The sequence below is a fragment of the Colias eurytheme genome, chromosome 7, assembly GCF_061535395.1.
Source record: "Colias eurytheme isolate Ceu_HAF_F1 chromosome 7, ilColEury1 Martin Lab GWU primary, whole genome shotgun sequence".
NCBI lineage: Eukaryota > Metazoa > Arthropoda > Insecta > Lepidoptera > Pieridae > Colias > Colias eurytheme.
The window spans coordinates 247058-366853 of NC_142986.1; the positions used below are offsets into that span (position 1 = coordinate 247058).

General features: G+C 33.5%; 1 protein-coding gene across 3 annotated transcripts; it reads left to right on the plus strand.

The window, feature by feature from the left end:
* The first annotated feature begins 8792 nt into the window (after window positions 1–8792).
* Vsx2 (Visual system homeobox 2) lies at window positions 8793–118170 on the plus strand. 3 transcript variants are annotated; one of them, XM_090103895.1, is made up of 10 exons: window positions 8793–9090; window positions 35113–35163; window positions 48086–48106; window positions 52490–52580; window positions 53214–53340; window positions 104386–104564; window positions 105691–105692; window positions 116329–116459; window positions 117229–117417; window positions 118010–118170. In XM_090103895.1, the coding sequence occupies exons 1-10, from the start codon at window positions 8793–8795 to the stop codon at window positions 118112–118114; spliced, it is 1194 nt and encodes a 397-aa protein (XP_089960021.1). In that variant the 3' UTR covers window positions 118115–118170. The 3 variants fall into 3 exon arrangements, with proteins under 3 accessions (XP_089960021.1, XP_089960019.1, XP_089960020.1); XM_090103893.1 differs by lacking the exon at window positions 105691–105692 and having other exon boundaries at window positions 104386–104560; window positions 116266–116459; XM_090103894.1 differs by lacking the exon at window positions 105691–105692 and having other exon boundaries at window positions 104386–104560.
* The last annotated feature ends 1626 nt before the right edge of the window (window positions 118171–119796 follow it).

The following is a 119796-nucleotide window of genomic DNA, read 5'->3' on the forward strand; positions in this document are numbered from 1 at the left end:
CGTTTATTGATAATTTGGGATTTATTTTAACTTACAATGAAAGTAAAAGTTATACAGCTGACTCAGGTTTAATCAAATAGGTACCTACCTACGCCTGTCTACTTCGCGTGTTGGAAAAAGGTAGAGTCGATTATTTTATTGTATACCACGAAACACATTTTTCATCAAAATATTTTCTTTTGATTTTATATTATAGGTATGTCAATTACAATATGTATTTATTTTAATTAAAATGTTTTATCTTATTGTTGTTGGTATGTATCAAATGTTATAAGGCTCTCTTATTATTAGAAGGAAAAGTTACACAATATTATGAGTTATCACATCATAAGTTAATAAATAAATATTAAAATATTTATGAAATATCAAACGCTTTTTAAAGCACAGATTCAAGTGAATTCTTTCCAGAAACCTGCAACGAAGTATTTTTCGAGTTCGAACATTTTACAACCTTTTAAACTCTGTGTGAAAAATTAAATTTATTTTACCTAATTGTGCTTGTATGTTTTTTCAACCGACATCAATATATATGTATTTGAGTTTTAACACACAAAATAACAGAATGGCAGAGCTTTTAATTGGATGAATCGATTTTGATTTATTTTTTTATATGAAAGTCGGTGCCCTCCTTTGTCTGTTTGTCTTTTTGTCAAGGTCCGTTATCGCAGGAACGTGGAGGTGTCAAGCTGAAATTTATATTGAATACTCTAGTCAACCTCTACGGCCCCTTGTAGCTGTGAAAAATACATATATAAGTCAACGCAATCAAAGGATACAGGAGTTTATGCTGCAAACTTTCGTAAATTTCGACATTCGCAAGGGAATAAAAACCTTATCTGGTACTTCTTGTGAACACAGAGTCTAGAAATTTGATAAAAAATCAACGTCTAATAGCACAGATAAGGGAAAAATTGCTAAAATCATAAATTTTAAGTTACAACATAATAAATAATAGGTTTGTTATTTATTAAAAAAACAAAAAAAATAGTACTACATAGTTATATCCTATCATATTTTTAGTATAATAGTATTCAAATACTTTATACATGAGATATGATAGTACTTATCTATTTACCTATAACACGTCAAGCCTATATGCGTAATAAAGTATCTTTTGATTGAAAATTTCTCGCTTATTGATATCATCACCATCTCAGTAAATAGATAGATCATTCTCTATTAATATAAAAACTTGACCATTAGGGCTTTACATCGATAAGGTAAGTAATTAATGTAGTTCGAAATATACTTATGAAAAAAAAATCCAATTGTACCTATTGGCACACCCCGGACACTCCATACAAAATGATCGTTTTGACAGTCACACTGTAGAGACTGCAAATGTGTGTGTTAACGCTTTATGGTTGGCACATTTGTGACTAGCGTAAAAAAAAAATTCGCGTTTTTCTGATGAAATACACAATATCTAAACAGTAAACAGCACAATATCTAACCATTTTCCACGAAAAACGATAATCACAAATCCAATATAATAAAATTACTTTAAGTCAATTTGATTAATGTTGTCAATCTTCGTTGCGTATCGTCCTTGCAGAAAAATATGGCCCATTTTATGTCTGATCGCGCGGGGGTGAGGTAAGTTTAATTTTGGCGGGAGGCGGAGAGTGTCCGTTCTGTAGCGTTTAGCTACTATTATGTATTCTGTGCTATTGGTAGGTAGGTATGTAGGTAATGACAATTTGCAATATCATAGGTATTGTATTGTTTTGTGTTTAAGTGATAGAGTAGTAAAAAATTATCTAATTTAATTGTTAATTCATTAAACACTAGCTTTCCGCCCCCAGCTTCGCCCGCGTTTTCAGAGAAAAACCCGCATAGTTCCCGTTCCCGTGGGATTTCCGGGATAAAACCTATTCTATGTGTTAATCCAATGTTACCCTCTATATGTGTGCTAAATTTCATTGTAATCTGTTCAGCAGTATTTGCGTGAAACAGTAACAAACATACACATACACATCCTCACAAACTTTGTGTGTTTGTTACTCTTTCACGCAAATTCTACTGAACCGATTACAGTGAAATTTAACACACATATAGAGGTTATCTTGGATTAACACATAGAATAGGTTTTATCCTGGAAATCCAACATGAACGGGAACTATGCGGCTTTTCCTTTGAAAACGCGGGCGAAGCCGCGGGCTGAAATCTAGTATATTATAAATGCTCTCCTTATCCTCTCAATTTCCTTTAAAATATATTTTACTTGATATCGACTTGAACATACCGTTGATTTTGAAATAGGTAGGTAGGTACCTACTTAGTATTTAAAAAAATAAGTCAATGTCACCGTCTTAGAAGTCCTATAAGAAAATAGATTATTATAGTCTCGTAGTCGAAAATATTTATTTGACTTTGGTCAATGCTGATTTATGTTATTATAGGTTGATACAATTCTTTTTATACAATCTTTTAACTGAAATTGGTCCAGCTTTCTTTAACGCTTGAATGTGGGGAAAAATTCTATACCATGATCGATAAAAAAATAATAAATAAAAAAAAATCTTTATTTCACCTTTTGATTGTAAAATGTTGAATATGAGGCTCTGACTCTCTTGCTAGGCATAGCCTGCGTTATGATCGATGTCTTTTCATTGTATAAAATAGGATGAAACTTTTAAAACTTTATTTTACTTCTCTGAGTCTTCCCTTTGTCTGGCTTAGTTTACAAACATAATGATACAACAATTAATTAAAAAAAGAACGTGTGTGCCGAGCACACGTGTCAGAAATGGAACTTCTTTGGCAAGATTCAAGGATACTAAAATCGTCGCCTTACTCCATGGCGTGGCGGTATAGTCATGACGCGACTTTGAAATTTTACTCTCAACGCGCCTTAGAAATTTCATATCAAAATATTTTGAAATTTAGCTGGAGACCACGGCTTTACACGAGTGATTCTCGGCCAAAAAGTTTATGTTTGTGCAGTTTTGTCTCTGTTATCCATACCAAATTCCATGTAGATTCCATAGTCTGATTTGCGTGAAAGTAGCAAACATCTATCCCTTCATTCATCCATATACATCCATACATCGTAACAAACCTTTAGGTATATAATACATATTAGTAGGATAGGATGCAGTCTAAAGACAAACAATACTTAATTTTATTAATGACTAGCGGTCCACCCCGGCTTCGCCCGTGGTAGATACATATTTACGTTTTCTCTACGTAAAAACCATCCTCGTACTTCAAGGAATATAATAAAAAAAGAATTATCGAAATCGGTTCAGCCGTTCTCGAGTTATGCGCTTACCAACACATTTTGCGATTCATTTTTATATATAAGATAGAAGGATTTCAAAGTGGTTAAAAAAACTATTATTCCGTTATTATCTGTATGAAAATATCATTAAAACCGCAAGGTAGATCCTCTCCATTTTTTTTATTTTAAAGTAAATTAGTGAAAATTTTTACTAATGAAAAATTCGTATACTTTTGTCTCCATCGAATTGAAATTATAAGAAAATTCATTGTAACATTGTTTGTTTGAGGGCTATCAAATTAAAATTAAAAATCGACAGGAATTTGATAATAAAGGGAAATCCGAATGAAAATATTGCGTGAAACAAACTAGGAGATAGACACTAGACAGGGAATTAATGATTGCTAACAACCAAACTTATAATTTGGTGAGAATCGGTTTAGGGAGTTCTAATTATAATGCAAGTCAAAGAGATCCTTATCAATTTTGCATTATTTATATTAATTGTTAGATGTAGTAGCAAGGTGCAGTAATAATCTCATTTTTAAATAAATAATCTTCTGTAACCAAGTAAGGAATATGAGTAAAATTTTATAATTAAATCGAAGTCAAATTCTCGAATTCAGTCTTGCTAAATGTTTACTTCCTCCCTTTTAATTAATAAATTACACTCTTAATAAGGTAAAGGTTCAAATATAGCATTCATGATACCTATTTAATATTCAATTGATAAATATAATCTATTTTAAATACAATTCAATAATAGATATCATTATAGGTACCTACCTACCTAACACATATTTTATCTCGTTGCTTTGTCTATTTTTCTATATCTGTAGGTACCTACCATAACTTTAATTCCTGTTATTTGTTATGTATAGGTTCATTTTTTACCTACTAGATTTTATGTGGTAGGTAATGTGCAAAGCTACTTGCATCTATTTGGTGAAATAATTTCAGAATAAATTATCTTAAAAACTTAAGTTTAATCTTAAATCTTAAAAACTTAATTAATTAAGTAGGAAGATTTTAATTCGATAATAATGATTTAAAGTGTTCACTTATGATAGAAATTATCTGCACTATCATATAAAGCATAGGTAGATTAAATTTAGAAACATAGAGAGCTTTTAAGCTAGCATCCGCGCGACGTATTTTCTGCTTATCATCGAAAACTTGAAAAGTGCCATAGCTCCTACAGATTTTAGTATTTTTATAAACCTACGCGCTTCTTATTTCCGACAAATATAACAAACATAATAAAACAAACACATCTCAATACATACTCCTAAAAAGTACATAAAATACGAAACCATCGAAAATAATTAGAAATAAAAAAAGCGTGCGAACGTTAACCTATTCGTGGTGTTTCAGACAATACGGCGCACAAAGCAACTGCCGCTGCGTCGTCTATTCAGTGTATGTAACGCGATCCGTGTGAAGACGCCTTACAAGGACAATATTTTGATCGCCTACACAAACACGGATATTATTGAATGGGAGTTATTTATTTGTAATGTCACGGATCATTTTTAGGACTACGGTTTAACGTGGGTTTGCTCGTCTAGTTTTAAATTGTTGTTTTCTTGCTTTATCTAACATTTGTTTTTTTATTAAAATTTAAAATTGTGATCCCGAATTTTATTTTTGGAATACACATAATCGAAAAATTTGCCAATGGTTTATTTATAAATGCGAAAGTAACTCTGTCTGTCTGTCTGTTACTCAATCACGCCTGAACTACCTACTGAAAAATTTGCATGAAATTTGGTATAGATATATTTTGATACCCGAGAAAGGACATAGGATAGGTTTTATCACGGAAATCCTACGGGAACGGGTTTTTCTCTGAAAACGCGGGCGAAGCCGCGGGCGGAAAGCTAGTTTGAAATAAATTAAAGCTAAAAATATATCTCAGTGCATTGCATTTTTTAAATATAGGTACATAGATATTTATAATAAAAGGAGGTATATTTTTAGGTTTATTTTTAAATTAATTTGGAATACAAAATACCTATAAATTGGCGTAACAATGAATTAATTCTTACCTTAGGCCTTACTCCTTAGGTATACCTACATATATGGAACTGAACTGTTCCAGCAAAATCGGCAATTGCTGTAGAAATTATATCTACTACTGATCCATCCATCCATTATTGTGTTGATGATATACCTCGCTATTACTATACCGATAACTTATAAAAAGTGTGAAAACTTACCCTCTGCATTATTGAGTTATTTGAAACTGAGAGAGAACTTTTACCCACTATAAAAAAGAAAATTTGGTCGGTGTTTACTACCTGCATCAAAGATAAATATTAAAAGCTAGTCAATAAACACATAAATAAAAAAATCTCTAGAATATAAGAACTCTAGGTTAGATATAACCTAGAGTTACTCTACTGATGTTATATATATCTATCGAAAACCTAATTTCCGATATTATCCAAAAGGTAGCATGAAACTGATCAGATTGGTCACCAATTTCATCACTTATATGTATGTGCATCTGAAAAGTTTAGATTAAAAACTCAAATACTTATTTACACTTAGACCTGCCGATTTTGTCAAACCCACACCTATCATTCTAATTATCTACCTACTGTAATTGAAGTGAAACTTCTTTATCGGGGTTGGACAAAAATTTAGTGTAACATTTTTGCGTTACGCCGTACGCGTGACATTTTTGCGTTACGCCGTATGCGTGACATTTTTGCGTTACGCCATACTCGTGACATTTTTAAGGTCATAAAGAAGTTTCACTTCTCAGGTGTGTACTCTAGTACACGCATACATTTTTTTTTATTGTAGGTATACTGACTAAAACCCATTGATTCTTCACCATACCTATGGATTGAAAGCGCGGTAAAGAAGGGACTGCACAAAAAACTTAAAATCTGGGAAAATTATAATCCTATTAAAAGTCCGAGCCACCTACCTATAGCAAACATGTGGATGACAGAAATATAATGAGACTATCATTTGTTTCGAATTTTACAACTAGGCAACACTGCAAAACTAGTAGGTTAATAGATCCCTAAACTTAAAAATAATATCCTAAATAACTGGATTTAATTTGAAAGCTCACTCCTTAATATTATGATTTTGCGCTTTTTTAATTTAATTATATTTTGTCAAGAATGTAGATACTTACCTTTTGAAGAGTTTGTTGCAAAATTTGCAAGAACGTTAGAAATTTTACTTTACCACACTTGATAAAAGTTATTTTACCACACTTGATTTTTTTCATAATTATTTTAGAGCTTTCTTACAGTTCGCTTTTTTACAAATTATAATAATATATCAGGCATCTACCTATATTTTAAACTTTTATTTATCCAACTAGACTAAGAACTAAAATCAATTATTTGAATAAATAAAATATTGAAGTAGAAGAGAGTAGGTACCTATTGAAGTATCGACTCTACAATTATAAATTAATCAATCAAAAAAACAATACCTATACTTCTGTCGAAAATTATCTTTTATATTTTGAATAAGATATTGAATTTAGGTATTAAATTATCGGGTATGTAAGTTAAAAATACTTTTTGACAAATAATTAGTTTTTACAAAAAAAAGAACCATCTATGTAGACATTATTATTACTGTCCTGTGTAGTTATTATGTAATTACTTATGAATAAATTTCTTTACAATTTTATCTGGATTTAATGTAAGTAGGTAGATACCTACCTCCTATAATAGATAATATTTCATGGGTTCTTAAAGATAATTTACCTATGGTAAAATTATGTTTTGACGATTCAAATTTATTTCTATAAGAAGTCTAGTTTGAGTTTACTCAGGTTTTACTTTAAGTTTATAAAAATTTAAGTACACAAAAAGAAACTTAGTTATAAGGTAGCTAAAATAAGAAGACACTGACAATAAAAAAACTTAGGTAGAGAAGGACCAACAATGAAGCGTTTATTTTACTATTTATTATATCCCTTTTTTCACATGTTTTAAACAAATAAACATAGGTAGGTAATAAATACCTACTTGTTTTAAGATATTCATGGTCATGTTACAAGGAAGAAAAATCCGTTTAGCATCATGATTATGTGGTAATTGTTGGAAGAAATTTCTAGAAAAAAATAGTCATTCTTCAAGATTTTATAAAATGAACATCAACTGTAGGTAGGTATGCGATTTAAGCCTCCTTTACATAATCTACCGATTCTAAACTAAATAAATGTATATAAGAAGAAAAAACTTTTCAGAAAGCTCATTCAATTAAATGAGCAAGTAACTAGAAAGATTATAAAAAACTGAAATACATACTTAAACGACAGGTACCTACCTATTAGGTATTATAAATAAAAATGTAGAGAAAATCAAAGAAGGCAAGGAATCAGCATAAAATTAAAGTTAGAATTGAATGAAAAAAGTAGGTATTAATTTTATTTCCATTTTCATTTATTAATCAGTAGAATGAATAGGTAACGCTTAATTGGGAATTACCGGTAACACTCAATAAAATAAAATTATAAAAATCATTGAACATTTTCCACTGTGAGCTGTCTATAGAAAATACTAATTTTAATTATAATTCTAACAGTCTCTACATTTTCAGAATAAATTAAAGCTTGGTGGAGTTTCAATAAAAATCTTCTATAAAATATTGAAAATTAATAATAATTTCATTATGCTCTTCAAGAATGAGCCCCTCTTTTTTGAAACCTAAAAAAAGGTCATCCTCAAAAAGAAATGACAAGATTTGTAGAGCTAGTCTGGGTTTTCAATCTCTTTTGGGCTTTGCGAAGCGAAATGAGCAAAAAAATAATCTTTACAAAAGCGTGAATTATATGTGGGCGTAAAAAGGCCTCTCTTTGTTTCACCCCCGAATCATATGGCGGGTAGGTAATGATCTATAATGGGATATTATACACTCGTGTGAATTCGCGGACGTAAATTAATACACCCTCCAGCGTTCGCTAAATAAGGCCTCCACCTTACCGCGGCTCGCGGAACCGCGGCGACTCACCTGCGTCGGTCAGACTCGCAATTAATCAAAATTAAACCGACCCCGCCGCCGCTCACTTTGAGCTCTATCGCCGGGCGCTGCGGTGCCAATTCGGTCGGCCGGCCTCTAGTAGGCGGGCTCGCCGCGAAGAAATCCGGCCAATAGAGTGCGGTAACAAAATATCCGTATTGGCTATTAGCAGGCTCCGCCCGGGCGCGGCGGGGAGGCTGCGGTGCCGCAAGGGCGTAAGTGCGGGCGCCGCCGCGCGGAACTGCGCCCTGCCGCCCGGGCATTGTGCCGTTGTTGCCGCGCGCGCTACCGCTCCGCCGCCGCGACCCGGAGGGTGGTGAATTAAGATTTTTCAATAGCGAAACCGAGTTGCCGGAGTTTCGAGGGGGGTTTCGTCGTTTTTACAAGGCGACGGGCGGCGCCGCGATCAGATGCGCTCGGGACGTCGCGGTGAGCGGTTGCGTGACGGGGCATAGCGCAAAACGTAATCATTTCGAAATCGTCGCGAAATAAAACAATCGAATTCAGTGTTCGGTCATCGAGTGTTGCACAGTGTTAAGATGTATAGGCGCAGTTGAACGAAGCGGTCGAGATGCAAGCGATGAGTGCGAACACGGGCGCGCCCAGGGCGCCGCAGCGGTCGCCGTTCGCGATACAGGAGCTGCTGGGTCTGTCGGACAGCCGGGAGAGCCGGGAGCGATACTTCGAGAGCCGGGACGATAGAGTGCTGAACTTGTCTGAAAACAGAGAGCCGAGAGGGCCGTACGCGCCGCAGTTCCCGCTGCCGGCGTCGATGGCGAGCCGCGTGGCGTACGCGGCGGCCTTCAACGCGCAGGCTGCCGTGGCCGCGGCCTTCCTTCCCGGGCCCCCCTTGCTGCATCCGCCGCCTGGTAAGTACAGCCTGCAGACAAGTGCAAAACATTTTTCAAGTGAAAACTGATAACTTTAGGTTACATCCCTTCCGTTACAAGCAAGAGAGACCAATCTACTATGAACACATTGGAGCCTGATTATTTTAAAATCAATAATTGAAATGTTTTATTTATCGCTAATAAAAAAACTGTAAATAAACATCTAAAAAAAAATTTTTTTTTTATGTTTAGGGATTTAAGTTTTATTAAGTGTAAAGTAAAATAATAGGTCTTATAAATAATAAATATTGTACTCAAACACTGTGAAAAATGAAATGGTATTAAAAAAAAATCAACTGTAGGTATTATAAACAGAAATTCAGAACTGCTACAAATTAAAATTTACGATACTACCTACAACTGACCAAGGAATACCATAATAACCTTCATAAGTGTTTAAATAGGTATTTTCTTATGAGAAGGAATATTTTTTTGATATACCTACCTAAGTTGTTAGATTTTATACTTCGCTCTACAATTACTCTATGTAGGAAAAATCAATTAAATTACATTCTTCTTTACAATGATTATAATTATACCTACCTATGTTAAATTTAAACCAAATAATTTTAGCTCTATCGCGAATTTTGATAACAATATTTTTAAACTCTACAATTCAAGAGCAAAATCTTATTAGAATTGCACTCGTTTAAACACTACACAAGGCGGCAGACAGACGAAACGACATGTAAAACTAAAAAATAACGCATATGAATTGAATTCGCACCGACGGCTTTGATTAATTAACTAAACGGTTTATTTCTTTTATAATTAGCGTTGAATAAAGGCTCGGAGCTGTCGGATCGAGTTTCTTAGTGTTAGCAATCGACAATCTATATTGAGGAATATTTTATGACCTTTTGTGTTTCGCGACACGTTCCAAGTGAGGTTTCGGATCTGGTTTTTGAACGATTGTATTAGTGTCCACTTTTGAGGTCTGTTGGAACTGAGGACTGCAAAAATGGAATGTAAAGCATAAATGAAGCAAACGAAAACTACTGGTAGAATGTTAGGTAGAGAAATTCAAACATTAATTTGTCCAATTAGAATACTTTTAGAAATGATTTGAATCAATAAAATATGATAACGAAATAGGTATTTACCGACTCTACATTTTAAAGTTTTCCTCATCTCTACATTTACTCAAACTGAATCAAATAAAGTATAGGTACTTTTGTTTAAAATGCTACTAAATATGAATTTTAAAAATGATATTTAATGAATAAAATATTAAGTGAAACGAACTAAGTTAAAATAATTAAATACACAGGTTTAATCGCAAGGATATTTTAAACAATTAAAAATAGTTTGTATACGTTTCGACCTACATGAATTTAAAATTTAAAATGAAGTCTCTATTTTGTAACAAAGTTTTAATAATCACTGTTCATCACTTTTTTCTACTGAAAAAGAAAAGAGATAGAACAGTAAAATAATATTTGAATAAATTATATGTAGAAAATACCTACATTTAGATATAGGTATTCTAGAAATAAATATTTTACAATACAAGAAGGTCTTGCAAAATTATTCAGAAATAATAACTACTCAAATACTATGCATTTAAAACCAACCTAATAAGACAGCTCTACATTTAACCATCTCTACATAGGTACATTAGAATTATTTATTCAGTTAGGTATAGCGCTCTATGATGAAATTAAAACCTAAATACGGGTTGATCAAATTTATATTTAATACCTACAAAGTTTCGAATTTAGATTGAGATAAGGTTTCTTTAAAAAGTAATAGTTACAATGTAATTATTTCTCTGAAATATATTATGTGTAGATGACCATTATTTACGAATGAATAACTAAAATTACTATTTCTTCAATCAATTATTTTTGAACAAACCTTTGAATTTTTTCGAATTCGTAATTCGCACATTTCCGTCGGCGCGTGACTCCCTCTTTCCAAATGACAATTTCAAGTAAACATTTCTTCTTAATAACAATAAATCTAGATTATTAACTATTACTATAAATATATTGTACACGTATTGTTAAACTACATACTTATAGGTAGGTACATACTATAATGTTTAAGTTAAATTAATCATCTTTATGTTTTTGTCTCTAGGTAGGAACATTTATAAAAATTGATGTCGAAACATTTTATCGGAAATATTTGTAAAGAATAGAGTGAATTAAAAACCATTGAAGACAGTTTTCTGCTCCTGTGAGCATTAGGGATTTAAACTTCTTTAAAAATAATATAATTTAAAAATTGACAGGTAGGTATCCTTACTATATTAATGTCTACCACAATAACTTTTTATTTCACATTTTAAAATATTATAATCTAAACATTAAGAAATGTAAGGTCATTATTCGTAGATACCATCATACCTACTTGAAATCTTTATCCTAAATCTACTAAATATAACTTCTAACTTAATATTATACTAACCATAAAGATGAATCTTTTACAAATTGACGCAAGAGTTTTAACAAAATCTGAGGGCATTATAGCTAATCAATACAAAGGTTGGAGCTAAGTTAATAAGGTTGGGAACAAAGGTTGTTAGCGACTGGCGTGCACTGCGCACAATGCGCCCGCGCACTTTCAACGACCATTTTATATTGCTATTCGTTCTTTAAAAGAGGTTCTTATGTGGTATTTAGTAAGCTAAGATTAGAAATGTATAAATATGTTACTAGATTTTATTAGAAGTAATGTACAGAGATATTTGTTTTTTAAAGTGTCTGATTGAAAAACAAATAAATCAAGAGCTATTGATGCGATGTTGAAAACTCATATTCTAACAAAAAGGCTGTATGAATTTTAAATATCAGGTACAACATCTATAAAATGTGATTTTTTTTATTTACTTACTAGATAACAGTTCAATTAAGCCTGTTAAATACAAATAGATATAAAAATAGATAAAATAAAAAGCTTAACACCACAGTGTTACACTGTAAAGCACTATATCTACCTTACCTACCTCTTCAAAGTGCCAAATTCAATCGTCAAAATAATTATAAGACTCTACGTCTTAAAAGACAGCGAATCCTGTGCCTCTACCAAAATTGATTAGTGTAAAATCATAGTTTTTATTAGAATTTAACTACCAGATGTCCAGATCTAAACAAATAAAGAAAATACAATAAAAAAATAACCCTATTTAGGGTTATTTTTTTATTGTATTTTCTTCAACATTATTCCCAATATATCTTTATCTTTAGCTACTAGTTTTAGTATTCATTAGTGGGTACACATTGCCTTATTCTTTAATAATTCTCCGGTCCGTCTTACACTTACAAAATAAACAATTAAAATTAGCATATTACTTCACCTACTTATTATCTTTATTATTGTTAGGTACAAACATTCGATGAAAATAACGTATATACGTATAAACGGTCACGTATTATTAGTAAAAAGGGGTGTGATGAAATAATCAAGTACTTTCTATTTAAAATGAAAATGAAAGGGAATTTCTAATCAATTCTATATGCCCGTATAAGTGTACCTATTTCATAGAGTATGTGCTTGACATTAGCTTGTATGAACCTGATAAATGTGAAACATATAAATCTATAGTTCTCCCCCTCTCTTCCCCTGTAGTATGTTATATATCTTTTTCTCTCTTATATGTATGTAAATGTAACGAAGTACATATATTTTAATGTGATAATATATTCTCTCCTTGATTCCTGTCATCAGATCGAAATGTTTCTTTTCAAACTAGCTTCTTTATAGATACCTACGCATTTCATTCATGACACTGCTATTATAAATATCTAAGACTAACAAAACGACCGTTCCTATTTCTGGTATATCTATCCTATACAACATAGCAGCTAAGTATAATACGAAATCTAATCGCTCATCCAATTAAAGCCTTCATTTATACGACCAAAGCTAGTAAACACGACGACACCTCACAAAGATTCCACAAAACGGCTTTATAAGAAACCAGTTGCGAAGCAAAGATAACAGGCAGCTCACACCTCACAGAATACCTCTTTGTTCCTCACAATGAGGGCTGGATAAAGCCCTCGAGATTCCGTCAACCTGATAATAGGTTAGCTGATATTCAAAATTAGTGGTCAGGTTAGACCGTTTTGTTCGCGTTTTATTTTGGCTTCCCTATTGTCTATCGGTTATTGGAGTCTTTAGGAAGCGTTAGGAATCACGACTTTTTTAGGAGACACCTGCATTAAGGGTTTAGATGTTATTAGGGAAGACAGATTGTTTTAAAAGTTGTTTATAATCGAACGAGAAAAGGAGGTTTTTAATAGAAACACACTTGTTTGATCTAGGCAGTTATACATACCAATTTGTTGTTACATGTTTCTACTAATATCTTTATATTATACCTCTTTTTAATGTGCATTAAAATCTCAAGTTGTATTGATGATTCACAATGAATTTCTTACAATAATGTGTCTTAGTTTACTGTGATTAATTATCATCATCATCGATATTTTGCTGCATCAATTCCAATTTATAATAACATCAATGAGCTTGTTGTTACATGTTTCTACTAATATCTTTATATTATACCTCTTTTTAATGTGCATTAAAATCTCAAGTTGTATTGATGATTCACAATGAATTTCTTACAATAATGTGTCTTAGTTTACTGTGATTAATTATCATCATCATCGATATTTTGCTGCATCAATTCCAATTTATAATAACATCAATGAGCTTTGGTGAAAGTTATTGTAGCATCGATTGTTGCAAACAATATTTTAAAACGATTTAATCTCCGCATTTTTCGTTTATAAAATAATCATAATCATGTCTCTGCGTATGCTGAAAAGTACCTACTGATAGATACAATTAATCGATATTTTGCTGATTTATACATGAAGATGTTTACCGTGTACCTTATATGCCCATAGACTATAGAGCAACCAGAGCCTAGATACTGAAATACTACAATTAAAGTGAGTGACCTTTCAGCCAAAATACTAAAGTTTAAATCAATATTATGCTTCAACCAAAATAGCATGGAAATACGGGTTGAAAAATATTGTAAAGTGTGTATTTCTATTTGTTTCATCTCGATGTAATGAGTGTCGAATCGATTTCAAAGATATTGGGCGAGGGTTGCGTGGATAAGGGGCTGTGTATATGGCGTCTATATCTACTCATATTGTAAGGGACCTGTTTCATTTTGGGCTTGCAATTACCGAAAATATTATTTTAAAGAAGCTGAAAAGAAGTGTAACTATACAGGTTTATTACTCAATTAAGAACCTACACCTTAAGTTTTGAAAACATGAACCAATGGCTAAGCTAACTAGTTTTAAGCCATACGAGTTAAGTATAGAATTTTTATTTCTACCTAGGTAGGTACTTCTAAGTTCTAATTTGCTGAAGACAATGAGTTAGAATGATTGCTTGAATAAGCTGTAAGGACTCTAGCTTTTAATAGAAAGTCCGAAGTAAGAATCTTTAGTATATATTGTAGTTTTATAGAAAAGTATACTTAAGTAAGATATCGTTAGATGTATCCACGTGTAGATGAACAAGCATTAACAAGGTTTTCAGCCTCAAGGTAGAGTGGACAGAGAGAGCGGTGTCATTGGATTTATTTAGTGTTTATAATGTTTAGTATTTCTTAATATAAAACGGATATCTTGACTTGTAACACAGTTTAAGGAATAAAATAAATAAGATATAAATACATAGACATTATACGGCTATCCTAATTATAAATAATCCTTTTGCAAATAAGTAAATAAAATATCTACACCACAGTATTACAATATATTTCCTAAATATATTGTAATACTGTGTCTACACACCCAACGATGCCCAGCCTAAAGAAATTAAACAATTTATGTTGTAGGTACCTGATATGGAAACCAGGCATATCTACTTAGTTTTTAATTTTAAATACAAAGAAACTATGTACATAAATGTGAAGGTTTAAAATGTTTTACTGTCAATTGCTTATGCATTATTAGTTCTTATCCTTAGATATAAATTGGTAATGATCTTAAAGTAAGTAAATTAAAATGATTTTGATTTTATGTTTGTGCATTATATAGTGGTAAAATAATGAGTGTTAATCTTATAATCACAGCTAAATGATAGCGTGGGCGGACGCTAGTTATAGCTAAAGATATTATATTCATTTAGAAAAATATTTCTAGGAAATTTTAAAATGTTCTTGATGAATTACCTCGAAATATGACGGTATGATTTTAACATTTATGGAGCAAAAAATGAGATTACAAAATATGACATACACGACTAATAGATATACTAACTGATCAGCAGTTATGCTTCTGTGAATATTTTTATAATTATACCGTTATGTAGAGCGTTCTGGAAATATTTATCGAAGACATATTGAGTTTTTTATGTGTATAATATGTAGATAGATTCAAAGTCAATTTAAAAATAGTTGGTATATATTAGATTTTACATAAGAAAATTTATTTAACACCATTAAATCAATTTTCATTTGGAAATTCTGTATTTTATATATTACTAGCTTACCGCCCGCGGCTTTGCCCGCTTTGTCTAAAACCTAATAAATTATATACTAAAACCTTCCTCTTGAAGCACTCTATCTATTAAAAAAACCGCATCAAAATCCGTTGCGTAGTTTTAAAGATTTAAGCATACAAAGGGACATAGGGAAATATAGGGACAGAGAAAGCGACTTTGTTTTATACTATGTAGTGATTTGTGTGTAGGTGTATGTTGATCTACATAGTAAAATATACTTTAAGTAGGTAAGTTGTTTTAACTTTAAAGGGCGTTGAACCCAAATAAATAACAATCAATAGAGTTATAGTTACCCAGAGTTGTTGAAAATCGCATTATATACCTTTTGCAGAGGCATATTTCGTCTTTAAAACTAGTAAGGGCGGGTCGAAATGTAACTGGGCTTACCTATACAAAGCGATTTTGGCAATTGCTAGTTCTCAAAGGCTAATGTGTCTGGAATCCTATATGTGTATTGTGTGCACCCTTTTATTTATCGATTAGTGCCTCTAATATGGAAAAAAATACTTTGAAGGGAAAATATACCGTATCTTAACAATTTCCCTTGGTATTTTCCGGAATAGTGGTGGTGAATGACACACAATTTAGTTTTCATAATGTAACATGTATTCATATGTGCCGCAGAACGGACAACCGCTGGGGCACACATGTACTAGAGTGGAGACCGCGGCTCGGCAAACGTAGCGTAGGACGCCCTGCTACAAGGTGGAGTGACGACATCCGCAGGGTTGCTGGGCATAACTGGCGTCAACGAGCGAATGACCGGGCTCAATGGCGTGCCATGACTGAGGCCTATGTCCAGCAGTGGACTAACATAGGCTGTTAATGATGATGATGATGATGAATGTAACATAATTTTTAGTGAAAGTTAAGTTTCAATAATATCGTAACAGTGAAACTAAGGTAAAATAAACTTTTACTTATACATTTCACGCAGCGAAGTCCAACTCTAAACAATGCTTTTGTAATGAAATCTTTTTCTACTGCTAATACAAAAGCGAAATTTTGTGAGGATAGCTCCAAGCATCTAACTGCTTCTTGTAAAAACATCAAATTAGAAAAATCTGGATGAAAATTGAAATTATGCAATATGATAGGACCTAAGGATAGGACTATGTAGGTAATGTGAATAAGCATACCTAATAATAGATAACTTTTCATCTGGGTAGGTACCTACTAAGCGAGTGAAGCTGCGGTTTGAAATTAGTATTAGATGTAAGTTTTATTTTAATGTTTAATAGATTAACGTGCTTATGCAAATAAGAGCATCACTTGTTTATAATTCCTTGTAGATTAATTTTATTTATCATCCTACTAATATTATAAATGCGAAAGTTTCTGAGGATGGATGAATGTTTATTACTCTTTCACGCAAATACTACTGAAGCGATTACAATGAAATTTGCTATGTAGGTAGCTAAACACCCAGAATAAGACTTATGTTACTGATTATCCCGGAAATCCCACTGGAACGGGAACTATGCGGGTTTTTCTTTAAAAACGCGGGCGAAGCCGCGGTCGGAAATCTAGTTTACTAGTAAACTAAACAGCTTTCTATGGTTTCATGTACAATATTTTTGAAGCCCTAATAATTGCGCTTTTAGTGTGGTGGTTGGACTCATCACAAGTTTATTATTAACAAGAACTCAAAGCACTCAAAGCCATTCAGGTAGGTATATGTACATATGTTGTTCTGTTATCCCTGTTTAAATTTTGTACCTGTGTTACGAGAGCAGAACTTACCTATTCTTTCCTATCCTACTATCGTATATCCTATCCTACTAATATTATAAATGCGAAAGTTTGTGAGGATGGATGTGTACTATGTGTATGTTTGTTACTCTTTCACGCAAATACTACTGAACCGATTACTATGAAATTTAGCACACATATAGAGGGTAACTTGAATTAACACATAGGATAGATTTTACCCCGGAAATCGCACGGGAACGGGAACTATGCGGGTTTTTTATGAAAACGCGGGTGAAGCCCGAGGGCGGAAAGCTAGTCTCCTATACAAGAAAGCTTGATAAAGAAACAGAAACTTTAATACAGCCGACAGAATCAAATTCAAACATTTATTTATTAATGTTTTTTCTAGAAACAGTTTTCAATCAACATAACTTGGATATAACATTCTATCTATCAAATCTAGGACTTGCCAATTCCAATAAGACGATAATTATTTACATGACTGTAGTATTAATTTAGCCAGGCTGTAATTCCAACATTAACGAAAAGGGTAGTCGGTTATTGGTTCACACACACACACAAACACACACACGCACACATACACAGGAACACGTGTTCCAACCCTTCCTTGTGGAACCGGTTTTTGGAATGGGCTAAGTTATGAGCGATAGCGGGATATTGTTAATAAAGGGCATGACTAGGATTTAATAATTGATTTTTGATAGGATTTCGTTAGTTATTTGGCCTATATAATTTATTTAAACCTAGTATACGCAAAGTATTTAATTAGTAAAGACGCTATAGGTATGTAGTAAATGAAAGTTTAATTTATTTCGACGACTAGATAATATTATGTATATTCTTTGACTATTTAACTCGTTTCTAGAGCTCAAAATAATGTATTTTCTCAATGTATAATACTCATGCGTAAGCAACAAAACTGTTTATACGAAAGAAATTACTACAAACTCATCACAAAATTAACCAATTAATTAATAATTATAGGTACAACAAAACCGCTACATCTCGCCACAAAGCCACAAGGCAATTCAAAGCGAGATCCGTGGAGGTGTGAAGTAAGAGCGCTCCGGCCGATATTAGCCGCGCGTTTCGACACAAACATCGCGCATATTGCTACCCGCGCGACACACGACACGACACGACACAACGACACGGATACGACACGATATTTGTAAAAATTTTGGAGGTAATAGAATAATAGGTAAAGTAGTGGAAAATATGTTTATTGTATTTAATTATGGTAAAAATGTGAGGTAAGTTTTTACTACTTCAGTTTGAAGAGAAAGCGTCAACATGCACTATTTACTCGGACTTATAGAGACGAATAAACATTTTTTATCAATTTGAAAATAGAATAATATTAATGTAGATAAAACAAATGAAGAAGAAGGACTAACCCTATCATATTGATACATATAATTAGGCAATTAGGTACCTACATAAATTAACTAATAAATTAATTAATCGCGATTCTTGCATGTAGCGGCACTATATCACGCGGCGGGCGGAGGGGGCTTACGTAGACAGTGCCTTTGTCCCGCGGCACTTATTGTTGTGTGATCGCTTTATAATCAACACATTATGCAGATCACCGTCTAGAGAACGGCTCAGCTCATATCGATTGGCCTCTCGCGTTCGGCCAGACGTTGCCCACTTGAAGTTCACTTGAAGAAGTGAACGTGAAATGAAATGAGTTTCAAAGTTGCAAATAAAAAAACGGCTACCTATGTCGGTAATAAGAAGACTCGAAAACGATTTAAAAATCGTTTCTAAGAGAAATGTACTTGAATATTTTGACTGCACTGCCGACTGTCTTGAAAGAAGCCAGACGTGTAATAAAATAGCACATAGGTAATTAAATAAATCGCAATTTAATACAAAATATAATTCAATAGATAAATCCTTATGTATAAAATGACGTTTTGGCGGGATTCACTTAAACACTCAACACTTTAAATTACTTTATTTTTACTTTAACACAATATTACACAAGTTACACAAGATACACAAGACCGATAAGCGACATGAAATTTCTTATACGTATTCAACAAAACATTTCGCTAGTGCGATGCAAAACTAAAGTGTCGCCATCTATTGGTAACTTATGAAACTAATTGTCGTAACTTGACATATTAAAACATAATTAGACATTCCGCCCACCAAGGACTAGTCCGTAACAAAAAAAAAACAATAAAAAAAACTAAAATATACCTCTAAACAAACAAAATATAACTAAACAAAACGTAACCGCCCACCGTGATACATCAACGTAGTGGCGTTAAACTAGTAACCAAACAAAATACATCTGACACTTCAGTCAACTGACCTTCTAGATTTAACAATTTTATAAGATATTCTATTCTATTAACTAATCATTTTATTTAGGCAAAACACTAATTTTACTCAACGGTCGTTTTAAATATCCATTCTTACACTTAATCGTTACAACGCGAGTTATATTATCTGATCCAATATGTTTGTTTACAATTTTTCCTAAAATCCATTTAGAAGGTGGAACGTAATCATCTCTAATTATACAAATATCATTAATATTAGGTTCTTCTAATTTCGAATTCCATTTATACCTCTGATTTAAAGTAACCAAATATTCTTTAGACCATCTACGCCAAAAATTATTTACCATTTTTTGAATAACATTCCATCTTTCTAATTTATTTATATTACAATCATCATAATCACGATCACTTATATTTATAACCGGTTCACCTATTAAAAAATGACCTGGGGTCAGTGGGAGAGGGTCATCTGCTTCACTACTTATAACAGAAATTGGCCTAGAATTAAGACATGCTTCAATCTGTGACAGTACTGTAGCTAATTCCTCATACGTTAAAATGCTGTCACCTATGACCCGTTTCAAATGGTTCTTAGCACAACGCACTCCGGCCTCCCATATCCCTCCAATAATATTTTCTAAGTCCATATAATAAAGTATCAGATTTTTCCAAGTCCTTAGAATAAAATCTCAAATATTTTCTAAGTCCATACAATAAATTCTCAAATTTTCACAAGTCCTTAGAATAAAATCCCAAATATTTTTCTAAGTCCATATAATAAAATATGAAATTTTTACAAGTTCTACTTATCGGAAATTTTTCTAAGTCTTTCAAAGTCCAAAGTCCATTCTAGGTTTCGGCACCATGTATAAAATGACGTTTTGGCGGGATTCACTTAAACACTCAACACTTTAAATTACTTTATTTTTACTTTAACACAATATTACACAAGTTACACAAGATCCACAAGATACACAAGACCGATAAGCGACATGAAATTTCTTATACGTATTCAACAAAACATTTCGCTAGTGCGATGCAAAACTAAAGTGTCGCCATCTATTGGTAACTTATGAAACTAATTGTCGTAACTTGACATATTAAAACATAATTAGACACCTTAGAAAATATCATAATGAATTCACTTTTTGATCATTATTAATTGTTAAACAATCAACAACAAGTTACAAAAACAATTCGAAATTCTATCGACATGTTTACAATTGATCGAATTCTAGAAAACCTAAAAAACTAAACAAAAAACACCAATAGCAAATATCAAAGACGTGTAATTAATGAATATGAAAAGTCGAAGTGAAGCTGAGTGCTATAGTATAGCGAGGTGGTACTGGAGCCGCGGCTCGACACCTTCGCACAAAGCTTGCGACTTTAATAGCTACTTTCACACCACTAGTGGAATGCCTGGCGATGCTTGCGAAATATTTGTTTGGGGATTTTTTAGTTCATTATTGAGTTTTACATTTTTCCTGTACATACACGTTGTATGTAAAGGAAGGGCGTAGCTGTATATGAATATGAAAATTAATCATAATTCGCTACTGGCGAATAGTAGGTATTATGGAATAGAATGTGGTAAGATTAAGTTAGGTAAGTAGGTAGATATAGGTATACCTATAGTTGAGAATTTAAACCAGAATGTTAGTTTAAGATGGTGGGCTGACTATATATGAACTCGTGTCACAACATTTGTAACTTTTCACGAGCTCTACAAAATGGCAAAGATAACCAATTTAACACCTCCCTGCCTGTGTTTATAATGTGCTATCGAATAAATTTGGAGAGCGAAATATCTATAAAACTTAAACTTATCTATCTTATCCTATGTATCCGTCTATCTCATCTTATGTATCTTTAACTTATTTTAGAATACATTAATTCCCATCTAAAGCAGAAGTATTTCGTACACCAGTGCAGTGCTACCAAAGCGAATAAAGACCAGCGCTCAGTGCACTAACGAAAATATTTACCACAAACAAACAGTACAATCGGATTTATTTATGAGTTATAAAACAAACAGTTGGCAGTCTACAGCTGACGGCGTAGAGTTCACATTGTAGGGCGCAGCCGCCCAGCCGCCCACGACCCCCCCATTTCTAATTAGCCTCAAAATGAAACTATCGCCCCCACACGCTAATTTAAACCCTAAACCGCATGTTTAAAGTCTAAAGTCCCACACAGATAACAATAATAGAGGACACTCGACCTCGCAGTGCGAATTTTTCTAGTTTGTTTGTTATCGAGACAGGTGTGAAGGATTCTAAACTATCGCCTGAGGGCTCTCCAGTTAGGATATTGTTGAATTGACTAATAAGTCAGAACAATGGATCCTTTATTTTACCTTTGTGCTTTGCGACGGTAGGTATCTTTGTGTTTTGCGCTGAAATTGGAAACGGTTTTGGTGGAATTCAAATTGGCAATCTCGCTTTGTTTTTAGGGTTTTGTGAGAAAATTAACAAACGTTGATTGAATGCACACAATTTCAATAATTTGAATATGTCCTCTAAATGGATGATTAAATTAATAAAGAGCTTGCGTTTGTATAATTTCTTAGAAAACAACGTTATGTACGGAATTAATTAAATGAAAAATTAATTAAGTGAAACGTGGAATTCTTGGACACAGTACTGAAAGAGATGTTAACCACACGACTGTGTACCTTATACAAGTTGTGATAGAGTCGACAATTCAGTTGAATCACTTCAAGAATTTTCCAAACTGGAATACAACCTCATTATAAGAACTCCAATAAATTTTTAGCGTCGTCAGAAGTTTTCAGATCGTTCGTCCTTGTCTCTCGCGGGGGGTTGAGCTATGTTGTGTCCCGCTCGTTGGCCGATTATGATAATATCCCCGGGGCAGAATATAAATTGGGCGCTTATTTACAATGAGTTATTTAATACGAACGTATCATCGTTATGGTAATTTTATTAAATATTGTGTTGTTCAGCGCTGATATTGTCGTACTTTATGGGCCATGATTTGAATACGAAATTGAGTAAATATGTAGTATGTATTGATATTAAATATTTTATTATGACTGCGATCATTATTAGTAGAAGAAAATGGAAATATCATTACTAAGTAGAGTTTGGTAGGTACTAATGTACAAGCTTAGCAACCTCCTCCCCTTCTATTTAGTGCAAAGATCATCCAAAACCAAGCACCTTTCATGTTATAATATCATGAAAAATATGTACAATTAAATCAATTCAAGCATTTTTAAAAGCCTAAAGAGACTAAATAAATATTACAGATTAGTTCATCATTATTACAATACGTATACACGATTCAAGAAAACCGCCAAAAACCGCAGAGCTAAAATCGGAGCACAAAAACAAAACATATTTGTCAGTAGGATACGACGTTCCCGGCCGCCGTCCCCACTTTTGGACTTTTTGACGCAAGATGGCTTAATTTCGCTTTCTTAAAACCTCCATTAGCAAGGGTCGCACGGATTAGCATTAGGACAATGTACAACTTCAGAGGGACTGGTTTTTGTTCCGTAATTACGGTGTGAACGTTTTATTTTTTTAGAAACATGCAACGGTTTTTGGAAGTGTTAGCTGGTAATTAGATTTGACTTTTACCTTCTAAATCTGTTGAAGAAATAACGCTATGTCTTATAGGAGTGAATCGTAATATCTAGAAATCCTTCCTTCGCTACTTCGCTTGTAGAAGCAATTAAAAATGCCTGTAAAACTTTGTAAAGTTTAAAGAACGGACAAGAAATGAAGACTCCGCGCCGCAAATAGGTCATAGTTGTATGTTTGTTCGTTCAATTGGGCTGTGCGAGGGTGTGAGGGGGAGGGGATGTCGCGGGTGTGCGCGGGGAGGGAGGGGGGGGCACGCGGCGCCGACTTCATTGTTAATTCACTTTCGAACCAAACCTTGCAATGACAATCGTTCGCCGGCGCGCGACACAACGGGCAATGAATAAATTAACTATAAATGCCAATGATATAATTATTCATATTAACATTGTAATCTAGTTGAGTGGATAATTATTCCTGCCTATTTATGAAAAACGGTCCATCAGCTTATGTAGAGCGTTTTGTTTATGACTTATTACCTAAGTAGTGATTAAATTAACATAGATTTGATCTGAAATTATAAAACAAAAGCCTATAAACGTTTTAGCAATAGATTTTGTTTTATAATTTGATTTAGATATCACTGAGTACCATAAATAAGTAACGCTTAACGAAGCACTACGATTTTTCTTTAATTAACATGTACCTACTACAGAGCAGAATAGCTCTACATAAGCTAATTTTTCACAATAAATATGTATATTGTATAACCCTAACGAAAAATTTAAATTTTATGAAGAGGAGAAGAAATCTCCTCCTTATAATTATGTCAATATTCAGTATTTAGTGTGAAGTCCCATGTCCCCTAGTGGGGTAAGGGGCAGATGTATTATGTATTATACATCTGTTTCACTGATCGATTTTCTTTATGGACAAGTAGGTGATCAGCGTTCTGTGTCCTGCCAGACCGAGACATTTTTTTTCTTCGTTTCCACCGGGAATCGAACCCAGGACCCCTCGGTGCTACGCTCACGCGTCAACCACTGTACCAAGGAGGCGGTCAAATTCAGTAATTAGTAATGGCTAAGTTGATAATGTACCTACATATTACCATCACCAACCAGAATTTGAATTTATTTCCAATAAGATAACTCACATGAAATTATTTATTTAGAACCCAATAAACCCATAATTGGACATACGATTAAACAAAACCAATGTTAACAACTGACCCTAAAAACTCACTTAATTAAAAACGCAAAAAAGCAACTACAATATTCCGAGCCAAGTGTGCCCCAAGCCGAATCGGAATCGCTTAATTCCGTCACCGTATGAATTCGCTATTTTCTTATTAAACGCTATCCACCGTTTAATGAGGGTTTCCCGGGGCAAGTCGCCGCTAATATATTAATGGCTGTAGGGGCAATCGTGTGCCCCAGCCACCTTGCGGACATTGCTTTGATATTTTAACGGGTTTATAGCGTGATTTTTTAAGATTTGTGGTTTTGGTATTTTTGATTTTGATATGCAAGATAAATTCTTGCATTTTTATTACTAGATACTGTTTTATTTATATTTTTATAATATTTTTCTGAAATTTGATATTTGAAAGAGGTGTTTGGTTTGATAGATTTATCGGATAGTTTTTTTCTGTAGGTTTATCTTAAGTTTTATACTTACTTACTATATTAAAAAACTCTTTTGCCCAAGAAAAAAAACAATCACCTGTGTTTGCAAACGCAAGAGCTTTTTTTTTTAATTGAAATTATATTGTTTGCTCAGTTGCTCTATATCTGACTTAAAGCCTCATCTTATAACTATGCATATCTGGAGAATATAAAATTCAAAAGGATTTCACCTCGGGTTTGCTGTAGAACTAGTAAAAAAACTTGATAATATGACCTATTTGTTCAGATTATAATCAACGAACGATATTAAAATTCCAATAACATAATATTATAGATTCATAATACATAGATGATAGAGAATCAATGAAATCAATATTCTGTCTGTTGCAAGTATTCAGTGGATATAAACTTCATCATTTTAACTGTTTACATTCTTTATTTAAAAAAAAACGCACTGTTTCGTATAAATATTCCCAACACTGAAATACCAAACACTTGGAAGGTGTGAAAACTTGAGGCATTTTCAACTTTGACCGAGATTCGTACAAAAAAACACGAAGCTAATTTCCCGTAAAAGTTGTTCCATTTGCCTACAATTAGAACAGAGTAGGACCTCAAAATACCCCATTTTTCTCAAGCATACAACGGAAAAGCTTAAAAACTGACGTATATACAGCGCTCAGCACGACCATTTTGAAACAACAAGACGCCACATTTCATTCTTCTGCAAAAGCGTCTTCAGAATTTACTATGTCCGTGAAAAATAATTGCCCCCGGGTGGAGGCATTCGAATATGAGCTCTATAGCCCGCGAATAGAGCTCGATTGTACGGAACACGTGAAATAATGCTAACTAAATATGAAGACATTGTAGTTAGTCGTTTGTTTGCTACAAGCTAAGTGCCAATTGGTTGTTTTTTTTCTTTTTGCGTCGTTATGCCCCCCGCCCGCCGCCCCGCCGTCCTCGGCTCGATTGTCACTCATGTTAGCGCGAGGTGTGTTCATTAGTTTTTAGAGGAACAATAGCTAGGTGTTAGATTGTAAGAGAGTCGGGAACAAACGACTATTTGTACTTCGAACAAGGCCTGAAGGATGCGAGGAAGAAAGGGAGCTTATTATGCTACGCTGTTAGGCGTTGTTTTATTTGATATTTAGACGGGATTAGCTGAGCTCACTTTTGAAAGGAACGTGAATTATCAGGGTTTATGCAGCTTTTAACATTGTATGTAGCTTTTTCTGCAAATAAATTTTATAATCACACAATTATGTAGTTTTATTTCAGTTCTTTAGATAGTACCTTCTTTTAAGTAATCTAGGAGTTCTTTTTACATTATATAATATATACCTAATTACTTTTAAATTAATGTACATATATTTTTATTTGCAAGCTTACGAAATCAATTAAATCTTGTTTCATTGTTAAATATTTATATCAGGAGAAAAGGTAAGTATTTAATTAAGTTTGGTTTATCTAAGTATAAAAAACTTTAACATTAAATTTATGTAGGACTATTGCTTATCTACTGGGTATTTACAAACATTTTTAACTGTAGAATAAATTTATGAAGATAAAAATAATTTGTCAGTCCTTAATCGATTTTATATTTGCAAAAGTAACTTCAAGCGCATAAAGGAAAAGATAAAAACGGTAAACCAGTCCCGTCTCGTGATCGTTTTTTTCTATCTATACTAATAGATATTATAAAGAGGAAAGGTTTGTAATTATGTATGTATGTATGGTTTTCACGCATAAACTACTGGTACTGGACCGATTTCAATTAAATTTAGCACACATATAGAGGGTAACTTGGATTAACACATAGGCTAGGTTTTATCCCGGAAATCCCACGGGAACGGGAGATACACAGGTTTTACTTTGAAAACGCGGGCGAAGCCGTGGGTGGAAAGCTATAGTTCTTTATAAATTTATATTATAATACCACAATAATATTGTAATACTGTGATAATACTGTGAATATAGTTAGGTATGTTGCTACAAGGTACAACTATAGGTAACAATTTTCCTAAACACTTACAGCATTGAGACGCCTTGTATATTGTATATGAGTGTTATATAAATAAATTATTCTAATAGGCCAGCACAGCACATGGGTAACACTCGACAAGGATTAGACTAGCGTCCCCTCCCGGAATCGCCCGCGGCGTCACCTTGAAACACCTATGGAATAACTGTACCGTACGCCAGGCAAAAATTCGCAATATAAACACGAATACGTGCACGCGAATATCGCCCGTATCGCAAATAACTTTAGCTGAAATTCTAGTGTGGCAATAACGGTAATCGCGTAAATGCAATGCAGGAAACGTGGTTCGTAATAAACACGTTTTATACTTGAGCCGGCTAGTGTATGTTGACCCCTGAGAGTGTCTGCGCGGAAGCCGAGCGGGCCTTGGCGACGGGGCGCCGCGGGGGGCGCGGGGGGTCTGCGGGGAGTGGTGGGCTGTGGGCCCGTGTGCCCTAGTGCTCACTTCACACGTAGGACAAAGAGTCCTAACTGCCTGCTATTAAACCCGTCCCGCGCCCCGCGTTTCGACGTTTTGATAGTGATGTCATTATAACTTCTTTAATCGGTGATTTGTTGTCGATAATTGAATTGCAGGTTTAATTTTTTGTTACGTTTTTTTACAGGATTTTTTTGTAGAGTTCAAACAAATATATAGGTCGATTCGAATTAACACGGAATTAACTTAACTTAAAAGTATTTTGTTATTTGACATGTAACTAATACGTCTGCAGGTCGATTGGGAATTGGGGAATTGGGAAAATTGGGATTCCAATCGTTTTAAATTTCAACTATAGTGGTAATACGATAGATACATCCTACTTCCTTGATTATAATATACTTATTACGAGCACTTGGTTAGAACATCAGAATACATAATACATAATAATAGAGTAAATAATTGCACTAAAAATAGGTATCTCTATGTCCGACTCTATATCTACCTACTAGAATTTCTAAGATTATCCTTGCAAATAAATAAAAAAAATATAAATAAAATTAATCAAATACAAAAAGTTAGAATTTCAATTTCCCATCACTAGCGCATGCTTTCCTTATGACGTTCCCACTCAAATTAAAACCTAAAAGCTATTTGCATAAAATTCAAAACGCTTTGTTTACTAGTCATAACGCGACGACATAGTCCTTGCACATGCGATTTTCAACTTTATTTTTCGTGTTTGCAAATCGTCTTTAGGGTTGATTTTCCCGTGTAGCGTCGTACAATGATTTGGCCAAGTACAGCCGAGGGCGGTAGACGAAGACGCATCTAGATTGTTTTCAAAATATTTATTTTACTTTTCAAAAGAATATGACGAACATTCTAGATTTTATATCCTAGATATTTGAAAAACTAGTGCTTTAACAGCCTGGAGATACATCATTCTGTAAAAAAATGATGTGCATACCTACTGTATAGATGTGGGTGTGTGTGGTTTTGTTGTAGTTTTCATTTTAAAACCGAGTTTATTTGTAACTATTTCGACTGTTGATTTAGCATATCAATAATGTAATATTACTTAGGCATGTAGTAGAAGTAGTACCGCCTCGTACCTACGTATTTCAATCGCGGTAGAGACGAATGAAATAATCTTATATGGCTATTTTATTTTGTTTTATGATGTTGAATACCTACGTATGGGTTTTCTTATGACTAAAATGTATCTTTCTACGCTTACACAACTTTACTATTTGACATCTTTTGTAAAAAATTAAACGAAAAACAACGGAAAGCTGAACTAAAATATTATCAAATCAATTTAGCCCACTTCTATTAAAATGTCTCAACATAAATAAAAAATAAGGCCAATAATGCATCTTTGTGGATACAATGAACAATGTGTGAGACGTCCATTATTCGATTCAATACACCTTTGTAGCAAGGAAGTGGATCCAAAGTAATCCCCTGTAATCCGTGAGAGGCGTGGCGCTTGTCAAAATATTGTGAAGTATTGTAATTTAATTTATTGTAATTGTAATTGAAGGGTTGAATAATTCAACTAAATATAGGTAATACTAGCTTGCAATGTATGAATGGTAAATTTTCATCCCCCATTTCACCCCCTAGGGATTTTGTTTATGTATGTATGTAGGTATCAAAATTAGTATAAATTTGTTCATCAACAATAAAAGTAAAAACAGCAAACAGGAAGGAGGATTTAAAAGGAACGCTTTTTACCTACAAAATTACCATTATCCACATAGAGGAAAGAAACATTGCATTCATGTAGGTACATAGAGACATATAATATACCTACTTATAAAATTTATTAATAAATCAATTGAAACCTTCAGTCTTCTTCTTGCAAAATGTGAAATTATACAAATTTACGAATTTCTTAAATAAATACCAACAATCAACAAGCTAGTAATTTTTTCAATCAATTTCACGGGCGGCGCTTTTAAACCCCAATTTGTTAGTTTTAAAGCATTTTTTTGTTTAGTTAAAGTGAAGTGGCGCTTCGGGTGTTTTCACAAGTTTTTGCTCTTTTACGGAAATCTTTGTTTATACAGGCTACCGTTCAATAATATTGAATACCAATTTTGTGTCATTTAATCGAAAAGATTGTGTTTTTAGGACAATGTTACACTTTAAATTTACTTTGAGTGTCGCAAAAACACAATAGCACCGACTTTTCGTGTTACAAGTAGAATTGAGATTGAAAAAAATTAACAAAGTGCGGTAGACAAAATAAATAAATATTGTCAAAATTTACAATGTCGGATAAAAAACACTGTAGCCATTCAAAAATATAGTTCAGTATTATATTGAAAGTTACAATTAAATAGATTTATCGGTTTTGGCTCTACAATGCAGCCACAAACAGACATAACAATACACTTTAATCCTACATCATCCTCAAGTCACTATAAAACATAAAAGATATTAAAATACAAAATCCAATAAAATGCAATTACGCTGCAACCGCATTATCCAACATATGAGTGCAATAAATTAATATCCAATACAAAACAGGGGATAGTTAATTGAAAGCGTTCTGTCACTGAGACTTGTAATCCGCCAAGAATGTGACGACACAACCCCACCAGAATAACATGACCCCTCAAGTACTTCACCAGACCCTATAGACTGCTAGCGCTTCATACAATCGGGGGCGTGGAGGGTCAAGTTACACTGGTCGGTAGTAATACCGTCTAATACACATAGCTATTTCAATTACTAGCCCTCTAAATTCCAGGGGCTAATCCGTTAACAAAAGAGCGCTTATATTTGAAGTCATTTCTGTTTAATTGAAATTTTATTGCAGACTGGAATAAAGCGACTGTAATGCAGCACTGATAGACCGCGTTCAATTGGTTGTGGCTTTTGTTTTATGAGAGCGCCATCTTTAATTAAGTGTGTTAAATTAAACAACATTACTGATTAGGTAATTATTATTTAAATAATAGAGCTTGGTCTTTTATATACTTGAAATAAGGGTTTTTTAGTCTGGATGTCATGTAAAATGATTAGTATCTAAATGATATTATGTTACCTAGGTACTCCTGTGTATATTAGTTCCCTACTACAAGTTATTTTTAAAAAAATCCAGAAAAGTTCCAAGCCTATTGTAACCACACACTCATTCTATTATGATAAATAAATTGTTTAAAAAATTATTTAAATCATATTGCAATACACAACCAATTCTCTTCTTAATTTTTTATGAACATTTTTCAAAAGTAGACGGAGAAGGAGATAAATTTGAAATGGATGATAGATTACAATAGATAGGTACTGATGATATTTATTTTTAATACTATACATTCAAGGTAATAGATATTTTGTTTTTTGTTTTTGTTCTTTGAGTAAGTGCTGCGTAGGCTTCGTAGCGCAAGAAAGATAATAATTATAATCATTAACATCTTTACATGAACACCTATAAAATAACAAGAATTAGATACTTCACAAGAGTTAAGAAGTTATCTAGGCTTGAAAAAATTGAATCGTTAAACAGACAACCTCGTTATCCATAATAAGTTATAATGATAAAACTTCCAACTCGTTATGAACATTCCTTCGACCCGTAACAAGTTGGAAATCGAGCCCCTTGTACTTAATCTAAGCTGAACTATACTCATTATTCGTTTAATAAGTCCTCAAGTGACGTCATTAGCGGGTTATCCAGTTATCAGGGTCGTTAGAAGCTGTTGGTTGTGGAATTAAGATGCAAGGCACGTACTGCGTTCCGAGTGAGCTACACTGTTCATTTAAATATGCCGGGTTATGCGATTTTTTTGAACGAGTGACCGCCATCTTGGAGATTTTACCGCTAAAATATTAATTACAATGTAATGTAAAGAAGATAATAAATTTGAATAAATAATATGGCAATAATTTTCAGTAGCTGAGAAGTGCCAAAAGGTCAGTATAAGCTGCAACGTAGAGCACTGATTTTCAGTCGCTCGTGACTATAGGAGCAAATCATACAAACAAAATATGATTCTTATTTCTACGTCTGCACAAAAAATATAAAAAGGGTTCGAAAATATAGATATAGATACAATATCAATATAAACCATGACACAATATTTTTTTGATTAGGAACCTATTACTTTATCATATAGGTACAAAAAATTGGAGATAAAATACATCTACTTATCCAATCCTGTATGTGTATACCTACTTACCAACGTCATTCCTAACATTATTACATTGTTCGATATCTAAATGAGACTTTTAAATTACCAATTATAAAATCAAATATAGGTATTATTTTAGCTAATACGCAATATGGCCACCCATACCAGGCCCTCCCTTGTTGAGGGCACTCCTGTTAATTAAAGAGTGCCTTTGAGGGAATCCGATACAAATAAACAATAGATCGATAATTAAGACGAACTCCAGTAAGTGGATACGTTCATAGATTCGTTAATTTGCTAACGTTACTTGTCAATGTCAATTTAGTTTATAATTATCCGAATCAAAGCTAATGTTTATTTATGGTGAAATATGGTAGTGCCTAGTGGTCGATATTAGAAAAAACTTTGTAACAAAATCTCTGAAATGTATGCCCTTACCTACCTATTTATTGAATATAATAAAATTATAATACAACTTAGGGCCGATTTTTCAATCCTTAGTTAAAACTTATTCATCGAATATCGTATTAAACAACCATTTTAAAAATGTCTTACTTGCCCACTTTTTGACAGTTTTTAGGTGACATCTGTATATTATTGTGTAATACTTTATTGGACGGATAAGATTTAACCAAGGATTGAAAAATCAGCCCTTAATTGTTTAAAAGTCACTCTACATTTTACTATTAACATATTAGAACACCAATGATCATTTTAATCCCAATTATTCCTAGCTAAAAATATTTGTAACACGAGATAAAATTAATTTTGTATGTAAACTTTTCATTTAATATAATAAAATTATGAAGAACTTGGGCGCTCCTGATGCCGCTGAAGCATTAGTTTAAAAATAACCATATCCCTTTATGATATATTCTACAAACTTTTTACAAGAGAAAGGAAAATATATTTCATTATTTTACCAGCAGTATATTGTTCTACACTACACAATATATCTCCTAATTTAACTCAAAAAATTAACACTGCTCTTTCGATGTTAAAAATTCTTATAGTATTGAAAAGCTATCTATACTGCCATCAGATAATTTATTCTCAATACTTTGGCGATGTTCTTTATAGCCAGGACATCACACCCTCTAATTTATCTAACAAATGGTTGTCATTGTGAGTCACTTAACGTGTAGGAGTGATCTCAAAAAGTCAGCAGCTCATTATCTCAAGAGTGTATTGTGTGATGCAACCTGACACCTCGCTATTGATGGGTTGCCATCAGCTGCATGTTACGTTCAAATCTAAGTGAAAAACGTTACAATCGACTTGGTTGTTAAAGTATATTGTCTTCCCTAAAGTAGCTACTTATAAATTGCTAAAATTACGCTACACGAAGTCAAATCTATTCGTATTATTAAAATACTTTGTCAACCTTAAAATAGAGTGTAAGTTTTGAATGTAATTGAAATTAAAAGTTACTAGGAATTTTTAACTATGTTGGTGCTGCAGTTAATAATTTTTTATACGGGTTATGTCAATAGATAATATTTAATCATATTTTAGTTTCAATGAAATCAAATATTTTAAATATTTGAAGGTTCTAATTAACTATTTATATTTTAAATGTAGAGCTGTACAAAGATTTAAAAACGAGAGCTTAATAAATTGTTAAGGTATGAAAAATAGAGATAGCAACAAACAGAATAAACAGCTGGTAAAATTAATTATTTGAATTTGACTAAATAATCATTTTATGATATCATCCCGTGATGAACTAAAAATGAATTTATTTTTGTAATAGACATAAGTAGCGTAGAGCTCTGAAAAGCCAAATTAACATAATGTTATATTAATATAATTTATGAGTTACATCTACGTCCTTAAAATTTAAAGATTTTGTGCATAATTTTATTATTTTCGGTAAAAAGTGAAATCTTTATAGGTTTTGAAGGATTTGCTGTGGAAAGCTTACTAGTCCATATTTCATCATGTTATTTCAGTATACTTTTCAAAGCGTAATATATAATTCAAAATCTTATATATAAAATTCTCGTGTCACAATGTTAGTCTGCATACTCCTCCGAAACGGGTGGACCGATTCTCATGAAATTTTCTGTGCATATCGGGTAAGTCTGAGAATCGGCCAACATCTATTTTTCATATGTACCACGGGCGAAGCTGGGGCGGACCGCTAGTAAAACTATATTATTCATATTCAATATAGTATGAACCCTATTATAGTCACGCTACAAAAACCCAGTAAACATGGACACAACCACAACATCAGGCATATTTTCCAAACTATTAAATTTCTCCAAACCTTTCAACAGAACGGACAATGCATACATTTTCCACATAATTGAGGAAGTATTTAACCTTTGTTAACTCGTGAAATTGTAAAAAAACATCGTCTTAGCTTTCCTTTGTCTAACACGATCTAAATTCGATTCTTTGTTCGCGTTTTTATCTCATCTGAAATTTGATCTTGGTCTACGCAATGTGCCAAATGTACAATAGACTTTGTGCTAAGTGTTGATAGATCGTTTGACAAGCTGTGTGTTTGTGAATTTGTGGGTACGATTAGTTGTCTATACTAATATGTATTATAAAGAGGAAAGGTTTGTATGTATGTATGTATGTATGGTTTTCGAGCATAAACTACCGGACCGATTTTGATGAAATTTGGCACAGATAATCTTTAGACCCTGAGAAAGAACATAGGCTACCTTTTATTGCGAAATATGTACCACGGGCGAAGCCGGGGCGGACCGCTAGTAGGTTATAATTTAATTAATGATTTGTGAAATGTATTGGTTGTTTACGTTAATTAAATTAAGGAATTAAAGACTTTAACACATTATTTCACTATATCATTTAAAGCCAAAGTTTAAAATGTAATGCTAGCGTAAAATAAAAAATAACGAGAGACACTAACTACTAACAATTAATCGGCAAAACATTAATTTATTTAACGAACGTATGTATTACACGAACCCTACATGGAAGAAAAACAAATAATAATAAATTTTAATTTATGAGATTAAATGAACAAAGTATCATTGAACACTCACATAACTAGAGTTTACAAACTTCGGTACATTAAAAATTAAATAATTTATTAAGAAAAATGTCAGTTTTAAACGTCATAAAAATATAATTATGAACCTTTGCTTGTTACAAAAATGAATATTGTAAGTAAATTATTTCTTGCTTTAGACATTTATATTTTCAAAATGAAATATGTAATTATTTTATTGTTAATAAAAAAAAAACAAATGTGTAAAGCTTATGAATTGAGCGCATTTAATTTTGAAAATCTAAATGTATAAATGCAGTTCTATCAAGAGGTAATACAAAGTAACTATTTAACTTATATTTGCATTTTCATCACTAGGTAATATTTAAACTGATTCTTAATTATATTTGCATTTATCTATTGTCTAATTATTATTATTACAATTTTCGAAAAAAAGTAAAGATTTCTTTGTTTATTTAAATAAGTGTGCATATTTGTGTGCTCACAAGCTGCTCAAGCAATTTTTAATATTCTTTCGCCAGTAGGTCGCTCAATTAATACTGACCATAAATAGTCAGTATATATAGTCAGTATAAATTGACCTACTCCATTTTAATGATATTAAGTTAGGAAATTGAGTTTTAACTGCAAATCTGTACTTTAATCAAAGATAAAGATACATCTTAATGTAACTGAAAGCCGCCCCTAGCAAATTAAGATTCCTGTAACAAATTGTAACAGAATGCAATTCTTGCAGGGTTCCCGCAAATCAAGTCACCCTACAGTCCCTCGCAGACGCACCTCTCAGGTCAGTGGTTGTTTTTATTAATTACGGTAATTTAATTATTGGATGATTGTAATTTGGAATGTGCCTTAGTAACAGTTTAATTGCTTCATTATTTTATAGTTATTGTGCCTTAGTAAGCAACGGTTTAAGTTAATTAAGTTTATTTGTTTATTGTAGTAATTCTGTGTGCTTTTTGTTTGATGATTTTGTTGTGTTTAATAATGTAAAAAGGTAAGTCTATAAGTTACTAGCGGTCCTCCCCGGCTTCGCCCGTGGTAGGTACATATGAAAAATAGATGTTGGCCGATTCTCAGACTTACTCGATATGCACAGAAAATTTCATGAGAATCGGTCCGCCCGTTTCGGAGGAGTATGCAGACTAACATTGTGATTTGAGACACGAGAATTTTATATATAAGACTAGCGGTCCGCCCCGGCTTCGCCCGTGGTACATATGAAAAATAGATGTTGGCCGATTCTCAGACTTACCCGATATGCACAGAAAATTTCATGAGAATCGGTCCACCCGTTTCGGAGGAGTATGGCAGACTAACATTGTGACACGAGAATTTTATATATAAGATATTATGTAACAAAATCAAACGTATTGGAGTATGTTCGTAAGTATTTCTTCTTGTAATAAACGTCAAGTCGTGCAATACGTTTAATTAATTAACCATCATAGAAAATTGTAAAACTTTCCTAGGTAGGTACATAAACGTACATAAATGTAAAATAAACATAAGTAGCCTTAGCTTAAAAATTTCATCAAATTTATTGGATGAGAAGATTTATAAATAAAAACCATCCATCGCATACAAACAGTAGTACTTATTTTTGTTGTTTCTTATATCTTGTATAAGAGTAGGTTATTAATTATTATTACAACTCCGTGGAAGGTTTTAGGTACCTAGTAGTTACAATCACATAAAAGTCTATACGATTTTTTTTGGAAATTAGACAGACAATCGAAAGTTAATACGAAGCTAAGAACAAAAAAATTGGTTGTCTGTAAAGTCGGTTTACTGCAGCAGACGACAGTTGAACGTGACAACGTCTGATTGTGCTTCTTTGTCGCTCGTTCCGTGCTCTCGCTTGCACTTCAAGCCTTACATGGAACGCCTCAGAGCGAGGTAACGCCGCATGAGTCATGTTTTTTCGTGCGTGCAGCCGGCTCTATCGAATTATAAGACGTTGTCACGTCAAAAATGCACATCATTTAGCAGACTACTGTATCTGCTAAATGATAGTAGCCAGCTTAAGTAGCATGTTCCTTTATCTAACCGAATCAAATTACAAACTCAAACTCAAACATTTATTCACTCAAAATATAATTTAAAATTTACCACCGGTTCGAAAAGCAGATTCTTCAGAGAATCCGGCAAGAATTGCTCGTTGCGAAATTTTCATATGATAAAATTTCATCCCCTATTTTATACCCTTGGAGGTAGAATTTAACAAAATTATTTCTTAGCGGATGCTTAAAATATAGTGGCCATCTGCAAGCTAGATTTGACCAAACATTGATCCTGTGTTTCTTAACCCGCCATTGGTGACGTGAATTTGACTTACAGCGTTGGTGACCCCGGTCTCACGCACCGGGGTTTTTGACTACGAGTTTATCTGTAATTTACGGTTCATGCTACTTTTCATTGGGATAGATATAAAATTTGATCTTTTATTGTCAATAAAACATAGGTACATAATAAATAAAATCTCTTTTATTAGCATAAGACAACATTTTTGAAATAACTAAAATTGTCAAGTATTTTAACTAAGTTTTTTTAAAATTCAAAAATAAAGCATCAATCTTAATTATTTAACAGTAAAATTAGGCTTAGTCAGTCTTATGACACTGAAAACATAAAATGAAGTAACATAAATGGTAATACTTCGACCAACAAAAAAAATATACAATACTAAAATCACTCATCTTCAACAGCCTAACAACTAGAGCAAGTTATTGGTACTACGTGCGATCTGGTTCAAAATTATCTGGTTCGAAGTCACTTCCAGATTCACTTTCCGATGATGTTTGTAATCTGTCCTCATCAGATACTGCTTCTTGCAAAAGAGCCTCGAGACGACACTGATTACTTTCGTAAGACATGCTGAAACAGTGTTCACAATTTGAACAAAAAACACGGAATTTCTTGTAAAATATCGATCAAAACTAGCAAAACGCTTACTAATAATAGAATTATATGATTAAACTATAAATTACAACAATAGCTTTATCAAAATAAGTAAAATAAAAAAAATACACAATAACCATTTTACTTACTTAGTTGGTGACGCCGGTCTCACGCACCGGGTTGGGGCCAAAACTCAGTAACGTGCACCCGCGTCGCTGTCGTGGGGTATGGGTAGGGTAGGGGGCGCGAAATTAGGCAGCTACTCGAAACCACAGTGTAATTCGATAAACGGTGACAAAAATATTTGGGTTTGTTTAACTGCCCGGTCTCACAGACATATGAGGTCACCAATGGCGGGTTAAGCATCATAATATTCAATTTTCATCATCCATTCACATTCATTCATATTAAGCTCCAACTTATTTAAGTTACAAAAAGCTCTCTGAACTAGTATTTTATTCGGATCTTGATTCTTACAATTTATTTATTTGCTTAAGTATGTTTTAAATACCGAATCACAACATTTCATAGACTTAAACAAGGGTTTATTTGGCCATATTTTGTAACTGGATATACCTAGAGACTAACTAAATTTCTGTAACTTCAATATTTGCTAGTCTTCAAAATCAGTAGTATGTAGGCTACCTACCTACAGTCTTAATAAACCACGCATGCCTTAATATGAGCCAGCTAAGAGCGGATTCCTATCCAGGAACTAATACTGAACAATACACGGTACTGATTTAGGAAAGTGGCTCGAGGTGGTGTGGAGGGGGGCGACCCCCCGTGCCCCTCGCCCCTCACCCCGCCCGCCTCACCCCTCGCCCCTTTGTCTTAGCGATACGCCAAACAACAAACGTCACGGCGCAGGCCCACAGCCAATATCATAAATCAAACCCTCACTTCCGATATTGAACCCTGATTTGCAGCTAATAGAGTCGTTTCTCGCTAGAGTGGTGTTACAATATTTTTAGAGGCAATTCGCTTAGGTGGGATGTGAGGATCCTGTTGGATGCAAATTAGAGGTTATAGTTCCGGCGCTCGAATTACGTCATTAGGTTTTGATATGGCTTTGCTTTTTAATGCTACGATATTAATTTACCGCGTTTGTTTTGCCTTGAAGTGTTTTTCAGTACCTTTTTCATATTTATGTAGTTCTAGTTTTATGTATGAGTACAGAGAGTACGTATAGGTATTTAGTTTCCCGCGCTCGCCATCGATTTGCGGCAGAAAATTCTGGAATGTCTACGTTGGCTTATTTCACATGTGTTTTGCAACCCTTGTGTGGTTTATGAAAAGCAACCTGACTAGCGAGGGCTCGGCAGCCATTTGTAAAAAATTGCCGCCATTTCTACGCGGGAATTTCATATTTGGAACGCCGCGGGGAGGAATTCAGAATTGACATTTCCAACAACATGGCCGCGCTTTTTATTGTTCCTAAAACAATGAAACCCGATGCTCGTTTCGGTTGCTATTGTTTAGAAAGACGCCATTTTTAATTTGGAAATTATGGTGTCAGCGCTATTTATATAATTATACACTCTGAATATATAAAATGTCAAGTGTAGAGACCAGAGACTAAAGACGTAAGAAATTTGAACATAAAATTAAGTAGGTACCTACAGATAATAAAAAAAATATACTCATAAATTTACACAAAACAGCTACAAATTTGGTGGTTTGACTTGAATAAAGCTTACTATTCATGGAACAACCCGTGACAGAACTCAATTAGTTTTAATTAATTTAAGTTGAAGTGGTCTACACTCGCGCCGTCGAAAACATGTTTAATAGTACAAATAAGTTACTTGTAGGACCAAAAAGTATTACACTAATAAATCATTAATTTTCTAACTAACTGAATCTAGCTGAACTTTTTGACTTGATAAATTATATTTGAATTATGAGTATATTATATGTATATCTAGGCTCTGGTAACTAATAGGTAAATTTTCTCAAATTATACCTTCTTAAGAGAAAATTTAGTTATTTTCAAAGAATTAATTATTAAATAAAAAATGTAGAGACTTTAAACGTAACTGTTTATATTTTAATAATCAGTTTTCGTATTCTTATTTCCTATATAAATAGACATTAATATAGAAAATCATATAAAATTAGCCAGCTAGTCGGGTAGTTACGTATACACTATGCAGCGTATCTTTAGGTTGTTGACCGTCTCGTCTCCATGTGTTAGTGCACACCATATTGTATTTAAATGAATTTTACGTACCTATGTTTAAATTACATTAATGAATTGTCTTCTAGTAGGTAGTAGGTACTATTGGAGACGATTCTGCGAAGACATAATATTATCGACATCTAAAATAACTTTATGCAAGAGGACTATTTTCATTTTATTTTTAATTTACTCTGCAACTACTTATTCTTTATATCTTAGAAAAAAAAACCTCACTCTGCAAAATTTATTCTTTCATCTGTATGAACTCTCCTAAAATGTTATACTTTTATTAGGAAAGCTCTACTTCTCAAGCTTTAATTCATTTCTTTATTTACTCAGTTTATTAATATCCATATTTACCCGAAAAAATTCTAGACATATTGTGTAACAACCTCACACAATTCTTAAAAAAAATGTGTGCGTGTACTAGTGTACACACGTAAGAAGTGAAACTTCTTTATGACCTTATTTTTAAAAAAATAATTTATGCAATTTTACAGAAATACGTCGAATCAAGATGGCGCGTAACGGAAAAATGTCACGCGTAACGATAAAGTGTTACACTAATTTTTTTTCCAACCCCGAAAAAGAAGTTTCACTTCAAAAACTTTCAAACGTTTGCTCCAAATTCACACACATACATCCTATATTTAGACACCGTAAACTTATACATTGCACGGGATATAAATAAAAAATGTCGCCCAAAAAATAACAGTTCCGTTCGAGGGTTCGAGGTGTCAACATGAAGGTTTCCACACTTAGTTAATATAGATATTATTAACTGCTACAAGGTTATCAGTTACTGTAACATTTGCGGTCCTCCCACCTCCAACAAAGAAACAAAATCAACTCTATTCCCTTGTGATAGAGGGTATATTTGAATGTGGTATGTGGTCGGTGTCGAATATCTTGCAAGATGTTGTCTCGGCTAAGTGGTTCTGTAACAATAACAACTATTGCGACGAAAGTATCGGATTTAGTTCGGCGCCGTTTGATTTGCGTTTCAGTTTTTTTCGTGTTAATGAAGTAACTTTTTGACTTGGAAATTTGTTAAGTAGAAAGCATAATTTTGTAAATCTTCAATCAGAAGTATTTTGTAATACCTATGTGGAAAAGTTGAATAATCTTAACGAATTCGATAAAGCCGTGGTGTTTACAGAGAAATAATGTTCATATTATTCAACAAAAAATTTTTAAACGTGCTTATGGTTGTCCTTATTTTTTCCTATTATCAAATCTTAGCGATCAATTTAGATGAATTTTATCATGTTATGTTCGTTTATAATCGAAACACCAGCCATAGTTTTCAAGTAAAAGCTTAAATTACCTATTTATACAAAGACTTTTGAAGCAGGCAAGAAATAAAACCTAGACATTCATTAGTAAAAAAATACAAATGGTAGAGTAGAGCAAAGCATATAGAGCAAAGTTCTACGAACAGTCGTAATCACTCTGATATGAATGTTTAGGAGCAGAAAATTCAAGTTCATTTAACTTTGAAACCTACCTCTGCAATTCTAATACTCTTCAATGACTTTATGATAAACATCCACATTATTTATTGACTAATATTTTAATAAAAAATAATCAATAAATAAACGATTTTAGCACATTTCGAAACATCTACGACACAACCGCGCAATAGAGTATCTACGCGCGTAGCAACTTCGAGATTGATTTATACAAACTTTTGTTCGACAACCCTACTGGTATCATACATTTTCTTATTTGCAGAATAATCAAGAATACTAAAATTAAGCGTATTTTCCAATCAACTGAATCAAATTGCCAATATTTGTCGATTGATCTCCAGTTAGTGCTCGAGGAACTTGGAATGAATTGAATGTCAAAGTAAGCGTTTCTAAAAACGTGCTAATAAGCAAAATTGTGTGCAAACAATCTCCCCTAGCTGTGTAAGTGATATACTAAGCAAACAAGTGTCAGGCAAATATACTAAATTGTCATCGAAAGGTCTACTATTTCTCTGGCATCTGCTCTTTCACACGCTCCAGAAATACTCTATTATATTTATAATTTATTAGAAATCTGTTAATTTTATATGTTCTTCGATGCAGCAATTAGTGCATCTATCGTAATACGCCTTTAAAGACGAAGATACATTGTATTTTCGTAAAAAAAAATAATATAAATGAAGTAAATCTGCATGCTCTACACGCTACTAGGGTGAACCTATCTGTGCGCTTCGATATATTTTGATTTTAAGTATAACTTTAATTAAAAATTCACACAATTTATGTATATTAATAATAAGGGATTATTGTTTACATTACTGAGCAGAAAATTCTTATATTTACATTAATTTTAATAGTAAAATAAGGAAACTGTAAGGGCTGAACATTGCTGAACATCGTGTTTTAGATTTTATCCTATTTTGGAAGTTTTACGTGAAAAATAATTTAATTTTTGGATATTTTGAGACGTTGTTATAATTTATTTATAGTATTATCTATTGAAATGTTTCATTTAATTATAATTTAATTGAATAGTGTCAAAATAAGTGTCTCAGAACGCGAAATGTACAGTTAATCACGTTTTGTCACAATAATGCTCGAGCATATTATTGTGACTAGAATAAAGGCGACATGTCAGAAATATTAAAATGTTCTATACTTCAAAGAATCCCACAATTTCCAAATTATTTACTATTATTTCAAAATCGTCAATATCTCTTAATCATGTTAATTTAATTTTGGTGTTTTATGCTGTAGTAATACTGTAAATATTCTGTTTTTTCGGATGTCATTCAATGGAATAAAGGTGCAATCAGTGGAAAGATCGATTGTAATATTATAATAATAATCTACATTCGTTTTAAAATGAATGACTATTACATTTACTTATATCAGGTAGCTATTGAGCTATTATAGTGTGTAATAACAACATATTAAAGCTTTATATTGTATCTACACTCTATAGATAAAAACAATCATTAAAATAAAGTGTATTATCATTTCTCATATTCCTTGCACATACTCTATCAAAATATTTCTCAAATTAAAATCACAGTAAAAACATATCCAGTTAACGAATTGTTTTCCTAGTTAAATTATGTACCAAAAAAACTCATTTAAAGAGATAAGTAGGTACATATTGTAATTTATTTTAATAGTAATATTGATTGACAGCGCTATAACATTTCTTTTTTTTCAACAAATAAGATAGATACTTTATATTTTTTTATTTCATAAATACTTTACAGATCTATAAAATATAACGGGATTATCTTATTAATTCTGTGATGTGAACAATAATATTTTACGATTAGACCAGCCTCCCCTCGCTCCCTCGGTTTAACGAACCTGCGCACTTGACACGCAATCATCGACCTTATTACCACTCAATAGGGCTGTTCAAATGTGGCAGGCTTTTGGGAGTATTAACGCCTCATTAGCAATTATAATCGAGGTGTGAGTGCCTCATTACAACGTCAGGAAGTAATACGAATGCGTGACGGTGTCGATACGATGTTCTGAAAAGTAAGGTTGTCGTACGATATTTTGGATATAGAATCAATTGAAGTTTAAGTGCTTAAATAAGAATACAATTAAGATTTTTTTCATAGTTAAATTGTCGGAATATACCTAGGTGAAAATGTTTTTCTTTATTAAGGATTTTTCACAAATATTGGTTGCAACGCCATCTAGTTTTGAACCAGGTTAACTCGATAATTTTACATTCAATTTTTTCATTCAACATTTTCCATTCAATAAAAATATATTGTCTTAATATATTTAATATTTTTAAAAGACAAGTACACAAACTGATTAATCCTGGTACCTAGTGCAACTATTTTTTGTAATAAATCGGAAATTCATAGCATTTTCTAATAAAATTTACAAGAAAACAATCTTACCTCAAATAATGAGTTTTAGTCAGTCATTTTCAATTTTTTTAATTTCAAATATAAGACATGAAACACATTCCACAGTAGGTATAGGTATAGTTATCTCTAAATAACAATGTAGAGTAGGTATAGAAACTTGTTTTCAATTTCCAAGTTTTAATTCCAAGTGTAGATAATAAAAATTTAGTTCGTGATAGGTACATAGGTAAGTGGTTAAACTTTTTGGCATGATTAAAATATTCCTCATGACATGATAAAGTTGTACACCTACATATGTCAAAAAATGAGCCAAGTATTTTGTATACTGTTAATTGTATCGCATCGCAATGTGTTAGTCACAGGCTTTAGCTTATTAGTGTTAGATTAAAAGCCACAAAGGCGAGACAGACGTGTGTTATGAATAATTTAGAGAGTACAAGAGGCAAGAGGCAAGAGGTAAACATGTGATACATGGAGGGCGCCTCCCCATGGCGGCCTCTTAAGGAAAATTTACAATTGAAAGTCGAAACCTCTTTAGAATTGAATAAATCTTGCTGTAGTTTATGGTTATTATATACTTAGGTATATAATTGTAATATATAAGTGCTATATAGAGACACTGTCTGACGTGAGACGCATATGAATTGGACAGCTGTATCAAACATTAATTGGTTTAAACTTTTAAACCTAGGTACAACCCATGATAATATTGTTTTATGATAAAGGTCCGTCAATATTGTTTTATGATCTAGGTAGGTATGTAGGTACGTACCTATTTAATGCTACATTATGAATAAAATTTAAGAAAGAGCTATTTTTTTAATTTACATAATAAACTGTATCACATGTTGTTGTATAATATTTATTATATTTGTTACTGGATTTCTTGCAAATATATAATTTGATTTTAAATTTGATTATAGCATTTTTTTGGGACAAGGTTTATTACATTGTTAGCTCTACAAAATAAAAAGTTTTTGATATCGATCTAATAGTTTTCGTCTGAAAACATGACAAACATATTATATACAAATACCCAGAATATTTCATCTTTATTATATTAGCAGGTAGAGAAATGTAGACTTCTGCAGTTAGCGATACCAACTTTTGTACTAGAATGTGTTCGTTTGATCACTATTGAAAAATGTGCATACACGACGAACAGCGTTTTTCTAGTGTCTAGGTGTTCATATACGCATAATATGTATGTGTATGTATAACTGTATACCTACAAAGACAATGCTTCAGCCTCCCATGCAAACTTTCCTCACTCCACAACTAGATGGCGCTGTAACAAAAACCCAAAGAATATTTATTAAATCGTGATTAAATCTAATAATAATTATAAAACCTCCATTCACAAACCTCATAATCCACTAGCGACGTATGATTTCCGCAAATATAGATTTATTTCAACAGTGGCCAGTGTAGCGAGGGCGGCTGATGTAAAATTTTAATTGGCACTCGTGGAGCGGCGCGTACAAAGGGCTTTTGACAGAACCGACGTTAATTAGTTGGCAATTATTCTCGCGTCGGAAATTATCAACTTGCCTAATGACAAGAATGTTAGATTTACGTGATTTTTCATGTTTATTGGTTTGGTTTTCTTACTTAATGCAAGCTCTACTGTGGCTCTACATCATGCTTAGATCAGTTAAATAAATATTTCTCGAATGTTTAGATTCGCGAAGGCTTTAAAAATGATGATATGAGATGAAAATATTTTACGTAAAATAAATAGGCATACAAGAGAGAAGTAGGTATTATGATTCCTGTAATACATACACTTTTTATGAAATCTCTTCAATTTGTAGGTTAACCTAGGTTGTTATAGAGTAGTATTTTTAGGTGTCTTATAATATATTCTTCACATATGCTTCAAACTCAAACATTCATTTATTCAATTAGACTACTATTTAGTAGCACTTTCGAATCGTCATTACATAGTATTTTTAACATTTACCACCGATTCGGAAAGCAGTATCTATGGAGAAGAATCGGCAAGAAACTCCATAGTTGCTCTTTTAAATAATGTCAATAAATTTACATAATATGTAACTTATATCTACCTAACTACATAAGCTTCGTTGGTAAACCCATTATGATGTATCATTTCGCAATGCAAATAAATGCTTGTTATCGATAAATACACTATACCTACTTAATATTTTAAAATTATAGTTTCATCTACCTACAAACTAATTACCTACGTGTATTACTAATTTGAATGAGCGACAGGTCTTGCCTGACTATTAATCTAAATCAATTTTCATCTTAGTAGGCTAGCGTTTGTCAACCCTAGCTTCATTTTCACTTACAATCACAAAATATAATCCGCACATAAAAATAAGAAACTTAAAGGAGAAAAAAAATACAAAATCTTAACAAAATCTAATTTAGAAAAGTGTACAATAAACAAGAGGGGGATATTAGGCGAACGAGCGCAGCCGAGCGCGAAAATATAATGGCCTGGTAATAACATTATAGCTTTCTTAGCGGGGGGGTGAGGGTGAGGGGTGCGAGGGGACAGGGGAGGGGGAGGGGTGACTGTCAAATATTTTGCACCCAATTCACGAATAGAGTACAGGTTTGGCAGTGGTTTGGGACACCGGACCAGACCGACTGTTAATGATCGATTTTAATGACTTGGTTGGTGTTTAAAATGCGAAATTAAGACATAAATTTGTAGTGGGTATATAAGTCCAATCAGTCGATAAATTGTTTTGATACTGAAATGATATTAAATTTTTATTAAAATTAAACTAACAACGAGAAAACAGTTACCTATTTATAACCGTATAGATACCTATAGGTTTGCAGCATTGGTGAAAATGACTAACTTTTTAGAATAAACCAATAAATGCAATAGATACAAAACGCAGAAAAAAGCACAAACAACCACAAATGTAAGCTTAAACACAATTTTTTATAAACATAAAACTACATACTAAAAAAAAGTAAACACCTCATCCATTAGTTAACAAATAAAGGTCTACAATCATTTAACATTACAAGCCCACAGGGAGCTCGTCCCGCGGGAACATGTACAAAGTGATGAGGTGTTATAAATATATACAAGCATAGGTCATTGGAAATTGAAATTGGGAACAACTGTTTATATCCCTGTGGACTTAAATATCCTATCCTACTAATATTATAAATGCGAAAGTTTGTGAGGATGTGTGTGTGTTTGTTACTCTTTCACGCAAATACTACTGAACCGATTACAATGAAATTTAGCACACACACATTTTGAGGGTAACTTGGATTAACACATAGGATAGGTTTTATCCCGGAAATCCCACGGAAACGGGAACTATGCGGGTTTTTCTCTGAAAACGCGGGCGAAGCCTCGGGCGGAAAGCTAGTAATGAAATAAATTAGAAGTTGTAATTAGGTATGGGTACAACGGGCTTGAATCCTAAAAATTCAATATTTAATAAGGTTAGTTTATTTAAAGGGGAAGTGATGGACAAAATTACAACTAAATAGAATCAGTTTTAAAATGTTTAAACAAAAAGTGTATCAATAATGTATGCTTATAGATTGGTTTTCATATGAAAATAAATATAACTATTTCTTCTCTGAGCTTTCGCTCAAGCTGATAGTGAACTTAACTTAACCTTAAAATTTCTAAGGCAAATCATACCTAATAGCATACCTACGTATTATTATCCTATTAATGATATTGCAGTAAAAGAACAAAGCCCAGCCGTCTAGTTAGTTTAATATTGACAGTTAAACACATAGTTACTGTTATAAGCAATAGAGCTTTCGAAACCATGTCGAAGACAAAACATGTGTTCAACACAATGTATAATTACACGCGTGACGTCATAATTGAGTTATATTGTAATTTTATAATAAAGACGTTTAATTGACGTTTGTTTTGTGAAACAATAAGTCATTAGCGAGGTAAATATGCCGCAAATTGTCTAATCGATATTGTAATAAGTACTTAAGTAATACTTCGTTAAGTCGTTGTTTTATGTGGCTTTATTATAAAGTAAACACATATGTGAAAAACAGCGTTTAACACGTAGGTCAAATGCATATTATAACTTAGGCATACGTTTATTTGTCAATTAGATGTTTGTTGTCAAATAACTTCACGGATTTAGTTGAAAATTTGCAATATATTACATAGATTACGACTTGGCATATCATCAAGTCTACGTCTAACTAGCAACCATGCAAGTAACTATGCTTCGTGTAGAAACTTGACTGTTTATAGAAATAATACAAGATCTAATAACGAGTTAAATAATAATCAAGCATGTAACTCTCAAATTGGATAAGATCTCAGATGGTATTCGGTTGTATGGCACATTAAATTAAATTTTATTTAAAACCTCAATATAGCGTAAAATCTATTATAACATTACTTTGTACTTCCAATTCCATATAAATCCAATCACAAGTTATTAAATGAACCTGTATATTCGCGTCATAAATTCGGTTGTAATTTGAAAGCTCGGTCCGAGCGGACAAAGGCCCGAGATCACAATATCAGACAAAACCAGGGTCTATACAAGTCGTTTTGCTCGTTTTTCTTAACGCCCTGCGTGTGAACGAAACGCGATATCTTTCTAAAGGTTTTGATATCTCGGAGTAAGCTTATATTTACTTAAGTACTTTGATTTTGAGGACGTCTTTATTTTGCCGTATTTTATAAAACGACCTTCGTATGAAATCTTGATCGTAATCTTCACGTTTGTCACGGTGGAAACAAATCGTTATTTATTTTTTTAATTCTTATTTTTATTTGTTTCATGTATGTAGCTGTCCGACAATTCTACTCAGGTAATAATTTTATTCTACTTTTATTTCTTTTGAGTTTATTTTATGTATTTGTTTATTTTAAAAGATCACAACACTCATTATTACTTATTGGTTCAGGGAAGGTTTAGATAAAGGTTTGTTTGTAAATAGATATAGTTGGATTGAAATTACAACTAACATAAGTGGTAATTAGTTTATAAAACAATAAGACATGGGTATAACCTCTTTTTAAACATTTTTAACGAAAACTAAACTCTACATCGGTGTCTTACTAATAACAAAAAAAACACACTACTTAACTAACACACTCAATAAACATTAAAAATAATGTTGTCAGCTGTTAGGTACAAAATTAACTCATTTTTTTTAAATTAGTGTAGACTGTAGGTACATCTAAAGAAAATTCCGTATCCAAATCTCCACATTTAAAAGCAATATTGCGTATAAAAAGCTACATGTTGAGTATAGCTGTATTCGAAGGCAAATCAAATAACAGGAATGTGGGTGCGAAATTGGCTTCTGCGTGGAAATTGCCAATTTCTTCCTCTCGCCACTAATTGTATGCGCTCTTGAAAACGCTTGCAATTGAAATTTAATGTCATTTTTTATGTCTCACAGAATCGCCGAATTGCGTACCTTTACATGTAGACGAAGATTTGAAGATGTTATAATATCTTGTAGATATGGATACTTAGTTGTGTGTTGAAGATAACTTACTCAGAATTCAGGTTGGGATTTGAAACAAGTTTTTATTATACGTTTATGAATATAAAACATTTTTTAATCTGGAGTGTAGATAATAGATAAATATAAACATTTATTAATCTGGATAATATACAGATCTTATAGATCGTCCTTTCTGTTTATTAGAGATGAGAAACAAAATAATCCTTAACTTTAATTGATATTGTTGAATTTCGTTACAAGAATTACTGTTTATTATAGAAGTAGCAGTTAACTATTGAATCAAGACATATCAACATGTGTTTTGCCAGAGACTATTCAAGCAAAAACATTTGGCAATCATCAAAAGCATTATTCCAGCAGGGACTATGAGGAACTTAGCAAATAAACGAAAACAAGGTGACAGCCAACAGGGGTTGGTGTCGCTTTCTTCCAAATACTTATTTAGTCATCAACAGACAAGCACTTCTTCATTATAATGTTGTGAGTCCACTCGAAATGTTTTAAAACACGAAATTATCCCCTTTTCCTCTTGCAATGGTTTTCTTTTTGCAACGTTATTTGCGTTCAAGTGTCTTCATTAGGAACGTGTCAAATTGTAAAACCAAAACATAAGTTTCGAATGTCGTGGGAATTTTTGTTGCTTTTTGTTTTGGGAACATTTGATTTGTTTGGTAGGGGATGTTTCATTAAATGGTTGGTGATTTTTAACATAAATTGTTATGAAACTGATAAAAGAAAGATTTTTATATCAATATAATATGTTTTAGTGATAATAATCCAATCAGAAAGAAGAAGAACAGTAGTTTCTTCTCAGGATACTGAATAAACTAACCAATAATTGCACAAAAAAAGTAAAGCACCTACTTTTAATCTTCTTACATGTGCCCAATTATTTAAAAGCTCAGGCTCATAATGTTAGCTTAATAACAAGTCAGTTGAATATCAATCCAGCAAATGTCACGTGCGTTTAAAATGAAGCTCCATTTTCGCTCATCGCTAACCTAATCCGATCTCATCAGAAGTACGTGTAACGTGTCTCGCAAATAAATCTAATCGTTCCGAAGATTGCCGACGATTGCCGAATATTGCGTTGAATTGGCAACGATTGGCCCAATATCGCACACTCAAGCTTTCAAATACTTTTATCAAATTTCGATATTGGTGTCAGCGATGTATCGTGAATGCTTTATGGTATGTTAAATAGAATTGAGAGTATTTTAGTTTGGATTAGAAGGTATTCATTGGGTTGTAGGAATCAGGAGGTTTTATGAAGTATCGGCAAACTCTTGAAACATTACTTTTTTTCCACATATTTCGATTTCTTATAAAATATGGGACGGTTTTGTCATGCGGTCATTTCTAAATTTAATTTGGGCCATTCTTATGGTATTTATGCGGGAAATAGCAACACCTCATTTTTTTCGAGCCAACATAGAGATTATTTTGTTATAACATGTAGGTACCTAGTACCTACTGCTAAGTATGAAAATAAAATGAAGTAAATGTATTGAACTATAAATAATATTTAATTGTAACTAATCACAACATTACCTGCAAAACATAATGATTGAAGTATATCTATCATTATCATAAAAATTTAGCCAAATCTTTCTTTTTCAACCAAAACATCGAGCTTTCGATTCAAAAAAAATATAGGCAAAATAAAAACGATCCAGTCGATTATCAAGAAGGAGCAATTACCAAATAATTATGCGGCTCGAATAAAGGTCTTGTTTGTTATTATGTGCAACAGTGTAAAGTGGCAGTCGCTCTTAAGCTTTTGGACCCCTCCCTTAAGTACCCCGCTGTTGAAAATTTACCCTTATCACGGTGTAATAAAGTTGTTTTTTGTGTGGTGCATGTGTTCGTGGTGACGCATACATTGAGATCTGTAATGATCTTACCGTAACCGACTTATGATCCCCGCTTAGCTCGTTATGTGCGTAAGTTTCTTGTATTGATTTCCAATTTACAAGGGGAGATGTTCGTAGGTATTCGATAGCTGAACTGGTGACAATGTTTTTGAAATGTTAGAGAAGTTTACACATTTTTCAAAACATGCGTAAATTGTATCTTATATCTAGGTAGTATTTTGTACATAGGTACATGTAAATACAACGCAGACAAAAGCATATAATATGTCTTGAAAGATTCTTTAATCAAAATAAACTTAAAAAAAATTATAGACTCATATATGAAATTAATAATGAGGTAGGTACCCTATGGTACCAAGTAGTAAGCTCTATGATCTATCTATCTCTATATACAAATTAGGTCTCAATTTTTGTACAAATTCTATATTTTTTCATCTAAAGCAAGAATTCCTCAAATTCAGACTTACATGACCATACAATTTGTTGCATGTAGAGTTTCAATGAAATTGCTACCTAGATATACCTATTACATTTTTTTAGAAAAGATAGATTTGATATAATAATAAATTCGAGTAGATATAGGATAAAATGGAGTGATAATCAGCGTATTTATTACTAATGCTAGTAAAAAATGCCCAATATAAAGAATAGAGTTTTGGTAAAAATTCGGAAGCGAATGGAAGTGTTTGGACCATCGCATACTTCTTCAACTTAACTAAGTTATACGTATAATGAAAACAGTATTCTAGCTTTACAAGTGCTCCGGTAAGTTAAATAGAATTTTAAACTTAACTCCAAGTTATCTTCGCTCGTTCTATACCTACCGTACGACCTAAGTAGGGAACAAACTAAGAAACAAAAACTTTATGGGGATTTTAAATACCAAATAAGAAACTAGAATAAAATTTACTTTATCTTTAAGGCGACATATAAAAAATATTTATAAATTTAACTTTAAGCCATCAAATAATTCAATAATTTTAAAAATTAAAAAGCCAATGTCCACACAAAACCGATTTCACACTTTTATCAACTAACAGTAGCGGAATAAAACAAACAAAACAAACGGAAAATTACACTATCCCTCACACGTGGCTTGACCTCACAACATGTTACCCTTTAACAAACATCCATTGCGATTCGTCACACACCGCATATATCACTGACTCCAATCATCTATACCTACATTGCTTGTTCCTACTCTATTCCAACTGTTTGCTCTACTTAACGCGCAGTGTACGTGCAACACGGCGATACTATCGAGGGTAGTAAATTTAATAATTCATTGTCGTATTCATTGGTGCAAATTCAATTACGAGGTTTCCCCAGGGCATGTCCTGGGCTGGTGCCCGGGGACACATTCTATTAACCCATGTCGCCTGTTTACTAATTCATTTGGCAATCACATTCTGTAATTATGTGACTAGTTCGGGGACGGTATATCATAACCGTGGTGTTGACGATTTTATAGTTTGAAAGTTATGGTGATGGACGTTTTGAGAAATAAAGAAGACAGATTGTTGAGGAAGAATTTTTTTCGAACTATTAGCTAATTTTGGTTTCACAATTACAACTTTGAAAGAACATAAAATATGTAGAGCTCATATTATGAAGATGACAGGACATCATTGCAATTGATTGTTAAAATTTAATTTTTGCAATATCCCTAGTTTTCTTTTTTATACTTCTATAATTGTTTTTATTTTGTATAGCAATGAATGCTGGAAAAAATGGATAGAATATGATACGTAAATTCCGACTAAAAATCAACCCTGATAATTGAATACTTAATAATGAATATTGTATAGTTCTATTGAAAATTTAATTCGATTATTTCTCCCAGGTGTATCATCAATCGAAGCTGCAAAAGACTTCACAGTAGACGGTCTCACGGGCTACAACGGCAAGAAAAAGAAGAAAAAAAGGAGACATAGGTAACTATTTACTTCTAAAATTAATAATAATTCACGATCGATTCGTAGGAGTCCTTCGAGGCGACGATATTAAATAAAACTGGATTCACTGTTTTTGGACTTAACTGAAAATAAAATTAGTAATTATTATTTAGTAAAAGAGTAAGTAGATTTTTAAATAATTTCTTATTGACACCCAATGTCTGTTAAGATTTTCATAAATACTTTCTGGAAAGTTATTTAATAAAGCTTAAATGTTAGCTTAAAGTTTTTAAATTGTATGATAATGGATTGCAAAGCGAATTCTTCTTTTCTCGAGCAACTACCTTAAAATAAATCGTTATCGGTCTTCATTAATAATCAAAATTAACCAAAGAAACAGTTGATAAAACGCATCTGCTCAATACTCTATAATCTTAGATAAAATAGTAAATCACTCGGGTTTAACCATTGCAAGAGCAAAAATGAAATCAGAAATTCTATATTAAAGACCACTAGTGAAAATTTTTCTAAATCGGTTAAGCAGTTTTGATGATCTATCGCCAAACAAACCAAACCTTAATAAGTGCCAATCCAGGTCTAAGGGTATTCTATGTCACACCAAATATTCTTCGTCATCGTGCCAATCCAGGTCTAACGGTATTCTGGTTACAGTCGGACAATCTTCACCTCGTACCAACTGGATGAGCTGGAGAAAGCCTTCAAGGACGCTCACTACCCCGATGTGTACGCGCGCGAGATGCTCTCCCTCAAAACTGACCTGCCGGAGGACAGGATACAAGTAAGTGAAACTGTTGGAAAGGCTTTACTATTGTGGTATTATGTTGAGAATATATCAAACGTTTTTATGCCTGAAGACAAAAAAAAAACAAAAAAATAGTGGTGCTATCCATATTTTCATTACTTTCCAGATTTAATTTTATTACGTTGGTAGGTAATAAGAAAGACAAATACCGCTGCATGTTCTTATAGAAAAAGTTATGCATCCTAATAATTTTACATTAGAACAGCCGCAAATACTTACGATAACCACTATTTGTGTAGCCAGTGTTATAAGGAGAAAGTTGTTTAAGCTTGGGAGTTATATTGTGAGCAACTTTTTAATTTACATACTAAGTAGGTATAAGTTCTTATAAAAATACCTTACTTTGGATAAACAATTGACGCTGTTTTTTGCAGTGCTGAAATTGTTTGGGTAATTTACACAATCTAGACTTTCTTCTTTGCTACATTGTTTAATGCTTATTTCTTTTAATCTATAATTGTAGATATTCTTTCCATTCATCACACCATTCATCCTTATATCCTCAAAACACGGAATATTCACAAGATAAGGCCAGCTCTAAACGCTCGACAAAAGGACTAATTGAGTCACAAAAAGCGATTGCTCCAAGACTCCAATACCTAATTGGATTGGGCGCGTCTCCGCTGATCCTGTTACGTCAATTGGCGTCGATTGTAATGTGACACTGTTTTGTGTTGCGGCAACAACGATCTTGCTATAGAATATAGGTACCTATACAGCAGTCATAATGTTGGGGATTTTTTATAAGTTTAAAAAGTTAAGAATTTGTCTTCCTTGGTTTTGGTTATGCTTAGCCAAAAGCAAAGAAGACCTATTTAATTAATAACATTACGATAGGAAGAATTTGTATTTAATTTGTTGTACCTAACTATAGTTTTTGATAGGTTGTGTGAATTATGATCTGGTAGTTTATTTTATCTCATAACCTGAACATCTATGAAGATAAAATGTATATGAAGATATTATTTGTTTTAAGGTCTTATATTTATCAATAATCATTGTAACGTACAAAACAACAGTAATTTATACTACTCAATAAATAATGCTTAACAATCAATAATTAGTCTAGACTCTTCTTAGACTATGCACCAAAGCTCTACATTCCCGCACATGACTGGAATTTTAATCATCGATTAATAAATTCTCAATCTATTTGCATCACTAATTTCTAAGCAATAATTTCTTCAAAAAAATCCCATCTCCAGGTAGCTACGTAAAATGGATCGAATTTGAGCCCAATAGACGCAACATGATACTTTAAGATTCGCGGAACGTTACGCAATTTTTTCATTTCATCTATTGTAGTCCGATTGACGGGTTTTATTGACATTAATTATGTCGAATAGCTCCACGTCAGCATTATTAATTAATAAATGGCGGATTAATTGACAAGGGTCCCCTCGGCAGTGCCCCTTGGACGAAATCCGGAACTTTTATGTTTACCGATATTTTAATTCGATCGTGAATGGCTGCTTTATGTGGAGAATCTTTTTAATTTGTGTTGAAATTATTATTGGGTGATTGAGGTAGTTTCTTGAACGGAATTTTCTTTAAAATCTTAGGTATGCAATATTTGGATTTACAAACTAAGTAATTAAATCCATACGCAATGTAAAATTAAGCTTCAAATTATTTTTTTTGTGCTATTTTTGTTCGCGCTTCACAGTTCATTATAGATAGGTAGGTATCTATCTATGATGAGGCAGGTGCCTACATAAATAAATACCTAAGTACATATTATTTTATTCTGAATATTTTTGTTTACCCTAAAGGTTATCTGGCCACACAAGCCAAGCCAGTCAAGCCACACCACTCACCAGAGCTCTATATGGTACGGGAGCTATTAACGTTGAAAAAGAAGTCATTTTAGTATAGCTGGTTTTTTGATATACTGTTCCTCTAGCTATTTCGGTTAGAGTCCGCGCAGTCTGGCTGGCCGGAGTGGTTGCGTTCAGTAGTGCGCATCTTATCTGCACAGGAAATTATCCTTAATTTAAAGTCATTTTTTAACGCGTAATTTTTAAACTTTTGCCTTTAGATAGATCCATCAATCATAATTTTTTTATTGCAAGACGTTTTTTGCGTTGTTAAATAGGTGCCAGACGCAATTTTTAATTTCGTTTTTATAAAAAATTCAAATTATTTTAGAATGTCTGTAAATTTCATATTATGTTCTTCAAACATAATATAATCTAAAATTAATTAGCCAGACGCTAATTCGATTGTTAAGTATTAAAAAATGAGTATAAATAAAAAAAAGCAATGAAGCATGCAGCTCATCAGCTAGTGTATTTTAATTATGCGACAGGAAATAATTGCAAGAATACAATATTATTTACACTTATTCTTATAAATTAAAAAGTTAAAATGAAAAAAAAAACATAAAAGTGAAAAATAAATTAAAGTTACCATACATTAAAAAGAATGGAATAAAAACTATATCAATGAAGGTTAAACAATTACATTGTTAAATTTAAAAAGCCATCTTCATAATCATCATCATCATCATCTTCCCTCTCACTGTCAGAATTATTTATGTTATCGTCTAAGCCGAATCGTCTACTTTGTCTTTGACATTTTTTAAATTATTGTTCCTTATATAGTTTATAGTAGGTACTGATTGTTATACTTTAAAAACGACAGATTATTAACTATTTTATGTAAAAGATTTAGTTTTATAAAAATGTAAAACATTTTGTTGATTCGACTGATTATAATTGATGTTACGCATGTTAATTTTTAGTAGTTTAGGTGTTTATTATTTGTATTAGACCTTCTTGACTGATATGTTATTAAAATATTACTTATAAAGGTCGTTGATTACTTGAAATTATAAGTTTTAATTAAAACCTTTGAATTCAATCATCATTTTTATTTTGCAGCTCCTATTACTCCCCAGAATCATTATGTTTCAACTCTCCTCGACCTCTGTTTCATCTTACCTCGGTATGAGGGGAATTGAAACAAGTTGACTTGTTACGATTAAGTCAATTTTTCACCACCATTTTCAACGCTTACCGTTTATTTATGCTAACCATTCGCAAGTGTATAGAATAACCTATCGATTGATACCAGTACCATAAGATTTCTGATAATAGTATAAGTTATATTAAACAAAACGTGAAAATTGTTTCAACTCCCCTCGGTCTCCCCTAGTTAGCATGAATTTATATAGCTAGTATACTAGCGGTCTGCCCCGGCTTCACCCGTGGTACCTACATGTTTAAACTATCCTATCTCTCAAGTTGGATCGAACTGCACATGGTGTGCGAATTTTATTATAATCGGTTAAATGGTTTAGGAGTCCATTGAGGACAAACATTGTGACACGAGATTTATATATATATATATATTTTAGTATCAGCATCGCATCTGTGCGAAGCCAGGGCGGGTCGCTAGTTGAGTAATAAAAAAAATTGTTTTGTATAGAAGATTGTTGATGTACCCTAATAGTTTATTTTTAACCTAAGGAATAAAATGTACCAATGGAAGGTACTTATTCCCACAACACAGGGAATCCTAGAGTAGGAACAATTCAATTTCTATGCATCTTATATTTTCGAAAAAAAAAAGTTATTGTTTATTGTTATTTAATTTTCGCGGCCGACCCTTTCTATCTGTCTTGCACTTTAAACTATCTCTCCATATACACAATCATCAAATTGTTATACTTACCTACTTTCACTACGTTTTTATTTGTACATATTTAATACTTAACAATCGAATTAGCGTCTGGCTAATTAATTTTAGATTATATTATGTTTGAAGAACATAATATGAAATTTACAGACATTCTAAAATAATTTGAATTTTTTATAAAAACGAAATTAAAAATTGCGTCTGGCACCTATTTAACAACGAAAAAAACGTCTTGCAATAAAAAAATTATGATTGATGGATCTATCTAAAGGCAAAAGTTTAAAAATTACGCGTTAAAAAATGACTTTAAATTAAGGATAATTTCCTGTGCAGATAAGATGCGCACTACTGAACGCAACCACTCCGGCCAGCCAGACTGCGCGGACTCTAACCGAAATAGCTAGAGGAACAATATATCAAAAAACCAACTATACTAAAATTCTCACTTGTCAACGTTGGTAGCTCCTATACGAATAGTTAATAGTTAAAACCTTGAAGTGCTTTAAATTTTTAATTTTAAGGAATATTTGATATACATATTTCATCAACAAACAACACTTTGAAAATAACTGGCAAACAGCGCAAAGTTGAAATACTTGGCTTACTAAAACATAACCCTACATTCGTGCTTTGTACATGAAAATTAAATTATACAGTTAACAATAAACAACGGTTTTGCAAAACTCAAACAGTAACTCGCTAGGTACATACGTTATAATTACAGACCACTAAAACTGTGATTATTATTAATAATTTTTCCGTTTGCGGCTCCACACAACGGGGCTCAAGTGTCGCTTTCCCTCGGAAGCGGGGAAAACATAACCCCCCTCCTCCCCCTCGACCCTCACCCCTAACGAGCCACCCTCGCGAAATCCATCAGAAAATAAACTTTAACCTAACCGCATAGAGTGTATTGCCTCTCAATTTGGCAGGAAATTATTTGAGAACGTTCAAAAATGGCTCGTATGTAGGGAGACTTGAAGTTTAAGATGGCAGCACTGGGGTGAATTCGGCATAATAGCGGACTAGAGATTAGGTTTCCCCGATCCGAGAGACGCTGCAATAAATGAATTATTGTGCAATTCAATTCGTAGGTATATACCAAAGCATGAAACGTATCCGGTATTAATTAAATTTTGCTTGTTAATATGTAGACGATGGGGGTTTCTTCTCAGTTTCATAGATACCTAGTAGGTGTATTCTACTATCTATGTATGATTTACCTGGAGATAATGTAAGAAATAGTCTAAGTATTCACTCTTTATTTTAAATTACCTACACTTCAGTAAGAGTTATTTTTAATTTATTGTACTAACATCTCTATGTACTGACTATTAAATATTAATAAACATACAAGTAGGTATACAAACATAATTTAATAAAAAACAGGATTCGAAACGATTAGGTATAAAGAATTTGTTACATCTAGATAATATTCTCTTTTTTCCTAATATTTATTTTTAAACAGCTGGAAAATACATATTCAGCAAATTACTACAGGGGTTTCAGTGCGTTTTTTTCATAATTTTACATTTTTCATAATAATTTTTATAGTGCAAAATGTTTCAAATCCGATCAAGATGCCTTCACAAACATTTGCCATACACAAATAATCAATTCGTTAAGACAACCAACGCCATCTAGCGAGCAAATACGAAACAGGCCGTAGCTATGGCGACCGCGCGCTGATTGGCCACTTTTGTACTACCCGTCCGCGCCAGAAAGAACTAAGACCACATTCAGCTACTCAACATTCCATCTTACGCGATTTGAATAAAGTGCATTTTTGAGTAAGACGAGCGTGTAGTTGCGACTTTAATATTCGGTTGTGTGATATGATTAGCTCCGCCTTTCCCGGTGGCATGGCGGCCGGTTTGTCTTGAGATTTTGTCTTTTCATGCCGTTTCGTTTTCACTCGACATGTGAACGTTTGAGAATTATTTTGCTCGCACAGGATTAATTGCATGACTTAATTAAATAGAAAATACGAGTTTTCTTTGTGGACTCGTGAATTATATTTATTTATTTATTTATTTTTACACTTTATTGTACAATACCAGTAATAAAAAACATATATAATTTAACATGGAGAACATGAATATGGTAAGTGCACAATTGGCGGCCTTATTGCTTAAAGCAATCTCTTCCAGGTAACCGTAAAAATAAAGGACATGTACGATGCTGGTTAAACGCGAAGGCGCAATCATAAAGAAAAAATAAATAAATAAATAAAATCAAGGATTATACTTCGTTTTAATTAATTTTCTGAATGATATAATCAATAAGGTTGCCTTGTTAAATTAGGTACTAATTATTGTTCGTAGCGGTCAGGGATCGGTATAACGAAGTGTTTTTGTTCAATTCCATTTATATAATTATAGGATAATATTTATCTCGACCCGGCATCAAATAATGTCTACATTAAAAGGACAATTATCTAAGTACTTATGAAATAGATAGCGAATACTAAATAGCTATTTTAAGGTGTTTTATTTAAATGAAATTATGATTAGTCATTCACCAAACAAATCATCTAGATAGGTAAATAAAAGTCGGTCATTATCTAATAGGTATAATGAAGAAAAATGAATTCTTATAAGATTTTACCAAAACGTAGGTACCGATCTACCTAATACCAAGATAAAACTTGTACCAAACAAAATATCATACCTACATTATTACCCAAAAATTCACAGACCTTCTAATAAGCTATTAGATAACAAATCCACATACCTACCTATAATATTCATTTAACTTCACTTTATGAATATGCAAGCTAATAGGCATAGGAAATGCTAACCCGGGTATCCTGAGCTGCCGGATAATGCGATATCCGTGCGGGCGCCGGGCGATCGATCCCAACGCAACGGGTAATCACGTTTATTCAATGTACCTACGGGTCTGTTTGTTTCCCTGTAAAACTTATAGCGTCTATTTCCAATGAAAAGACAATCCATTTGCAGGGTAAATTAATTAATATTCACATCCAGTTATAATCTTCTATTGGATTATGTTTAATTTCCCCTGTCCGACCTGCGGAAAAGGATGTCGATCCCGCATTGGATTGTTTGGACACCAAAACCATTGCGCAGGCATAGCACCATAAACCATCTGTACCTAATAGACGCAAAGGCCAACGATGATATTCGTTTGTATCAGATTAATATCTACTATACCTATGTATAATTTTGTTTATTAAATCCTTGTGATAATTATTAAGTAATAAGTAGGTAGGTAGGTTCCTAAGTATGTACCTATTCTTTTATAAAACTTAGGCAGTTTTTATTAAGGACCAAATGGTCTGGTTTTCATTAAAATAAAATTTAGATAGCTCAATATTATGGTTTCGTTTCACAGTTGAAATTTTAATAAACCTATAATTTTCAAGTTCAGTTTCATTTTCCGGCCAAAAATACCCGAGTTCCTCTGATATTTTCTCTACATCTGAAAATTCATTCGAATCTGCCATGCAGTTTACAGACAGTATCTACTTAGAACTTAGTAGAATAATTGATTAATTATGAACGCAAATGCTACTCTAAAATATTTCAGCCAAAAGATAGGTTAACCTACATATCTTCTATAAAAATAGACTTTTTATTCAAGCCACGCAAAGCCACAGAACAAAACAACTGTGTAACTAAAACATTATCTAAGCTACGTGTGTAATAAATAAATATAGAAATTAACGAAATATTCAGTATTGAGCACGATAACAACATTACGGATATCCGGGTAAAGTGAAGTTGGTCGGATAATCGCGTCACCCGGTTATTAGGCGCTGTCCGGTCTCCGCCATTATTGTACCTACTATTTGTTTTATTGTTAACTAATCGAGTGGTTAGATTACAGGTGGATTTGGTAATGCTGTTATTTTTGAAAAGCTTGATGGGGAGAAGCTAGGAAATGGGTAGTCAGTTCTTATGATTTCAAATAGGCAATTTTCAAAAATCTTGTGACATTATGAATCACCTTTAAATTTAGTTTCATGCAGGTATCTAGGTGGACGAATTTTCTCCTAATAACTGTGTAGCAAAGACTAACATAACATTTTGAATTTTGATGAATGTTTTATTGAATCTAGAATAATTATTTAAGGCAAGCGCGAAATCTAAAATTAGAATATTAGGTAATTAAAGTATGTATAAGGCAAGGAAAAGTATGTAGGCTACCAATAAGTAGACCTACGTATAAAATATACACACTAACACCAAAGCGCGATAATAACACACAAGCCGAATCAATAAAACTTTAAAACAAATACAAAAACAATGTCACATCCAAGATTTTACTAATTATATAAGCGTACAATTTCATTAGTGGGGACAATGCGACCCAGACGGGGGGAGGGGGGTATGGACGGGAGGGGGGGGGGGGCGAATTTAGCAATTAGCGTGCCTTCCTAATAGCCACCTAGCGACCAGAATACTGGCCCCTGGTCGTGGGTTATGGAAAGGGAAACGGGGGTCTCGGCAGCTGGTCGTGTGGTATGTAAGGTATGGCTAGTTATGGATCGTTCATTTGGTATTTTGATTTGTCTATTCTTGTTGTAGGAGGATTTTTGTACGTGTGTGTTCGCAATGGATTTAAGTAACTCATTTTATATGATAAATTGTACATAGGTACAAAATATTTTATCGCATTTTCAATTTTAATAAGTAAAAGCTCTACAAGAAAATATTCTTATAGGTATTATTCTTCAACAAGTAAACATTATAAGACTTGTCATGTTTAAATACTTACCTATACCTACCTAACATTCTAACACAGATCACTTCTTTGTTAATATTTTCCTTAAACAATGAGCAAACTATATATGCGAAGGTTCTATCTTCTAGGTAGGCGAAAGTTATTATTTATATCTATTAAATATAAATGAATAAATATTGACGCCAGAATGGCTGGCTGGATTTTTGTAAAAAATTCACAGTATCATATAAATAATCCCGAAGATGCTGTTTTCATAAAATTCAGTAGATACCTTACGAGAAAAACCGCACATTGATAAACGTAGGTAGGTACTTTTGGAAACATCAATTTTCCAATCGATTCATATTTTACCATTTTCGCCGTATAATTGAACACTAGTAAAACAAGCTTAAATATTTCCATTTAGTTTGAAGATACCACATCGTGTTGTGTGTTTGTTCGCGCACACATCGGGAAGGGCTCTAATCCCAAATAAGTAGCTTCAAGTGGTACAAGTGGTGGTCTTATTAAAACGCCTTATGTTACTATCTGTGCTCTAACATTGTGTTGTTTATTTTGTGGTTTTTAATTGAGTTCATTTTTTTTTTACATACTAGATACATTTTTTTATTAAGAATAATATTAAAGCTTTCTCTATCCCTATGTATGCTTAAATCTCTAAAACTGCGCAACTGATTTTGATATGGTTTTTTTAATAGGTACCTAGAGTGATTCGAGAGGAAGGTATATAATTTATTAGGTTTGAGACAAAGCGAACGAAGCCCGCGGGACCGAAAGCTAGTGTAAATAATAAATAATAGTTAAAAAAAACTAAAAAACACGCTTTTAGTTCGGTTTTTTATAAAACGCGTGTTTTTTATTTTTTTTTAACTATTATTTATTTTATCAAATTAGTGTATTGTCATCGGTCCTAAATAAATCTACAAAGTTTGAACGAAATCTGGCCGTTTAAAGTTGGTCAAAATCGCGCCCAAAGAAGTCGGTTACAAACATACAAACATACAGGTGAAGCTAATATACCTAAAGCGTGTAAAATAAAAGACGTAACTCCAATGTATTTTTCTTCTAGAAAATATATTTTTTTTATGTGTCGAAAGTATAGATATTCGAGTAACTTTCCTACTATATATTTTCCTGTTGTATATGTTTTCATTTCCAATTGTGTTTTGTTTTGGCTATAATTTCCTTAATTCAATAAACCACAGATTCCCCTCATTCGATTACTGATGATTAACTGCTTCGCTAATCTATTTACAAATAACTATAAATTGTAGTTGCTGGGTGCTTGTTAAATCAGAACTATTGGGCTCAAATTAAATTTGTCACGTGATTTTCAGATTATTTAAGGAAATTTTGGCTTTGTATTGTACCAATAATGATAATAATATAATGATATTATAATTATTGAGGAAGTAATTAAAAAGTTTATTAAATAGGTTTCTAGCGTTTTTGACCGTATCTAAGCTCAAACTGCTGAATGGATTTAGATCAATTATTACCCGAAGATCTATTCAGAAAATTGGAAAGCAGACGGAGAAGCTTATTACTACAAAAAATGTAAATTATAGTTGATATATAGTATGCAGAATCACTAAGTACATATTATTCGTCTTGATCTTGAACCTGTGGTTAGGTAGGTACGTACTTATAGTCTATACTCTATACATATAGGTAGGTAGACCTAATTTCCATACCTATAGGTAATTTTTGTCCATAGTGAAGCACTTCTACAAGTCTTGTTGAAATGTCTGAATTACAGGATTAATAAAATTCTTGAGCAAAATGTTACAAAAGCTATAAAACACCAATAACCGAACCCACGTAAACAATGTATTTGTTCACGCAAATCTTGTAACGATCTGCGAGAGCGGGACACAGCTATCTATGCATCCCGCTCACACCCCCTCCGAATTTGTATCATCTATTATATATTTTCATATAGATACAATAAGTTATAATTTTATTAAGCGATCCTAAGGGATGCTTCTTACTAATTCATGTGTGAATTTCGTTTTATTAATGGTTGTTTTTATCTGGTTTAATAGTTCATTGCTGAATACATTACTGGTAATGTGTGTTAATTTTGTTTTGTTTGTCTTAAAACACGAAGCGGGTTGTTTTCTGCGTGACTGATCTCTACATTTGTGCTCTACCTACGTATTACTTATCGAATATCCATATTATATACGTAATGATCTACTTATTTCAAGATATGATTGCTTATATTTATAGGTTCCAGACTAATTTTTATTGGTCTGATTAAATATTAAATTAAGCGTCGATTTTTCAATGCTTGGATAAAACTTATTCGTCGAATAATGTATAAAACTACCATTTAAAAAACGTATTCTAATTGCCCGTATTTGACAGTTTACATGACATTTTAATAATATCGTGTAATACTTTATTGGACGGATAAGTTTTATCCAAGCATTGAAAAATCGGCCCTAATATATGTAGGTATAGCTGGTAGTCGATATATTTCGAAACTGGAATAAATCAGCATACTTATCAATAATAAAATTATTATAAAACATGCATGTTTGTCTGTTTAAACCGCTTCATTTGCGCCGCACTTATCGCTGGTACATCACCATTAATTCTTATTACAACACCCCACAACCCAACTTTTAATACAATCACACAAATTTAACCCCTATTTGTAACAGAATAAGATCTCTAATTGTTTGTTGTCTTGCTAATGTGTAATGGTTCAAAACAAATTGTATTTTAAACGCTCTAAAAGCGTAATTTTATTATAAAACATGACTGAATTTAAAAAAAAAATTTGATTATATTAAAGTTTGTCATCATTAAAATTGATGTCATGTCCTATCTGACATTTATAATTATTAATCACTATCAAACAAACTTAAATATGAGATACCAACTGCTAAATAAAGTCTTGGAATCGTCTTTTATGAAACACTAGCTGTTTAATTTCACTTTATTACACGCGGCGGGTTACTCACTTACTCAATGAAACACACTATTACTCAAAACAAAACTCAATTTATTCACTCATCTTAAGATTATATACGTATGCAGAAAATAATTTCTATAGTGCCATTTAAAAACACAGTAGCGACATCTATTATTGACTTTAAGAGACAACTTGACACATTTGACAATTGACATATTATATTTGACACTTGACACATTACGCGGCGGGATTTGACAGTTATTGATAGATGTTAGGTTACATTAGGTTAAGTTTGAACATTCCGCCCACCAAAGAACGTAGTTCTTTACGAAACTTAGACATAAACTACTAATAAACTAATTTAAGTTAAATTGAAATCAGAAAACACAAAAAAATATTTAGGAAGTTATCTAATTACAACAACCGCCCACCGTGAGCAGTATTTCGCATACATACATAGTAATTTCTAACTCAACTCTCTATATAAAAATAAAGTATAACTATGACTCGAATAGCAAACTAATTATGTACAATAACAAATTATTCGGTAACTTTAGGCAGATAACATAATTTATTACACGGTCTTTTACAAATACCATTTTTGGTTTTAATGGACACTACACGCGTTATGTTATCCTTTCCACTATGTTTTTCAATGATTCTGCCCAAATACCATTTAGCTGGAGGAATATTCTTATCTTTGATAATAACGATGTCGTCGACTTCAGGCTCCGGTCTTCTTGTGGTCCACTTATGTCTTTGATTCAACGTTACTAAGTATTCATCGGACCACTTCCTCCAAAAATCGTTCATTAATTTTTGGCAATACTTCCAACGTCTTAATTCCGAAATTTGTTTCTCCTCACAAGTCTCATCCGGTATAACAAGTAGTGGTTCTCCTACTAAGAAGTGTCCTGGAGTTAACGGCATGGGGTCATCGGGATTATCACTCATGTACGATAAGGGTCTGGAGTTTAGACACGCTTCGATCTGTGTCAAAACTGTTGTTAGCTCTTCAAAGGTAAGTGTACTATCTCCTATAACTCTTTTCAAATGTTTTTTTGCAGAGCGGACACCAGCTTCCCATAAGCCTCCAAAGTTTGGTGCTTGTGGTGGGATGAACTTCCATGTAGTGCCTTCGTTCACAAGGAGATGTTGAAGCTCGTCAGGAAGTTGAGATATTGAGCGGTCAAACATGTTTCGCAATTCCCTATCCGCACCGATAAAATTCGTGCCATTGTCGGAGTACAATGTTTCGCAATGTCCTCGCCTCGATACGAATCTAAAAGCTGCTAAGAAACCGTTAGTACTCAGGTCAGAGACGGCTTCCAGGTGTATTGCTTTTGAAAAGAAACAAATAAAAACGCAGATGTAACCCTTGTAAGATGATACGTAAATGAAAGGCGGGCTTCAACGACAGACTGATTTATTACAAAGAAACAGATTTACCCTCAACTATAATAATTAATTTGTTACTACCGTTATTACACTCCTCCGCAACAAGATCACAATAACATAATATAGGACAGGTACATAATTAACACACAAACTTAAAAGACACAACAGTAATTAACATACAGACTTAAAAGACAGCTTGGCACATAATAAACATAAGGAAACGCCTTCATCGCACAACTATACATATAAATACCATAACCCAAATTACATATACTTAATATTATATAAATACTACTAGAACCTAAATTACATATACTTCGTTACAATATTTTTTTTTGCTCGATTAATTGCACGCAGTGCACGAGCGGACATTTGTGGTGTCTCAGGGCTAACCTGCGACGCCGTCGGTGCCGCCTCTACGCGGGCCGGTGGGGACTGCCTGGACAGCCCTGCTGTCTCAGACTGGTGATTTGTTTCATCACCACTGGCTGCGTCTTCCCACGTCTCCCCCTCGAGTTTTTTACCGGCCTCAAGGTCACCCGCGTCGTTTGAACAGGTGGCATTAGTTCGTGTTAACGAGAACCTATTTTTCGCGGATATTATTTGATCGACGTGCCTTCGCCACTCGATGCCGTTCCCTAACTCGACTTTATATGAAACCGGTCCTGTCTTTTTAGAAACAGTGCCCTCTACCCACTTATCTTCCTTAGACCTATAGTCCCTCGCGAGCACAGCATCCCCCACGCTAAACTCCCGTAACGTCGCCGAACTGCGCGCGATTTGCTTTTCTTGTTTATCGCGAACCGCAGCCGCCACGTCGGGTCGCAATGCGTCCAGGCGACTGCGTAGGCGTCGTCCTTGTAGTGCTAATGCTGGTGATATACCCGTCGTGGCGTGCTCACAATTGCGATATTTCAAAAGAAATTTATTTAGTGCTGTGCTCACGTCCTCGCCTTCAAATAACGCTCTTTTAATTGTTTTTTTAATTATCTTGACGGCGTTTTCCGCCGCCCCGTTCCCTTGTGGCCGATAAGGGGCCGAAGTCGTGTGCCTAATACAATTATTTTTACAATAAGTCTTAAACTCATACGAAGAAAAAGGTGGACCGTTATCAGTTACCAGTTGCGATGGTAGACCGAATCTTGCGAATATGTCTCTCAAAACTTTTATAGTGAAATCTGCGTTCGTATACCGCATTGAATAAGCTTCAATCCACTTAGAATGCGCGTCCACTAAAATTAAATAGCGTACACCCCCGCAATCTGCAAAATCTGCGTGAACGCGCTGCCACGGGTGCAGCGGGAACTCCCACGGGTGCAGCTGTGTGCGCGCCGGCGCGTCCAGCACCGAGCGGCACGCCGGACACGACCTACATGTTTCTTCAATATCCTTATCTAAACTCGCCCAGTATACATAATTTCGTGATAAGGTTTTCATTTTATTCATACCAAGGTGCCCCTCATGAATCTCCTCTAAAATTTTGTTTTGTAAAACGAAAGGAATGACTATTCTATATTTATATATAACGCACCCCTGTTCAACTACAAAATCCTGTTTTCTAGCAAAATAGGGTTTCTCCTCATCGCAACTCGGACTAAGCGGCCAGCCAAAAATAATATACCGCTTAATTTTACACAATAAGTTGTCACGTTCCGTTTCCGCGGCGACATCGCTGTAACAAACAGGTAATGCGTCCGCAACTAAATTTAAATAATCTACGGAGTCTGTAATGCGACCCTCCCGTGTTAACGGTAACCTCGATAACGCATCAGCCGGCCCGTTGTCCGCTGACCTAACAAATTCAATCTTAAAATCGTATGCAGCCAGACGCGCTGCCCAACGCTGCAAACGGCTCGCTGCCGTCTGTGGAATACCGCCCTTACTGCCAAAAATATATGTTAGTGGTTGGTGATCTGTGCGTAACGTGAATCGTCTACCGAATAAATACTGATGGTGTTTCGTTACACCGAACAAAATAGCGAGCGCTTCTTTGTCAAGTTGGCTGTAATTACGTTCAGCCGAGTTAAGCGTGCGCGACACACAGCTTACCGGCCGCTCGCTGCCGTCCGCGTAGCGATGCGCCAGCACAGCGCCCAGCCCGTACGCGCTACTATCCACCGCTAATACTAACTCGCGTCCTTCCTCATAATGTGCCAAACACCGTTCGTTTAAGAGTGATCGCTTTGCCTCATTAAACGCTTCCCTACAGTTTGAATCCCATTTCCAGTTCACGTCCTTCTTTAATAAATTATGTAAAGGTTGTAATATAGTACTTAAATTAGGAATAAATCGACCGTAATAGTTAAGCATGCCTAGGAAACTCTTAAGTTGCGAAACATTATTAGGTGTGGGTGCACTGGAAATAGCTTCCAACTTTTCTGGATCCGGCCGTAATCCCTCCTTATTTATAATAAACCCTAAATATTTCACATAATCTTGCAAAAATTTACATTTACTTAATTTAACAGTGAGCCCCATTTCCCGTAACCGTTCGAGCACTAATTTCAAATTTTTCATATGTTCCGAATTATTAGAACCCGTTATACAGATATCATCTAAAAATACGACACATCCCGTCACTCCCCGGAGGGTTTCTTCCATTAATTTTTGAAATTTTTCGGGTATACAAGATAAACCGTACGGGGTGCGCCGGTATGCAAACGTGCCCATATGCGTAGTGATAGCGGTGTACGGTTGTGAATCATCCGAAAGAATGCACTGTTCATAAGCGTGTGTTAAATCAATCTTTGTAAATTTCTCGCCTCCCCTTAAGTTAGCAAACAATTCTTCAATACGCGGTAACGGATAAAAATCCCTCTTTAATTTTGGATTAATTGTAATTTTGTAATCACCACAGATTCGAATTTCCCCATTCTTTTTTACAACGGGTACGATCGGGGTCCCGTAGTCTGAATATTCAACGCGATAGATCGAGCCGTCAGCCTCGAGACGAGCTAGCTCCTTCTCAACCCTCTCGCGCAGCGCTAGCGGCACCGGTCTCGCTCGCACATAAACCGGTTCGCTATCCGCGAGTCGTAATCGAATTGTTTGTTTACAAGTGCCTAACTTATCACAAAATACTTCTGGGAATTCTTTACATAACTGGTTCACGAATTCATCCTCACTGATTTCATTGAGGCGGATTTCTGTAATGTTTAACGCGCGCATCCACTCTCTTCCTAATAAAGGCCGTGCGCCCTGTTTAATAACATATAATCGTAATTCTTTTTTATACACTCTGCCTAGACGTACGTCCACCTCGATGAAACCCAGAGACTGAATTCGTGAACCCGAATAACAACGTAAAATTAAATTATCAGTTTTTATTAATTTATGCGAGAACAAACGATTATACATATCCTCGCTTATTGCCGAAATACGACTGCCCGTGTCCACTTCACATTGAATAAGTTTATTGTCAATTAACAAGTCAACAAAGAATGGTTGGTTACCTCGTGTCGTAACGTCGATGTTGTACAAACCGTCGTCCGACTCGTCGCTTACGAAATTTTGACGACCTGACACTCGTTTGCACATCACTTTAATATGGCCCCGCTGGCCGCACTCATCACAGTTGTAATGCTTAAACCGACACTTTTCTGCCGCATGCGCCTTGCCGCAGCGCCAACAGTTGCGCCCGCGGTGACCGAGCGCCTCCGCGCCGGCGGCCGGCCGCGCCTCGAGCGTGCGGCCCGCGCCTCGCGCGCCGGCAGCCCGCAGCGGCCGCGCGCGCTGGCCGGCCGAGCCGCCGCCGCCGCGCGCGTAGTGCAGGCCCTCGCCCGCCTCGCCGCTCGCCGCCGCCGTTGAATCCGTCGTCCCCGCCCCGGTGGAGCCGCTCACTTCTGCATGCTTCTCCGCAGCCTCTAAAGCTAGCGCGAGTTCCACGGCCTCCTTGTACTGAATTTTTTTCTCGGCGAATATTCTGGAGCGCATCGCATCGTTCGATAGCCCCGACACGAATTGATCGCGCAAGTTCTCTTCCAGAGTTGAACACGAACTGCATTTACCAAAATTGCAAGTAGCCGCGAGATGCTTTAACGCCTGTAGGTACTCAGTGAGCGATTCGCCGGCACGCTGACGCCGCAATCGAAACACGTGTCTCTCGGCGATTTCGGAACGCTGAGGTTCCAAATGTTCCGTCACAATTTGTATTAATTGTTCATAAGTTTTATTTTCAGGGAAACTCGGAGCACATAGATCGCACATCAACGCGTATGTTTCTTCGCCCACGACCGTTATCAACATGGACACCTTTAAATCGTCACCAATCTCGTTCAATTTTATGTACTGATTTACTCGTCGTATATACGCAGGCCACTGCTTCGAACTCAAATTGAAAGGTTCTATTTTACCGATAGGCATCTTGGATTTCGCGAAGAACAAACAGTTGAAACACAAAGATAAAAAAATCCTGCCTCGTCGCCAATGATACGTAAATGAAAGGCGGGCTTCAACGACAGACTGATTTATTACAAAGAAACAGATTTACCCTCAACTATAATAATTAATTTGTTACTACCGTTATTACAGCATTTAGCTCCTCGGCCTGGGGAAAATCTGATGTTAATGTGGCCTGTAAAGTCCACTCCTGAAATTTTAAAGGCTCTTGCTGGGGTCAGTCTGGCTTCTGGTAGCCTTCCCATAAGCTGATTGTTATTTTGTTGAGAGTATCGTATGCAAGTAACGCAATTTCGATAACATTTCTTTACCATATCCCTCCCTCGAATGATCCAGTATTTGGACCGAATATAATTTAGCATAAGCTGCGGTCCACCATGGAGAGTTTTAAGGTGAGCATCCTGCAATATTAACTTAGTTAAGTGACTATTACTAGGTAAAATTACAGGATGGCGTTTATCGTACTTTACATGAGCGTCATGGATTCGCCCCCCCACTCTTACTATCCTATTCTCGTCCAGCATAGGATGAAGAGTATGGAGCTGACTCTTCTTCGAAACATTATGACCAGATCTCAATTGCATAAAGTCGTCTTCAAAATACACTCTCTGGGTCTCCCGTATGCAAAATTGTAAAACAGAATGTATCTCCTCTTTGCTGACACCTTTACATAAAGCTTTTCTTTCCTCCTTGGGCAGTCTCAGATTTAAAACTCTCCTGCAATAAGCTAATATCCTTAGCAACTTGGGTAAAGTGGAAAATTTCATCCAAAAGAAATCTTCTTTGTCTTTCACCGTTGTACTCAATACTTTTACAGACCGTGTCTCTTCCGTTGTTTCAAACACGCCTCGCTCTCTCTGCTGGTATTTGTTTACTTCTTGAAGCCAATTCGGACCATGCCACCATAAGTCGTGTTTAATTAAATCTTGGACCAATAAGCCCCTCGAACCAGCGTCAGCCGGATTCTCGTCCGTTTTAACATGCCTCCATTGCTCTCGATCTAACATAGTGAGTATCTCAGAGACCCTGTTAGATACGAATGTGGTCCAACGACTGGGTTCTCCCGATATCCATGCTAAAAGAACTGTACTGTCAGACCATGCATATATGTCGCATTTAGGGATGTTCATGATTTGTGAAACCTCATATACCAGTTTTGCAGCAAGTAAAGCTGCATATAATTCCATGCGAGGAATTGATATTTCCTTTTCTACTGGTGCTACCTTTGTCTTCGCTGTAACAAGATTAACGGTGACGTTTCCCTGTACATTTCTCGATTTCAGATAAACCGCTGCTGCATAAGCCGACTGAGATGCATCAGCGAATGCGTGTAACTCTACGTAGTCACCTCTCCTAGTTTGTAGCCATCTTGGTATAGCTACGCTCTTTATGTTTCTTAAATCTACCTTAAAATTTTGCCATTCTGAAAGTAAATCGGGGGTGAGCTTATCATCCCAAGCTAGCTTTGACTTCCAGAGTTTCTGAATGAAGATTTTTGCGGTTATTATCTTAGGAGCAATCCAACCCATAGGATCATACAGGCGAGCTATATCTGATAACACCTTCCTCTTTGTAATATCGTCTCTTGTCTCCTCATCTTCAGGTAAGTTGAATTTATATTCAAATTGATCACTTAGCTTGTTCCATGATATACCTAATACCTTTATATTATCGCCCGATTTAAAAATTACCGATTCGTCAGATCTTTGACTCTCTTCATGGATATGTTCAAGTAATTCAGAACTATTAGTACACCATTTCTGAAGTTGAAAACCACCGCTTTTCATAAGTTTGTTCATTTCGTCGTAAATCTCGATAGCCTGTTTGGGAGTATCACATCCGGTCAGTAAATCGTCCATGTAATAATCTTGCAGGGTTATACGAGCTGCGCTTGGGTATTTCTCTTGCTCATCTTTCGCTAGTTGCTGCAGGGATCTGACGGCGAGGTACGGTGCGCACGATGTTCCAAAGGTAAGTCTCAGTAATTTATAGCACTCAATAGGCTCGTCTGGATCGAATCTCCACAACACTCGTTGGAAGTCCGCGTCTCTGTCGTCAACACGGATTTGTCGATACATTTGCACAAGATCAGCCACGATGCAAATTTCGTGATATCTCCATCTCATTAAGATGTGTCGCAAGTCCTGTTGAAGTTTCGGACCGACACGTAAATTATCGTTAAGAGATATGTTATTTATGCCCTTACTTGAGGCGTCAAACACCACTCTCACTTTAGTTGTATCCTTATCGCTTCTTACTACAGCGTGGTGTGGTAAGTACACTGCGTAAGGATCAAGTAACTCTTCTCTCTTAGTAATTTTACTCATATGATTCTTTTCTATGTAGTCTTTCATTACTTTCTTATATTCTTCATATAAGTTTTCATTATTACGTAATTTATTTTCTAGTGATTTGAATCTTTTCAAGGCGATCTCTTTTGACTGACTATGTACACACTCAGGGTTAGAACTCTTAAAGGGTAATCTCACGATATATCTACCTTCATTGTCTCTAATGGTTGTTTCCTCGTATATTTCTTCACATCGTAATTCTTCTTTCGTCATTCTCTTTCCTATACTGTCCGGTTCTCTCTCGATTTCCCAAAATTGCTTAAGTAATTGGTCTTCCTTTACCTGTATGTGCATGCTTACTACTCTTTGGTTTAATTCTGTGTCTAATTTATCTTTTATTTTTCCAGATAATATCCATCCAAGCTTCGTGTTCTGTGCAACCGGACCACTCAATGCGGGATTTTTTAGAAAACCTTCTAATATAATTTCTCCATATATTTCAACGCCTAAAATAATGTCTATTTTTGCAGGGTCACCGAACGATGGGTCAGCCAGTGGTATGTTTTTTATTTCAGGCCAATTGTCTATCGATACACATCTTGAAGGTAAGTATGATGTTAATTTTCTTAACACAAAAGCCTCAACTGGAATTGAGAACTTAGGATTTTGTAAGGACTCTAACTCGAATGTAACCATATTTTTGGTTCTCGTTTGACCATCTCCAATTCCTGATATGACTCCATTTACCGCTGTTTTCTTCAGTAGAAGAGATTGCACGGTAGCCTCGTTGATAAATGAAGCCTCAGAACCTTGGTCAATTAAAGCTCGAACTATACGTGTATAGCCATCGGATGATTTTATCTTAACCATCGCCGTTGCAAGAAGCACAGTGTTGATATGGTTCTCTGTAGTAAAGTGAGCAACCGCCTTTGTTACGGGTTGCGAACTCGGTTGATTTTCTTCAGTAGAAGATTCCACCGTAGGTGGATTTTGATTGAAATGTAATAGTGTGTGATGTCGCTTACCACATTTGCGACAGCAAGCTGCTACGTGACAATTTTTTACCGCGTGCGTTGATGAAAGACAGTTAAAACACAGCCTCTGTGTTTGTATGAACTCTGATCTCTTCTCCGGTGTTAGAGACGCAAATTGTTTACATTGATACAGTGAGTGTCGTCCGGAACATGCGTCACAGATCGAGTTATTCGATTTGGGGTCGTTCATCAGCGAATGGAAAACGTTTTGCTTCATCGGTTGCTTAGGGTTTAAAGATTGTGTTGGCCTTGCCGTGAATCTCTTGTGACTGGATGGTTCCAGCAGCTCTAACGTTCTGAATCTTGATTCCATGAAATTCTTTAATTCCTTCCATGTTGGTAATTTACTCTTCAGCTCACTGGCATCTGCTCGGCTCACTTCTAATTCCCAAACCTTTCTGGACTCTGGATCCAACCTCGACACTACCAAGTAAACTATTATGGCGTCCCAAGAGCTCGTGTCAATCTCCATATTGTTTAACGATTTAAGGCATGTAGATGTAGTATCTAAAAGTTGTTTCAGTGCACTTGGAGACTCGTTGTTTAGGTTTCTTTGACCGAAAAGACGTTTCATTATTTCGTTTACGTTGTACCTCTTGTTATTGTATCGAGCATTGAGGACCGCCCAGGCCTCCGTATAATTTTCCTCGGTTGTAGCTAGGTTCTTCAGTAGGATCTCGGCTTCTCCCAACAAGCAACCCTTCAAATAGTGTAATTTCTGAACGGCAGTCAAGTTGGGGTTGTTGTGAATAAGTGACACAAACATGTCATTGAATTGTTGCCACTGGTCGTAGCTCCCGGAAAATTTCGGCAGGTTTATCTGCGGCAGTTTCACATCCGCTCCACCACTCATCATAGTGACTGTACTCGTACTCGTGCTCGCCGAAGCTGGTGTGATTGCTTGCAGATCGTTTTGTAAAATAAGCTTATACTCAGTGTATGCATCGTCGCATTCCGAATATAGGTCGTTTTCAAAATACGATAATGCAATTTTTGTTGTCCTATCGACCATAACAACAATTTCATTGTGACCTTCCACAAATGAATCCCACAACCTCTCTATCGCTTCGAGCCGCGTATTTATATAATTTGCTGTAATTCGTTCTTTAGGAGATTTTTTGTAGTTTATTTGGGCCTTTTTTATTCGGTCGAAGATGTCTTCTTGTTTTCGGAGAAGACCCTCAACACTTCTTGCCATTTTCGTAGTAAGTATTATTAAGTTTACTATAACGCAAATTTTCTAAGTCCAGTATCACAAAATTTTTCAAAGTCCACAATCTCACGAAATTTTTCTAAGTCCAAGATAACACGTATTTTTTCTAAGTCCTTAAACACTTGTAATTTTTCAAAGTCCACAATCTCACGAAATTTTTCTAAGTCCAAGATAACACGAATTTTTCTAAGTCCTTAAACACTTGTAATTTTTCAAAGTCCACAATCTCACGAAATTTTTCTAAGTCCAAGATAACACGAATTTTTTCTAAGTCCTTAAACACTTGCAATTTTTCTAAGTCTCTATATGAAATTTTTTCTATGTCTAAGATAACACGAAATTTTCTAAGTCCTGAACACTTGTAATTTTTCTAAGTCTCTGATAGCACAACACTTCTATTACACGAATTTATTCTAAGTCTTTAAGCACTCCTAAATTTTCTTAGTCCCGATCGGACAGCACTTTAACACTTGTAATTTTTCACAATTCACTCCCGGGTTTCGGCACCATGTTTAATTTCACTTTATTACACGCGGCGGGTTACTCACTTACTCAATGAAACACACTATTACTCAAAACAAAACTCAATTTATTCACTCATCTTAAGATTATATACGTATGCAGAAAATAATTTCTATAGTGCCATTTAAAAACACAGTAGCGACATCTATTATTGACTTTAAGAGACAACTTGACACATTTGACAATTGACATATTATATTTGACACTTGACACATTACGCGGCGGGATTTGACAGTTATTGATAGATGTTAGGTTACATTAGGTTAAGTTTGAACACTAGCTTTCCGCCCGTGGCTTCCTTACAAAAAACCGCATCAAAATCCGTTGCGTAGTTTTAAAGATTTAAGCATATATATAGGGACAGAAAAAGCGACTTTGTTTTATACTATGTAATGATGATGTATAAATTAAAATAAAATAAAATAAAAAGCCCATTTATTCTGAACTAACAACTTATACACTACATATACATATTTTCTTATACACTATACAATTATAAAATATCTCGTAGTTCAGTGTGCCGTTTGGCATAGGCCTCCTCCAACATCTTCCACTGGATTCTGTCCCTCGCTACTCTTCTCCAGTGTGGACCCGCTGTCAGTTTTAGGTCATCCTCCCATCTTGTTTGCTGACGACCTCTGCTGCGTTTGCCGTCACGGGGGCACCAGTTGGAAACAGTGGTGCTCCATTTATTTTGTATGTCTCTAATCATATGGCCGGTCCATCTCCACTTTTGTTGGTCTATACGTCTAAGTATATCAGTTACTTGGGTTTTCTTTCTGATTGTGCTACTTCTCACTTTGTCCCTTAATTTTATTCCTACCATACTCCTCTCCATGGCTCTTTGACATCGTTCTAGTTTCTCTCTGTGCAGTTTAGTAAGTGACCAAGTTTCGCATCCATATATTATAACCGGGAGAATACAAGTGTCAAATACTTTTCTTTTAATTGCCATACTAAGTCCGTTAGATTTCACGATTTCTTTAAGTGACCAATATTTCTTCCAACCATTAGCTATTCTTCGATTGATTTCTTTTGAAGTTTGATCCTTGTGGCAAATTATCTGTCCTAGGTATATATATTCCTCTACATATTCGAGAGGATGGTTATCTATTTTTATAGGTGTTGGTTTGGAGTTTGTGAGCAACTTGGTTTTATCTTTATTCATTAATAGGCCGACTTTAACACTTTCTTCGTTAAGTGATTTTAACATTTCTTCGAGTTTTGTGGGATCGTCTTCAAACAGAACTATATCATCCGCGAATCTTAGATGGTTAAGTTTCGCGCCGTCAATGTTAAGGCCGAAGCTGTCCCAGTTCATCTTGCGGAACACACTCTCCAAAACAGCTGAAAATAGTTTCGGTGATAGAGGGTCACCTTGTCTTACTCCCCTCTCTATCCCGAAACTCTTCCCAAGAAATTCGAGCTGTATCCTTGCTTTACTATGCGAATAAATGTTCTTAATGATATCAATATATTTTGTAGATACGCCCTGTTGTTCCAGACTCTGCCATATTGCACTGTGACTTATGCTATCAAAAGCTTTAGAATAGTCAACGAATGCCATATACAATGGTTTATTGTATTCTTTATATTTTTCCATAATTTGCTTCACTGTATGTATGTGGTCTAAAGTAGAGTATTTTTGCCTAAATCCCGCTTGCTCACGTGGTTGGTTTTCATCAAGCTTTTTGCTTATCCTACCCAGTAAAATTTTAGAGAAGACTTTGTATATGTTCGACATCAGACTTATGGGTCTGTAGTTGCCTATGTCTTCTTTGTGACCCTTCTTGAATATAAGAATGATGTATGACTGCTTCCATTGTGTTGGAATTACACCCGTTTTAATTATTTCGTTAAATATTGAAGTTAGTATTGGTAGCAATTCGTTAATGGTGCCTTTCAGAAGCTCGTTAGAAATTTGATCTGGCCCGGATGCTTTTTCTGTTTTCTGGCTGTAAATAGCTTTTTCTATTTCACTGGGAATTATATCAGGTTCCGGTTCGATTATTTGCTGAATGTCATTTCTATGTAAGTTTCCATTGTTTTGAATTTTGTCTCTATTTGCATATAAGTTTTCGTAGAATTTTGTGGCTATTTCGGAAATATGTTTTCGTTGAGTTGAAGGACGTTTGTTTCCAGTTATAGAATTGTCATTAAGTTTTGGTATCCATTCCTTATTTATTTCTTTTAATTCTTTGAATGCTTTCTTTACACCCCCTGTTCTCTTTATATGGTTTTCCAAAGTTTGTTGTCGTATCGCATTTCTATCTTTTCTTATGTTTTCTCTAATTTCCTTGCTAATTTTAGTTATTAGATGTAAATTTTCTTTTCTTGGTTTGTTAGAAAGTAGTTTTTTCCTTTCTTCAATTAGTTGTAATGTTTGATTCGTTAGGTTGTATTTATTGTTTTTAATATTCTTGGGTTTTGCTAAATTTAGTTGTTTTTCCAATATTCTATATTTTGTCAGGACATCTATATTTTGTTCTTTAATTGTTAAGTCTTTGGTTGCTTTTTTAATATGTTCGCTAATAATTTTAAGAGTTTCTTCGTTAAATTGCTCTGATTTTTGTGGTTTAATAAATTTTCTAGGTGGTTTTGTTACATTTAGTTTCATAATGCTTCTTAACATACGATGATTTGTATTAAAGTTAAATCTTGACAAAACTGAAATATCGGAGAAGGCATTTTTATGATTTGTTGCCATGTAATCGATCTCATTTTTATATTTGCCATCGGGGGAAATCCAGGTCCACTTATTTTTCGTATTTTTCTTGTAAAGACTGTTTAAAAGCGTAAGGTTGTGTTCCAAGAGCAATTCAATTAAAAGTTCCCCGTTTGGACTTCTTTTACCGTGGCCAAAGTTACCTAAAACGTGTTCTTCCAGACATTGTTTCTCACCTACTTGAGCATTGAAGTCGCCCATTAGTAGTATGTTGTTAGAAGAATAATTTCTTAGTGTTTTTGCTAGCTCTTCGTAGAAATGGATGGTATCTCTTCTTGATGCTTGCTCAGTAGGAGCATATATTTGAATAACTGACCATAATTTACGGTATCCCGGTATATCGATATTAAGGATGGCAATTCTGTCGGAGATTCCAATAAGTTCATGGATATGTTGTTTCAATGATTTCTTAATTAGGAACCCAACGCCCCTATGGCCGGCTATTTCGCCTTTGTGGAATAAGATGTAGTCTTTACGTTCTTCAATTTTTTCTTCTTGTCGTCGCATCTCGCTTATACCTAGGATATCCCAGTTTATGCTTTCAAGGGCTTTTTCAAGCTCTTGGAGACTTTCTTCAGTTCTAAGGGTTCTAGTGTTTAAAGTAGCAATTTTAAGGGTTTGGGTTCTTTTTGTTGGAGGGTGGTGGTCTTCGTCTCCCGCGGGGACCAGCCGTGGTGGGAGGCATTTTGTTTGTTGAGTTTGAATACTTGTTGAGGTAGTTTTCGTCAGTTTTCGGTGCTTTCTGTCAGTAGTTAGTTTTTTGAAGTATTTAGCTGAGGGTCCGATCTCGCTCTTTCAACATAGTTTAGTATATTCGGTCTAACAATGTCTCTTGGTTGGGTTTTAGGAAGTAGCTGTGTTGGTGTTCGATTCTTGAACGATTCCTTTGTATAACTTTTCTTCTGTGTTTTTGGTGAATCCGAGGATTCCCTTTTTCTTTTCTCCCTGTTTTCTTTCGGCTTTTTCACTATAAGTTTGTCGTATTTTATGTAAGCTATGTTCCCTTTCTTTTTTTCTTCTTCGACCAGGGGTTGTAGCTGTTTGCGCTTCTCTAGGATTTCTTTGGGGAAATCTTCTTTGATGTTGATGCTTGGGGGAAGTTTTGGTTTGTTTATGAGTATCAGATGTTTTTTCCATAAGCTTGCGATGGTAACAACAACTGGTCGGTTTTTGTTTTTAATTTGATGTCCAATTCTGTACACGTTACATATTTCTGAAATGCAGATTTGTACTCCCATATCTTCTATGATTTTCCCAATTTCCTCTACTAATTCCTTTTCAGATTTGCCCTTTTCCTCAATACCAAAAAAGACTAAGTTGCTCTTCCTTTTATCTTTTTCTGCAAGTTTAAGCTTCTGTTCAAGTTCTGATATCTTAGTTTTGAGATTATTGTTTTCCTCGATAATAGTTTTCATTTTTTGGTCTATCACTTCCATAACGTTCTTAGTTACCGAGAGAGTTATAAGTTCCGCTTGTTTTTCCAGCTTCTCGTCTATTTTAAGTAAAAATAATTCTAATTTTTGTTCCATTATATGGGGAAATTTGAAGTTTGGTGCGGTATCCCTGTAGTAATTTTTTGAATGGTAACACTGGCGCTGTTGTTGACACTTGGCAGTGATGGAATGATGACTTTAGTTTGACAAGCGACAGTTGTCACTTTTAGTCCGTTATTTATTTTGAGGTTAAAGATAAGATTTTAGTTTTATTATTGTATTGTAATTACTTGCGATGTGATCCTTCTTATGAGTATTGTAGACATATATTTCCATAGAATTGCACTACACGGCACAAGAATAGAACAGTTTGGACACAATTTTTGATTTGTTTTCACGGAGCTTGTTGATGTACGTTTTGACAGTTCAGTCACCGGAAAGCGTGATCGTGATATAAATTACTAATAAGAAATCAGTAGGTTACCTATATATTGGAATGATGTTTTGGATTAACTTTTACCTGCCTAATTTATTTTGTAAATATATCGAATTATGTACTTTTCGCAAGTAGATTCCACTGCAAAGTGAAAAGTCACCAAGAAATAGAACACGTTTCATAATTAATCTACTGGTAGAGGGCACAATCTGAAATACGTCTTTAAAAAATGCGTTTCAACATGTACCCATGACTGTTACTACTTGTACCCTCGCCTCGTGGTTACTCCCCGAAATAACCACGACCAAAATCTTTCTTCTCAAATCTTTTCTTACTACTTAAAGCCTCAAATTAGGTAAGAAGTTTTTCATTGCAGCCAGGTTTTCATTGCTTATTTCATCTGAAACTGTACTGTGATTTAGACATGAAAGCATTTACATTTATAATATCAGTATAGAAATAAACTAGCTAATGCCTACCATACTAATAAAATAATTTGGAAAATCCAAAAGTGCACGCCTCATAATTTTTTTTTAATAAATATTTATTAATTATTTTTTTTGTTTATTTAATAACAATTAAACCACATCGAATCAGACCCTGAAAAATGAAAGGGTTCTATTCCTGAGCATACTCAAGCGTAAGAGAAAAAAAAAAGACTCGATTAGTAAAGTATTTCGGTCGCTATCGTGTTAACAAGAAAAAGGATCCGCACATACAAACACACGGACGTCCAAGACAGAACTTTTTTAAACTGTTTTTTAACTAGTTTAAATAACAAAAATGACATCAAAAATATCATGAACGTTAAAAATAGTGTTTTTTCTTAATATGTGTGTGTATGTATTATCTTACAAGTGCAATGTATGATACATAAAGACATTTTAAGTTTTAAAAATCAGATGTTTTGCGCGAAGTGACAGTAGTACCCACCTCAACGCTTCGCTTATGAGGCGTGCAATTAATTCATTTTGTTTACACACTATCTTTGTGGTGTATTTTTTACACATGACTATCATAGAGGGCGCCATTATCGCGTTATTAGGAAGGGATTAGAGGCCGCGGCACGTGCGCACCTCGGTAATTACTCGTTACATTATTATTATAAACGGTTTTATTTTAATCATTATCTGCTGGGATTGGTGAAAGAGCTTGGTAATTTATTATTCTCACTGTAATAGTGAAGGTACTTATCGTAATTTTACCTGAGTATGTTCGTTGTTTAATTGCTAGATATCTACATTTAAAACATGTGAAGTAGGTTAATATGGAAACAGTTTTTACAATGATATAATATTATGTTTTACGAGTTGTTTAAGGCTGCAGTCTAGCAAAATTGCGTTTTCAACAAGTTATTTGACAATTTTTTCCCGGCTAATGAAATGATAAACTGATTTTTTTTTTCTTGTTTATCAATTAGTGTTATATACGCAATGCGCGTGAATTTTTTCACATTTATAAAGTTACTTTATGTTACCTTAATCAGGCCTTCAAGATAAGTCTCTTTCCCCCAAAATCATTTCGAGCTAAGTTTGTGCACTCACTACGTTGCAACCGATTACAATTTACACAATCTGATCAGCGCATTATTATCCTTATATAGTCGTTATTAAAAACTGCTGAATACAATTGCCGAAAAACTTATGATTTTCTTAATTAGAACGTTATAAATTCATGAAATTTCCCATTTTTTGCCTTACAAAATCTATTGATAAATACTGCTAAAAGTTATTTTTTCCATTAATTTATTCGATTTGGTTGAAGACCAATGAGTGTTAATCCTTTAAATTTTTTTTTTTTTAATTTTGATAATTCTTTAAATATTAAAAAAATATTTAAAATAATTAGGAAAAATCCTAGCGAATTTCTTTAGTCGCGCTCCTTGGGCCGGAGCGTTCTGACGTGTGCTCTACGCTCGATTTTCCTTCATACCGAAGTGAAAGTTGCTCTACTTCATTAAATTTAATATTTTTGTTAATTGATTATTTTTATCTTAGTTTTGTGCAAATATTCGTATTTTTAAACATTTGATTTCGATATGGAAAATAAACGAAAAAAATACGCGTGTAACTACTAGAAAAAAAATTATCTTCGAACATAAAGTTAATGAAACCAAATAGATTGCAAAGGTGATTGGCAACAATTTCTTTATTTTACGGGGTGTCAGTAAAGGGATGTATATTTCTTTAAAACTAAAGTAAGCTCATAAATTTTCTTATAATATAATTTTTTTGAAGTTCCAAAAATGTTTATTTTTCATTTGAGAAATACGAAATATAATATAAACTTGTATTGAGAACTTGAACTTCCCAAGTTCATCCGGGGAAATCCCCATACGGGGAAAATGATTTGTTTACTCCAAAATTGATCCGAGGTGTTTTAATTTTTTCTTCTAGTCATTTTCAACGTAGCGGCATTTTGTTTGATTATTAATTTTGTAACATAAATGCAGAATGTTGGTTTTATATTCTGATCTTACAGACGCGCTGACAAATTTAGTCCGCCATTTCTAGTTTAGTCTACCAACTCTAAGTACCAATATTAAAACGAATGGATTATCATCACATCATCAAAACTCAGATGTAATGGAAGATCACAATAACATAGAAAATTCAGTGGGTGTTGAGAACTAAACAAACAGAAGTAACAGAGACGCGAAGAATAAAAAAAAAGAGGACGAAAACGATAATTCGTTGATGCTTTCCCTTTTCGACATATTGTAAGGGTACATCACCAATCTGCAAAAAACAAAACTGATGATTCCCAATTGCTGATTAAAAATGAAAAACAAATAATTGACAACAGTGGTGAAAATTTGCTGATCACAATGAAACATCCTTCAGTGGTAGCAGATTTACTCATTTCAAATGTATCGGTGAACAGCGTAAAGGAGAGGAGGACAGGAAAACATTATGAATGTGGATGGTGGATTGTATACAGGGTGTAATCGATAAGTATGTGCAGGCGATTATGACGTTATTATTGCAGGTATCAAAAAACTTAAAACTGATATCGAAATTACTTTACCTAATGAGCAAAATGACAATAATAACTTTTTAAAAGTATAACGAGAAATATCTAAAAAATTTACTTTATACACTCCCGTATCAAAAAGGGAAAATGGGACTAGTAGAAGTTAAATGTCTAATTCCGGCAAAAGACATGAATGCGGTAGATGCAGTTAAAAATAAAAAATTTAATATTTGAAATACAATGCAAAAAATAACACTTTTTTCATAGATAAGAATCATGACTATTTTTTCCAAATTCAGGGACAACTAAACGTTGCAGAAGCAGAAGTCTGCTTATTTGCTGTTTGGACTGGAGTGAATCATTCGTTAAAAATAGAATATATAAAAAAGTATGTAACGTTTAGGCAAAATAAAATGATGGACCATTATCAAGATTTTACATAAATTGCCTACTGTCAGAATTGATTGATTCGAGACTTCAGCATTCAATGCCCATCAAGGACTCATCCTATATCATTCAAGCGATTGAAAAAAAAAAGAGATAAATCCAGTGCAACCGATAAAGCATCAGAATGCTAGCAAAAGATTTATTAGGTTTATCAATATAAATCTATATATTATACATAATATAATAAATCTGTAGAAGACGCGAAGACCGACATCCGCGCGGACGGAGTCGCGGGCGGAAGCTAGTCAGAAATAAATATCTTTTGTTTTCATTTGCGTATTTTTCTATTTTATAATTTTTTAACACAAACATTACATTTTTTTTATTATATACAAAATTTGTTTATCCGTTTTATTAGTTAAACTGAACAACTTTCACTAAGAAACTTAGGTCGAAAAAAATGTATAGAGTTATGCATTTATTTGTATGGAAAGCTTATTTTTTTTATATTTTGTCCAAATTTCTTTGTAAAAGTTGATCAGTTATATAAACATGAAGTTGAAGATATCAATAGAAAGTATTCGCAAATTTTGTGTACTGATAAAAAAAAATCACCCGGTGTAATTTTCACGAAAATTGTTTCAAATTGTCATTTTTGGTACTTATTACGAATATTAAATTATACGAATGATTTAATTTTTAAAAATTAAGTGGAGCAACTTTCCCTTAGTACATTTGTATTATTTACATATAGGATGACAGGATGCATTTGTTTGCACTACTAGACCAAGCCCTTAATACTTAATAAGTAAATATTGGACCCAGTCTTCATGCAAAATTCATATACATAATACTTACATATGTATATATATATATAACTTAGTATGTTAAAATGAATGAAAAAAAAAGTATGATTTAAAATTACACTGTGTTGAATGGTTGTGTTAAATAACAAAAAATAAGCTTCTCACTCGGCTTCTTTCCTCCAATTATCAGCAAGATCGTGTCTTTAGACATTCCTCATTCATATCATAATAACAATCATTAAATCCCATACTAGTTACAAATTAGAAAACAACACGAGCCCCAAAAAACTAACAATTCCAACCATAATCCTCGCTTATTCGCACGCAAGCGAACACAACGTTGTAGGTAATGACGTCACGTGGCACTAACGGGCCACCCGCGGTGAGTGTATGCACTTCTTTAGATCTATCTGTTGGTTACACGATCATTAAATATAATGCAATAGCTTGTACTGAGGTACGATAGTTTGTTTTTTTTAGAATACAATTGAGTATTTGAATAAAAAAAATTTATTGATTTTTTTTATGTATTTTGAAACTTTATTATCAATAATATTGATATTTAATGAAAATAACTTCAAAAATATTTTTTTTCCGTTAATTATAAGCAATTAAAAATTGATGAAATTTAAATTAGAATCACGTGACTACAAACGCGCCATGACTGGTCACCACAGTTGTGACGTCATAATGTTATAGCTATTAAGTACATAGTAGCGTTTACGGCTATTACACGTGACTAGACAATAATATTGAAAATTTATTGCTAAGATGCGATTTGTTTGTTGGTTCCGAATTAGTAGTTAGTTAGTTACGAAAATAATATTCTTGATGTTGATATATTTATGATCACCGATTTTTGTCAGGAGTTGCCTTTGTAGTATTCGTACAAAATGGTACAAAACGATAACTTTTGAGGTTCGCCATTTTTAATATAAATTTAAATAATATAATTAATATGTAATTTAATAATGACAACAAAATTAAATAGATCAAAACACTATTTATTATTAACACGCTTTTATTAGCTTCACCTGTATGTTTGTATATAACCGACTCCTTTCGAAGTTTCGACTCGATTTTGACCCACAAATTTTGAACACTTATCAAGGTCCGATGACAATACAATAATATCATAAATTTTATCCTTTTATACTGATAAGGATCGCCAGGATCAGCTTAAAACCATGGCTTAAAACATATGTTTGTAAGTAACCAATTCTCCTTTCGATTAGATTTAGACCCACTATAAACCGACGGATTTAATTTAAATTTTGTATACTTATAAAAACCCGGTAATTTTTTGCAATAATTTCATGCATTTATCTTATTATCCTGTTTAGTTTTTCAAACTATATTTATTTTTCTATCAACTGCAATGAGTGAAAACTAACATTATGACGTCACACGCGCTCGGGTGATGCTTCGCGAGTTGTCGGCGTGTCTTCGGTACTGGATTCAAAGACTAATTTTTATTTTGAAATAACTTTTGAATTATTGCAAAAAAAAATAAAAATAAAAACAGTTTTGTTATAAAACTAATATATAATCTTTCCATTTATCACAAAAAAAATTTTCATTCAAATACTCAATTTGATAGGTTTAATTGCAAATAAGATATATTTCAAGGTAGATGATGTTCTGTAGATTTGCGATAGTTGATAGACGTTTATAGTAGGTAGATATTATTTTTTATACTAATAAATATATACATATAATATAGTACAGGAGCCGTAAATTATAACATTAAATAAGTAGGTATAATGTCAACTGTCAAGTCTCAAAAATAGCGTGCGTGCCGGGCACACATATCCGATTTGAAACTTCTTTTGCAAAGATACCAAAATCGTCGCATCACTCCATGACGTGACGGTATTGCCATGACACGACCTTCAAATTTTACTCTCAACGCGCCTAAAGAAGTTTCACTAAATCAATAATCGATTCGCAGTTTTCGAAATACATAATAATACCTAGGTAAGGCAGGGTTTTTCCTTATCCCATATTATATAGAGATATTAAATAAAACCGGCCAAGTGCGAGTCGGGCTCGCGCACAAAGGGTTCCGTAGCAGCAAATATAATAAATTACAGTTAAATCAACCTATCTCAAAAACTATAAGAGATACTTTGATCAAACCAAAAATCGTTGAAAGAGTTAATTAGCATGCATCACCTCTATTTTTTTTAGAATTTTATACCCCGTAGTTATAAAAATAGAGGGGGGGGGACATACTTTTTACGACTTTGAGAGCTGATATCTCAAAAACCGTTCACTTTAAGAAAAATGTTTTTTAGAAAACTTTATATCATTTTAAAAGACCTTTCCATTGATACCCCACACGGGTATGTACATCGAAAAAAAAAATTTCATCCCTCAGTTACATGTATGGGGGGCCCCACCCCCAATTCTTTTTTTTACTATTTAGTGTCATATTTTTGTAGCGGTTCATACAACACATATTCCCATCAAATTTCATCACTGTAGTACTTATAGTTTCCGAGTAAATCGGCTGTGACAGACGGACAGACGGACAGACGGACAGACGGACATGACGAAACTATAAGGGTTCCGTTTTTGCCATTTTGGCTACGGAACCCTAAAAACATCTACAAAATAAAATGTAATAAAGTCATCTATAGATAGTAGACTACAATATAAACAGTTCACTCCCACCGAAATACGAGTGAATTGGATAGAACTGGACAATTCACATTACGTGTCTATTTCAGAATTGAAAACTTTAACGCATGAGCTGATAGCGTTTTAGCTATAGAAAATAAACTCAAACTTAAACATTTATTTATTCCATTAGACTTCTTCGAGAAGCACTTTTGAATCGTCATTACATATTTTTAACATTTACCATCGATTCGGAAAGCAGTATCTATGAAGAAGAGCCGGCAAGAAACTCCATAGAATGTGTAATGTGTATAAAGTTATAAACTGTACCTACTGTGTCTGGTGTTCTTTGTGCAATAAACTTGCATGAAGATTGTATGCCTAATACAATAATCTTTTACCTAATAAACATTTTTATAGAATGAATAAGTTTCAAAGAGAGGTTTAACTTTATAGAGATAATGTAGAGACATTACCGGAGTATTTCTTTGGCGTGCAAAATGCCATAATACCTACTTAATTACTACTTATTATCATTTTAAAAGAAAGTTGAATATGTCTACTATCTATTCAATATTTTATTATGTCCAAATGGAAGATAATACCTACACAAAAATAATTAATTCTCGCTCTTCAAAAGCTTACTCAAACACAAATCGTACTTACTCGTAACTTAGACCAAGCGCAAAGCGGTCAAGTTAAGTATCTCAAATTTTCCGCTAATGTGATAGAGTGGGTTCGATACCCGACGATGTAATTTATCGAGATGCAACCCCTAATGTCCATTTAGTGGCTATCACTTACTGGAATTATATTGTAAATTGTATTTTGTTTAATTGTATTTACTAAAAGAAATATAGAAGAGGAAATTATTTTCAATGTTTCGTGTAGGTATGTTAGATTTATTATTTATTTTTTGTTTAATGCATTGGCATTATTTCTATCTCAATTTACTTTTCTGTGTATCAAACATTATCAAACTATCTTATTAATTTTCTTTTAGTTCTTGTGTTCGTCTGTCTGAATAAAATCCTTCACTGTAAAATAACAGACTATCTTTGTTTTGCAGATAACATTACTTAATAGTTATAATAAAAAACATAATAAGCAGAAATTTTGTTAATCCATCAGTCCTCGGAATCACAAACACAATAGAAAATCTATTGTGTCGCGCCCCGATCGGGCCTTACGGTGGTCAATGGGTTAATTAAAAAAAAGTAGAGCACATTTGCACGAAATACAGTAAATACGAATATTCAGTTAATAACGTCAACGTATAAAATTCAAATCATATGTTATACGCGAGCAACACCACACGCATCAATTAGTGTAGCGTAAATCGCGTAACAAATGATCACGTCATTCGCGTCACAATTCATTCTGTAATGGACTCCAACAATATAAGACATAACGATACTTTTATAACTTGCGATAAATTATCGTTTTAATTCAATTAAATTTTGATGATTATTGAAGGCATTAATTTAATTGTTTATTGTAACAATAGCTAATGTATTTGTGATTGTAATAACTGAAAATGAATGCAAAGATTGATGATTCAATATAATTAATAGTCTTACAGACGACTTAAACAAAAATCAGGTAACACGATTGTTTACCAAAACAATGAAATAAAATATGTATAGAAATTCTTACAAACTAATCCTGCTACGACAGTTTAAAATTTGAAAAAATATGCTCTTTTTCAAAAGTCTAAAATTTAACATAAAAAGCTCGAGTGTGGGACATGGCGCAATTTATGCATAGGCTCAACATTTCATTGAATTTATCAAGAGTCACTAAAATCTTGAAATATTGAAGCGGTCTCGATATTCCTTATAATTTTCTCTCCGCCATCACTTAATTCTTCCACTTGACATACGAACAAACAAGGAAAAATCAATGCAACACAATAGATAAAATTCACTTGTATCAAATATTTACTAATCAAATGATAAAGCCATAAAACGAGTCCCTATTCGCTAACATATATCAGCGTTAAAAACCCACATTTCATTGTAACTTAATAAACAACATTGGATATAACGGGCCATTAATTCCGTCCGGGGACGGCGCCCCCTGTGTCGGATCGCATCCGTCACGATGTCGTGTCGGACACGTTACGCTGCTTGTACTTAACATTATTAGATTAACTTTCTAAACAAAATTTAATTTTTAAACGACTCATGACTGAATCAACTTTACAATTCAATTAGAACTCGACTGATTTTTACCATCATTTAGCGTTATTTTTATGTCCTTTTTTAATTGTAGCTAGTTTTTTTCAAATAAAGTTATTAATTTTGTTGTTTACAGCAATTTCCCCTACTTTTTATCTAGAAAAACGTATACCCAGAAAATATGTTTTGACAAACGCAAGAAGATGTATCATGCAACTGCGCAAACAGATTAATAATTATTTTATGAAAACCCACATTGTTCGACTTGCATTGCTGTGTACACCTAATTAATTACTAGCTTGTTATCTGCTTCCTCGTTAACGCGTTATTCATTTGCAATTATTACCTATATTTGTCTAGCCATAGCCTTGTCACAGAGCACTTAATAGTTTAGGTTTTTAGCTCATAATTAATAATTATAAAAAAACTAAACCACTTTCAAATTTTTGTACTTGACATAATTTAAATGGAACCAATAACCAATAGGGCAGCTTTCGAATAAAATATAATCATCTCAATCGGTTCATCTTGTCGAAAGTTCTGAGATAACAAACCCAAAAGAGCATCAGTTGAATTAAGAAGCTCCTCTTTTTTTGAAGTCAGTTGAACCTATAATATTATGTTCGTAAAGCTTATACATGAAGTAAATGGCAGCTCAGACCAAACCAGAAATTATCATTATACCTACTTAATGTTGTCTAGACATAAATATACAAAAGCACAGTTTATTTCTCAAGAGACAAATAACACACACTAACGGTTTCTAGAAGTATCTCCAAGTATACTCGCCATTATACATTTTATCCATTCTTATTTCGAGCGAAAAGCATTTATCTAAACGCCGAGATTGAGCACTAAGTGAGCGAGCCAAGCGTTGAGAGTTGGGACCCATCTTGGCGCGAATTCGGTCTGCACTCGATAACGATTTAACGTTCTTTATTCAAATTGTACTTTTTTATTTTACTTTTTTTATCTGCTTCGGATACACGTTCTGGACTTGGCTGTGCGTGGTGTTGCCAAATATATTATTAATACGTGTCAGATATTTATAAAGAAATAATGTATAATTTTAATTTCAATCTCTATCATCAATTCCTAATCTGTATATTGTGAAAGTATGTCTAGTTCATGAAAGAAGAAGACTATCTTATTCCGTATGACTCTACTTTTTGGTGAAGACACAAATTTGATTGAAATACCTACTTAGTACGAAACCTGGAGAAAAGTTAGTATGCTTAATACTAAAATATCGATGTGGAAATTGTTAATTATGAATTTAATATAACGAAACCAATTAAACCCTTTTCTAGTTCTACAAATAAATCAATTTGAAGCGTGTTCATTAAAACTAAAATTAATTGACTCAAACTTACCTACTTGAGGAGAGAATTAATTAAAAGTCGGCTCTATTTCTTTTTTACTCTTTCTGTACAATAAATACGTACTAAGGATATAATAAACACTACTTCCAAATAATTCGAAAACCAATACTTAATGGTGAAGTTAATAACGCATTGTGAGTATACAGAGATAATCGAATTGTCTGCGCTTACAGATTTATTGCACAGAACATTAGATGTTATTGCCAACGCATAAGAGATAGAATAGAGTGCACTTTTATCTTACGTGATGTAAAAATCTTGGCAACGCGTGTACAATAAAACGGTAGAAGTCGTGTGATTCATGTAAGCACGTTTCAGGTTTACTATGAAGTTCTCGAGACGGTGAATAATTTCATTTTATTGTAGAATATATTTTGAGGATTTCCTCATTCACGACAATATGCTTTACTTGCTCAAGAATTTAACCTTTTTTGGAAGAAGAATGAATTTTACGTGTTAGATAATAAAACTAGGAATATATACGTAGAAGTAAGAAATAATAAGCTGCATAAGGAAGAAGAATCTTGAATCTAGATTGAGTTTTAAGACAAGATAATAGAAAGATTTTTTGACCATTTACCATTCGTTTTTAACAAACCAAACTGAAATAATAAGAATGTAGCTCAAAAATGTACCCGACCCCCTTAGAAAAGCGTGATAAAATTGTAACATGTTCTATGCATGTTATATTTACGCGCTAATGATCTCAAATTAGAACACAATGAATGTTCAAGTCAATTGATACGTTATTTAAAATGACAGTTAATTCTGCGAGTCATCCAATCGACACTATGAGGCGCCACAAATTATTGGCATGGCCCTTAACTGTTATGGCGCGAATATAGACCGTTATTATTAATTGAAAAACATATATTAATAAGGGACAATGCATCTCTATATATCGATATGTTTATGTTCCAGCTTTTTGTATAAAAGAAATTTTAGAAATTTTGCTTGGTCGCAGAAGACAAATTTTCATTAAAGAAAATTGATCAGGAATAAATTGACTAGTGTTAAATTCATCTGCACTTAAAAAATACAATGTAATAAGGGAGTTTATTTTTATAAAGTACCAAGCTATTAATTATTTATTACCTACATAATATATCTAGAGTTACATGGCTAGTTAACGAATAATAATTACCGTTACTTACTTAATATAACGGAAAATTCCTTCCAAATCTTTGTCCTATCTACATTTGGAAAAATTCCACAATTGAACAAATGTAGCATTTTATATAAGCTTACATCAGTAAGATGTTCACTAGACCTTTCGGTGTCGCTTAGACGTTGTTTGCGACGGACAACCCGATCGATTCTATTTGTATGTACTTACAAACGCTTACAAATGGGTTATTATAGAGTTGTGCTGAAAAATTATCTTTACAATTCTATGTTATTTTTCTTAGCTATGTGATATGTGAAATATATTTTTGATTGAATGGTAAATAATATTAGGACAAATAGAGAACGTTAATGAACAAAATAATGCAAAATAAATGAATAATTTCCTTCTATGTTTATTTTTATGACATGTTGAATTCTTGTATTAAATTATAATTGTTCTTCTTTTCGTAGATAACACCACTGACTCAACAATTGGACAATGTATTGCCAGCACAAAAAATGCGTATAATTGGGTGACCCTATGCCTTAAAGTTATTTTATGGAAGTTTCCGTAAAGTGGACAAACCGTCCAATTTGACGACACAAATTGGAGGCTCGACTGAAGAGTTGGGCCACAGTTGCTGAGTGTTGCGTGCTCGCACCATTATACTATACTCAATATTTTGTAAAAAGGGTTCGAAGGCTTATATTATTTTGAACATTCATGACAATGATATTTGATAATGTTCTTAAGTAGGATATGGCTGTCGCAACACAGTTCTGTTTTCATGTGTAAGAGGAAACTTATTGGTTTGGAATTAACACTAAAATATACTTAATATTTTAGCTATGAAAATAACCGATTGATTTAAACATGATTGGGCCAAAACTTCATGAGATTTCCACTACATCATCTTCATCTTCTATATTATTTAGCTTTTGCGTATTTTGTGTACTTACCAGTATATTATGATCTTCTTTGTTAAGACATTTATACCAAATACGATAACTTCTGTATCTTTATTAGACTTTCCATCCTCAAGATTTATTACCACGCGATTTAATTTCACCGGATCTTACTCTCAATTGCTCCAAAAAAACCCACTGAAGAATCCTCCAGCAGTTAGTCAAATAAGATTAAACGATCTGACACTCGGGGCCTAAGCAAACACCTAGCAGCCAATTACTGGCGATACAGAAATGTTGACCCAGCTTGCCGGCACACACTTGACACTTGGTGATAACCTTTTTTGTCACCTGAGAATTGATAGTGGTAAGGAAGTGTACGTGTAAATAATCGTTTCGGTATAGTAAAGAAATAATAAATTGTTAAGAAATTAAATCATTTTTTAAGAACAATTATTACTCAATTAATTATTAAAATTAAACACATTTCAACTACTATGATCGACTTTTGCCTATTGATGCTAACATAATATTGATAAAACATAAAAATATATGATGAGAAAATGGATTCTTTTCATCTCGAATTTTTCTACATATTATAAAAAATGTATCAAACGGGAAAATGTAGGTATTCAAAAAATGAATTGTTAATCCAATGATAGTTATATTTTGTTACAATAGGAAAAATAAATATTACACGTTCTCACAATATCAACACAACTACAAAGTTCTTATAAGGTCCTATTCCAAACATTCACGACACAAAGAGCCTTATTATCGCTTTATTATTTTAATATTGTTGCAACACTAACAATGACCGACCCCATATTATTTATTATAAGACACTAATGAGCATGTAGGCACCTCATACAACAACCAATTTCGTTTACGGCCATTTGTGAATTTCTGTTTAAAATTCAACTCTATCTCCGGTGAATAACGACCTATTATTCATTAGGGACAGTTGTTATAAGTTTGTTGGGTATACAAAGGAGTGACACGGGATGCATCTCAGACTGAAGTAGGGTTTTGAGTGAAAATAAATGCGTAATTATCGAGCGAGCGAGAGGTTCGTGGAAACCGCGCGAGTTATGTCGAGTGCTGTCTTATTAGACGCGGATTGACAGCCTATTTGCTGAGCAGCCGTATTCAATTGAATAAAAATTGGTTCTTTTATTTTGTGTCAACAACAAATTAATATTATTCGATGTTGGTTTACAAGAAATACAATCATTATGTGTGATTATATTGTGTGGTTTTATTCTGTACGTCGTCCAGATTACTCGTAAAATAATAATAATATAGCTTTTTATGTAAACGGAATAGGTAGTTACATAAATAATTTTGTATCCAGTGCTAACAATTTTCCTAAATTAAAACTATTGTACTGGCCGTAACTCTATTCAGTTTAGCATTCACAATGCAACAATAATTTGAAATACAACATAATGCATCATTTCCGTTGCATGCGATAATAATGACAGGTGACAGCAAGATGGCGGCCGGCGTGAAATGGCGGGAACAATAACAGTTCTTGAAATAACATCGATCCGCCGCGTGAACACTAATTATGCTGACTTAACAATGGACTTAACATATTTTTTATTGGATAACATGATAATAAGTAAAGTAAATAGTTATAACAATGGAAATTGATTCAACGAGGCACCTACGAGAACAATAATGTTATTGCCTGTAATAAAAAATGTAAGTTCGTTGAAATATTGTAGTTTAATTGTATACATTGAACTTTATAGTTGTTTTTGTGGTTAGAAGGTTTTCGGTTTGAAGTTAAGTTGAAGTTTTCTTTTTTATTCAAACAGAAGTACCTGTACTTATATCTTACAAAATTTATAATTTACACACATTTATTAGCATATCCTTAATATAAATTTCCTCAGTATCTTCTTCATTAAATGAATAAATATAATGCTCTACCTACTTATAGCCAGTAATTATAAATTAATCAAAATCTCTCAAGCTAATTCAGTACAAAAACAAAACTCAAAAAATTCACATTAATATTAATTAACACAGATTTTCCCGTACAATAGATAAAGGATAGATAAAACGCGGGCACTTCTTCAAATTGCAAACAGAAGCAATTACGGGGCAAGACAATCTTCTCATTATACTGCATTGTGCGCGATAGGCTGCCACTTTGCTTTTCTTTTAAAAGAAAACTCCTTTGTTGACATCTCTTTATTTACCGCTTTTCCCATTAGCAAATGAGGCACTTTTGAACCGAAATAGATTCATGACACTGCAGATTTTTCGCTTCTCTGTGTTCAACTTATTTATTGTAATAAAATTTTAGTAGATACTTGAGTTTTCATCATTTTATTAATCTTTCATTTTAATTCTAAAAAGATAATTACGGTATCCTTCTTTTATTCACTTTAAAATAAGCACTACCAAACATGTTTTGCACTTCTAAATATTGAGCGAGCATATAAATATAAACCTAGCACAAAATATAAACAGACAGACAGACTCCCAAATATACAATGTTACTAAAAATAAAACACCTCTATAATCACCACAAAAACTAATCAAAATATTTGATCAGACCACATAACACACGCATGATAAAAAATAACAAAGGAGATTGGTCTAATATACAATAACGTGTGATTGTGTTAGCCCAAGTGTCGTCTGTTTGTCACATTCCAAGATGACACTATTCTTTAGTGTACATATCGTTATTTTTTGGCGACTCTCTTGTATTTTCATTTGACTATCGTTATACTGAGGCGTGTTTGTACAGCATTTGTTTCTGGCAACTGATTAACTGTTTGTGGATAACATTCAATTATATTTCTTTTTTTAATGTGGTAAGCTTTTTATAGAGTTGATCATAATATAGAGAAATATATCAAACTAGCGGTCCGCCCCGGCTTCGCCCGTGGTACATATTTCGCAATAAAAGGTAGCCTATGTTCTTTCTCAGGGTCTAAAGATTATCTGTGCCAAATTTCATCAAAATCCTTTGACCGATTTTGATAGTTTATGCGTGAAAACCATACATACATACATACAAACCTTTCCTCTTTATAATATTAGTATAGATAATAGTAAATCTTGCATTAACTTAAGGATTAAAAAAATAACGACAACGGAAAGACTTAATTCTTATAACGGAAACAAAAGTAATATAACAATGCACTATGCGTGGTGAACCGTCTCTCCAAAATGGATAACCGAAAATTCATAATCCGGTCCCACAGTATTGATTAATATTACACGACTAAATTAAAAATCCGTCGAAATCCACGAACACAGAAGCACAAAGCTGGCTATCAGAGTAATCTGTATTAATTCCTATATTAAACCGAAACATGGATATGCGAACTATTGAAATCAATTTGCAATAACGCAAATCTCCATATCATAATCGGATATGAAGCACATGCAATTAAAAAATATATTAAAGACGTCTTTTGAGCGGTAAACCGATTAACCGACCGCTGTAGAAACGTTTTCAAATGCGAAATACTTCAAACGTCTTGTGAAATCGTATTTATATAATTAGGTTTGTGTATACGAGTTATATAAATACAGGTCATGGGTATATTCAAATGTTAATTTGGTTTTTGCAATGCTTTTAAGTATATGCTCAACGAAAGCTAAAGCCTAATATTTATTTTGTTGTGTTACTGGCAAACGGCTGGTCTGTCTTTTTTAGTACAGATCTAGATCTTTCTCTCTAAGTGTAGAAACCAATTTATTAATTAAAATATAACGATGTTAATGACAACTTTTTGCAATAGGTAATAAAACATGCATGTTTAATTACTTCCTAATTTAATATTGGAACAAATTAGATACATAACTAATTAGATACATAACTATTAACTACATCATCAATCGGAAGAAAACACGTCTACAACATCTAAGTATTCAGTAAAACATCAATTTATTGCATAGATTCTACATCATACCTATTCTTTGCAATACCTACCTACTCTTCAAAACACGCCCGAATTGATCTCGTTTAAATTCGTCCATCGTATTGATTAGACGTCAATTGTCGTTGAGATATTATAGCAATTATACCGATTGGGCAAACCGTCAAAATCGCTTGTTCACGGCCGCTAGTTGCCCAGTTAGAAGCGGACCAAGTTATGAGCGGTAGCGGGGCACTTTTATAACTGTATCATTGCAAATGTTCATAGGTTAATAATTGTCGTATACCATTTTACTATTGTGTCCGTATAGACATACTGTGTAAAGGCTTCCTGAACGCTTCATGACTGTTTAAAAACCGATGGTTTAACTAATAAAAATTGAAAATATGTATATTATACATTCTTATTGTAATTGACAACTAAGTTAGCACATAGTAAACTTCTTTGATTAAGAAAATAAAATAATCGTTAATAATCGTCGTTCAGTTTAATAAATTTATCGAATATGTATGAGTTTAAGTTCATTAAATCCATCATTTATTTATTTATTTATTTATTTATGACACTTTATTGTACAAGTACCTACCAGTAATAAAAACATAATTAAAAGGTAACATTTAATAGGTAACTTCCAAATAATTGACTTTAGGCTCTACATATCATTTTAAATCTCTAGCTTTATATTTTCTCCTTAATTATTATTCAAATTCAAACACCTTTAAATATGGATAAATATCTGCAAATAAAATATATTATTATTATTATTATTTAAAGTATTGTCCACTCCTATCTATCTATACTTTATATTATAAAGCTGAAGAGTTTGTTTATTTGTTTGAACGCGCTAATTTCGGGCACTATTGCTCCGATTTGAAAAATTCTTTCGGTGTTAGATAGCCCATTTATCGAGGAAGGCTATAGGCTATATATCATCACGCTTAGACCAACAGGAGCGGATCCACGCGGGTGAAACCACGCGGTGTAACTAGTCTTCATATAATTTTAATATCTCTAGCTTTATGTGTTCAAACATGTTTATAGGATTGTCTGCTCCTATCGCCTGTCCCTTGTCCCACTTTCACCAAACGCCAGACTATAATAACCCGCGACGCGTCTTGTTTATCTAACTGGCTGTCGGAAGTCTCCACTCGTTAACATTGTATTTTTATAACTACCCCCCTCGATTTTTTGTGACTTGCATGTAGAAATTGGTGTTATTTTCCCTTCCGTTTCCACCTATTATTTTATTATCATAGTTATTATAGAATTACATTGTAGCGTGAATACATGTTCGGATAATTTAATAAAACGTAATTATTGGAATCGATCGGCAGGTAATAAGCGGGAAAAAAAATTGCTCCTTATTATAGAAACCAATAGAAACTGTATGTTACAATTGGTAACCATCGCATAGGTGTATACTGTATAATATTAGGTATATTCATATTTTGGCATATTAATAGTGAATAGGTAGTTTTAAAACTATTGTTTTTCTAGTGTATAATATATTTATATTTATATTTTAAATATTGAATCTACCATGTCTAATAGCCAAAAATTAAACAGTAAAATATTTTATTCAAAAGTCACTTTTCCTCACAATCATCCACTAACAAGCAGTTACATGACAAAACGGCAATCCACAAACTTGTTAACCCATCAACGCTAACCGCACATTAACTTATAGATTAATCAAAATGTGTCCAACGCACCCCAATTGAATAATAACTTGTTACGGCGCCGGCTTTGTGCGTTAAATTGCTGCCAAATTGAGAGCAGAGTCGCAACTCTATTTGGCTCGGCCTGCACCTGATTGGTCGGCCCTCCCCCGCGTCCAAGAAATGAAATTATGCACTCCGTAAAGACTGCCTTTGTCACCTTTGTCACACTTTGCTTTTCAGCCTTATTCGAGCTGTCAACGAGTAATGACTTCGCTAATTCATCATTGCAATATCCATGCTAATGTTATAAAACTGAAGAGTTTGTTTGCTTGAACGCGCTAATCTCAGGAACCACGAAACGATTTGAAAAATTATTTCCGTAGATAGCCCTATTATCGTGGAAGGCTTATATCATATCATCACGCTAAAACCAATAAAGAGAGGAGCAATGTGGTTAAAACCGCGGGGCATAGCTAGTCGGTTATAAGTTCTAATTGGGCGCTTCTAGACTTCAGTGATTGCGATAGTTTTATATGATAATTTAAAATGGAGACGATTCATTACTGATATATGTAGATTGCATGATATTTCATTGAGTAATATCAGAAACGGCTTCGTCATGTTCGTATGATAGTTTCGTTTGCTGAGCAAGTATAATTTGACATGTAGACAGGGGGCGTATAGTACGAGCAGGTTAATAAATTACTTTAGGTAACTAAAATATTACCAAGGAAATAAATTAATCCATTATAATGTTATATCGTAATTTATTAACTATTTCATGAAATAATTCCTTTTTGCTTAAATAAAAACAAAACTAAGATACCTATTATGGATCTTTATTTATTTATACTGTTAACAGAATATTGAAATATTTATATGTAAAATTACTTGAATATTTATCAAAATAAAACATTACACACATTTAATGATATAAAACACATTATAATCACCCAATGATTAACCATACTGCATCTAAAAGAGGGCCACAAAATCGGGTTGCTTGTATGGATTAACAAAATCAATTTCCATCACTTACAACAATTACGGCAAGTGATCGTGTTAGAGGATTATAGTATTTATACAATAACGGCGCCGAGAGTGCGCCCTGAGGGACGCCGTCCCCCGGGAGCGCACTTAGCACCTTGATTGTGATCCTGTCGGCTGAGCTTCATCCCTTTTGTGTGATAGATTAGATATTGTGAAGAGGGAAGTGGCCCGGCCGCGCCGCTTGGCACCGTATTAAATAAATGTTTGCAACTTTGTCGAAGGGCTTCTAAAGATTTGGCTTTTAAATTTATTGTAAGTTGTGACTAGTTAGTACAGAATGGCTTAATTTAAAGTTTTTGTTTATTTGTCTTATCCATACTAATATTATAAATGCGAAAGTAACTCTGTCTGTCTGTCTGTTACTCAATCACGCCTTCACTTCTGAACCAATTTGCATGAAATTCGGTATAGAGATATTTTGATACCCGAGAAAGGACATAGGCTACTTTTTATCCCGGGAAATAGGATAGGTTTTAACCCGGAAATCCCACGGGAACGGGAACTATGCGGGTTTTTCTTTGACTGCGCGGGCGAAGCTGCGGGTGGAAAGCTAGTATTAAATAAATTTATAAAATACTTCAGAGGTTTAATTTTTAATTATTTTTTATATATACATTTTGAAGTAAGTACATCTTAACTATTATTATTTAAATCCTCCAATGAATATTTGCGACCAATCTCTGTTCTGTCTGTCTTTCTAGCATAATCAAGAGCTTAAATAGATAATTTAAAAAATTACAGCAATGTTACAGCAAACTTTATAAATCAATGTGTATAGATTTTGGTGTGTACTTCTTAACCATTTTCAGTTTCGTAAAGACAAGTAAAAAACATTACACCAGCCGAACTCGTCTATTTACAAAACTAGCAACAACGTTAGCTTTTCAAATCCAAAAGCGACGTGGTAACAAATTGTTTTACAGGCGTTACAAATTCGACCCTAAACTAATGCGTCCAGCGAGCGCTGGTCCTTCGAGCCGGTTGTAATGTATTCAACTGAGCGTGTTTTAGAGGTCATGTGCCGGTGGATTGTCACACACGGATAATAAATTGCCGGGTGGGTGTAATTCGCAGCATACGCGTCATTAACGCGCCCGAATGTGCTGCCAAATTAACAATTACACGAAGCTCGGGCCTCTATGTTAATTAGGAAATGCGGAGATGTACGTTGCCATGGTTACTGCAAATTACGTGATATTGAGCAGATAACTAAAGTGGAATTACTTTTAGCGGCAAGTCTGCACGCTGTTTGTTTAAAGTGATTGCCAATAATTGTTGTTGTGTGTTTTGGTTGTTTATCCGTTTTAGTGTTTAATTAAATTTTGTATAATATGTGGTTCCAAAATTAAGATATTACCAGTTTATTCTATGCATATGTAATTCCTTGTATTACACAAAATCATGAATTATTAACTCCACTTTCAAAGCTTTTAGAAAGCCCTAATTTTAATTTAACTTTACGGTAGTTACTTTTACAGAACCCTAGTGGTACTTGAGTGTTTCATTGTGCACTATTTGCTTAAATATTTTTAAGAAATCTTCCCTAAACAATTTTATTTATCCTGTTAATAATTAAAGACATAAACAGGCAAATATTTATTTATTCTGTTAGACTTCACCAAAAGCTCTTCTGAATCATCATACCATAGTTTACCATTTATCATCAGTTCGGAAAGCAGTAAGGATAGTTTTCACTATTCACTACATAGGATAAAACACGGTTGCTGCCCGCTGGCGCTGTCTGTCTGTCCTGCTTAAATCTTTAAAACTTCGTAACGGATTTTGATGCAATTGCTTTTAATGAATAGAGTGATTCTCGAGGAAGGTACTCATAAGAAGAGGGCGTAGCCGCGGATGAAAAGCTAGTCTAAATATAAAATAGCCTAAACCCATAAATAGAAAAGTTAAACAAGTTTCTAATTCAAAAACAGAACGTAACAATAGCAACAGAATTTTCCAATAAGCAGCCGCGGGCGTTGCCACAAACAATTACCGGGCCTAATCCCGTCCGGGTGTCCGGGTGTCCCGGACTAATCCCGGGCCGCAATTAGACTGTCACGGGGTCGCGGCATCCAATCAATAACATGCCCCGGATAAACTGGACTCAGTTTAGGAGCTAAGTGATCGTTACAAAGACGTTAATACAGCGTGGTTCTTTTGAAGTTTTTGTAAGATGGTGAGTTGTTTGGGATCGTAATGAGTGAGGTAATGTTATTGTTTGTATTTGTGTTAATAAAACTTGATTTAATAAGCGGAGCGTAGAGTTGATATAGGTAAACCAGAATCTGATGGCAATTAGGGAAATCAAAATTTTGAGTGTGCAACCCTAGGGAAAATGGACTGAACGATCTTGATACTGCTTATTTTTTATTTTGTCCTCAATATCATTACTCACATTACATAAGTGGACAATACTGTACTTAATAATGAGATATCCACTTAATATTATGTAGGTACATACTTACATATTGTATAATATACAATTATACAAATTACTTTTATACAGGTAATACATATTATTATTTACACATACCTATATTTGTATATTCATTACCAGTATGCCATGTGAAAATATCGATATAATGATAATTTAGATCAAACTGCTTATATTTTTTTATAAAATAAAATAAAAATAAGATAAAATTATGTTTATTTTCGTAAGTATTAACAGACACACATTATAAAATTGACTTGGACAGCTTGGACTTGACGAATAGCCGAATTGGAAACTCCTGTAATAAGTTTTCATAAAATTATATTCTAATCAACAAACAATATTATAGTTACCTACATATAATATTTTTTAATTTATAGTATCAAAACGGCTAAGTCCAATTTACCAATAAAATCTTCAAAATTGAAAATTGTGATGTGTTTGACCCTTCTTCATCGAATGTTTTTCTATACACATTATAAACAACACCTCTTGCTTGTGATCGCAGCGGCTTTTTCGACATTTTTGAAGATTTTTTAGACAAAATCCTAAAAATTATTCATCAACTGCAAAAAAGACAAATAATTTGACATCCAATTTGATAGTTGTCAAATAAGTTGCCACATAAAAATCTTTTATTTCTTAAATATAAATATGCCATCAGATTCTGGTAGACCTATAATGTTATTGGTATGTACCGTCATACGTGTTGCCTGATTTACGTAGTGTTAAATGTAGGTCTGTAACACGTTGTTATTCGTTATTTGAATTAAAATGAATGAAGTTGAAATTAATTTTGTATTATAAGGATAGCATAAGCACATACTTACCTAACATTCGAAAGCCCTCTAAAGCTTTGCTTAGATATGGTCAACGATGCCAAGACTTCCGATTTTCTTAAGTAGGTAATAATTTATAGTGATAGGTATACACTATCCAATCTTGAAGCGGAAGAATGACTCAAAATAAACCTCCTACATTATTTAGTAAACAAATATGATGCTTCAGAATTAAATGAAACAGAAATATCGACGCAAACATAAAATCTAAAGGTAAATTCTATTCAGAGACCTTACCAAGTTACCTTAACGCGTTTTCAATCAATTTTCTTCGGAAAAATCTCGAAATAACCCGCCAATAGACCAAGTAAATACATGTTACATACAGCGGTAGGCGGATTTGTGAGAAGTGGGGGGAGGAGGGAGGGGGGCGGTTCGGAATATAATACGACGGAGTATTAATTTGCGCGGAGCACGGATCGAGTTTAATTAACAAATTTAATTAGAAATTAACTGTTTCGCAGGCGCTGTGTGGATGTTGTAGGGTTGTCACTAGTTAACGAATTAATCGTCTGTTATATAAAGGAGAAATTAATATTTATATGCTCTATAGTCTATATGATAGTTTGATCTAAAAATGAATGATAACGGTCATTTGGTTTTTTGTTTATTTCAAAGTAATAACGTAGTAAGCAATAGATTTAAATACTCTACATGGGTATAAGTTATAAGGTAGGTATCTCAATTTCGAAAAAAAAATCAGTATAAATTCTTATGTTGCAATAGTAAAATTTATAAGGTAACATTAATATTGAATATTGACTCATTCATAATCATAAACTTGAACCTAATAACACAGCAATAATCCACTTTTCTTCGTAATAAAAAAAAACTATTTGAACGCTCCAACCGTCATTTAATTTTCAATTATGTGTCACAATGCGAAATGACCTGAAAAGTCCAGATTTTAAAAACTCGTTATTGCCAGCCCTAGCAGTGGTTAGGTAGAGAGCTACACTCGAGTTTGAAAATTTAATCTAGTCGCGTTTGTTCCCACTAATTGGTTTGTTTTACTCGCTTAGTTAATACCGCGGCGACACTCTAGCTGAATATCTTTTGGACATGATACCTATGTGTGTAAATGGTTATATAGTAGATGATAGTAAAAAATGAGCGTGTACCCCGAGCACACGTGTCAGAAGTGAAACTTCTTTGGCAAGATACAAAGATACCAAAATCTTACTCCAAGACGTGACGGTAGGTATTGCCATGACGCGATCTTGAAATTTAACTCTCAGCGCGCCTAAAGAAGTTTCACTTCAAAAATCTTCGGGATATTGATAATAAATTTGTTAGAAATTGACGATATCCTTAGAAGTTCTACCATGGAAATTATTGAAATAATAGGTACGCCGTACTTACGTAAAACAAATATCCTGTCTTTCACGTTAAAATGTAGCAGATATTTTACCGTAGTTAAGCCCGTGTTACGATGATACATCATACATGAGATTAGTGTGTTCGTACAACAATTCTGATTTACCTAATAAATGTTTCAACGCATTACTGGCTGTGAAATGCAAGTTAGAGCTCATTAATTGTGAAGGACGAATCTAAGTAGGTACCCGGCGATCCTATTCTCGAACAAAAACCTCTGAACATCAACGTTGCAAAAACTACAGCATCACATGATCACATGACGATGTGAGAACCCTTTTGGCAGCACTCAATGTTGAAATTTCGATTATTATTGCTGTTATTTAAAACTTAGGTTTCTATATTATTCGTAGCCTACATATATATCGACTGACCAGTTGGTAGTGACCCTGCCTTCCAAGCCAAATGTCGTGGAATCGATTAATCGAATATTGATCGATTCCCACCCAGGGAAAATATTTGTGTGATGAACATAGATGTTTGCTCTGTGTCTGGCCGTATTAATTATCTATATAAATATCTATTTAAAATTATATATGTATGTTTATCAGCCATCTGGTTTCCATAACACAAGCGAAAGCTTAGTAGGGGATCAGATCGTGCCGTGTATGAAAATTTCCCTGAAATATTTATTTATTTATTATATCTAAAATCTCCTTTCCAACAGGTCTGGTTCCAAAACCGTCGAGCGAAATGGCGTAAAACAGAGAAATGTTGGGGCCGGTCGACGATCATGGCGGAGTATGGCCTGTACGGTGCGATGGTCCGGCACTCCCTGCCCCTCCCGGAGACCATCCTCAAGAGTGCGAAGGACAATGACAATGTGGCGCCCTGGCTTCTTGGTAAGCATTTATTTGTTTTTATGTGCTTTGAATTATGGCCTGTACCTACAGAGGAGCCCATGTTCTAGTAGTGGAAACGTATATAAGGGCTGATGATGATGTGCTTTTAGCGTTCTCTTGTTAGTTAGTTATTTTGATTTTTGTTAGTTGATCTAGATACAAAGTTAAATCATGCTCACAAAATCTGGATTTAGGATGAAGCTTTCTTAATATTTTCTTATTACATTTTTGGAATTGTAGATAGTTAACGAACAGAAAAGGGGCAGTTTTATATTGGTATCCGAACTACATGGTGTTGAAATTTTACACCAATACTTTGGTTTACCCTCTTTACATTTAGGAAAAAACTTTTTAGCAGATAAGGATGACTTTATGAATAACCAACGTAATTTTATCTATAATAAAACCTGTAGGTTTCAGTAAGCTTAGAGAGTCTTCTGTGAGGTAAATTCTTTAGGTTTTATTTTTTCATTTAATATTTTTAGGAAAATAAATTATTCAATTATGGATAGGTTATTATTACCCTGTAAGGTTGTAGGATAGATAACAAATAATGTGGAATTGTTTTAGTTATTTTTTTTAAGATATGGGATTTCCCTATTAGTATTAGAACAACAAAAATATGCATGCGACATTTTGTTTTTACAACAGCTATGAAAACTAACTTTAACGTAGTTAGCTATTCATGCTTATTTCGATATTTTTAGCTCTTTTACTTCTTACAAAGGTAAGTAATAGGTATTTTTATCATTTTATAAAACTGATCTGCTGAAGACCAATTAGGCTTTAAGATTCTCAAACCCAAACACATTGAAATAGGTACCTACCTTTTCTTATCAAAGTCGGGGTAGTACATTCAAGACACAATAAAACTAAAAATCCAACCTTTAAAGAAAAATATTCCCAAAAATATAGTACACGCTATCAAGCGGTACATATATAACAATATATTATGTAACAATAATTTCATGTGATGATTTTGTTGAAGAGTCGAGCGGCGCCGCGGGGCGGCCGTAGCACGCGCCGTTGGCTGGGCCACCACGCGGTGAGTCAACTTTCATTCAATACGATAATTAGCTTCAACAAAATCATCATGTGGGAATTAATTAGGTACTAATTTTAACTTCAAGATGTTAAGTAGGTATATTTTTTTGTTTAAGATATAATTTTCTACAAGTATTTAGGTAAAGAATTAATAGCTAATGTGGGGTTGTTATTAAATATCGATTTATCAAACTAATTCATAGATATTTTTTTTTGTTTATTTCTAACTAGCTTACCGCCCGCGGCTTCGCCCGCTTTGTCTAAAACCTAATAAATAAATTATATTATACTAAAACCTTCCTCTTGAATAACTCTATCTATTAAAAAAACCGCATCAAAATCCGTTGCGTAGTTTTAAAGATTTAAGCGTACAAAGGGACATAGGGATATACCTAGGGATTAGGGACAGAGAAAGCGACTTTGTTTTATACAGTAGCACCTCGTTAAGTCGAACCTCGATAAGTAAAAAACCTCCAAATGTCTAAAAAATGTCTTGTTCCCTTCCCTTCAAACCCGAAAACCTCTATTACTTGAAATTTTGACCCTCTGTTAGTCGAAATAATCACCGAGTCCCTCCAAGCCATTTTGGTACATATTTTCACTCTATAACTCGAAAAATCAAATTTGACCTCTGTATCTCGAACATAGCAACGTTTTATTTTACAACCTTTATAACTTGATGATTTGGAATTTATTACCTCTATTGTTCGAACAAAAATAAGTTACCGACTTTAAGAATTTGCCGACAGTGCAAGTACACTATTGTTTCTTAGAAAACATTTTAGGAGTATACGATAATTAATTCTTCACAGACTCACGAAACACGTGTTTGCATTAAGTATCTGATGACGAAATTATCGATTCAGTAGCTCAGAAAACCGATACTAATGATTAAGATGACATAGAAGACGTGAATAGTACATGCGCTCCATGGGTTTCCATCAAAAAGGCAAGAACCGCATTGGATACCTTACGAAAGTTTAAAAAAAAAACAGTATCTTTGAAAAAGAAGAATTTTCTGCTCTTTATAGATTATAAAATGCTAGAGAACACCAAACGAGAAAACCAAATTATCTAAAGCAAAAAAATACTGACTTTTTAATGCCATATTTTTTATTTTAAAATGATTTGAAATAATGTTGATTTATAATAAATAAAAACATGTTTGTGACCTCTGCAAGTTGAATTTTAAATTATTTTACCTCTCTAACTCAAAATTTATAAGAATAAACCTCAAACTCTTTATGTCGAATCAAAATCCGCCTAAGTCGAAATCCTCTATAAGTTGAAAACTCTATAACTCGAATTTTTTGGCGTCTCCCTTGATATTCGACTTATAGAGGTGCTACTGTACTATGTAGTGATGGCGCTCGAAATAGCTCGCTGTAGAGCGATCTCTATGGAGATTGGAGACTAATGTTTTGACTCTACCATGGTTTGTGATAGTTTGATTACTTTTCTCTGTAAAAACTAGTTCAATTGTTGTTTAATACCTAATAATAATATACATATTTGTAATATTAAATGTTTCAATGTAATTTCCTGGGTATACTGGGGGCAATTGCTAACTGAACCATAATTTCAAACAATCTATATGTACCAATTTTACAAACATTATTGTTATTCATATTTCTTTTCATATAGGTAACATCCAAAAAGACACTAAGCGATGTTACTGAAATATCTCAACCATAGAGCATCGCCAAATACCGAGTAGAGTATCTACCTACACTTTCAAACCAAAGACAAAGCTGAAATTTTTTAATCACGACTTTGCAAATGGTGATTTTTCACACTTTCTGACACAAAGGAAACAAAGCCATATTCACTGGTGTTAAAGTATGTTTTACCGTGGATTGTTTAGATGTAGATGTTGAATGTTGGTACACTTGTGATATAATTATCAAGTGTGGAGAATCGCGTCATTTTGGTAATAAAGAATATTGTGGCATTTTTTTTTGCGTTAATTATGCAAGCTGTTAATTATGGAATTCTACAAATTTAGAAACTGTACATCTGTTTTTATGTATGGGGAAAATAAACATATTGTATCTATTAGGTATTTATTTGGTGGGTATAAAAATAGAGCTTTGTATTTTAAATTATATTTATTTTAAATTCACAATTTTCTTAAAATTACAGTCTTAAAAATGAAGGCTTGAGTTACCTACTTTTCTCCATAATGTAGGTAGGTACCTATTAAAAATCTCAGTGTTCATGTTACTTTTTTTACTAATAGGCTTTACTTAGAAATAGAAGTAGGTATCCATCACTATTCACGCAAACAAACATACAATCACCACCACTACTCAGTCGTTCAATTAACACCATCCCAAACCAATAGCAAAAAGATTAAAAATCGTAAACCCGTCTCACGCACACAGACGCGAAGTGCATAGAACCTCCTCGACGCACACAGGCGCACGCAGGCTCACACGGACGCACACAGACGGGAACACAACATGGCCGCCGAGTCTAAGCCTTGATTATAAGGGCTGGCTCGCGCTTACATATTAATTATATGCTTAGCATTCACCTGCCTATGTACTAAAGGGTTTGTTGAACAAAATGGCTGCTTTATATAAGTGGTAGGTTTTCATATTGATGTTCTGAAGTGTAGTTTGTAATTTGGTGAAGTTTAATGCTAATGTGAAGTTTAAAGAAAGAGCTTTTTATCTGTTTTAGGAGTAGGTAAGATTATCTTCATTTCTTAAAGACAAATAATAATAATAAATAAGCAAAGCAAATAATAATAACAAATAAGCAACTTCTAGGATTTTCTTGGTAGACATCACTATTCCACATGACGACAATCTTGTTAAGGCCGAGTCAGATAAACGGCTCAAATATCTGGATCTGGCGCACGAGGTTGTCGAGATGTGGGACGGTGTGTCTGCCGAGATAATCCCTATAGTTCCTGCCTCCTTAAAACAATATTTAAGGAGGTTGGATTTACCGGTAAAGCCCATGACAGTGGAGATACAGCGGGCAGTCCTTCTGGATAACGCTCGGATAGTCCGAAGGTTCCTCACTCAGTCGCCCTAGGCTCCGGCCGTCTGGCCACTCAGCCGGAGTTTTTTTTCAGCACCGCCGCGAGGCGAGATACTTGCCCCCCCAATTATAAATAATATTATATATGTATAGTATTTTATAAAAAAAAATATTCTACCTACATGTGATAAGTGCAACTGAATTGAGCTTTTTATGACATAAAGCTTTTCTAATATTTGAAGATAAAGTTTTAAGGATTATTTATGCAAAGGTAGCTCTGAAACTAAATACATAATCAATTTAGAAAATTACTTTCACCATTACAAAGTGTATTATTTCTGTGAGACAGCTTATAATTTTACTACCAAGTTTCATGTAATGGCAATTGGGGCAGGAGCGAGTAGCAACGAAATAATTCAACGAAACTGAAGATATTTCTTATAATTTAACTGCTATGTAACTAAAATTACAAATATATAACATTGAAAATAATATAATGGCATGGATAATAAATAAATTTAGCCTTATAATAATATTTAGAGTAACCTTTGAAGTATCAAGTAACCTACTAGCTGACCTGAATCATAATATTCAGTCGCGCAAACTGTCCTACGCGCCAAGTTAAAATAGTCATTAAGTTTCCTGAAAACTACCAATTTTCTTAATTTATCATTCTGTAAGTACTCTCTACTAAGTATTTTAAAGAATATGAATAAAGTAGTTTTTAGTAATTACTTATGGAGATAAGGAATAAATTTTATGTGATAAGTTATTAGATAATCGTGTCTTGCTTAAGTTTAACTTTGGTGGTAAAAATAAATAAATTAAAGATTAGGGGGGAATCAAATTCGAATAAAAATTGTATGTAGTTCTTTGTTGTTTATGTAGGTACCTATTTCAAATATTGGTTTTCAAAGTGACGAAAATACAGTACCTATATGTAGGTAGGAATTAAATCAGCCTCTGGTATTTTGGTGATATAGTTTTGCGATAGATTAAATATCTGTTATCTTATATGCTTATAAGTTTAAACTTAATTCATTTATTTGCTTAATAACTGGAATACAATATACTTATTAATATATAGGTAATTTCTGTACAGAATTTCAACATAACGCTCACGGCATTGTTCGCACGTAGCATGAAAAGTTCTATTATTTATTATGAAAAAAATGTAAGTTAAAATATTTTTGTTTTGACTTAAATACATCATATTTATTACGTTAAACCATTAGCCAGTAAAATATGTAATTTTTAAAACAAAATCGCCTTTCCTAAATATTTGATAGATAAAAGTTTAGATTGACAGGTGTTTTGCCTCCGCATAGACGTTTTAATCAAGAGCGAATAATTTCCCAATTATTATAATGATTTCAATGCTTATTTAAAAGTCATATATATTCTTCTTTAATTTTGTATTTAGTGTATCTTAAGCCAGATAATTAAATACCATCAATTCTGATGAATTTTAGAAGCTGATGATTGAAGAACAACATAGGCAATGCTTATAAGTTACATATATAATGAAACATCCTCACATATAAGTACAAAATTAAATTAATTAATGCCTTTTTAACAGTTTAATGATAATTTAACAAAACAGTAGAGCACCAAAATTAAATTGTCTTTAGACAGTGACACATCCATGGTATCGTAATTATCCTTAAAATATCCACTTGAATTACAATTCAAAAGGCGCTTACACATCCGCGAAGTGTGCTATATTTAAGAAAAATGCCTTTACAAATAATATACGAATAAATACGTCAATTACCAGACACCTACAAACGATTAGCTCCTAAAAAGACCCAAATACCCACATTCCATACCACTCGAGATACTCCATACACATCAAAAACTTGAAAGCCATAAATATCTAGAAGCGCCAATTAAAGCCCAATCGGAAATAACAAAAAACCTCACATTATAACATTATCCAATCCACTACGGCGTAGTGGCTCTCCTCAGCTACATCAAAGTGAACGCAAATGGAAACAGGCATCTTTTTAAATTATCTACCTATTATACACTTGCTTTGTGCATCACGCTTTTATCTTGTCAAATGACACTAGCTGTTAGGCCGCGTACACACTGTGATGCGGTGGAAATTTGTGGCGCGATACCTTGAAATTGCTAGAACCAATTTTTTATCCGAGCAATTGACGTGACTTGTAGATTAGAGTTGTAGTAATGGATAGTAAAAGGAATATTAATTGTATTGACATACAACTAGATATTGTAGAACGTGTAGAACAGACCGTAGCAAATTTTCAGTATCCTTGTCATAAGATATATCTAATTTTTTCAACTTTGTCAATAACATATCGTTGCACCTTCTATCTACATAATATCTACATAATCATACGATTAGAACATTGTAATCGGCCATCTATTTCTCTAAAGTGCAGTTATTTTTGTTATTTTTAGCGTACCCCAATTAACTAAGTACAACAAATTATATACAATCACAAATCTAGTGATATATTTAATTAAATTCGTACACAAAAAGCCAAAAATTCGTGAAAAATATTCCCAATTCATTACTTCCGAAACACAACAGTAGCGTCGTGTGTAGCTAGCCTTACTCTCTCAGTATGAAAATTTCGCACAAAGCAGAAGGCTACGTACCTACATGTGTCCTTTGTCTGTTCACCACTTCGCTAAATGGTTAAAAATTATCACCGCAGTGCATTAGACAGACGCTTTGATGTGTCATATTTCTTTGATTGTAATTGACTCTTCATTTTTCTATAAGTGCGTAATGTTGTCAGTTACGAGACAGTTCGTTGTACCAAAATATTCACTGCTTTTGTGTTTTCTAATGAAGAAGTTATAGTTTAATAATCATAATAGGCTATATAATCTAATAGGCGATGTTTTCCATGGATTTGCCTGAACTTTTCCATGTAACTTTACATTTCCCATGTATAAACGAAGATATTAAACGCAGGATACGGCTGCTTATTCACTGCGTATACGAAATAAATAATATTATATATTAACAAACAGAATATATTTGCAGTAATCAGGAAGTTGAAATATAGTAAAAATAGTTAAATTGAGGTGCGCAATGACTCTACATTGAAAGTTCATCATCCTTTTATTTTGTAACCTAAGCTCATCATAAAGTTCCATGTAAATATTTTTTTTTACTTGACGACGCGGTTGGCGCAGTGGTAAAGTAACTGCCTACTGAGCCGACGGTCCCGGGTTCGATCCCCGGTCAGGGCAAATATTTGTGTGATGAACTCAATTATTTGTTCTTGGGTCTGGGTGTTATTATCTATATATGTATTTATAATATTATATTTATCGTCGCCTAGTACCCACAACACAAGCCTTAATTGAGCTTACTGTGGGACTAGGTCGATTTGTGTAATAATGTCCTATAATATTTATTATTTATTTATTTATTTTCACACATTTCAACTATTTATTTCATTTATTTTAACAATAACTTCGATAAACTATCAACCACGTAATTTGAAGATAAAATGAATTTTAAAGGATAGGTATTTATGTATAAATGCATCGAAAATAGAGATTTTCGGAAAAAATGTACGTGAAACAGGTATACCTACGTACAGGTTAGTCTTTATAATTTCATATACTAGTATATATTTGGCCACACATGTAACAAATATTAAGGTAAAAAAATTGAATTCAGCTTTTTAAGAAATATAGCTAACAAAAATATTTCACAAAAGTTTTCCAATTTCAAGCTTTTATTATGAAGTAGCTTGTTTTTAATACAAGTGAGAAGGATTTTACGAGGTTTTTACAGCGTCGTCCCATTGAATACCTAATCAGGTCCTGTTTATTGCGTTGCTGGGCGCCATGACTCCTGCCAATATTATGTGCATTCTGACTGGTATAGGAGGTAATAGGTTATTAATATAGGAGACTAGCTGTGCTCTGCGGTTTTACCCGCAGTGCTCCGCTCCTGTTGGTAGTAGCGTGATGATATATTATAGCTTATAGCCTTCTTCGATAAATGGCCTATCTAACACCGAAATAATTTTTCAAATCGGACCAGTACCTACCTAGTTCCCGAGATTAGCGCATTCAAACAAACAAACTCTTCAGCTTTATAATATTAGTACAGATTAGGTGTGTAGCGATATTGAATATATACAAAAAATACGTAGAGCTGTAGAGTAGGTATTAGAATATGCATTGTTCAGATACATTTCGCTTTTGATTTACTATCATATATTATTTTACTAAGTACGTATATATTGACGACATTGTCTCTCTTGAAGTGAAATTAGTTAGTGAGAGCAGTCTTAACGTAAGTACCTAGTAGTTACGTAACTATTATCTAATTACTTAATTAGTGGTAGTAGTTAGTGAGAACCAAAAAAAAGTATTTTTTCAATGCCATTAGACATTATTAGTAGATATTATATCTACAAATTACAGAAAATTAACATTAACATTCTACAAAAGACAAGTACCAAATGTCTTTTACCTATTATGAAATCAAAATCTTGTTAAATCAGAACGAATATAATTTACTAGCTGTTCCCTGCGGTTTCACCCGCATTTCTCCGCTGCTGTTTATCTTAGCTTAAGTGATGATTTATAGCCTATAGCCTTCCTCGATAAATGGGCTATCTAACACCGAAAGAATTTTTCAAATCGGACCAGTAGTTCCCGAAATTAGCGCGTTCAAATAAACAAACAAACTCTTCAGTTTCATAATATTAGTATAGACTATATTTCTCAACATCTAGAGAAATAAAACTATCTTACGATAAACAGCAAACGCGTTTAAAGGAGCGTCTAATCGCACAACTCGCATTAGGACTTGCGAAGTTTGTCTATTACACCCAGAGCGATACATCCGTTTGATTTAACACTAACTACCCGCAACTGTACCAACTTCATGTTTATGGGCGACGCTTCAAAAATGTAAGAGAATTAATGGCTCGGATAATACTGGGACTTGTACGATGTGTTGTTATGTTAACGATTTTAGCTATGCTATAAGTAAAACAGTGCAAGTAGCGTCGTATACTTATATATCAGGATGATAATATGTGTATGAAAATTTATATCGGATTTGTTAAAGGGTCTTTTGACTCTGTTTGGACTTTGTTAGAGAAGTATTTTCTAGCGGTTGTGCGTCCACTACCTATCACATGCTAAAAGGTGGTAGATTCAGAGATGTCTTCGTATATGTATATTCATTAAATCATTAGGTATTAAAAAAGCAAGTTTCTTCCTATTTCAAAGGAAGGATTGATAGCGTCCGAAAAATATAGCACGGATATTTTTAAAGCCTTTGACTTTGTAGCTAAGGATGTAGGTAGATATTTGTCATAGATATTTGTCATCAGTTGCGAATCAGCTTGCAAATACTAACAATTAACACGGGAGAGTGGATAACCCAAAAATTTATTCGATTATACAAAATTATTACATTAATATTTTCTTTGTAGGTACCTAACTTCTGTCCGCATTTACAAATTATCAAGAAACGAATCAACAAACAAAAATGATAATTTTTAAAATTATTGATAATTTTTAAATAATTAGTAAAATAAATAGTTTTTATTTTACTTTTTATCATTTAAAATCAAATCCCTTGCTTTCTAAAGCCGTATAGCAAGAAGCTAGTTAGTAATTTTCCTATTATTTAGTCACGTGACTATCATTATTTGTGTGGCATGGTACGGTTCATTAATATTCATGTGTGTTCGCTCCAATGACTAATAATTCATATTTATATTCAGTTTTAATCGTTTATTATCTCGTTAAGTTGTCTGGGAAATTTATATCATAATATTCTAATGGTATTTAATATTTATACATAGATAATAAAAAATTATACTACAGATACACAACAAGAAATAATGTTTTCGAAAATCTATTTGATTTATCATATAAAATGAAATTCAAATTCCAATTGTAAACAAATAACATTATAAATTATATCTAACAAATAATATAGAATACTATTTTTATATTAATAAAAATATAATAGATACATAAACATAATATGTACGAACAAAAAGAGGAAGTCTACGAACAACAGGAAGACACAAATATTTTCAGCCATGACGCACAACGCCATCTCGTGTCTTAATGTTAAAACATAAAAAAATTCTCAGCTACATAGCGAAAAAGTACTTCATCCAGTAATATAATATCACATACAATATACTCATCATATTGATATCATAATAAGAATAAAGTATCTACAGCATAGATTGAACATGTAAACTGTAGTTAGTCATAAACAGAACACATACCTACTACCTACATAATCCAGTAAATACAAACAGTAACTAGTATCTGTTAGCTACAAAGTAACGAAGTATGAATTCGTATCGCTCTCGATATTAACCTGGATAACCAAATCAGCTAGAAGCCTACACGTTTGCGGAGCTGAGTCGAGTGCAAGCGATAGGGAAGGCACGGATTTGTGGGGCCCCAAAACAATATTGCATTTATCTTGTTTACATACTATATTGAAAACAAATTCAGAGTATGGTTAGGTATACGCGTGATGAGAGTATCAATTAAAATTATCGCAATGTATGCGTAAACCGGGGATATAAGCGTACCTATAGGTAATGTATAATCGCTTAAATCATATATCTTATGTGTGTTGGACCCTATGTGAACCTCCATATTTTTCATTGTACATATAATCGTCTTATGGCCCCGCGAGACAGGCTGTGCCTAGTACGGGGTCCGCTGTCGTAATCTGTTCTTATTTTAATAACCTTCTTTGGCAAATAAATATAATTTTTATTTTGTTTATTTTTATACATATTATCATACCTTTTCTAAGTCAGTACAAGCCAACTAATGATGATGAACTAAACCAGAATATTTACAGTAAATGGTCATAATCGGACTGTCTAACTTACTGAAGTAATATAATTACTTCAGTAATAGGAGTAGGTAAACTAAATTAAACAACAACAATTAAATTGTACTTAATGTTTAGTTACTACCTAATACTAAAACTCAACTATCTATTTATTCAAATAAACTTCTATCAGAAGCGTTAAAATGTTTTATTTGGAAAACTGCACTATTTTCTACATTAATACTAATAACACAATCTTTAAGCCCCATGGCCCCTTAAAACTAGCGCTACAATCCGTCCCCGCTCGCATAGTAATGAAGTGGGTATCAGCTCTCGCCAATAGAAGCCGTATGCGACTCATTATGGCGCCTGCCGTATCTTTGATGTCTCCAACTTTTTTCAATGATTACGTTACAAATTAATTCAGGGATTGGACTAATTAAACTCGTTATAGGTTTCTTGGTGAATATTTTTAATGTGGGAGTCTTAGTTAAAACAAATAATGTTGCAGTTATAATTATTGTAGGTTTGTTGTGAGGAAATTATTTTTTTTTATAAATAATATGATAGATTTGCTCATAAATGAATGCGTAGGTACTTAATTTTCGAATGATTTTTTTTTAATGTAAAAATACTTTAAAATAATAGGTATGTTCTCTACAGCAAACTCCGATTTATTTACCGATAGTTCTCTACTCTATCTTTTTATTATTATACTATGTTTGAGTAGGTACATAATTTCAAAAGATGGATGGAAAAGGTTCGACTCAATCTATATATGTAGTAAATAAAGATTATTATTGTGATTACCAATGACACATTAAACTAACGAAACAACTGTTCTAAGAACTGAATATAGATGATTTTATTTATTATTATGCAGGTGCAATAACCCATGTTGGTGTTGCAGGCATGCACCGCAAGTCGTTGGAGGCGGCGCAGCACCTCAAGGAGTCGGGGTCGGAGCGCGAGGGGTCTGAAGCGGAGCCCGAGCGCGCGCCCTCTGCTTCCCCGCACCGACATGATGGCCATGATAACCAGGTTTGTTGTTTGTCTTATTTATTATTTATTATTTATACATCAAATACCTCTAGTAGGTATTATATAGTAACTTGTTGATTTATTGAATCGTTACTCAATATTAATAAAAGTTATTTAGAAAAGGTGCAATTTCATATTTGGAGATGGACGTTGGCTGTCTTTTTTGCTGCCTTATTTTAATTTAAGATTAAGTATTAATCATAAGTTAAAATTTTTACTAGATCTTGAACATTTACATAAAATAAGCAGCTTACAGATTTTAATGCCTAGTCACGTTTCGAGTAGCTTCTTGAGACATAACGATAAAATTTCCAAAAGTTATTGGCGTGTTAGTCGAATGTAAATTATCTTCATGAATCCTCATAATTATTTATTAGGACGATAAAGCAAGAAGTACAATGTTCTTCATGTTATAAACCAGTTCTCCTATTTTATACATGGTATTCTTACATTATCTAATAATATTTTTTGCATAAATTATTGTTTTCTATTACCTTAGTTATATACTAAATGAAATACTAAATTGTACAAAATCTTAGGTAGATAGGTATAATAAATTGGCATAAGTACGAGTACAGGTATAATTTACTGGGCGGTCTTATCCCTAAATCGTAATAATTGTGTGAACCTCTTTCACTCTAGTAATTCTTATTGCTAAAATCACTATAGTATGATTTATAAAACCTCAGTTCCATCATGCGCAGAGATCACCTCACACCTATAATTCGACATGGTTGTTCTGTATTACAATATAATCTCTAATCCCCAGTTCGGTCAAGCGCAAAGCTCTCCCGGCAGCAGCACGACAGCTTCTTCCTCAGCCAAAGGCCGCGCGTCACCCGAACCCCGCGAAATGTACGACGATCCTGAAGCGTTCAGGAACAATAGCATCGCGTGTCTGCGGGCCAAGGCTCAGGAGCACCAGGCGAGGCTGCTGTCCAATAACCTGTTGCTGCAAGTGAGTAACATGACTAAACTGTATACTTAACTATACATAATATAACTATACTTGATGGAATGTGTGAATGGAATGGAACGATTCTTTCTCTTCTGCTCTTTCATTAGAAAAAAATTTGTGAACACTGACGTAAAACTTGGTTTATTTGACTTCCTAAACGTTATAGTATTCTCTTACATTTAATATGCAGCTTACGAGGAACGAAGAATTTTGTTTATTCGTCAGTTTGTTTATGTTAACGATGAATTTGAAAAACTTCTCGATCGATTTAAAAATTAATATTAGTATTGACTAGGGCATAGGCTACAATTTTACAGAAAACATACTATATTTGATTTATATTATCTATCAAGAAATAGTGATAATAACAAGCGTGTTAATGCTAATTCACTTTTCACTTCTCAGTCTGTGCCTTTATTTTCGTCGTAAAGAATGGATTTCTTTATCTTTTATCTCTTAAAATCGGGCATCACATCTCCAAATGCAAATGTTCATGGGCGGTAATGCTTGCCGCTAGGCAAACTACCTATTTGATTGACCGTTCATTCAAAAATAATATATAATCCTTAACAAAACATAATTATTATTGCAGGTGCGAGGCTTGCAGCGGTCCCGCGCCGCGAGCGCGGACGAGGACGGGCCGGCGGACATCGACGTGGGCACGGAGCCGCCGCCGCTCGACGCGCGCCTCTACTGAGCCTGAGTCCGGCCCTGTGCTTTGTAATTATGTACATTACGTGCCCCGGCTTTTCGTGCAATACCATAGTTAAGTATTTATCTGTTTAGCGGTTTAGATACGGGCCGGCTGATGTGTTTGTTTTTGTAACAAACAATTAAAGTGTTATGGAAAGCGTAAAAAATTCGACTCAAATTCAATAGATAACAAATCAATTAAAGAAATTATCGTAACTTAATGAAATAGAGTACATACCTACATACTTTTAAATATGTAGTGTGAAATGAGAAGCCAAGTTGCGGACTTTGATCATTTTCAATTTCTTTTTTGTTGGTTGGTAGATAATTTTTTTTGTAAGTATATCTCTACTCTCTCTGGCTTTAAATGAATTAACAGTCCGTTTCCTCTATGTACTTGGTGTAAAGCAGTGTTTGTAAATTACGAAGGGTAGAAGTAATGTAAATGAATGATACTTGTGCAAATGGTCGCGCAACGCTGCCGAAACACCGAAACATTGCATTAGTGTTACCTTTGAACGGTTTCAAATTTTGGATTGTTGAGTATTTCTGTATTCTGTGTTTCGGTGTTTTGCTGTTAGCAAGGTCGTGTTTTTATTTGTATATGTTCGAATTGATTTAAGCATAAAATGTAACGCAATCGTGTTTTCTTCGTCAGCTGTGTCCGTATTAGCGTTGTATAAAGTTGCCGGCGCCATCTGGCGTCGGATAGTTGTAATGTATTTAATAGTTAAGGCGGGAAGACTAGTTGAAGTGATCGGCACTAATTTTAAATTTTATTGTAAATGTTGGACGCCTAATTGAAAATTATTGTATTAATTATTTGCTAATGTATATTATAGAGCCTGTACTTAAATCCGGCTTATACTTACGAGTCATTGAGCACAATGTGAGGCTATCCTTAATTAAATTTATCGTTAGCTAAATAGTTCTGGAATAAATTGATATCATTTTGGAAAACTGATGCTTATCGAAGAACCAACGAAATTGTGTAGATAATTTTTAAAATTAAAAAGATGTTTATTATCTGGATATTTTTTTAATACCATTAAATATCTTGACATTCCAGTTTTTTAACGAAATAATTGAATGTATAGATATAACACGTAGTCTTAGATCTCATATGTTTCTAAATATGTATACATAATTTTTTATTAATTTTATAAATTGGTTGTGACAAATATGTAATATAAAATTACCAACTACATACCAATAATTAACTGCATTTAAAATCTCAATACATACACCTAAAATTGTATTAAATAAATTATTTCTAAATTAATTTACCTACTTACCTACCCATGTTTCATTTTAATATATTTTCATATGAACTAGATTTTACTTAGAGCCTACATTATGTTCTTCCATGTTTTAATTAACTTAAGTACTTAAGAAACTGAGAAATATTTTCACTACCTTAGATAATAATTACTTACCAATTTTTTTATTTATCTGTAGCAATCCATTTTATGTAAAGCCTGCCATTCATTAGGGAATATTTGTTATCATTCTGTTCACTTTTTTCAAAATAGGAATATAGGTAACATTATTTTATTAGAATCTGTTTTGATTAAAAAAAAAATAAACAAATATTGCCTAATAAATTGGCGGCCACCACAGTCAAAAAATACATTGATGATGTAGATTAATAATTGCATAGACTTAAAATATTCTCGTATTCGGCGT

Excerpts from the sequence above, each read along its gene's own strand:
- Vsx2 (XM_090103893.1), top strand. The coding sequence starts at position 8,793 with ATGCAAGCGATGAGTGCGAACACGGGCGCGCCCAGGGCGCCGCAGCGG. Across the intron at positions 52,581-53,213 it reads AAGAAAAAAAGGAGACATAG|TCGGACAATCTTCACCTCGT; the intron begins GTAACTATTTAC and ends TTCTGGTTACAG. Across the intron at positions 104,561-116,265 it reads TGTGGCGCCCTGGCTTCTTG|AACTGAATATAGATGATTTT; the intron begins GTAAGCATTTAT and ends AACTGTTCTAAG.